This window comes from Gastrolobium bilobum, unplaced genomic scaffold, assembly GCF_033153095.1.
Source record: "Gastrolobium bilobum isolate Gb01-03AN ecotype WA unplaced genomic scaffold, APGP_CSIRO_Gbil_v1 utg2122, whole genome shotgun sequence".
Classification (NCBI taxonomy): Eukaryota; Viridiplantae; Streptophyta; class Magnoliopsida; order Fabales; family Fabaceae; genus Gastrolobium; species Gastrolobium bilobum.
This window is the reverse complement of record NW_026897715.1, coordinates 989625-1105443: the sequence shown is the minus strand read 5'-3', so window position 1 is coordinate 1105443 and position 115819 is coordinate 989625. Positions and strand designations below refer to the sequence as shown.

At 33.7% G+C, this 115819-nt stretch overlaps 10 protein-coding genes and 2 non-coding genes across 14 annotated transcripts; 6 read left to right on the top strand and 6 right to left on the bottom strand.

Moving 5' to 3' along the window:
• Positions 1-13829: 13829 nt before the first annotated feature.
• LOC133309492 (GDSL esterase/lipase At1g09390-like) lies at positions 13830-18049 on the top strand. Its single transcript, XM_061510274.1, has 5 exons — positions 13830-14100; positions 15365-15553; positions 16536-16690; positions 17374-17638; positions 17817-18049. Exons 1-5 carry the CDS (start codon positions 13830-13832, stop codon positions 18047-18049), a joined length of 1113 nt encoding a protein of 370 aa, XP_061366258.1.
• A 1661-nt stretch (positions 18050-19710) lies between these two features.
• On the bottom strand, positions 19711-20709 carry LOC133309530 (uncharacterized). Its single transcript, XM_061510316.1, has 2 exons — positions 20627-20709; positions 19711-20449 (listed from the first exon to the last, which is right to left on the bottom strand). The coding sequence occupies exon 2, from the start codon at positions 20230-20232 to the stop codon at positions 19879-19881; it is 354 nt and encodes a 117-aa protein (XP_061366300.1). The 5' UTR covers positions 20233-20449; positions 20627-20709; the 3' UTR covers positions 19711-19878.
• A 3538-nt stretch (positions 20710-24247) lies between these two features.
• LOC133309460 (inactive glucose-6-phosphate 1-dehydrogenase 4, chloroplastic) lies at positions 24248-34412 on the bottom strand. The gene is made up of 12 exons (XM_061510242.1): positions 34274-34412; positions 33926-34163; positions 33626-33804; positions 32770-32864; positions 28088-28202; positions 27766-27971; positions 27528-27636; positions 27395-27432; positions 27134-27254; positions 25457-25659; positions 24795-24995; positions 24248-24672 (listed from the first exon to the last, which is right to left on the bottom strand). The coding sequence occupies exons 1-12, from the start codon at positions 34361-34363 to the stop codon at positions 24435-24437; spliced, it is 1833 nt and encodes a 610-aa protein (XP_061366226.1). The 5' UTR covers positions 34364-34412; the 3' UTR covers positions 24248-24434.
• Positions 34413-36647: 2235 nt separating this feature from the next.
• On the top strand, positions 36648-40171 carry LOC133309493 (uncharacterized). Its single transcript, XM_061510275.1, has 5 exons — positions 36648-36777; positions 37457-37792; positions 38926-39030; positions 39141-39188; positions 39690-40171. The coding sequence occupies exons 2-5, from the start codon at positions 37520-37522 to the stop codon at positions 39927-39929; spliced, it is 666 nt and encodes a 221-aa protein (XP_061366259.1). The 5' UTR covers positions 36648-36777; positions 37457-37519; the 3' UTR covers positions 39930-40171.
• A 1025-nt stretch (positions 40172-41196) lies between these two features.
• On the bottom strand, positions 41197-46146 carry LOC133309430 (shaggy-related protein kinase alpha). The gene is made up of 13 exons (XM_061510196.1): positions 45992-46146; positions 45344-45496; positions 45137-45229; positions 44530-44589; positions 44154-44426; positions 43477-43551; positions 43224-43280; positions 42966-43106; positions 42833-42883; positions 42431-42526; positions 42223-42306; positions 41961-42063; positions 41197-41847 (listed from the first exon to the last, which is right to left on the bottom strand). The coding sequence occupies exons 2-13, from the start codon at positions 45443-45445 to the stop codon at positions 41765-41767; spliced, it is 1218 nt and encodes a 405-aa protein (XP_061366180.1). The 5' UTR covers positions 45446-45496; positions 45992-46146; the 3' UTR covers positions 41197-41764.
• A 2466-nt stretch (positions 46147-48612) lies between these two features.
• LOC133309440 (protein transport protein SEC24 A-like) lies at positions 48613-57485 on the bottom strand. 3 transcript variants are annotated; one of them, XM_061510213.1, is made up of 14 exons: positions 57350-57485; positions 55876-57071; positions 55651-55789; positions 54953-55143; positions 54052-54159; positions 53754-53957; positions 52373-52604; positions 51552-51701; positions 51267-51423; positions 50603-50730; positions 50180-50502; positions 49911-50087; positions 49327-49565; positions 48613-49059 (listed from the first exon to the last, which is right to left on the bottom strand). In XM_061510213.1, the coding sequence occupies exons 2-13, from the start codon at positions 56884-56886 to the stop codon at positions 49335-49337; spliced, it is 3051 nt and encodes a 1016-aa protein (XP_061366197.1). In that variant the 5' UTR covers positions 56887-57071; positions 57350-57485; the 3' UTR covers positions 48613-49059; positions 49327-49334. The 3 variants fall into 3 exon arrangements, with proteins under 3 accessions (XP_061366197.1, XP_061366199.1, XP_061366198.1); XM_061510215.1 differs by having other exon boundaries at positions 48613-49038; XM_061510214.1 differs by having other exon boundaries at positions 48613-49026.
• Positions 57486-60429: 2944 nt separating this feature from the next.
• Positions 60430-63128, top strand: LOC133309491 (uncharacterized). The gene is made up of 4 exons (XM_061510273.1): positions 60430-61527; positions 61597-61686; positions 61756-62316; positions 62757-63128. The coding sequence occupies exons 1-4, from the start codon at positions 60430-60432 to the stop codon at positions 63126-63128; spliced, it is 2121 nt and encodes a 706-aa protein (XP_061366257.1).
• Positions 63129-71380: 8252 nt separating this feature from the next.
• LOC133309528 (ATP-citrate synthase alpha chain protein 2) lies at positions 71381-81407 on the top strand. The gene is made up of 12 exons (XM_061510314.1): positions 71381-71668; positions 71840-72016; positions 72109-72270; positions 72397-72477; positions 72841-72892; positions 73236-73350; positions 73464-73545; positions 79656-79751; positions 79889-79990; positions 80117-80233; positions 80536-80652; positions 81055-81407. The coding sequence occupies exons 1-12, from the start codon at positions 71570-71572 to the stop codon at positions 81124-81126; spliced, it is 1272 nt and encodes a 423-aa protein (XP_061366298.1). The 5' UTR covers positions 71381-71569; the 3' UTR covers positions 81127-81407.
• Positions 81408-82996: 1589 nt separating this feature from the next.
• Positions 82997-83070, bottom strand: TRNAI-UAU (transfer RNA isoleucine (anticodon UAU)). Its single transcript has one exon. It is a non-coding gene; the product is annotated as a tRNA-Ile (tRNA).
• A 1067-nt stretch (positions 83071-84137) lies between these two features.
• Positions 84138-84210, top strand: TRNAF-GAA (transfer RNA phenylalanine (anticodon GAA)). The gene has a single exon. It is a non-coding gene; the product is annotated as a tRNA-Phe (tRNA).
• A 10330-nt stretch (positions 84211-94540) lies between these two features.
• LOC133309429 (alcohol dehydrogenase 1) lies at positions 94541-96422 on the top strand. Its single transcript, XM_061510193.1, has 2 exons — positions 94541-95033; positions 95307-96422. The coding sequence occupies exons 1-2, from the start codon at positions 94813-94815 to the stop codon at positions 96226-96228; spliced, it is 1143 nt and encodes a 380-aa protein (XP_061366177.1). The 5' UTR covers positions 94541-94812; the 3' UTR covers positions 96229-96422.
• A 1407-nt stretch (positions 96423-97829) lies between these two features.
• Positions 97830-103095, bottom strand: LOC133309511 (probable receptor-like protein kinase At5g18500). The gene is made up of 8 exons (XM_061510293.1): positions 102650-103095; positions 101763-102460; positions 101556-101660; positions 101233-101355; positions 100993-101163; positions 100748-100877; positions 98518-98730; positions 97830-98215 (listed from the first exon to the last, which is right to left on the bottom strand). Exons 2-8 carry the CDS (start codon positions 102434-102436, stop codon positions 98108-98110), a joined length of 1524 nt encoding a protein of 507 aa, XP_061366277.1. The 5' UTR covers positions 102437-102460; positions 102650-103095; the 3' UTR covers positions 97830-98107.
• Between the last annotated feature and the right edge of the window lie 12724 nt (positions 103096-115819).

The window sequence follows — 115819 nt, the reverse complement described above, 5'->3', positions numbered from 1 at the left end:
AATTTGTTAAAAGGTCTCATGACACCATGGGGAGTTGCAAAATAGAACAGGACCATGATGTTCTGAAAATTTTAAGGGCTAGCCATATTACAGAAGTCAAAATCTAAAGGATGAGAAAAAGATTAGACACGTGGAAGAAAGGAATAATTGTGACTCCAAGAAAAAGTGTGTACTTGTTTTCAAAGGGTTTTGAATATGAAAAGGCTACTTTTTTTTTGGTAAATAATGAAAAGACTACTTTACCTGCTAATATTTTGCTTCTTGGCTCATTATTTTTCCTGACTTATGAATTATTTCATTGCAGAGAAAAAAAAAGGTTGTGGCATGAGATGGAATAGATTTCATTTACTTTCATTCTATTTTATTTAAAATAAATAAATAATAATAATTAATATCATTTCATTTTGTTTACTTCCCATAACCTGAGTTATCATCAAACGTGAATCTAATATTCAATAAGGTGTGGTCTAGTTTTTCATTTGTTATAATATCCTTTTGTTTCTTTTGTCTTGGTTGATAAAAAATAGAAAATAAAATAGAATCACTTAGTTCAATAAAATTATTATATTTCTTGCCACTTAGCTGAGTATTTTATTTTTTTATTTTTTGTTATTTTGTTATTTGGTTATACTTTAATGCGATTTAAGCATTAGATAGTGGAAAAATAGATCACTGTAATTAATGGTGTTAGCCTGCTGGCGGGTCAAAAAAGCAAATTGATTCAATCTGATTTTTCTTTTTCATTTAATTATTCAATCGGTTCATTTCAAATTGCAAAACTAATCCAATTCAAATTAATTAAATTAATTTGAACCAAATTATTTTTTCAGAATTTTATGGTAATATTTTTTTAAGGCAAGTCAAAATTCTTTATTTTCCTTTTTTGTATCACTTAAAAGACAACTTAGCTGGTTTGAACAATGAGCAACCCACTTATCCAGCAAACAAGTCACTGAAATAACAAATAACTAAACATTGATCAAATTCATACATTCATACATGATTAACAGGACATGATATATAGTCATAAGATAGTTTGATAGTCATCCCCAGAATACACTAGTGACAAGTCCAGTTACCAAGTTAAAAGTCAGAGGAATATTATAATTTTTAATATGTCAATTAAATACGACCCTAATTTCTTTTTTGTCAGTCTTAAAATTTATTCATATCCAATAGCAATTCCACTATTTTCTTTATTCATTGGATCTACTTTTAAAATGAATACCTAAAACCACTATGATCCAATCATTTTTTTTTTGGCTCAGATTGGTTTGATTTTCAACATCTTTATCATTATGTAACAATATTTAGTTAGGTGCTTTTATATTATTTTTAAACTTATCATATCACATAATTTAAATTTTTTAAACTTCTTAGAAAAATATGCTTGGATTTTGAATTCTATTCATCGTAATTATTGGTATTTTCTTACTATTTTCACTAATAAATAAATTATACTTCTAAGTTAATGGTAAGAAATGCTTTCTTAATTTGTAGATATTTAACTGAAACATGATTAAATAATTAGATTAGGTAAACATAGAAGTTAAAGACTTGGGTGCATGATAGGGTAATAGCCTTTGACATTTTTGTAAGGGAAATATTTTTTTTTGTGTCATGGAGATCGATAATGTTTTGTGTTACTGACATATAAAATCATTAATGTAACTTAACTCACTAACTTAAATTTTTTGGTTGAAATGATTCTTTACATTATATCAGAGTTTATGTGTTACAGGTTCAATCATCACCGCCCTTATTTATAGGTTAATAATTAATTAAGTAATATTGTGAAGTTTCTTAGCATAGGTAAGTGAACATGTACATTGTCCACCCTTTAGCTTAGTGGACTATCGTGTGAGAGGACATTATAAATATATAAAATCATTAATATAATTTCACCTACCAACTTAAGCTTTTGAATTGAAATTATTCTTTACATTTTGAACCATTTCATACTTATTTCAGAAATGTATTGCATTAAATAATAGAATTATAACCTCCAAGGGTAGCTCAGTTGACAACTGAGCTCCTAAGGGTTTTCTTGAGTCAGGGGTTCAAACTTGCTTCAATCAAATTCTTGGAAAATCTTTGGGGCTCAGAGGATGTGCCTCCCTCCTCGGTATTAGTCTCGTCTTTTTTCCGGTAGCGAAGCTCAATGAACTCGTTGATCGAAAGAGGTTGAATGAGAATACTTCCAAGTTATACAAAAATAATAATAATAAAATTATTCTTTTGTACAATTCAAATTAAATGTATTATCTTAAAATTACATTTTAGTTAGTATCTAAATATGAAACTAATTTTTATCATAGATACTTTTTTAATTTGAATATACATATAATGTTTTTTAAAGTATTTATGAGAATTATCTCGGGCTCACCACGAGGCACATCCCGAACAAAAATAGGCCAATTGTTAGGACTATAAATAAGTTAGGTTAGACTTTAGCTTAAATAGGTCAAGTTTATGTAAAAATATTGAATCTGGCATGACATGTTAGCCTGTGTAAGTCCCAAATAATAAGTCTGGTCCAAACTATATTTAAAAAATAAAAGTTTTGGCCTAGGCTTGTTAGTCTGTTTAAACCTATTAAATATTCAACAATTAAAAGAATAATTAAAATAATATTACTTTATTATTCAAAATATTAAAATAATATTATTATTTTTTTATTAAAATAAATAATATGATATAGGTCGGCCTGTGGGCTTATAGGCTCGACGTGTACAAAAAAACCTATGACATGTTTTCCAAATAGGTTTTTTTAAAAATTTAATCTTATTTTATTTTACTATTTATAATAGGTCAAGTCTCATCTAGTATAAGTTGAACCGTAGGCCCCACCGGCATAGCCCATTTACATTCGTATCAATTGTCGTATAGAACGAGCAAAAATAAACTGTACAGTTTGCAGCTCCATACCCTTTTTTGTTTTGGGCAGTCAAGGACTCACGGGAGTCGGGACCCAACCTAAGGAAGTCGGGACCAGGTTACGCCTTGGTGTTGATGGCGACGAGTCGACGACCACTGTTGAGGCTCCGTTTGTTGAATGTTGATATATGATTTGTGACTGATGAAATGTGGATGGTGATCTTAGGTGTATGGAGATGCCTTTATTATTATTATGAACTTAGGTTTTCCAGTTTTTAGAGCATTCGCTATTTTTTTCGTTGAATTTTAGTTTTTACTTATCATTTATTTTGGTTGGATTGATCTGGTACAGGTTCATAATTTTTATTTTTATTTTTTTCAAAGAAATCTAATCTAGTCTGATTAAATTCAAATTAATTTAGTTTTTTCCCTAGTGTTATTAAACCCAAACCAACATTGACTCGGTAGATACTAAGTCAATGAATCACTGATTGATCAAGTATGTTACTAGTTAAACCCGTTGAATTGAATTTTTAATGTTATAAAAAAAAAATTCTGTCACACTCACCGTAAGTGAGTCCCATTGAAAACAAAAAAGAGAGAAAATATTAGTATGACCTATTTATTTTTATGTGAGTGTGACAAAAAGAATATTTTTTGCAACAAAAACAAAAATTCTTTTTTCCTATAAAATTATAACTAAAAATCAAAATTCAAAATTTTCTGATAGGGTTTTCCTTTTCAAAAAACGCTCTGCTAGGGTTTTCCTTTTCATGGAGGAAAATATAGCTACTGAAGGCCAAACTTCAAAAGAAGAAGAAGATCTACTACGTAGGAGTAATAAGAGAAATAAAGATGGAGATATGGTGTTTACTGAATCACAGTCTAGGGTTCCTAGACATGAATCTTGGATGGTTGACGACGGTAATAAAAAGATGACTTGGCGAGAGATGCTCATGCAACACAATGGTGAAACAGATGACTAGGAAGGAATGAATTGGAATTTGGAAGAAAATGTTGATCAAAGTGCACCTGCGGAGGAAGAGGATGTGAATTATGGTGGGATTAAAATGTGGACAGAGGAAGATGGTAGAACTCATTTTGGTTGTACTAGAAAAGCAAGAACAAGAATGCTGAAGGTTTGGGAAAAAGCTCTCATTGTAAAACTACTTGGAAGGAATACAGGAGTGGCTTTCATGAAAAAGAAGATTGAAATACTATGGGCTAGAGCTGGAAAGATTAACGTTACAGATGTACGTAATGGATTCTATGTGGTGCAATTTAGCAACAAAGATGATCTTCTTTTTGCTCTAAATGGTGGTCCTTGGATTATTTTAGGCCATTATTTATCACTCCGACTTTGGGAGCCAGCTTTTAGACCAAATGCTGCAAGTGTGATGAAGATTGAAGCTTGGGTGCGATTACCGGGTATCCCACTGGAGTATTATGATGAAGCCTTTTTCCGCCGTATTGGTAACTGGCTAGGTAAAATGTTGAAGATCGATAAGACAACTAATGAGCATGTAAGAGGACAGTTTGCTCGAATTTGCGTGGAACTGGATCTTGCTCAGCCTTTGAAGGGTGAATATGTGTTGGACGGAGCAACTAAACAGATAGAATATGAAGGTTTAGGCCTTATTTGTTTCCATTGTGGGCGCTATGGACATAGTAAAGATTGTTGTCCTGAGATACCAGTTGAAGGAAAGGATAATCAGCAAAATCAAGACGGGAAAAAAGATGAGGCTGAGTTTCAGAAAAATGGATTAGGTCCTTGGATGGTGGTGCAACGTCAACGTCGATCAAAAATTCAAACTCCAATGGCGGACAACAGGAAGCAGGAACCGGTTCGAAGGGAATCAAGGCGTAATCAAGGGAGTAATCAAGGGAGTAATCAAGGGAGTAATCAATGGAGTAATCAAGGGAGTAATCAACCGCAATCAAATCAGCCGGTTATGATTGATAATCAATCAAATTCCCGTTACGCTGCTTTAATGGGCTCTAATGAAGATGATATTACTCATGATATCCCAGCGACTAATCCGGATGCTGTTATAAATGACGTCAATATGGTGGGCCCTCCTGTTAATATTGATATTAGTACATCTCAAGGGTCCAAACACAGAAACCCTAGAAGCCGTCCTAATGTTGAATTACAGGAACACCCCAACCGATTTACGTTAAGTGGGATTACGACAGGTCATGAAAAAGAAAATCAAATAAATGGGAAGATAGTTGACAGAGGTACCTCAAACAATAATACAACGAACTTGAGGAGGCAAGTTGCGATTCATAATAGTAAGGACATTGGAGGTAAAAGCGGTGGAGATTCCATGGTGGCTAGGAGTACTGTTGCTGATTATAACAAAGATTGTTATCAAATGGAGGTGGATAAGGATGGTCAAAATATCAATGGCTTAGATCATGGCTTGTCCCAACCAAAAGCGCCTGATCCAAGTAGAGATAAAGGAAAGCATATCCCAATAAACCATAAGCTCAATATTGAGGTGGAGATGATTTCAGAATCTGAAACTCAGTGCAATGACAATGGGATGGAAGTGGACCCACAATCCTGCCAAATTACCATTGATTAATGTCTTTAGTTACATGGAATTGCCGCGGGGCGGCTAAAAAGTGCTTCAAATCAACGTTTCAAATGATGGTTCGAAGGCATAAGATTGAGGTGGCAGCTATTCTTGAACCTCGAGTAAGTGGTTCAAAAGCAAAACAGATAATAAAAAAGCTGGGTTTTAATAATTCAATAGTGGAGGATGCTCATGGATTTACGGGAGGTCTTTGGTTACTAAGGAATAATGATAGGTGTCAGGTTCAAGCATTAAAACAGACCCATCAATTTATTCATGTTCGTATTACATTGGCAGATCATCAAGCTTTTCTTTATACTGTTATCTGTGCAAGTCCTAGAGAAGAAATTCGGAAGAGACTTTGGGATGATTTACTTCAGTTATCAGAAGATATCTCGGTTCCTTGGTTAATTGCAGGTGATTTTAATGAAATTGTCTTTCCAAGTGAGAAACATGGTGGTGCTCCAGTTGATACTAGCAGATGTAATAAATTTGCTTCTCTTCTAACTGATATAAAGATGATTGATCTTGAAGGAATAGGTTCTAAATTTACATGGCGAGGACCAAGATTTCTTCATTTAGATAGAGTCTTTAAACGTTTAGATCGAGCTTGTAGCAATGCTGAATGGAGGTTGATGTTTCATGAAGGCCAGGTTCGAGTGCTTCCTCGTATTAACAGTGACCATAATCCTATCCTTATTACCTTAGAGCCAAGCAAAGTTGATGGGGTGGAACGCCCTTTCCGTTTTCATTCTTTTTGGTTGGATCATCAATTTTTTAACAATTTCATCAAGGAAAACTGGCGTCAGGATCAAAGAACAGTTGATAGTCTTCGTGATTTCACTCCTCTTATTAAGCAGTGGAATAAAGATGTGTTTGGTAATATCCATCATAAGAAGAACAGGTTGATTGGTAGGCTTGAAGGTATCCAGAGGGCAATTTCTGAGCAGAATAAAAGCCATTTGGAAAATATTGAAGGCAAGATAAGGGGTGAACTTGAACAAGTTTTAGAACAGGAGAAACTTTTGTGGTTTGAAAAGTCTCGTGCTACTTGGATAGCTCAAGGAGATAGGAATACAAAGTACTATCATACGAAAACAATTGTTAGACGTAGAAGGAGCAAGATCTTGGAGTTGAAAGATGATGCTGGAAACTTGATTAGAGAAGATCACAACATTGCACGGGTAATAAATGCTTACTTCTCTAAACTATTTTCTGAAGAAAACCATGATCGTCCTTGGGTCCAGACTCTTTGGCCAAAGGTGGACGATGAGACTGCTGTTAACTTAGGTGCTCCAATTTCAAAAGATGAAGTCAGACGAGCTTTCTTTTCTATGAAAGATTCGAAAGCTCCAGGGGAGGATGGCTATACCGCGGCATTCTACAAAAAGAACTGGGAATTTATTGGTGAACAGATTTGGAGAGATATCAAGTATTATGCAGAAAACCCTTCCAGCATTGAGGAAGTCAACGGTACTCTGATCACTTTGATCCCCAAAGTTCCTAAGCCAATGTATGTTTCTCAATTCAGGCCTATTTCTTTGTGTAATGTCATTTATAAGGGTATGAGCAAGATCATTGTGGATAGGCTTAAGCTTACAATGGAGAATTTAGTTTCTCCTTACCAAGCTAGCTTCGTGCCAAATCGTCAGCTTTAGGATAATATTATAGTAGCAAAGGAGCTGGTTCATTCTATGGGGAGAGTAAAAGGAAAGAAAGGTACAATGGCAATCAAACTGGACCTTGAAAAAGCTTATGATAAACTCAGTTGGAGTTTTATCTATAAAGTGCTTATTGAAGTTCAGTTTCCTGATTGGATGATTGGTGTTATAATGGCTTCTATAACTTCTAATCGTTCGAGGGTCTTGATAAATGGTGTGGCTTCGGATTGCATAGTTCCTCAGAGAGGAATTCGTCAAGGGGATCCAATATCTCCTTATATTTTTGTGTTGTGTGTTGAGAAGCTTTCCCACTTGATCGCTGAAAAAGTGACTATGGGTTCGTGGAAGCCTATTAGAGTCTGCAGAAGAGGGCCGAGTGTATCCCACCTTTTATTTGCAGATGATATCATTCTCTTTGCGGAAGCAGATATGGAGCAAGCTAAGGTGATTATGGATTGTATTAATCTCTTTTGTGAGATGTCGGGGCAAAGTGTTAGTGCAAATAAATCTTTGATTTATTTTTCCCCGAATACTGATACTCAAGTTGCTACAAGGATTGTCAACAGAATGGGCTTTAAGCGCACTTCTAGTATTGGCAGATATTTAGGCTCTATTGTTAAACAAGGGAGATATATTAAAGCAGACTATGGAGCTATCAAGGATAGGATACGTTCAAAACTGGATGGTTGGAAAAGCCATTGCCTTTCTTTTGCTGGTCGAGTTACTTTGGTGAAATCGGTCATTGCTGCAATCCCTTCTTTCCATATGCAGAATGGTCTTTTACCAGTAACGTTTTGTGATGAAATTGAGCAGATACAAACGGCTTTCATTTGGGGAGATCAGGATAGCAGAAGGCGGGCTCATTTAGTAGCTTGGGATCAAATGTATAAACCCAAAGATAGAGGTGGTTTGGGAATAATTAACCTTCGACTCCAAAATGAAGCTTATATTCATAAACTGGCGTGGAAGGTGTTAACTAAGAAAGATGATTTATGGGTTAAGATTTTAGTAGCCAAGTATGGTAGAGGTCAAGACTTAAGGAGAGGTATAAAGGCAAAATCATATGACTCTAAACTTTGGCGTGATCTTGCTAAATGTTGGAGTAATTTCCTTGCTGGTCTTAGATGAGAAATAGCAGATGGTTCTGAAGTAAAGCTTTGGACTGATAACTGGTTGGGATGGGAGGAAAATTTGCAGCAGTTGTCGAGCAATCAGGTGCCGTGGGAGGAGAGTCAGAAATCAATTGCAGATTACATGGTGGATGATGGTTTCCGTCTTGAAGTTGTTCATCAATTTCTGGAGTCAGATTTGGCTGATGCAGTAACAAATCACCTCAGGCTTATTCCAAGGAATGGGGAGGATAGATTAGTTTGGATCAATAATCATCACTCAACTTCTTTGGTTAAGGTCGCTTACTGTAATCTTATGAACTTCCCAGCAGATGTTCACACTAGCTTATGGAAAAAAGTTTGGTCGTGGAATGGACCAGAACGAGTGAAAGTGTTTATGTGGATGACTTTGCTTGCTAAACTTTCAGTGCGCAGCAGAACCAGTAAGTGGAGCGGAGGTTCAAATGTCTGTCCCAATTGTCCAAATCATGAGGAAACTATTATTCATGTTCTTCGTGATTGTAGACATGCTAGGAAAATTTGGCAATCTTGGTTTACAGGTTCGATACCCAATTCCTTTATGAATTCGAATTTGCATGATTGGTTGACTTTAAATATCGATAACATGTGGTCCTCCAATAAAGTGAAGGACTGGAGGGATATTTTCTTTACTACTTGTTGGTTTTTGTGGAAGTGGAGAAATTTGGAGATCCATGAAGATCATTTCTGTCATGATGAGCAATCACAGGCTTCAATTTGGATGTTTGTCCAACAGATTCTGCAAGCCCGAATTTATCAGCGCCGTGGTGATTCCAACGATAGCGTTTGGACAGCCCCCAAGCAAGGGTGGGTTAAGTTGAATTGTGATGGAGCTTCTTCTAGTGGCATGAAAAAAGCTTGTTGTGGTGGTATATTAAGAGATCACAATGGATCCTTTTTGGGAAGCTTCTATTGTAATTTAGGTCCTGCAATCGTCTTGATGCAGAATTATGGGGATTACTGAAAGGTTTGGAACTGCTTTGGGGAACAGGATTAAAAAGAATAGAGCTAGAATGTGATTCTAGCCAAGCCATCCAGATGTTAAAGGAGCAGCATGAAGATCCTAGGGACTCTCAAGTCACTAGCAGATTGAGATTATGGTTAAAAGCATATTGGACTATTCATCTTGTTCATACCAAGAGAGAAAACAACAAATGTGCTCATTGGTTAGCTAAAGCTGGACAGACTAATAATCTCCATTTCAAGATTTTTAAAGATCCTCCTCCTCAGTTGATGGAACTTATAGTTGCTGATGCTAGAAATATGTCTAGCTTGTTAGTTTCTGATTTGTAATTTCTTTCTATTTCTGGGGCTTAGCCCCTCTTTATTTACAAAAAAATAAAATAAAAAATAATATAACAACTAAAGTGACTTCACTTGGTGGTTAGCATTTCGGAACAGTGACAATTTTGTCACGCCTGGTCAAAAAAATTACCAGACTGTCACGTCAACAGTAATTTTTTCCATAATGCCACATGATATAATTCGTTACACTGTGTAGCGAAATATGCTTGCAAATAATTCGCTACACAGTGTAGCAAATTCTGCCACGTCAGAATGCACAGTGAGCAAAAATGACACGTGTCAAACAGGTAGTAATTCGCTACCCTGTGTAGCATATTATGTCCGCGAATGATTTTTTGACACGTGGCACACTTTCGCAGGAAAAAGCTGACGTGTCATAATTCGCTACTACTAGTAGCAAATTTGCTCTGCAATATGACCACGTGTCACAAAATTTTTGGCCACGAAATTCGCTACGAGTGGTAGCGAATTATGACACGTGGCAGTCTGGTAAAAAACAATGTTCGCGTGACATTTGGATAAAATTTTTGACAAAAGGTGACATTTTGATCACGGTTCCTAGCATTTCATTTCTCTACTCTGAGGTGCTGTTTGGTTTGAGTCTTTTCAACATTTAACCATCTATATGAAGTAAGGTTTTGTTAAAGCCAATGTTTGTTTCAAAGGATTTTCTCCAAATAACCATCTATGTAAGTTGCATGTCTTTCCCATCTTTGCATCAGAAACCAATGTTTCTGTACTGTTTAGAAAGCTAAATTGCATGTGGTTTTTGATGAAAACCGGATATGCATCTTTGCCTCGGTAAGGTTTTTGACGTTGGGGGGGAGTGAGATGTGTTGCGACACACTCATTTTTAATTGTATCGGGGTTGTTTTTGTCATTTTATTCTATTTTTCCATCTATATTTTATCTACAACCAAACATAGATTTTAAAAAAGTTACCTAATTTTCTGAGTAAAGTTTTTTCCCACCAAACAACTTTTTTTTATATTTTTCTACCTATCTCACTTTATCTATCTTTCCAATCATTTCTCTATCTATTACATTTCCCTACTATTCTAAAAAATTTTCCTCAACCAAATGCCTCCTGAGTGTTAAGTTCAAATCCTCTCACTAGACTTGATATCATGCTGATGAGAGTGTTTCAAGTAAGGCTCTATTTTACAACTAAATAAAAAGAAATATAAAAGAATATGTGAGGTTATACTTTCAATCTTTTTTCTCTTACAATCTCTTATAATTATTTTATTTATCATTATATCAAAATTAAATCAACAATTATAAAATAACATCAAGTGATAGCCATTGATTTGATTTTGATCCAATAATAAAAAAATATTTATAAAAGATTGTAAAGAAAAAATAGATTATAAGTAATATTTCCCACAAAAGAATGATAAAAACAATGTAGGACCTTGTCCTCACACTAAAATACTTTATTTACAATATTCTCAACAAGACAACAAATATTAAAGCATGATGATACAATAAACTTATAATTTCATACGTATTAATTAAAATGTTTGTGTATGATTGAATGAGACAATAAATTTTGAGAATTTTGTAATCATTTATTATTTATAACTAAATAATATAAATGATTTGTTATTAAAAATCACTAAGATGGATTCTTTTTCCTGCATACAAAAGGTCAATTAAAGAGGATAAGAAAAGTTCACCCAAAAAAAAACGGAGGATAAGAAAAAAAAAACAACTCAAGTAAGGAGATTACTTCATTTACTTGACTTTGAAAAGTAAAGAGTACTCTATTGGGCTGTTAACCCTCCACTAATATCAATCAAAAAAAGAAAAGAAAAAGAGAGTACTCTGTTTGTTGTACAGGGGTAGATTAATTGCACTTGTGTGTTTGTGTGTAATGATAAGGTTTAACTCAGAGTAAGATCTCATTTTGGTTTTTTAAAAATGGGATTAGTATTTTTTATACTGTAGAAAATAATTTTATCTTCTATATATATATATAAATGTGTGAGGCTCACATTTTTCTCTCTCACTTCTCTTCCCATGATTCCACATGGGACCAATATACTTTTATGTATGTGTAAGAATTAAAATTATATCCTACAACTATCTAGCTAATCTTCATACTTAAATATCGTTACTATATAATTAAATTTATTTCTGAAAAGCCTAAATCAAGATCAAATCTATGAAAGCATTGGTTTATATATGATCGGATAATTGTTCTCGGATAACATCAACTCCACTTGTAGCGGTTAAAAAGTTCCGGCCTTCCAAATAGGAACTTACTAATCCATTAGTATACCATGAAGTTACAAAGGTTGTACATGTAAATATGATAAACATTAATTTCTTAAAAAATATATCATTTGTGAAATCAAAGGTAAAAGATATAAACTTTTCCCTAATTTAAATATATCAAATCATGTCATTGGCTGTAACAAAGGTTTTTTTTTTTTAGCAAAGTACTGTAGCAAACATTTACAAGGGTGCTTTTGATATACATTTTTCAAAAAATGATTTTATAATATTTTTTGGTAGTTATCATTTTAATGTCTAGAAACACAAAGATAGATTTTTTATATTTATTTTCTAAAATAATTAGTGTTTATTGAAAATGCGAACATATTTTTATTTGAAAATATATTTTAAAAAATAAACAAACGGACGCTAATAATATTTACAAGTTGATAATTTGCTTAATGAAAGAAGATTATTGAAAATGTAAATCAAACCCAAATCTTATATAAGTTGAGGCATCAGAATTAGTTATGTTATGTATAGTTAATATGTGTTTAAATTTAAAAGAAGACTACTATAACACATAATTTTTAACACACTTTTTATTATTAAGTACATTGTATGCGAGTTTCATCAAAAAGAGAGTAAACCGAAATTATTATTAAGATTTACATTAAAAAAATTCTATTAAAAAATGTTGAAACGAATGTCAATTTTTTAATATTATTAATATTTTTGTTAAATATAAAGAGGTATATTATATTATTTAATTTTTTACTGTAATTATTTGATTAAACGAACTCGTTATTGAATAGAATAACTTTAGAATAAAGAATTTTTGTTCCAAATGATAAAGAAACAATTGATTGATGAGTCGGCTCAAAAAATATTAATAATGATAATAATGAATTGATGCAAGATACCGGGTCGGAGCTAATTAATGCAGATCCAGATAGCAGATGCGATTAATCACATTTCAGTAACATAGTTTAAAATGACTGCTTTTTCATCCTTTTGCCCGTCATTAATTATTTAATAATTATTTTATTTCTTATTCAGAACTATCTATCAATTTGTCTCTCTTTAATCGATTAAATCAAAAATTTAATCAATTAAATGATCAAAATAGAAAAAAATCGTTGACTTGAAGATTTAGTCGATTAAATCTCTCTATTTAATCGATTAAATCTCTCATACATAAGGTTGTTCTTCTGATAAAGAGAAAGATTTAATCGATTAAATCTTCATTTGACCACTTAATCGATTAATTTTTTGATTTAATCGATTAAAGAGGGACGGATTGGTAGATAGTTGCGATAAGGGACAAAATAATTATTAAATAATTAACGAGAAGCAAAAAAGTGAAAAAACCTTAAAATGACAGTAACATTATACGGTACTTTTTTATAATAATTTTTTATTTTATTGTCTTACATCGCAAAATTGTAACATATTTTTTAATTTACAGCTATGTAATTGATAAAAAAATAATTTAATTTTTCAGAATTATTTTTTCACAAATTTTAAATAAACAATCATTATTTTTATGACAAAAAATTAGAAATTACAGTTACAATTAAAGATTTTTATGAATTTATAAGGGGGCGAGTCGATCGTTCACCCAACCGTTTCCTCACTTCATCATTGATTATTATATAAAAATTAAAATATTAGAAAATTTAAAATAATTTCGGATCAATTGAATATGGGAAGACCTGTTTTTTTATCACAACCTTTTTTCTCAAAAGAAATATATTACAACGTGTTTTTTATTCAATACGTAAGCTAATTCAGTTGTAAAACAGATCACAAAGACACTTAAAATGAAATTTAACAACAATAACGGAATAAATATGTAATAATCTCAGTAGGTTAGCAGTGGTAGGAACTAAGAAAAAGCGCTTAAAAAATATCATTATTATGATTGTCTAAAAATTTATATAGAATAAAATTACAAATCGTATATCATACGCGTATAAAAAAGGACAAGTAGAATTAGAAGGGTTTTATTGGCAAGTCCAAACCGACAACAAAGTATGGCTTCTAACGGTGTCTCTGGGAGTGTTGCATTCTCATTGCTGCTGCTACGATTTCTGTTTGTATTGCTGCTACTAACTTGTTCTTCAGCTGTGGGTGTGGGTGAGTGCGATAAGCCTGCATCTGTATTCGTGTTCGGCGATTCCAACTCGGACACGGGTGGACTCGCCTCTGGACTCGGTTTCCCAATCAATTTTCCGAATGGTCGCACTTTCTTTCACAGATCCACTGGTCGCTTGTCCGATGGACGCCTCGTCATCGACCTACTCTGTAAGTGTAGTGTAATAGTTCCCTTCGCAATTTCATTTTTATTTTACTTACGTTATTTAAATCACAGAGACACACAACACAATACTCTCAAGTCCAAGCATTTCATTTTCATATGTTTGAACTTTATTATAATTAATAATTAACAATGCAAAGTAGTATATTAGTATTAATACAAGAATAGATCGACGTCATTAGTCATTATTGGAGAGTGATATATGGTAGGGGGGGATACGAATACGTTGTCGTTAGATTTGACAAACAATGCTCTTAGTCCATCTTGGCCGTCTATTGTTGATCTGGATCCGACGGTGAGTTTTGTTTTATTGGTGGCCTCATGTAGGGCCCACGCTTTCGATATCTTCGATCTTGTGTCCGAACGAACCCATGATGCGCCCATCTCTTGCGGTTTCATTTCAAGACTAACGGATCTTGGAAACTCAAATTTCCCAATATGTCCTTTCTTACCATTCCTTTTTTCAATTTCTAAATATTGTTTTACATCTGATTTTTTTTTTTTAATAATAAAGGAAGGCAAATATTCAGAATTTTTTTTTCCCTTAATCAAACACAAAAGCATAATAGATTAATGTAGAAATTAGGGATAACATAAACTTCTTAAATTTTGAAAGATATTGGTAATTTATAGGTCTATAACCAATCTAATTTGCGTTCCCAATGTTTAGAATCTTTAGATTAAGGAAAAAGACAAAAGAAAAGAAAAGAAAAGAAAAAAAGAAAGCATGACCAAATTAAGTGATGTTCTGTTGATGACCATCGAAGCACGGGAACTTTTCGAATAAATAAATTTTTTTTTTTGTGATTTATAGTCAAGAATTTTGTTCAATATTGCATGCACTCTACTCTAGATGTGCTTATATTTTGATAAAAATAGTAAAAGATCCTGGGATGATAGCAAATATATGTAAAAATGGATCTGGATCCTCCCAAGTCCCAACTATGGTGACAAGGTCATACTATAAGAGAAAAGACAAAATCAAAATCAATAGATTTTACCAAATAATGGTGAGTCCTGCCATGTTAGTAGCTAATAAGAGAGAATTCAAATCCTGTTAAAGTACTACTGTGCAATTTGTACCATGTATTTTACTGTTTGAAAATAATTTTTACTGACAAATGGAGGTAATAAAGAAAATACTGCCTGTGAAAACTGATTGATGAGGAATTGGGATGCAAAGATGCAAGATTCATATTGTATATCCAAATATCCTTCAATCTGAAAATATTTTCCTTCCAACATTTGCAGGCCAAAGTTTGAATATAAGCTTTTTGACTCCATACTTGGACGCCTTGTCTGGATCCACATTCACAAATGGAGCAAACTTTGCAGTGGTGGGGTCCTCTACCCTCCCCAAATATGTTCCTTTCTCTTTAAATATACAGGTCATGCAGTTCCGGCATTTTAAAGCTCGTACCCTAGAACTTGTTACCTCAGGTAACTTTCCTTCACTATTTATTTCCTTAACTTTGAAAAAAATTAGATAAAATATGTTGTAGATATATAGTCTCACATTGGTTGTCACATTGGTTGTATGTGCAACTAATGTGGAGTTTATAAGGCCTTGGACACTCCCACCCTTTGAGCTAGCTTTTGGGGTGGTGTATCCCAAGGTTCTTTACATGGTATCAGAGCCTCGCCGCCCCTCACTTTCTCTTGTGGCGTTTCTTAGCACAGGTAGGTTGGGCCTGTTGCATTGTCCACGCTTCAAGCCCAAAGGGCTTTCGTGTGAGGGGACGTGTTGAGATATATAGTCTCACATTGGTTGTATGTGCAACTAATGTGGAGTTTATAAGGCCTTGGACACTCCCACCCTTTGAGCTAGCTTTTGGGGTGGTGTATCCCAAGGTTCTTTACATCTGTTGACATTGTACAGTCTTTGTGGCCCTTGTTTTAAATATTTGACTGCTATCTGTGTTTTCCTCTTATTAGTATGCATGCTCAATACTGATTTTAGACACTCGGTAAAGGTTTAATCTGTCATATTTATCTCTGGAATATGTATTCATATTCACTTTCATGAGTTTAAACCAGGTATATATCTAGTGTGACTTAGATACTCTATTTGTTTCTGATCATTGAAGCAGCAATTTGATTAAGAAAAAGAATGGTCAATACTCAATGGTATAAACAGAATTGAAGCATTATATATAATATACCTATTATTGAGGGAGTTTTATTGTGATAATCAATATCTCATTTGAGTTCTGACAAATATTATGTATTAAACTTAGTTTTTTGTTGGTCGATGAATTATGCCTGATTCATTGATATATTTACATGTACATCAACTTGAGTTATCACATAATAGCTATGGGATTGGAGTGAATGTTATGCTAGTAAATCTGTTCAATATTCATTTGCCGGTAAAACACAAAAGAAAAAACTAACTGATTGCACTACAAACTTATAGGTGCAGGAAATTTGATCAATGATGAGGGCTTCCGGGATGCACTCTACTTGATTGATATTGGGCAAAACGACCTTGCTGATTCATTTTCCAAAAATCTGTCATATGCGCAAGTCATCAAGAGGATCCCAGCAATTATCACTGAAATCGAGAATGCTGTTAATGTCAGTGTAGTGTTCTTTAAAATTATTGAGTAAACTTGCTTATTAATTATATATGAAACTGATTGTTTATCTTTATTAGTATTGGTGATTCAGGTGTGATCCCAATTCTCTTGCTCATCCTTTATGACCAAAAATATAATTTCTCCTTTTCTTCTAATTTATTTATGAGATTTTCTTTGCATCAGCAAAGTTTCGTTGTGTTTATGATGCATGCTTTGAAATTCTTTATCAGAAGTCACTTGATTATATATAAAGAGAGAAGAAATGGGTACCACAACTACTAAATATCCTCCCAAAATCACAACCGGTACTTTGTTGAATAAATACTTTGTAATTCATTTTTCTCAACTTCCAGAAGCATGCATGGAGGGGACATGTCAGCTTTTAACTGTCTTCTTCCCAAGTAGCATTGTTGGTTTTACAGTTACTCGTAGTTAGACTTTCTGTCATAGCTCATTATTGGTTCCATATGCCACCCGATTGTATTTATATACAATTCAGTGTTAAGTAAATTCACTTCCTCGTTTCCCAAATATTGAGTTTCTACTATAAGATTCTTGGTATGCATAGATTGATCTGACGCAAGCCATTTTGTCCAAAACCTCTTGATCGTGTTATTTTTTCTGCATTGACTTATTTAACATTCATAGAGTATGATGCTTGGTTCCTCTATCTGTATGCAGAATTTGCATAATGAAGGTGCCAGGAAGTTTTGGGTTCACAACACCGGGCCCTTGGGATGTCTTCCTAAAATACTTGCACTGGCTCAAAAGAAGGATCTGGATTCATTCGGATGTCTTTCTAGTTATAACTCTGCTGCAAGATTGTTTAATGAAGCGCTGCAACGTTTGAGTCAGAAACTAAGAACTGAATTGAAGGATGCTACTTTAGTCTATGTTGATATTTTTGCCATTAAGTATGACCTCATCACAAATGCCACCAAATATGGTAATCCACGCAAGCACTTTCTTCTCATTTAAAAGTATTGATTATTATTCCATTCGCAATTATGATGCTAATCTGAATCAAGTTTTCTTGACTTCTAAGTTATTGCATCTTCCTTTGGAAAACATTGTTGATATTACCATATGATTGTGATGGAGTTTTTAAATGCATTATTGATTAGGTTTCTCAAATCCATTGATGGTATGCTGCGGTTATGGAGGTCCTCCTTACAATTTTGACGTAAGGGTGACATGTGGTCAACCTGGTTATCAGGTTTGTGAAGAAGGATCTCGGTATGTGAATTGGGATGGAATCCATCATACTGAGGCTGCAAATACATTGATAGCTTCTAGGATACTTTCCATGGCTTATTCAACACCACCGACACCTTTTGATTTCTTCTGCCGCCACTGATTATCATGTTTTCGCACGCTATTAATTGATTCTACGGTTAGTTAGTTCATAAGTTGCTGTCTTACCATCTCTGTTAGTTCTCTATGAACAGTGTTTGTCAATTGTCATTATTCATTAGCCAGCTCACGCTGAAACACTAAAAAATGAGGGCCATGCAATTGGGCTGTAAAACTGGCCCATGTAAGCCAGACATTTGTTTTATTTCCCAACGGGGATGTATGATGTTATATGTAAACAATTGATATTAAAGGGTAGGCCACAGAAAATATAGGCTGGACCTATCCTTAAAATTTTCTTCCTTTATCATCTCATTTATGGGGGAGAGAGATTGCTATTTTTTATTTTTTTTTTGGGTAAAGAGAGATTGCTATTAAAGTGTTGAGAAATAAACAAAAGGAATTAAATATGTATATAATCTAATTATGTGATTTTTTTTTTCTTGTACTTATATTTTTACTAACAGTATCTCCCAAGTTTTACACATTCAGTAATTAAAAATCTTTCCTCTAAACCTAAAAATTAAAGATTGAAAAAAATCTTTCCACTAAATAACTGTTATTCAAAAGTTATAATTAAGGTGATATATATTAAATAACACAGTATTTCTTTCTCAGGTAACACCTAGGAATTTTTTCATTATAATATATTGTTTACTCCCCCAATTCAACATAATTTCATTCAATTCCCAACTATGCACTATTGTAAATCATTTCCAAGTTGAGCACATGCCGAGTTGTTGACGGGTTTGTCTTTTTTTTCCTTTCCTTTTTCCCTCACTTCCCAAATTTCATTTACTGTACAGAAACTATGCTTCAACTGGGATCTACGTGGTTTGTAGGCTTCCGAACTTGGTCCCCTATTTTGAAGGCAGCGCATAATAGTTGTCTTGCCGTTATGGAGTTGTCATTGTTCAATCATTTACTCTATGACCCAGAGTGAAATATATGGAGCTAGTTATCCTCGTGTAATTGCTATTTGTAACTTGTAATCAGTGGCGGAGGAGCTAGAAAGATAAATGAGTCACGGCAAAAAAAAAATTAACTAGTGCTATAAAAGCTTAAGTTGTTAGATGAGGGTCTCTTTAATGGTTTATATGGATAATGCACAAGCTACCTAACTGTGCTAAGAAAATTCCACAAGAGAAAGTGGGAGGCGGTGAGGATCGAATCCGGGGGTTCTGATACCATGTAAAGAACCAATTCAACCCAGAAGCTTAAGTTGTTAAGTGAGAGTTTCTTTACTGGTTTATATTATACTCTAACAAGTGCCAACTATTAAATTTTATCCCTTTAACTTAGCTATGTTGGATTTGGATCCTCTCATGTGAAAAAGTGGTCATGTGGTCAGGTTATTTGATCACAACCACTCATATCAAATAACATGATCACATTTTCACGAGGATTCATTCGCGCTATGTTGCAATAATTAAGACTAAATTATTTCATTGACGATTTCAAGACACTATTCAAGACATCATAATGAATTATGATGCATTTAGGAGAACAAAGCCCAATGCTCAAATGAATAATTCAAGAACATAGCTCCTTACCTAAGTAGTCACAAGTTATTCTAAGTACTATGGAACTACTATATATGTTTTGTAGGTTTTCAATGATTGATTAAAATGCTTGTAATTAAACATACGCAGTCCACACGAAAGATAAAACAGCACATGAAAAATCCGAGACAGTAATTTACAAAGCTTGATGGTTCTTTTCCGATGTACAACAGCTATATGATCAATCATGTAATAGCAATGAAAACTGAATTACTAATTAAGACACATCAAGGTAAGCAAATCATAGCCAATCCATCATATATATGGTATATTATAAAGAAAGATTTAAGTCTAAATGATCACTTGCTTTCTCTTTCTCTTCATTTTCGGTTGCCGGCGCCGCCGCTGCTATGGGTGCTTCTGGCAAATATTCTTTCACCTCTTTCTCTTTCTCCGAAGGACCTGCTGCATGAGGAGCTGAAATATTACGCTTTCCGAATTCTCTATAATCAATGAAATCTTCTGGTTGAAACGTTGGATTCCAAATACCCTTTTCCTTTTTTTCCTTAGAGAGGAGATCGCGTACATCTTTTGTGCTCTTTATCAAAGCAAGGAACTTTTCCATCTTCTGCTCCTCGTTTTCTTCTTCATTCTCTAATTTTCTCTTCCTTCTTTCTCCTTCCATGCTGCTTAATTAATGTATCAACACACTGGCTGACCTGAGAGTATATAAGCCGTATAGAAAATCAAGAATATAGCGAGGATTATGTAGCTAGTTACCTATATATATATATATAATAACAGGATAATAGAATATGGAAATATGAGTCCTTCCTCTCCTTTTCTTCTTCTTTTGCCCTACAACATGATATAATTGGTAGCTGAATGACCTGGTCAATGACCTACAAGTGAAGTGAACAGTACTATAAATAACTAGCTGAATGACTTGGTCAATCACCTACAAAAGAAAGAGTGGAAGTGAAGCGAACAATCTAAATAAGAATTTTTTTTTAGTACAAAAAAGTTAGGGCAAGAGAGACATCGGTATGTAATCCACTAGAGTCAGGGTTAGAGCAGACCTGTTCAATCTAGCTCTATAAGGATTTACGTTAGGGAAGATGGAAAGAAAGTCTGTTTTACAGTTTATCCACCAACATAAACCTCAAAGCGACCAAAGGGAATCGAACTCACGCCTTTTTGAGGTATGGGCCGACTCCTTAGCCACCTATGCCACCGCATGTTGGCTCTAAATAAGAATTTATACTTTGCATTCGGATCACAACCCTTGTTGACGGAACCGTGGAGGTCTAATTTTGCTGTAGATCTTTGATTTATTTTATTTTAGTAATTTATGTTTGGAACCATAAATAGCTGCTCTTATTTAGAGTTTTTAAACTTGTTTATATTCTCCTTATAAATTGAGTAGTGAGTACTATAATAAGTGTGATGAGAAAAACACAAAAAAAAATATTATTGGATGTAATCCATATCAAATGAATCAGGTTAAATATGTGTTTCTATTTTTTTTTTCTCTTTTTGATTTACAATTATGTGTGTGCGTGCCATGTCCCAACAAAATACAAGCTTCAATGTAGTTGAGAAACGAGTTGAGTCAACAAATGAATTGCGTACTGAGTTCAATGAACCAAAACCGTGTTTGATTGAATAGCAAAAGAGATAATAAAAATAAAGAAAAACGCGTGTGATTTTAATTGCTAGACAGATTACTGGATTGACAAGAATGCCCCTGAGGATGAAAAAAATGAGCAATGAAAATGAGGGTAGGATGGTAAGTTGGTACAGATAAATTGTTTGAAAGCATTGAACATGCATATGGATGTATATGTGTCATCTAATGACGTAATATTTCCACCTTCACAATAGTGCGTCACGACTGCTTTATGGTAAATGATGTGGCATCTTGTGCGGAGATGGATTCACTCAAGGGAATACTTGGTAGGTGATGATGACCCCATAAAAAACAATTACCAAGGGAAACTTTGTTCCTTAATTAATTATGCATGTCTCAACCCGTTCGTCACAATATCATCATCAGATTGAAATTAGTTTCTCTGGTTCGTAATGTAATCTCAACTGTACGTCAAACAAGATATTTATTTAATAATGTTCACAACTTGGATGTTATTATCTTGAGAATATATATATGAAAAAGTAACTTATACCGATATAAAATAAGAGAAATAATTATCTCATGTTGTAACAGAGACAAAATAGTGGGGTCCATTTTTTTTTTTTGAAAAGTAGTGGACCCCACAATTTTATCTCTGTTGCATGAGATAATTATCTCATGCAATATGAGATTAATAGATCCCATAAAATAATAAGTTTTGCTTCTAATTTTAATGGTTCTAATTTATTATTACATGTACTAAAATTAAAGGTAATACTTATTATTTTTTTATCAATGTAAATTAATGATTATATATATAAAAGAAAAATATTAATCTCATGTCAATTGTCACATGAGACAATAACTCTCTCCTACACACTTAAAAAGGCATGGATCCCACTTTAATTTTTTTTTCTTTTTCCGTACAATGGAACTCACATAAAATTGTGAGTGCAACATGAACATATATCATGTTGCATAAGAAAATATAATCCATATATATATAAAGCAACTTGGATTTTTGAGAAGAAAAGTAAAGAACAAACTTTCGTTGATTTATTTATTATTGCTTAGTGGACCAATGTCAAGTCTTAAGTGCGAGCAAACCAAGTCAATGTCCATAATTATTTTAAAAAATAGGTTTAGTCTAAGGTTTTTTTTTTTACTCTTTTGTCCTTTATTAATTAAAAAATTATTTTATCATGTGCCAAAATTATATATCAATCTGTCCCTTTTTAATCGATTTATATTGATTTTTTAATCGATTACAAAATCCATGTTTGACCATTGACTAATGATGTAATCGATTACATTATCATAAAATTAAGGTAAAATTTTGGAAGACCATAGTTTTTGGTTCGGAAGTCCGAATCAAATGATTTTTTTTTTATTCCACGTAACTTTTGAAATCTATGCACTGGAAAATTATATGAAACAACATAAAAATTATCTGATTCGGATACCTGGGTAAAAAAATATAGTTGTTCGAAGTTTTACAGTAAACTATCGTAAATTTTATGCCGCATTACACTCGCTGCTACTCCATCGAGTTTCAGACTGCCTGACAGCAATCTAACTGTTTTGACAACGAAATTCAATGTCAGTGATAGTGGCAAATAGTTTGGTGGCCTCAAGCAACATGTCTTTCATACAATTAAATCTATAATGCTAATAGGTTTTGTGATACTAAAAGCCCCTACCTTGGGAATTAGCGTAAATCTCAAAAAATTATGTGAAATAAAAAAAAATCTCTTGATTCGTATTCCTGAGCCAAAAGTTATGATCTTTCAAAATATTACCTAATTTTATAATGATGTAATTGATTACATTATCAGTCAACCGCTAAATATGAATTTTTTAATTGATTAAGTCATTTTTGTAATCGATTACATGATTTAATTAATTAAAAAATAACATAATCGATTAAATAGGAGCAGATTGATATATAATTTTAGTATAGGGGCAATATAATTATTTTTTAATTAATAAATAACAAAAGGGCTAAAAAAACCCTCTAGTCCAAGATGATTTGACTCAATGATTTAATTAACTGTTATAAATTGATAGGTGGGAATTATGTATTCCCCATTGTAGTGTAAAGATGAACACGAAGGAGTGAAGGACCACCGTGCTTTCCTTGGGGGAACTAAAATCCGATTCGTACGCGTTCCATGATGTAGGTATGGATGTATGCAACGCCAACTCATGATCTTGAATGATGCAACCCCTAAAGTGCAATAAAAAAAGGCAAGGATTATCCACGTGCCATACCCTCTTCCCTTTTTCCACTGAAAATCTTATTGCTCCATTAATTTGTCTAGTCTTATTATGAATTCCATTTTTTTCTCATGATTGTAAAGTTACCGTCATTTGACATAGCCTTTGGATAGGCTTGAGTTACCGTCACGCTGAAAGTGGCTAGCAACAGGACCTACCCACCATACAGAAGGAAGGATAAGTTTAGAAAGTCAACTTGTCAGAGATATAAAATCAAGCATGGCCTTCACCTCCTTTTAAACATTCAGGATAAGGAATCCATGAACGAAGTAGTTCGGAGTTGAACGTTGCTGTCCATACTTTTTCAATAAAAAAAATTAAATTTTAACACAAGGTTACTTAATATCTTAGAAAAATTGATCCTTCTCACACTTCTTTTTTTCTCTGAAAATTTATAAAAGAAAGAGAATACATCAATTGTTTAACCTTGCTCTCTTGGCTTTTCCCAGAGGTGACAAAGTAGATGAGGCGGCCATCAACACATCAAAAAATGAATCAACTCGCTTCGCTTTTAAAAGTGGGCTAAAAATCTCGACCCGTCACGTCCTGTTTGGCGGACTGGACGGATCAGCCGTCATTGCGAGCCTATTTTACACCGACCCGTCTCGTTCTATCTATATTCACCATCAACCCACCAAAAACTGAGTCTGTCCCACTGCACCGTTTGACAGGTGAGACGAGTTAGCCCACCAAGCCAATTCCTTCCATTTATTTTTCTTTGATTTCTTTTCTTCCTTTCTCCTCTCAAAATTCAGTCAAAATCTACACTTTTCAAGATTATATGATCGCCTAATATTCAATTGTCGATAAAATACAAAAATGAAGCAATTCATCCGTTGAAGTTTCTTCCAAAATACTTATTACAAAGCCGTGGTAGTCCTTATGAGGTTGGGTCCGGGAAAATCAAAAGTCCTTATGAGGTTGTCCTTTTTTATAGTTTATTATATAACAAGTTATAAGAAGAAAGAAAGAGTGAAATGCTAGTCCTCTAACCAACGGACACCGTGTTTTGCCCATAGGTAGTATGCCCCAACTGGACCGCGACCCCCCAACTCATAAAGCTCGACTGAAATATTGTCCTTGTCTATCTCGTTCAGAATTGGAGTTAGAATGTTCCACGCAGCTGCCACCTCATCACTTCTCATAAAAAGATGGTTATCACCATCAATGACATCAAGCAGAAGATGCTCGTATGAATCCGGCACCTCCATGTTGTACCTACAACATTAATGAAACAACCAGCAGCTAAATAAATGATATTGTCACACTAGCATGCTTTGCATCGTTTGGTCAAAGTGCAAGTGTAACGTAAACAAATAATCCAACATTTAAGTGCTTACTTGTCCTTGTAAAGCAAATTTAATTCTGAAGAGTCCAGTTGTAAGCCTAATCCTGGAACCTTATTGTTAACTCTCACCACCATAGCTTCATCAGGAACATCACGAAGAATGAGCTCATTTATGGCACGGTCAACGTTATGCCCGATGCATTCATGGTAAACATTTCCTGGAACGTGACGAAATTGAATCCGTATCTCCATTCTGCATTAATATATTTTCTAGCTTGGGTGAGCAAATAACATAACATTTGAACCACTAAATTTCAGACAAATTCTACATAAGCCCATAAATTATATGTTTCAAAGGAATTATTGCATGCAAACATATCCAAAAGAAAATATTGGATTTCCAATATTTCTTCTGTGTATAAGTTAAGACCTTGGGGCCGGAAAGGAAGTTGGTACTATTCATCCTTTCCCAGAATGACGATCAAATAATAACAAATCATACCATCCTTTTCCCTTTTATTTGATCGCTTTTTCGGATTGGAAATTTTATAATTGTTACAGGCTCAATACACTCCCTGGCTAGAAGACCTAAACTCACTGTGATAAGAAGAAATTATTGGAACAGGAATAATCATGCCAGGGAATCTAAATATCTAATCTAGTACATAAAAAATATACATCTAAAAAAAGTTGACAAAAGATAATGATTTTTACTGGTGTTTGATGAGTCCCAAGCCCGTTTTAACCAAAAATGGCACGCCATCCCACCGTGCATTGTCAATGTAAAGTGCAGCAGCGAAATAAGTAGGTGTCAGACCATTTAAGCAAACATCAACCTTGTCTCTGCTACTTGCTTTATACTGGCCAAGAATGACATCTTTAGGCTCCAATTCGCGAATTGACCTCAGAACCTTGACCTGAAAAGAAGCTTGTTACTAAAGCTACTGGGTGATAATGTGGAAAGCATCTTTGAAGTTGTCATTTGTGAAAAACGGCCCTAATATCTTAAGAAAAAGTTGTCCGTAACTAAGATTAAATATAGTATTAGTGTATTTGTTGTTTAAGTGTAGTTAAGTATGTTTTAGAGTAATTCCTTTAGAATTTTGCATTTTTTGCACGTCAGTTAGGTAATTTTTCTTATATTGCTTCTTTAACTTGAAGTTAATACAAGAAGGGAAGAAGGAAAGGCATGAATAGGTGGAAGAACTAAGAATTCACTGGAAAAGCAAGCTGTGATTCTAATGCCAAAGCACCAGAAGGCCAGCACCTAGGTGCAAATCGGGAAAATGACAAATACTCACGGGATAGCCAGGGCATAAGTGCTAGTTAGTCAGTGCCTCAGCATCCAACGGGCAGTGCTTAAGTGGTGCCTGCATGCTTCAAACTTCAAAGTACCCCACGGCAGCACCTGAGCACTAGAATGTCACAACTGAGGCAGTGACAGTTATTTTTGTCTGTCAGTATAAAAGGACAGAAGGACAAATCTAAAAAGACAGATTGGATCAGGGGTTGAACAGAGAAGGAAGCAAGTACAGTGCAGCTTAATTGGGAAGGAAGAAATCCTTACTATTGGAAGGTAAATGGATCTCCAATTCCCCGTCAATTTAACTATGGAGTTCATCTCTTCCTTCTGTTTTTCTTTCTTTAATCATGTTTAGCTAAACTTCTCTAGCTAGGGTCAAGTAACTTGAGCTGAATTGGATGTATCTCATATTTCGATTCAATTCAAGCATCTTCTTCACTAATTGAGTGATTAGTTATATTCTTAATGCTTTTTGTGAAGTTGCCGTTCATGAAATGATTTGGTGATCATGCTTACAATAGGAAAATTGTTGTCTGATAATGCATCTTGATCTAATCCCCATGTCTAGCATAGATCTACGAACAGATGATTGCTATGCATGTGGTCTTTCCAGAATTCCATCTTACTAGCATAGATAATCATAATTGATTAAAAGAGGATTAATATACAAAGGAATAGGTTATTAACTTACAATTAGGAATTCGACCATCCTCTTAAGATTAAGAGCTTGAAGGAAATCTAAATTTGGTTTGTCCAAGGACGAACTAAGTGAAATCCAACCCCAGCTTCCTATCTCATTGCTTAATCTTTTGGGTTCATTTTTTATCTTGTCATTCAATTTACTTAATTCAAAAAACAAGTATTACTTTCAGTTGTTTACTTTCATTCAAATAGAACTCCCTTTAAACCATTTCATATTTATCCAAATAGCTTCAATACATGAATTAGTAGTTGGTGACATGGACCTTTGTGAAAATGATACTTTAATTACTCTTTATTATTTATATGACTCGGTACACTTGTTGAAGTCCTATCACTAGGTATGTTATAAACTTATAGAGTTTATAATCTGTAATCTGTATGTATACCTTTTCATTTCGAATATCTTCTCCATCAAGGCTTATTGGTGGTTCCATGGCAAGCAATGCAATTGTTTGGAGCACATGACTGTGAACAATATCACGGATAATCCCATAGCCACTGAAATACCTGCATGGTTACCAAAGGACTAAGCTGATATCATATCATAAACAATTCCTTGTGAAGGAAAAAGTTCTTTATACATATTCAGTATAGAATAACATATTGCATTATATTTACTCAAATTACAATACAGCTACTATGATCACCTTCCAGGATGCACGCCCAAGTCCTCTGATAATACCACCTACAGTAATTTAATTATGCAGTTTTAATACAACAATTAAATTAGTTAAAGTCTAGAATTGAGGCATGCTAATCAGATTAAACAAGGGGGCTGACCTGTACATTATGTATGTAAGCACGATTCCAGAGTGGCTCAAAAACTAGATTTGAAAACCTTAAAACTGTGAGATTTTCGATGAGATTCCTTCCTAGAAGATGATCAATCCTGACAAAAGGTTGACATGAATCACCAATTTATGTAACACTGTTTCTGTGTGTGCTCAAGAGGTTCATCCATCCATGTCTATGAGTGCATGAGCTGATAGGTGAGAAGGGGAGAGGATGGAATAAATACCTGTATATTTGCTTTTCCTCAAACTTTGAAAGAAGATATTGTGTCAGCCTATGGGAAGAGAGCACATCAAAGCCAAATGGCTTCTCAACAATTACGCGATTCCATCCCTTTTGAGTCTGAGCACTGCTTGCAACACATGAAGCAACATCCAAAAGTGCTTCTTGTGGCACAGAAAGGTAGAATATCCTGTTGGTTTTGGATCTTCCCTGAGGTAGATAATAAGCTTATGAAAGAGTTTACTGGAACTCAATCAAGTAGAAAAGAACTTTCATTTATACCGGTGATATTTGTTCAAAGCATGGTGATATTTGTTCAAAATTACCTCGATTTGCTCCATTTGGGCATTCAGCATGGACATCCCATATTTGTTGTCATAGCCTCCATTAATGTAGAATGTTCTACCAAGGAAAGCATCTATTTTGTCCCCACAATTCTGGCTGAAAGTTTTTGTATTTCACACTATCCAAAAAGCTAGAATATTGAACAATATTGACTAAGCACAGGACAAAGATAAATGGAACTGGACATTGTTCTTTCATTCTCAAGTCAGTAAGACATATATAACTTTCTTTTTCTAATGAAAAGAACCATATTATTTACAACTATGGAATTGGATAATTAAACACATATAAAGGTTCACAAGTAAAAATAAAGTTCCAGGAGATTTTATCTGCTATCAGTTGGGAGTGAATTTTCATAAACCATGACCTAGCAAGCAGCTACCCAAATTGCCATATGTAAGATTCAGTGCTAAAGATTTTGTCTATGAATGGTGTAGAAAATTAGAATTCAAACATGTTTCCGTTTTTATTTCCTATTAATTAGGATTGATTATGATTGATTAGGATTGATTATGATTGATTAGGATTGATTATGATTGATTAGAATTGATTGTGATTAGGATTGTGATAGGATTGATTAGTCATCGCTTAGTCATTCTTAGCGATTCTTTCTTGTATAAATACTTACTCATGTAATTTATTCAATATCAATATACAAAAACTTCTTTTCAATATGGTATCAGAGCGGGTTCGTTCCTACCCTAATTCAAATCTGAAATAACCATCCAAACACTTCCATCACCGTCAAACACCTCCTAAACACTGCCTTGAATCTGTCCAACACAGAAACCTAGTTTACTGACCTCCGATCAAAAAAGTGAGTGACCATTCGACTCAGAAGGATCCGACGAGTCGACCGCCGCTGGACCCATCGCCGTCAGCCGCTGCACGCGCCACCACGCGCCGCCTTCCAGACGTTTTTTTTTTCCGTCGCGACTTGCACAGACCTTCTCGCCGGCTTCTCCCCTTCCTGTTCCAGAGGTCAGATCAAAAGTTTACAAAACTTGATTTTTCATCAACGGTCAACCCTTCTTTTTATTCATGGCTTCCTCAAAACACTCTTTTTATTACCACGAGCAACCTCCTAAGGCCACTAGTCATGTGGTCCAGCAAGGTACAACTTTCCATGTTGATAGTCAAAATCATTGGATCCTTGATTCTGGAGCCTCTGATCATATGACAGGTAATCTTGGCTTGTTTTGTTCATACACTCCATATTCTGAACCTTCTCGGGTCAAGATCGCCGATGGCAGTTTTTCCCAGATTGCGGGACACGGCACCATTAAACTTTCTGAGCTGATTACTTTGACATCAGTTCTTTATGTTCCTTCTCTGACTTGTAATCTCATTTCCATTAGCAAGCTCACCTCTGAGTTGCATTGCTTTGCTAAATTCTTTCCACATGGTTGTGTTTTTCAGGAACAGGACTCGGAGAGGATGATTGGCAGTGCTAGAGAGGATGGTGGACTTTACTACTTTGAGGAGGATGTGACTCATGAAGCTGTTTTCGTAGAAAAAAACTCTATGTTTCCTTTTGATTCATGTAATGATGTTATGCTGTGGCATCGTAGGCTAGGCCATCCAAATTTTATTTATCTTCAGAAGTTGTTGCCAAACTTATTTATTAATAAAAGTCCAAGTTTGTTTTCTTGTGATATTTGTCAACTTGCCAAGCATACTCGTGCTCATTATCCTTCTAAAGTTCACCATGACTCTTCCCCATTTTCCTTAATTCATAGCGACATATGGGCTCCAGCCCGTGTTAAAAATATTTCAAGTACTCGATGGTTCATTACCTTCATTGATGACCATTCTCGAGTTTGTTGGGTGTATCTTCTAAAGGATAAGTCCGATGCTGCATCCGTGTTTAAAAAATTTCATGCCATGGTTCAAACCCAATTCCAAGTTGCTATACAAATTCTTCGTACAGATAATGGCAAAGAGTATTTTAACTCTATTCTTGGAGAATATCTTTCCCAACATGGCATCCTTCACCAAAGCTCGTGTCCTGACACACCCCAACAAAACGGAGTTGCGGAAAGAAAAAACCGACATCTCCTTGAAGTTGCTCGGGCTCTTATGTTTACCACGAGTGTTCCTAAATATCTTTGGGGAGAGGCAGTTCTCACTGCCTCGTATCTGATAAATCGAATGCCATCTCGCATTCTGAAATTTCAGTCTCCTCTTTCTAGTCTTGTTCGTATCTTCCCTTCCTTCCGAGGTGTCTCCTCCTTACCTCTCAAGTTATTTGGTTGTGTTGTATTTGTCCATATTCCCTCCCATCAACGGTCTAAGCTTGATCCTAAGTCTCTCCAGTGTGTCTTTATTGGTTATTCTCCTACTCAACGTGGCTATAAGTGTTATTCACCCTCTCTTCGTAAGGTCTTTGTCTCTATGGATGTCACTTTTTCTGAGAATGACCCTTTCTTCCCCTCGACTTCTCTTCAGGGGGAGTCTATAGGAGTAGATGAAGATCAGTCATGGGAACCTATTAATGCCACAGTATTACCTCTACTTTTAGAAACAGGGGGAGCTACAGAATCCTCACCATCAGGAGCCTCCTCAAAATGGGGACAAGTCTATAGCAGGCGAAAGCCTCCTCAAAGTGTGAATAACCCAGAGCCTCTACACTGCCAGGATTCTGAACCATGTTCTAGTTCCAGCACCCCAATACTTGAGTGTCATGGTGAAAATGATCTACACTTGCCCATTGCTCTCAGAAAAGGTACTCGATCTTGTACTACTCATCCTATTTCTAATCATATTTCATATGGAAAGTTGTCCCCAGGGTTTCGTGCTTTCAATACTATGTTGGATAGTACAAAGATACCGAGAAATATACATGAGGCTCTCAATGATAAAAAATGGAGGGATTCTGTCTTTGAAGAAATGAATGCTTTAGAAAGAAATGGAACTTGGGAGATAGTGACCCTACCCAAAGGAAAAAAGGCAGTAGGATGCAAATGGGTGTTTACAATAAAATTCAATGCAGATAATAGCATCAACAGATACAAGGCAAGATTGGTTGCAAAGGGTTTCACTCAGACTCATGGGATAGATTATCATGAGACTTTTGCTCCGGTTGCTAAAGTCAATACCATCCGAGTTCTCTTATCTCTTGCTGCCAATCTAGATTGGCCTCTGCAACAGTTAGATGTGAAGAATGCATTCCTAAATGGTGACTTACATGAAGAAGTCTATATGGATCCTCCACCTGGTTTTGAAAAGGGAAATGGATCAGTGTGTAAACTAAAAAAGTCTCTATATGGATTGAAACAGTCTCCCAGAGAATGGTTCGACAAATTCACACAAGCAGTCAAAAGAAGAGGCTTCATTCAAGCACAGACTGATCATACTCTCTTCCACAAACACTCTAAGGATGGTAAAATTGCTATTCTTATTGTATATGTAGATGATATAATTCTTACAGGTGATGATATTGAGGAATTGAACACCTTGAAGAAATTTCTAGCAGCTCAATTTGAACTCAAAGACCTTGGCACTCTCAACTATTTCCTTGGTATGGAAGTTGCTAGGAGCAAAACAGGTATCACTCTAACACAAAAGAAATATGTTCTAGATCTTTTGTTGGAAACAGGAATGTTAGGGTGTAAACCTGCTGAGACACCTGTGGAACCTAATACCAAGTTAGGTATTGAAGATGGAAATGAGGTGGATAAAGAACAATATCAGCGATTGGTTGGTAAACTAATCTACTTATCTCATACGCGTCCTGACATTGCCTTTGCGGTGAGTATGATTAGTCAATTCATGCACTCACCCAAGGAGAAGCATCTTAGTGCAGTCTATAGGGTGCTTAGATACCTCAAGAATACTCCAGGAAGATGATTATTCTTTAAAAAGGGGTATAAAAGGACAATTGAAATCTACACTGATGCAGATTGGGCAGGCTCATCAGTAGACAGAAGATCTACCTCAGGCTATTGCACCTATGTGTGGGGAAATCTTGTTACTTGGAGAAGCAAAAAGCAAACAGTGGTTGCAAGAAGTAGTGCTGAAGCAGAATTTCGAGCTTTAGCTCATGGAGTTTGTGAAGGAATCTGGTTGAGAAGACTTCTTCAAGAGTTGAAGATTTCATATTCCCTACCAATAAAACTATATTGTGACAACAAGGCAGCTGTTAGCATTGCTCAAAATCCTGTGCATCATGATCGAACAAAGCACGTGGAAGTTGATCGTCACTTCATCAAAGAAAAATTAGATGATGGAAGTGTGCATTTGATATATGTTCCAACCAAAGAGCAAACGGCAGATGTCCTTACCAAGGGCCTACACCGTCCAGCATTCGAAGACTTGATTGGCAAGTTGGGAATGATCAATATTTACCTCCCAACTTGAGGGGGAGTGTAGAAAATTAGAATTCAAACATGTTTCCGTTTTTATTTCCTATTAATTAGGATTGATTATGATTGATTAGGATTGATTATGATTGATTAGGATTAATTGTGATTGATTAGAATTGATTGTGATTAGGATTGTGATAGGATTGATTAGTCATCGCTTAGTCATTCTTAGCGATTCTTTCTTGTATAAATACTTACTCATGTAATTTATTCAATATCAATATACAAAAACTTCTTTTCAATAAATGGGAAACAAGGCAAGGAAGGTAACAATTTGGGAATTAATAAAAAAATCATACTGATGATCAACTCGGCATGTTAATGTTGAAGCAATAATGGATCGCAGGTCTTCATCAGTCATGTTCTTCCTTGAATACCCAAAAATGGCTACATTCTGCAGACATCGCAATGCAAATTTAATATATTACAAATTGAAAAAAGTAAAGATTCACTAGGAATTAGCACTCTTAATATGTTCGAATTTCTTTATCATAGTAAAAAAAAATACTTGGACTAAAATATCATGCCAGAATCCAATATATTGTGTATTCACAGCTATGGAATTTGAGGGTGGAAAAAGAACAAACCTACAATTAGTTTAAGTAAAATGCTCGTTAGGTGGATGATTCAGTCCAATGCAATTTGTTACGGGCCCATAATATTTCTAAGAGGACCAAAATGGTCCCCCATAACGTGATAGCCGATAACAAACAATAGCTAAGAGATAAGGAAATAATCTTGCCTAGATACCAATCTTACCATATCACCGGTGGATCAAGTATTGGGCTCCCAATATTTCTAAGAGGTCCAAAATTTCACTCTTATCGGGTAACCATCTATAAATAAGAGGTTAAACCAACTAGATACGCATTTTATGCTCTCTCTCTTAGCTGACACTATACACACATCCTCACTCTCTGACTACGCCGTTTATCATAATGCACAGTGACCCTGCAACCCTCTAAGATTACTCCTCGTAAATATCTGAGAGTATATTGATCCCACATAGACTCACCAATCTCTGATTGGACATCCTCGATTCCCTTGGATCGAACACAATTTTAGGACATTTGTATATTAAGTGAGACTTTTGAAATGCATGTACGAGGAGTCTTAAGTGGAAAAACAAAAATATCCAACAAAAAGCTATTGTACCTCAGGAAGAAATCCACTGTAGTACAGGGCGAATAAAGCTGGGAAAACCTTACTCCTTGCCAGCTCACCAGTGGCTCCTATGACAGCAATGCAAAGTGAGGGTGCTCTACCATCATCCATGGGAGAGCTGGTGGAACTTGTTTGCAGTAATGATGGAGACACCATGGAAGTGACCTTATCTGTGGGAAAATCACGACAGAAAGAGAGTAAAATTCAGAAACATTGCAAGTCTTAAGACAAATTACATGGAAGCCTAAACAATAAGAGAAGCTTAGATTGGTAAATTAATAGTTAACTGACCATCAGGAACATGAAGAGTTGAGGATGAATGAGAGAGTGATCCCTTTTCATTTGATAAATCTTTTGCCATACTATTTTTGAAGTGATTTCTACTCTTACACTGCTTTGTTTGTTGGAAGTTAAGCCTCTCAAGTATCCACAGTTTGAAACCACGAAACCTTCGACAGAAGCTGGTACCTCCAACATTCAGTACAAGACCACCACCACCTGTAACTGAATGAAATCTGTTCCATGCACCCTGCAACAAATAATAATGCTCTGGGAATTTCACTGTCCAATTCAAATAGCAGTGTATTTGGGGCAACGAATTTCGAAGAAAAAACAAAACAAAACAAAACAGAAGCATACAGTGATTGGGTGACCAAGATGGGTCGGTCTTGGGAATGAGAATGAAGATTCCGAGAATGTTAGAGAGGTTGAAGAGAAAGACACTGACATTCCTACGACTTGGTGTTTGTGATCTCTCTAAAAACTCTAAACCGTGTTTTTCTGACATTAAAGTTATTAAACAAACATGTCCGAGTAATGAAATGGAGCACGGTTGCAATCGGAGTTCATGGTTCCGGATGCAGCGTAGAAAATCTCCTTAAGAAAAAGTGGGTTGATTGGGTCAGCCCAGTAAGTTTTGGGTCCTTGGCCCAAATTTTATACTCATAACTCGATATCTTTCGCTGGCTCGGTAGATTAGGCTTAATTCATTCGTACATGTACGAAGATGACGTAGGTGGAAGCAGCTTGTCATACAATACCATTATCGATCCATTAATTAATAAATTAATGGGTTGGAGCCACCTACCAAAACTTAACGGCACAGTTACGAGTAATTTATGCGTAATTTTTTAGCAGAACATTCTTTAAATTTTACGATTTAATCTCAGTCAAATAAATTTTGTACCTCATTATATGTTTTAAAAGGCAGATTATGTTTACAATTTTTTTTTTGTTTATAGCTCGTACAATTTTAATTATATATTTCAGAAAATATATTTTTAAATATTTATATCTCTGAAATACATAATTAAAGTTATATTTATAAGAGTTGTAAAAAAGAACTTAGAAACATTACCCTTCCCATTTTTCAAATGCTTTTCTTTTTGCGTTCAAATAAAATAGTCACATATATTATCATATGTTAAATCGTTAATTATAATTTTTGTCTTTTTTTTATAGTCTTTTTTTTTTCTTCGCCAGAATGATGATTCCAACATGACCTTTTCTTGAAAGTTATCATTACTTGTTACCAATTCATTCTTACGACCGTTTATCATTTTTTTAAAAGAATTGTGTATAGTCTTTACAAAATCTGTTAAGAAAATTATACTTGCACAATAATTTTTTTTTATATAAGAATTTTATGTCAATCATTAGATAATACTTGGGGTTTTCCAAAAAAAAAAAAAAAAAAAAAAGATAATACTTGGGGTTTAATTGTAAATCTATTTTAAGTAGTCTTTCAAAAATTTATCTTAGTATTTATTAAAAGTTTATAAAAATAAAGCCTGAGAAAATACTATTATTTAACGTGAATAAAATTATTTAAAAATATATGTATTAATGTATAAGGTACAAAAAGATTTATCATACACTCGATTTCGCACTTTTGATTTTGATTTTTAAATACTGAACATTCTACTGTTGTTCAACACCAAAATGAGGGGAAGCAAAAATAAAAATAAAAAGTAGAATTCGCTATCGAATTAGAGCATAATTAAAAGTGGCTTAAAAAAAAGTATAATATCTATTACATTGTGCTGAATTGTGTGATGATGAAACCTCTTTCCAAATGTTTATGCAGTAATTAATTATTATTATTATTATTTTATAAAAAATCAATTTAACCTACAAATTTAAATTGTTTGGCAAAATTATCTTTTATGGTTTTTATACTTCTCTAAGATGGGTGAAATTATTTTTAATGATTTTTATAATTTTCTAATATATCTCCTTACACCAAAGTTTATGGAACTTGAAGATGAATAATAGAACATCTACCTGTGTTAAAAAATTTTATAATTTAATTAATGAGAAAAAAGTATATAATATTACTTTAGATAATTTTATCTAATGTTCATCGAAACGACGTCGTTTTGTGGTTGAAAAATTAAAAAATTAGAACGATAAAGACTTTATAACTCTGAAATAAATTAAAATTACAAAAACACCATGATTTCCATCCCAAAACAACGTCGTTTCGATGAACATTAGATAAAGTTATCTAAAGTAACTTTAGAAAAAACAAACCCTTAATTAATTATTAATAAAATGAAGACGATAAAAATCAAACTTGTGACACTAAAATACGAATATCATATAAAAAATTAATTCAATTCAAAAAATTAACGGAGGCTACTTCAATTATTTTTATCCTTCTCTAACAGCTTTCTTCACTCGTCCGGTTTCTTCTTATTTTTCTTCATTTTTTGATGCTACCATTCATTGCTGGAATAACATTCCACCTACAAAGCAAGTTATTCACATTCTTGTGCCACAAAGAAAATGTTAACCACATTCTTGAGAAGTCAGCACAAAACAAAACTGTTAAAATAAAAAAATTTACATTTCAAGATTTAGAATAATTATTATGCTATTCAAAATTATTTAATAATTTAAAAACATATTATCATACAATAATCTAAAAAAGTTTTACAATATTGATGCTACCTCAGTTAAAAAATAAAATAAAATAAAAAAGTGCAGTACTTGATATATAACCTTTGTGGTTTGAAGATGACACTGACGCCTTCACCCACCTGAACGGGTTTTATTTGGTTCTCTCTTTCTTCCAAATCTAATCGGAATCTTCGCCAGTTGATTAACTGCTCAATGTGTCATCTCTAAGATTGAAGATTACTGTGAGAGCCTCTTTCTCCAGTCAAAGTTTCATTTTTTCCCCCTTAATTGTGTTGATATCTCTAATTTGAGTCTTTGATCATTTGTGTGTGTAATCATCATCTTTATCTTAATTCTATTTTAACGGGTTCTTGGGTTTAAGGTGCTTTTTGGGTTATACTATAATTCAGCAATAATCGAAGTGCTGTGCTTCCTCTGTGACTGTTATTTCTCTGGAAAAAGTGAAAAACTTTGGTTTGATAAGCGATTATCCTTCTTTTCTTCACTCTTGAAACTGTTTTCTGTGTTATTGTTTGTTACTGAAATTGTAGATTTGTGGATTGTGAGATTATGTCAAGACCCATTTCTTCTGATCCCAGCTTCCCTCCTGCCATTTTCTCGGCAAAATGGTTTTTTTTTTTTTTTTTCCTTTCACCACCTCAAGCTTTGAAAATTTCCAAAGTAGACTTCTTTTCTGGTGCTTTATGCAATTCATCAATGATAGTAATAATGGTATCTAAATTCTCTTTTGAATCAAATTTTGATAGATGTTTTTTCCTAAATGATTGAGGGTTTATAAATTTTTCAAAAGAAATGATTAAAGACTGTGATATAATTTCTTTGTATATGATCCCTTGTGTTGGAAAATATTTCAATTTTTTTCTGTCCCCTTTACTCAAAATTGCTCGTAATTTGATGCAGGTATTTGGAAAGTAGTTTTGAGGGTGAAGTTCTAATTATTACCGGCTTTACTATCATTGGCAAATGGGGTCTGAAGGTCCTTCAACACCAATAACTACAGTTCATGTTACTGGATTCAAGAAATTCCATGGAGTTTCAGAGAATCCAACAGAAACAACTGTCAATAATTTGACAGAGTACATGAAGAAGAAGGGTTTGCCAAAAGGTTTAATTATTGGGAGCTGTAGCATTCTTGATACTGCTGGTCAAGGAGCACTTGTTCCACTGTACCAGAGATTACAAACTGCCATTAGTTCCAAGGATTCTGAATCTTCAAATTCCAATAAAATTATTTGGGTGAGTTGCCCATATACTTGACATATTACCTTCACATTTTATGCTCGTAACTTTATTAATATTCGTCCTTCAGTGGTGGTTATTTATGTTATCAGATCCAAATTTTGTACCTCGATTAAAATTCCTGGTGAACCTGGATATATTATGTTATTCTAGTTGAATTATCTTATAATTAAAGGAAAAACCCCAATGCACAAGGCTCCTTCGTCCTCAATTATCATACAATTAAATAAAATAAATAAAATATGTTGCATACAAAAATAATATGATATGAACCTATCCCGTCACTCGATTGCAACTGGGAGACATGGTGGTTGTGTTAAAACCAATTAATACGAACTTTGGAAGAACCTCACTCCAAAAGCTAGCTTGTAAGGTAAGAGAGCCCAAAGTCCATATAAATCCACACTAGAATCTTATGTTTCCAATGTGGGACTCCAAGTCTCATACCTTGCAACTAGATCGTAAAATAATATGTTCAAGAAAGGAAATAACATTATCATGTAATATGGTAGATATTTAAGACTGTTCAGTCACACACATTCCTTTTGCCTGTCTGTCTGTACTAATTACAGTAACCGCTGAGGAACCTAAGACTGCTCAACTAACATAAGCAACGTTGACCATAGCATGGATAGAGTCTTTGTGACTATTATAGAATTACTTTATCCAATTCTGCTCATTAAAAGCTATTATGTGGTGAATAGTAATTCTCAGATCATGATGCCTTAAGAACTTATTTATGCAATTGTTAGTGTCTTAATATTTAAAGTGACAGGATCCATGTCCAGATGTGAAGATCATATTGTTAATGAACTGATTAAAGCTCACTGGACTCCAAACTGAAGTTTCTTTAAAAAGTTTAGCACAGAGCTAGAATGAAACTCATATTGGAATTTTTAATACTTCTGCACATTAAATCAATTAAAAGGACAGCAGTGAAAGGTTGAGGATCTGAAGATCATATCGTAGGCATAAGCAGCCTTATAAAGAACAGTGAGAGTGTAACCAGTTGACTGAGATTTTGCCTTGGTTGGATTCAGCTATTTTAAATCATTTTTTGTTTGATTATATTTTCATGTCTCCATCCCTGCAAATTATGTCTTTGCTATTTCTGATTTGTGTTTATTCAGCTGCATTTTGGGGTTAACAGTGGTGCAACAAGGTTTGCTATAGAGAAACAAGCTGCCAATGAGGCAAATTTCCGTTGCCCTGATGAAATGGGATGGAAGCCTCAGGTGAGATTGGAGTAGTGGATTCATTTTAAACTTGCTTGCATCAACAAACCTTTAGAACTGATATCCAAGGAGCATATTCCCTGAAAATTTCCGTCGTTTGTATGTTGCAGAAAGTCCCCATTGTTCCTTCAGATGGTGGAATTTCACGAACACGTGAGGTAAAATGGATCGCTTATGTTTTTCACTCACACTTAATTCCTAAACTAATGGGCTTGGTGTTTAGTCCTAATATGGTAAAATAATGTTTATTCTTTTAACATAGAAGAGCATTTTTATTTTTATTTTGGTATCATTTCAAGTACTTTAAGATGCTTGTCTTTGTTCTGATGGCCTTCAAGCTGCAACTTACTGCATACACGAAGCCAATTCTCTTATGCTATTGTAAGTGTCATTTAGAAGGCTTTTCAATTCTTCATGGGGCCAAAGCAAATTGAATTTTTGAGCTCCTCATTTTGTCAAAACTCGAAAGGGAGGATGTATAGAGGAATCTTGTTTTATGGGCTGTGCCTCTTGATGGAGGCATATACAAGTAGAAAGTTATTTGTATGCCAATACAAATAAGAAGAAAATCACTTCATAAAACATGGTTCAGGTTACTGCATGAGAATTCTTCCCAATTTTCAACTGTCATGATCTTGTGTCCTAACTTTGTTGTGCAGACTTCATTTCCAGTTGTGGAGATCACCCAAGCCTTGGCAAAGAAGGGATATGATGTTATGATGTCAGATGATGCAGGCAGGTTTGTGTGCAATTACGTGTACTATCATTCCCTTCGTTTTGCTGAGCAGAATGGGATCAAATCCCTTTTCGTGCACGTGCCACTCTTCATGACAATAAATGAAGAGACTCAAATGCAATTTGCTGCGTCCTTGTTAGAGGTACTTGCCTCTATATGTTAGTATCATCCACTCAGACCCTCAAAATTGGGAGCTCTATTAATTGCTCTGGTGTTGGCATGCTTATGAAAGTGAATGAATGTACCTTGAATGAAATATTTATAATAAAAATGTTGTATTTAAATGGAAACGGTTTGAAGAAAATGGCATTTGCAGCAGTGGCACTTGCTTGCATTGGTAAATGTTTCTCGTTAAAGGTTCCAGCACATTGTGAAGACAATTTGACATCTTCAGTGTGTACCTTGTGAATAAATGTTCATTTTCTTTATTACTTCTTTTTTTTTCATTATAACATTCATCTTAATGAATTGTATCCCGATATGCATGTCCGAGTAAAACTGAAATAACATTGCACGTGTTCTTTCTGTTGGATGATCAATACATTGCTAAAGTTATTCATAGGCATAATAAAACAATTTATAGTTGAGATTTATCATTCAAATCACTGTCTATCCCCCCATTTGGAAGTTCTTTGGCAAGATGTCTACAACAATGTGTTGAGCTTCTGCAAACGAATTAAGGAAGAAATCTTTATTTAACCAATCCCAACAAAAAAGGGGAACGGAAGAAATCATTTATTTTTTCGAATCATGTATTGTGTTTGTGTAAGACTTCAATCATTATATCTCTTAATGTGCAAGAAACATCAAATTGCAAGATAGGTTCTTGAACGCTAAAAACGTTGTGGCAGTGGCGGAAATATTAGGGGTGTGGGTGATCGTTCCTGCTAAACTTAGCCAATTTTAAATGAAATGTAGAAATCATTGACCTTATTGTGCGTGAAGTCTCGATAATATATAGAATTGGTAAATAATATATAGAATTTCAGGTTAATATATGCTTCTACTTGAAGTGGCGGAGGCTTGAACTGAAGTAGTGTAGCAGTCAACTATATTTTCAGGTTTAGAATCTTCATTATAGGATGGGCAGTTTAATAACAGAAGAAAAAACACCTTACTTCAAATTTACAATTTCCATTGAACGAATCAGCCGATTACCAATCAGGCTCTTCAGTTCCGACATGAGTTATTGAAATTCAGGTTTTGTGAAGTGCTAAATGATGAGGTCTTATTTGTTGCATAAGAGATACCTAAAATTTTAAAACAAATAAAATACATTGTTAAATAAAACAAAAAAACATTTCAAGAGTTTAAAAAAATTAAATTAGAGAACAGGTGATCATTCTAAATGATTCTTCTATAACAATACAAATTAAAGTCTTTCACAGAACAAAAAGAAATGTCCTCACATATAGAAAGCAGACGCTTCTGGAATAGTTGTCACTCATATTTTTGGGCTACTGCCAGGATAAATTAACTATGCTCTTGTACAATACTTCCACGTCGTTGAAGTAGTACAATTCAAACTGAGTACCAAAAATAAATATCGAAGGTCATATAAAGCACAAAATGATAGGTTTAGACAAACTTGTAAACAGCAACCTACTCCAGACGAGAGCAGCTTGATTTTGTCCATGCTATTTCGCTAAGGATCAGCGACACATACAAAATTGACATCACAACTACCATCCATTATGCAGTGCATAACTAAATTAGCCAACCACCCATCATTAAATCAACAAATACCAATACCGATTTAACACGACACTTGTCTTCTATTTGATGTTACAACCTGCAGTGATACACAAAACTCACGGTTTTCCTCTGAATACCCATCGAGGGTTGGGTAATATTGAGTACCAGATATCTCTAAATCTGTTTTTACAAGGCCCCGAAATACAACAAGGATACATGAAGGAGCAAATTTCATTTCATAAATAAAGGAAACATAGCATTCATATGGAAACGACACTTGCAGTTTTGTTACATTTCACAACATCACAAGCCAAGAAACGGGCATTGCTTCCTCGCATGCTCTGGAATCAATTTCACCAAAATCTCAACTGGCACTCCCTTCAGTTCTGGTACACAGGCAACAATAACATCCAGAAGGTCAGCCAGAACTATAAACGAATGATGGCAATGACAGACCAGAGTTACATAAACACAATAGCCTATTCCAAAATTATCATACCATGAGATTTGAAATTGAATAATGGTGGAAGGAAACGACCATTTGGCAAGCGAGTATTCGGATCACGAAGTTCATCAAAGAATGGATGGATCAAGGCATCTAACTGCACCAGATAAAGTAAAAACACATTATATAAAACTTCGAAGGATGAGAAACAAACATTGGAACAATTAATCATTACATGATGAAGAGCAATACAGCACTTTTTTACAAATTAGCTGGATAGAAATTAGAAAGGCCAGCTAAGAAGCTGTATACTCACAGCTGTGCACCGCAGGTTAGGGGAGTATTGTAGAAGTCTTGATACCAAATCAACAGCTTCTGGAGGCATGCGCTTTTGAAAGATCTAGTAGGAGCAAATTAACAAATTTATATCAGTTTGTTGTGCTCAACAAGAGGAGTTACTAGATATATTAGTATGGTGAGCTAAAGTATAAAACATCAAATGCTATTCAATTTATTTGTTATACCTTGTGCCATGGATGTGCTTTAATCTGGGGGAATTTAAATTCTGTATAGTTAGGGTTCATGCACTTAATCTCTTCCCTTGTTGGAGTGCCCAGAACCTATCAAAGCAACAACAAGTAGATAATTTACATGTTAAAGATATTGACACTGCAAATAAGCAAGGCTACCCATCAAATAGATCCGTAGATCAGTGATTCAAGCAGCGAGTCATCAAGTAAACTAAATTCATTCTTAAAAGGTTAAAGCAAAAGACATAATCAACAATTCATCATCCATTGCATTATGTTCTTACAACTAATAATCGAGTTAATCCAAGCATCCAACTATACCAATTTGAAAGATGGATTCAATAGAAATAAGGAAAATATAGCAGCAGAAACCAATAAATTAATCAGAATGATGACCTTGATGATCTCAACAAGCTGATCAACTCCACTCTCACCAGGGAACAAAGGCTGAAAAAGGAAAACGAACAAATTTCATTAATACATATACTAAATCACAGAATCAAAAGAGCCCTAATCAAAAGCCACCAACCTGTCCAAGCAGAAGCTCAGCCAATACACAACCCACAGACCAAATGTCAATAGCTGTAGTATATTCAGTTGCTCCAAATATAAGCTCAGGTGCTCTATAATATCTAGAACATATGTACGAAATATTTGGTTCGCCTTTTATCTGTCAAAAGTCAGACCAAACAAGGTAAAGATAAACTCCAAACAAAGTAAATATTTGGTTGAACAATGGACAGAAGCACACACACACACACACACACACACACAAAAAAAAACATACCAAGACTTTTGCACTTCCAAAGTCACATAATTTAACCTGGTGGGTATGTGGATTAACCTGCATAGAAAAACTTTCAGTCAGTACTTTCTAACATTCCTGAATCTCCAGAGTTTGAATTAGAAGTTTCCAATCTTATAACGACTCCCAACACAATTTACACAACCATAAATATGAGACACGAAAAGTTGAGAACTTTAATAGAAAGTGGGGGAAAATATGATCAATGAGAGGATAAGTAAAATAAAATACATACTAATAGATTTTGAGGCTTGATATCCCGATGGCAGACTCCAATACAACGGTGAATATAAGATAGTGCCCTAAATATCTGCAATATATCAAGGAAAATGTTATAACCTCAGCAAGATGAGAACTGAAGACACGAAGGACAACAGTGCATATATCTCTGCATTTAACTAAGCCAGCTTTACTCTCATAATAGTGCAATAACAAACACACACCTAACTAAAAATATAATTAAATGAGGCAACTGGAATTGTTGTATGTAACTAGTAATCAAACTTTAAGCAACTGGAATTCAAGGATCAATCAAGGGTATTGATGTAGAACAATAAGCCTAGACTATTACTACTACCCTAAAGCAGAGTACTCTGACCAGAACAATAAACCTAGAGTAAACCACTGACTAGGTTTCAGATGCTCTATGAAGAAAAGAAAATCTCAATATTATAATTATGCCAAAAGGTCTTATCGTTCTACATCAGGTACATAGCAGCAACACTTAGCAATGTGAATTACATGAGAATTCACACCATTTGGACCACAACAGCTTGGTTTAAGATCTCTCGGACAGGTTAAGTGCACAATCCAAAACAAATAATTCAGAGTGCTAGGAGATAATCCAAAACATTAACAAAGCCATTTTTCAAAATACAAATGACAAAACCAGACTGTCACAATTAAGCATACCTGGTATGTATAGAGTTTCACATATATAAGTGGCATCCGTTGGTTCAACTTGTTGTAATGTTTGATCACACGGTGAACTGTTTCAGGAACATACTCAAGTACCAAATTAAGGTATAGTTCATCCTTTTCAGTGGTTGAAAAGAAACAATGCTTCAGAGAGACAATGTTTGGGTGGTCAAGAAGACGCATTGTTTGCAGCTCCCTATTCTTATACCTCTTGTCCTGAAGAACCTTTTTGATTGCCACAGTTTCACCAGTCTCCAAGCATTTAGCCTACAATTATACAAAAAGAGCAACATCAAAGGCATAATATGTCACTATGTTTGAAAGGCTACTAAACAAACACATCACCAGTAAATTGGATAAAAATATTTACCTGGAAGACAACCCCAAATGATCCATTCCCAACAACCCGCTCTGCCATATAGCTTATAGTCTGAAATATTATAAAAGATGTACATTTATTCTAGATCAATAAACACGTTAAAAAATGAGAAAATGAATTACAAAATATGGTTAAAGAAAATATGCAGATGAAGATACATTGCTATGATATGATATTTGCCATAACCTATCATATCCCATAGAGCTCCATCAATCAGAAAGTAATTGGTGAGGGTAATTACCAATAACAAGGCACAACACAAACATGTTGAAGACAGCAAATAGCTGTGCTATTCACTGTATAAAGATTCAAGTTAGCAGAGCAGCACAGCTGGCATAATACCCAAATCTTGAGAGAGAGAGAAAAAAAAATTGACTTCGAGGACAATATAAAAGACATGGAAAAAAAATTAAGATATTTACATACAAATAATAATACCAAACCAAAGCATTAATTGTTTATCAACTTCCAATTACCAGACAGCACAGTAGTCAAATTATTTCAAACTTTTTACCAGAAAAAATAAAATAAAATTCAAACTACACTCCAATTTCCACAGCACAGTTATTTTAGTGGAAAAAGAAGGGAGAAGGTATACCTGCTTCGGCTGACCGTTTCTACCCCCAATGGTAGTTACAATAATATGTCCTGTCTCGGTACCATTACCATCAACAACAGTAGCTTCTACTTCCTATAAGATGTAAGCAACTAGGTCTCAATTTTTATTTTTATTTAAAAAAAAAAGCAATTAACAAAAAAAAAAAAAAAGATGCCATGTTAAGAATTAATGGAATGTGTAACATACTTTATCATCCGTAATTTTCATATCATTCATCTCCTCTGGCAATCTTTCAACACCACTGAATTCTCTCAAGCCATATGTTGGTGCCACACCAACAGACGCCATCTTCCACCAAACTTCACTGTCTTCCTTGCTATCTTAACAGTCACTCACCTCCTGGAATTAATAGCACCAAAATCAGGATTTTTATTTATTTATTTATTTTGTGTATCGTCACAGGGAACTATACATGGAAACTGAAGCTTAAAACATGAAAGTTGCATCTTCCACACACAGAAAACAATAAATACATATTTTTTTTATTTAGTTTTTTTTTTTTTGCAGAAAATAGTGAAGGAACATACACCAAAGATCCATCCGTCAAACATCACAAATCCAACGGAAAACTCATCTTTGCATCAGTAATCTCACTGTTAAAAAAAAACACACACACACACACACGGAAATTGTTTTTTTTTTTTTTAAAAAAAAAATCCCCAAACAAACGGACCAGAAGATCACCGTAAATAAACAGCAGAATTGAACGCGAAATAAAAGCACTGAGTGAGGAAAAAGAAAAAAAACAGTTATAACCGAGTGAGGCTAGAAAACTAAAATTCAGAAAGGAAAAACAAAAAATGAAAACAGAAGAATAAGAGAAAGAAAATCTACCTTTGGTATCTATCATAAATGAAATGAAATGAAAAAGAAGGAAGTATTAAAGAGTGTGAGAATGAGAAGGTTAGAGTTAGATCCAACCAAGTGTGAGGGGTTCTTCTCTATGGAATTGTGTTTCTGCTTTTTTGTGTGGTGTGGTGTGGTGTGTGTACTATAATGCGCTGGTGACAGTCAAAGAAGAACACTGTTTAATTTATGGGGTGATTTTAAATTACATGCTATATGTCATTTAAAGATAAAGATAAACACACAAAATAAAAATTATGGAAGAAAAAAAGTGGGTAATTTTTTTTTAATTTAAAATTTAAATAAAAAATTTATTCTGTATCTATCTCTCTTAAAATGAGACAAATTTATGTCATTTAAAATGACAAACACTCTTTCCTTAATTTATTCCTTTTATTTATTTATTTATTTTTAAAGAATAAGATATCCACATTTACAGGTAAAAATATTTAGAAAAACAAAATCCCTATAACAAGCAAAGCATTGACCCATTTTCAGTTCTTCAATCTGACTTTATTCATTTATTTTATTCTTATTTTTCTCATGCTAGCAGAGTTGTCAAAATTTGCGAAGTTGAATTACAGCCGGAATAATCTGTTCAATAATCTAGTAAAGTGTGTGAATTAAGTTAATAAATTCAACAAGAAATAATTTTTGTTTTGTTGAATTTGATTTATTCGGATGCAAGTCAGATTACATTAACCCGGGATAACGTGTAAACTTACTTATTTTATAATTATTGCTATTTTGAAATCAATATTTTTACATTGATTATATATATATAAAAAGTATACCAATAAATTAATCTGAATAATTTGTAATCCACACAGAACAGGATAACAATTAAATAATGTGAATTATAATTTTTGCTCGTTACGGATCAACTCAGATTTAAGTCAACCAAGAACAGAGGAGCTCAAATGAGCCACGCTAATCATATTTTATACCCCTAATCCTAAATTGCAATTATTTATCTAGAAAATAAAATAAAATAAAAACTGACAGCCTTATGTAAACGTATTTTTTATTCAGTTTAATAAATATATTATTAATTTACTTTTAATTTTTTTTAATTATCACGTACGAAAGCTACAAAATAAAAAAAATCTTTACCAAAAAAGAATTATATGTTTATAAAAACAGCATCACAGGCAAATTTAGAGTGTATTTAAATTAATTTGTTTTATTTATCAAAAAAAAATTAATTTGTTTTAATAAAAAAAATTGAAACAGTTTTTTGAAACAAGCCAAAACAAGCATTTATAAAAACAAGGGCAAATGGGCTTCGGCCCCCTTGTGTTGTGTACTGAAAAAAAAAAGAGAAAAAAAAAGGCAAATTGATAAAACTAATTCTTGAAAAATATTTGCTTTTAATTCTAAATATAATCGAATTATTATAAAACATGATTAATTATTAATTCTCAATAAATTATAACCGCTAGATTGACGAAAATTAATAGTTAAGATTTGGTGTTAAATTTTTAATTTGACACCGATATCAAAATGTATGTACGAGAAAATCATTTTTTTACATTTGATGCAGAAACCTTTGTACAGTTGCTCTCACTGTTTTTTTTAGTGGATCCAAGTTTTTTATTTCAGTGGCAAACAATTTGTTTTCTGCCACTGCTACATAAATATATAACCCTATATACATATTGGGTTTATCGTTTCTCAAGTCAGTTGCGATAATTTTATTTCCAGATATCCCAAAACAATGTCATTTGAAAAAAAGTACATTTTATAATTATAAATGAACCAAGTCAAGCTCAAGCCAAACCTTTAATTTTTCATACACAAGTCAAGTCAAACCTAGAATTTAGTTTGTATCAGGCTAATGGACCATGCCAAGCTCAAGTCAAACCTAAAATTTAGTTTGTATCATGCTAATGAACCATGCCAAGCTCAAAATATTTTTCATAAACTTAACTCGCTAAAATTTGACTCAGCTCAACTCATTTACACCCGTAGTAATGACCATTTATTGGATAGTTAGTAGTTACATTCAAATAAAGATAATTAATATTGTTGTTAGTTAAAGGTTAACATGTCTTGAACTTTTTTTTTTTCAAAACCTGCTTTTGATCATTTCTCATAAAAAAAAAATGTTTGAATATCTACTTTTAAAAAAAACAAGCCATTAAAAAGGTCAAAAATCTACATTTTTTTTATAAGCTAAATATTTTAACTTCTAAAAAAAATAGAAGTTAAAAGTCAAATATTTTTTAAAAAAATCCAAATATTTTTCTAAAAATCTACATAGCTTTAGTTTTTATAAAAATAAAAAAAAACACTTCTAAAATAAGTAAGACATAAAAAGCAATTTTTTGGCTATTAAAAACAATGATTATTTCAAAAATATTAATATATTTTAAACTATTTGTTACTTTAAAAACTAAAAAGATATTATTTTTTAATTTTGTTTTTTCTTTTGATATATTCATTAAATAAAATTAAAATAAAACATTAAAAGAATAAAAGAAAGCTAATACCATTTGTGCAAAAGTAAGGCGGGGTGGGGATTTTAAAAAACTGAATCGAAGACCCAAACAATAGTTTGCAGCTACGACTACATCGCAATTAGGAAGAAAATAGTTTCAAACATTAAATATCAGAATAAATAATAATTGCCACAAAACAAAATTCGAGATTCCGTAGACTGCTTTGACATGCCATTTCTCTGTCTACTTTCTTTTTCTACAATGAATGAATCAACCATAAGATGACAAGAAGGAAATATAAGACATAAAATGGCAACTTCTCACAAGGAAAAATAATGTATTTCTCTTTTTTCCCTCTATATCAAAGACATGAAAGCACTTTTGAATTCAATCACTATGGTAGAGTTTGCCTAATTGATACATCCCAGGATGAACCAACAGTCTTCCCGAAAGCATCCATCTCACGAGTCAGCGACCATTTGGCCAAGTCAAGAATCCACGCTTCCCCATGCATCCCAACGGCTAGATTCAATATTCCAATGTAGAATAAAATGGTCCTCACTTATGAGACAGATAACAACCCTAACAAAAATCCTGCTTATTTAGCCAGGGAAGCTGCCAAAAGGGAATCAGTATACAAAGTAGATATATGATTATGTTTATATCACTATATATAGAAATTTCAAACAACTACTCAACACAAACCCTGCCTTCCAGTAACTAAAAACAGAAAGAAGTTTCAAGGATGCAATAAAATTGGCTACAGTTTACGGGTCAAACATGCAATAAAATTTTCATAAGGTAAAATCCAGTGTCCATTGATTACCCTTGTAAAACCCGTCAGATTTAGTTAAAACTTCTTAACAAAGATTAAAACCGTACCTATAATATTATGATTGCTGCACTAGTCGGGATATCTGTAGCATCCAATCAGCATACCCACTGTTACCACCTATCTGGTCCTCAACAAGGTTTGCAATAAGAAGGAATCCTTCTCTGGGCTGTTCACCTTGCCTCACAAGGTGGCACAACTGGTAATATGCACGATCTGTATTTCTCAATTTCTCAAGTACCCTTATAAGCCTCCTAGACATTTCATTATCATGCTCATTGAGAGTAACCTGTTAAAAGAAACAAAACATACCCACAGCACCAGATGGATTTCAAATTTTGTTCAACTAGACAAATAAAGGAGGAATACATCACAAACATATCTATACTACATTTAGATATTAAGAATTGACCATACAAGAAGTTATTAATGGATTAAGAATAATATCCATCAACAACGATGGAAATAAAAGTCAATCTTATGAATAAGCTTAGTATAGGATGAATTTCACACAAAAACTCACCATTGAATTAAGTGTTTTATCAAGAAAATGATGCTCACAGAATTTCATGTTAATTATAACTATTTTATACTTATTATGAACCTATTTTTGAACAGCAGGAATCTACAATACCTTTGATAATTCTGCCGCAAAGTCTGCCCCAAGTAAATTCTTGGCTATATCAGGTGAAATCACCGTACCAAACCATATAATGAGCCGGAAGCCATCATCATATATATAAAGGCCTCTAGAGTCTAAGCTCTCCCTGGTCAAAGGTAACCTTCTCTGAATACTTTTCAAGTCATCAGCCTGTACAGATGTTTGGAACACAAGCGGAAATAAGTTAAGGATCTGACAATTTAACCATGCTATCCGTAGCTTTTCAAGGCAGTAATGTATACCTTCAGAAGATATTCATCAAGTCGAATCAAGCTAGGATAGAGGAGTTTCAACAGTCTTTTTATTGGTAGAGTCATTATTGTGTGTCCTGCTGCACATCGTTCATCCAGTGGGACATCACCATACCCTCCACGGAGTGCCGCTGATCTACAAAGAGTTAATCCATACAAAGGTAGGAACTTTAAAGACTCAGGATATATCATTCTGTTCGCCAAGCGATGTTGCACAGCATAAAGATTTCGATATTCCCTAAGGGCCTTTACAATTCTTAGTTGCAAAGCACTCCGTGCATCTTCCAGTTTTTGGGACGATGTTTTCTCAATTGCTGCAAATATGAAAGAACTGTTTTAAGAAATAAAAGCATAAAAAGCAACCATGATCCATCACGTATGATGTAACCAGACCAACAGTCCCGTTTTCCTTACCTAGCCTACTAAGCAGAGATACAATTGCACCGGTATCAGCCAGGCGATAGATCTCTCCCAAGTCTGTAACTACTGGAACCGCCATTGTGTGTACTCTGATACGCCTTTCTCCACAAGATGCAGTATATCTATTTTGTTGTTAGGGATGCAACCCGTTTTAAAACAACTACACATTCTAAATATCCTCACTTAACAAAATTGGCTGAATATCAAGCAGACATCCACATAAATGTCAAACAGTGGAGGGGAAACAGTAAAAACAAAGCATGGTAAAAGCTAAGTGACGTACAAAAAATGAAAAAGATAAAAATAAGGATAATTATGTTTTTTCTTTTTTGTGAGTTCAAGGAAAGAAACAAAAGTAAAAACTCTTTTAAAAATATATATGACTTTCAAAGGAAAGCATCTCAAATAGAGATAGTCAACACTTGGGGGGAATAACTTAAAAATATTCCAACGAATAAAAAGTAAATCTCTTAATGCTAAATATAAGGGGAAGACAAAAGTTCAATGATTAACAAAGATGGCTATATAGTAGGAATGGCATTCTGTTTTCTTTTTTAAACTGTAGCATATTGTAAAACATATGATTAAAAATTATCATCAACAATAAAACGTATGTACTCATTAGAACTCATCTTGAGAATTATTGAAGAAAGGATACAGCAATGCAACTTGGAAATACATTGTCTGAGTTGTCAATAATGTCTCTTCAAGTGATAACTGCATGGCGAAGGCTTTATCACAATCTACAGCTGGAAGTGCTAACAAATCAGTCGACCTTAGCATGAAGTTTCCATGATAAGTTGTGAAGCGAACACCTAGAAACATGGACAATTATCAGCAACTGTATTTGTGTGTGTGATATTATGTACACATTGCATGAAAAAGCAGATAAACAAAGGGAGACAAGGAAGGTAAGGATTTTCAAGACAATAAATGCACAGACCTTTTGCACATCTAATGCGCATTACAGCTTCCCATGCAGTTTCTCTAGTAAGGTCTCTCCTTAACTCATGTCTCAATTTCTCCCCATGAATGGCTGATTGGAAAGCTGGATAGTAACACACTTGACCAGCAGTATACTTCGCCAGAGTTCCTAAACAGAGTAAATTATAAATATATAATTCACTTTGTCACGCATAAAATCATTAGCATGCAATAATATGTGCTAAGAAAGACCACTTGTACCGAGAATCAAATTGAACAGAGTTCCCCGGAGGCGGGGGGGCGGGGGTTGTATTATTTACAGACAATAACTATGCATAAATACATAATCTGCTAATTCCAATTAAGTATTTACGGGCCAGTTTTTGGTAAACACATCCATGAATGACACTATCAGTTAATATTCCACACGCCTTTAATCACAATACTATCAACGGAAAATATGCAGTAATTCAATTAATTTTATTCAATGGTCAAAATGAAGTGATGATCTAATTACTCAACATATAAATCTTAATAGGATACCAAAATTCATCCTGCCAAGAATCAAGTGCATAGTTCAGACTACTTATGAGCAATATAAGGGTACTTGAACATATTATTTTGCATGATCGCAATACTTCAAAAGCATTTTAAAATGAACATGAGATCAAAGCAAATTAAAGCCCATAAAATCATGGCAGCAAGTCATCATAAAGCAATGTTGTGACAAAACAGAATCATCAGTTATATCAATCAAAGTCTTCACATCCAAAGCAAGAGATTTGGCACTTTTTTAAAGTGTATGGCATGGTGAAGTTAGAAGAAATTGTAAAAATTTACCTAAGGAGGCTATGTCAGTGTACTTATCACTGAATGCATACACATTTGCTGAGATCTGGTACTTAGAAAACTCAGCAGCCATTTGCTTATAAAATGGATCTTCGGGCAATCTCAACCCATGTTCTTTATCTGTCCCATAAACACGAGAATCATCTCCACGTAACTTCAAGCGGCCAACACCAAGGGATGGGAGTGTGTTCTGAAAAATTAACAATTTCCCTCCGAGTTGACTCTGCATAGAGAGGCATGAAAAGGCAACCACAAAAAAATGCATAAGAAAATCGTATTTGTTCAATGCAATGGAAAACATGTACTGAAAATTCGACAAGCTCCAGGTGGATGGTGTTCTCTTGAGTTTAATTAACCATAGATCCCACCATTCTGCATGGAGTGCAACTTGTTTCTCAATGGTTTATCTAATTTTTTCAGTAACTTTCTGATAGTTTAGTGTGCCATACAATGCTCTAAGACCCCATAAATTCAGCAAAGAATTAAATCTTAAAAAACACAACCTTTGGGTAGTCTGCACTTGGTTGTTTTAACATCAGTAGAATTTTTTATATACTCTGTATCATATACAAAATGCATAAACTATTTTGCTTCCATCAAAACAACTGAGGGCAGACTTCTCATAATTGACACTAAAAGGCCTTGTACAAATATCACAATTCCATAAATTGGACCTTCCAATTTCAAATATCATGTCTATTCCCCAACCCCCCCCCCCCTCACCCCCCCCCCCCCCCCCAAAAAAAAAAAAAAATAGATTAAGAATTCCCTCCCACAATGCCAAAAAAAGGTTAAATATCTGGGAAACAAAAAAAATGTGAAATAACTGACACTGCTCTTATCCCATTCCCACCACAATTCTTTATAGATTAAAAATTATCCGGGAGCAACAGATCTGCATTATTATTACTTTAAAAAAATTAAAGTACATGCTGATATCTCTCTTCCAGTTAATTGTAAGCCTTGGTGCAACAATAAGATTGCTTTTTGTAACCAGAAGGTCACAGATTCAAGTAACAGTCTGTTTGCAAAAATGTAAGAGCAAGGCTACGTACAGTACACCCTCACCCCTACTCTTGCAAAGTCGGGAAGCCTTATGCACCAAGGTTTGCCCTTGCCAATATCTCTTCTAGTTATTATTGAAGCTTTTCCTTTAAAGAATACTAGGTTTGCATTTATAACACAATATCAACTATCCCCTTGTTCTCTACCTTGAAAACTAATCACTTAGATTTTATGGAACTTTGTATTAATTAATAGCAAATTGGATACAATGTTTTAAGTTCACTACTTAGGGGAAAAGAGTAAAATAAAAAATAAAAAATTATGATAATAATATTCACCACAGAAGGTTCAAAAGGGACTAGCATACCATAACCATAAATGCAGCCTTAAGAGCAGGACCAAAAGCTGATTCCAGATTAACATTGTCATGGAACATGGTAGGCAAACTATCTAGGAAGGTTTCCACCACACTTCTTGATTCAGACAAGTTAACAAGAAGATCATCTGGCAGCGGAACAAATATGTCATCCAGATCTGAGACTACCAACATCTGTGGTTGAGTCAAGGATGACTACAAAAGCAACAGAGAATAATTAGAATAAATTGAGGCCAATTAAGAAGGAAATGGAGCAATATTAAGTGATAATACCAATAGTACTGCAAACCTTCATATTATAAAAATGTATCGTGCTGTCAAAAGTTGCAAACCCTATTTGTGTTCGTGGAAAGCCAGGCAGCTCATCTAAGCATGACTTGATTGTTTGGGCCACAACCTGCATTAAGAACAGTAATATCAACTATCAAGATAAAGTGTACCAAACACCTCCAAAATGGTTGGGACAAATTGGATAATTTGGTAAATGCAAAATGCATTCTATAACCCAAACTTGCCCACCAAAACATTTGCCAAAAGTAAATGTGACTTGTGGACAAATTTCATTTTTGACATTTGACCTTTGAGCATAATAGGAATATTTTCACCTTGCAATATCCAAAACTTGTTCCTGCAAACTTACTTTTGGTAAATATTCCCAACATAGAACTCGTTCTTTTGAAAGTAATTCTTTCATAATTCATTCTACACAAAAGCAATTACCCAAACACGCTCATAAAGCATAATATGCAAAGGCAAACAAGCAACCATTAAATACACATAAGAAATAAGCTCCACCAATTATTGTGAGTAACAGCTATCATTAAATTACTCAAAGGGGGAAGGAATTGAACCATTAAATCATCTAAAAGATATGATGTATAAAGTTCAGTGAAAATGAAAACCGCATTAATAAGCTTTTTGGTGAGCAGACCTTTTTCTTTTCTATATAAACTAATCTAAGACAAAATACATTATAACAAAAAAGTTTTGTTTATGATAGCTGAAACCAAAATTTATCAAAAACATGTATCTGGTAGGGTCCCAACTCTTTAATTCACACAAAAATAAAGCCATATATTGCACAACAGTAAAAAAAAAATTCAAAAAAAGCATACCTGAAAATTCTATTATATGGGTAAGACTCAGAATGCACTACAAGCTATATATTGTGTTAGAAGTAAAGTTCTCACCTCAATCATGCCACTTCTAACTGCAGATATGGAGACATCGATGAGGAAGAAATATACTGGGGGCATAGGAGGCCGCACCATATACTCAGCAGGGGCAACAAATTCTACAGTACCTTTTGTAAGCTCTGGTCGTTGATTCAAATCAACTCTTCTGCCAGTAGCATCTAGTTGTGCATAATATTCACTTGGAACTGTACGTAACACTCGATATATTAACATCATAAGATAGATATTATTCAACCAGTTAAAGTATATACATGATATATTTGACACAAACAAATAACTTTCATCACAGAAGTTCTTAATTCTGCATGCAGGTTACTGTCTGGTTTCACATCATAGCAGAGTTATGCTTCATTTATCATGATAGTGATAAACATACAGCACAACTGACATGAATATACAGAGTCAGAAAAGTCTGAGAGAAAGTTTAGCCCCCGTGACACTTATGCCGTAATCCACCTTTAAGAGGTAAACCAGCCAAGTATGTGCATGCTTTTATAAGTGCCCCTTTGGGCACATCCAATAGAATGCAAATGATACAGAAATTAATGAAATTTCAGAGCCAATAAGAAAATACTGTCTCATTACAAAAATGTGCTGATCTGAAGTACTTGAGACTTGATTCCTACCATTTTATTCTTTTATGATTTCTTAATTAGTAAAACAAATGACAAGGCCATGGAAGTAAGAATTACCATCATTAAGCAAGGTGCAGACATTGCAGCGAAACTTTCTCCCAGCTTCTGTAAATGTCATATAAGGATTCACGTATGTGCGACATCTTCTACAGCGTACAACACTAGCTGGAGCAAAACTAACTATAGGCACCTCTTCCTGAACAAAATAAAATAACAGTGAACAAAGGATCATAACATGACCAGCATGTTGCTGCTCATCAAACCAGGTAAAGAGGTACTGACCCCATCAGGAGCTTCCGCAAGCGGACATACAACTGCTCCAAGAGGCAGATGCCATCTAGAAGCTATGGACTGGGAGCTAGGAACTGCACCGGTTGTGAGTCTTAGATATCTAGGATTGCAGTTCATGGGATATATCTCAGCCAAATTCTTTGGCTCCACATCACCATCCAAAGGCCTTGGAAGTTCTTTAGCATCAAATAAAGGATCCATCGTTCCAGGACGAGTTTGCATTGTGAGCGAACTGAAGTCTTCTGCCAAGCCCTGAATGGCACCAATAGGGGGTGCAGATCCCGGCTGCTGCATTTGTTGGATACCTAGTGGAGTAGCCACTGGGGGTGATGGACCATAGCCTCCTTGATGAGGTAAAAAAGGAGAAGAAGCTGCAGGCTGGACAGGTCCATAATTTCCTTGATTAGCAGGGATAGCGGAATGCATAGACGGAGCTTGCATCTCAGTACCAGGCTGCTTATGGATGTATCCAGGAAAAGATGGCTGAAATGCTGGAGGAGGAACATTTGAACCCAAAGGCGCAGGAGTGGAACTCAGTGGGGGAGACCCCATTGGAACAAAAGGGGTCTGTGGCTGAGGTGGATGGGATGCGGGAAAAGATGGTGCTTGCCCAGCAGAAGGATGAATTGATGGTTGTCCCATGGGTGGACCACGCGCAAGAGGTGGTTGAATTGATGGTTGTCCCATAGGTGCTGGAAAATGCTGGAAAGGTCCAGCAGCTGGTGACATATTGGATGAAGGGGGAGGAGGAGGAGGAGGCACTGACGGGTCATTGAACCCGCCCGGTGGTGTAGGTCTAAAACTGGGTGCCCATGGTCTAACAGCAGGCCCAGACGATGAAAATGGCGAGGGCATCTGGGGAGGAGTAGGTCGAAAAGAAGGAGGCTCTGATCCAGCCACGGGACCGGTTGATGAAAACGGTGTCATACTCTGTGCAGCAGCAAAAGGTGAGGAAGCAGGCCTAGCAGGGAAGCTTGGACGACCTGGATTTTCAGTCCCCATAGATTACAGAACAATCCAAATCACTTCGCTTTTAATCAATTAAAATCTTTGTTCCATCACCAAGCCTGTTAGAAGAATGCAATTTGACGTACGCAATGCTTGATACAGAGAATCAACTATATGCATTACAATTGGAAGCGCTTTGGTTCACTTTTCCACGGTCAGCTAGTCTTGGATAGCTTACCCTACATGAATTAATTGTAAACAATACATTGAAAATAGTGCAAGTAGCAATAAGAATGAGAATTGAGCAGAAAATTAGTTTAAATTGGATGATGAAAGGCAAAGATTCATATGCAGACAAATATTGTTAGGGTTCTGAGAAGACTAGTATGAACGAAACAGGTGATTTGGATTTGAGAAGAACGAGCAACGGTCGACTCTTCTCAACTCTGACAGATCGAGAAAACGAGGGTATAGGAAGAAGAAACAGTTGAAATCGAGATCGAGGAGAGAGACTTACCGTGTTCCCGATTCGGATCGGAGACGCAGAGGTTGAATCGTTGTGTGTGAGATTGGGTGATACCAATTATACTTGGCTTAGGAAATTCAATTCCACACCCTCTCTCCCGATGCAATGAGAAGTGAGAACATTCCAGCCAGGACCACGACACGACACTAAAAAATTACACCGTTCCTTCCTCTCACTTTTTCTCTTTTTTTTTTTTAATTTTGGGTTGATCCACACCGCTCCTACCGAAACATGTGTGCTTCGGATGTAGGTTTGTCATTTGGGCTCGTTGCTTGACTTTAGGCCCATTTTTATTGTTGGACTGTAGAAGAGCTAGCCGGGGATTTAATATGGAGCACAGCTATGAAAATAGGCATATTTTGTCTTTTGGACGTGTCGTGTCGTCAAGAGCATAGTTATTAGGATACTACATAGTTATTAGCATAGTTATTCATAAGCACAATGATATATATCGTTACGTGTTAGAAAGAGATTGATATCAGATGATATAATATTGTATCATATGATACAAAAATTCAATTAAATTAAATTTTTTAATTTTTAATATAAAAAAGAAAAATAAAGAATTATTTTATGATTTAAATTAAAATATAAAAAAAATTATTAATAAGGAATAGAAAATTAAGAGTCGATTGTGATTTAAACTTAAAAATAAATCTGAAAAATATGTATTAATATATGAAATAATTAAATAAATTATTTTTTATTATATTTCTGTATCTTACGATTCGATACAATTCACGATACATGATACAAAAATAGACTAAACGATACACGATATGTATTACGATTCAACAACTTTGGTTTTTAGTGACTTATTATGGTTACCGAGAGAAAATCCATTTAGGATATGTTTGGAAAATAAGATAAGATAAGATATGAGGATTGAATAATATAGAAGGGCGAATAAAAATATAAAATTATACGACCATTATAAATTCATATCTTATTTTATGTTTAATTTACACGAGAAAAGAATAATATTACATCTGATGTTCAAGACGAGTTATATATTGTAATATATAATACAAATAAAAAACTGTTTTTTTAAAATGATTTCACATTATTTTTTAAAGTGATATTTAAATTATTTTGTTACTTGTTTATATATTAGTTTTTATTTTAAATTATTAAAATATTTAAAAGTCTCGATTCTAAATAAAATGTAACACCCCGCCTTAGGGAATAATTATACTAAAAGGAATCATCCAAATTCCAAACAACTTAAATATCAATAAACATAACACATAAATGATGTAATATTACTATATTTTAGGTCATGTTTGATGCGATGTATAAGGCCTGATAGTATAAACTTATATTATGCATTATGATATTTTCAGTTGTTTGATATGACCGTCATGTAGTATAACTTTATACATTATAATCCCTTAATATATTATAATAATGTATAATCTAATTAAGTCTAAGGGCATGTTTGGTACATAATATAGGATAAGGTCTGATAGTATAAGACTTGATAGTATAAGACATGATTGTATAAGACCTGATTAAATTTTAATACTATCCAGCGTTTGGCATGATATTATATAAAACAATATATTGTATAAGATAATATCATCCAATGTTTGGTAATACACTGTATAATACTAGATAGGTTAAAAATAAATATTTTTGTCAAAAATAACTTTTAATAATAAATTTACTTAATTCTTCCAAATATATCAGATGATATTATTTTTTATAGAAATATGTTGATCAGTGTGTCCAAAAAATATATTATTTTTTATAAAAAAAAAATCTCCAACATTTTAAAAAATTATATATTGAAAAATTATTTTTAATTTTAATATACTAATATTAAAATAATATATTAATTCTTCAGAATTGCATTGGTTAATACATCAACCCCTTATCAGACCTGATCCTACCCTCGTAGGCCTGATTAAGTTATACATCATTTTGATGTATAAAGGGATCCTGCTGCATAAGCTTATACTATACGATGGTCACACCAAACAACTAAAAATATCGTAACGTATAGTATAAGCTTATACTATCACCAGGGGCGAACCCACTAGGGGGGCTAGGGAGGGCTCCCGCCTCCCCTAATTTTTTTTTAAAAAAAAGTTATAACATGTGTAAAAAAATGTGACGCTGAAACTACCTACCGTGTTATACGCGTTTTTGCCTTCAGTAATCAGTTCCCCATGCTTCTGAGTTCTGCCTACAGCCTACACTCTTGCAGACTCTCAGAACTGCAACCAACCAGCGCAGGCAAGAGGCAACCAATTCATCCTTGAGAACATCCTTCTTTCCGTGTTCTGTTCCATCCATCACCAACGGCAACCAGGCAAGTAACGAAAATGGGTTTCTCTTTCCTTTTTTTTGGTAATATAAAATGGGTTTCTCTTAATTCCCCTCTCCATCATCATTTTCCTGACTTCACAAGTTTTCCCATCTCTTGCAGGCAGCATATATATTATATAACAAGACAAAAATAGCCCCATTTTGAAGAAGAGAGGGACGACTGTTGGAGATTGGAGAAGGTGGAATACTATTCAACAGATGACTTAACTCTGTCCCCAAAAGGAGGTAAGAGAATCACATGCTCGCCTTTTCCAGTTTTCAACTTTTCTATCTGAACATTATTTCCATTTTCATTGTGCACTCCTTCCTATATTACATGATCATATTTGTTTATGCCGTGATTTGAATTCAAAGCTTTGGATCTACCGTTGGATTTAGGTGGCCAAAAAGTTCACAATAGATATATAAAATATCCATATATTGATGTGTACTAAACCTGAGAAAAGCTCCTTGTTGGAACATTATAAGAAACAACAAGTGAAAATACGGATAAAAGAGTGTTGATATATTTTTATGTTTCCTTTATTAATTCTCATTACATATTAGGGTTATTATTTAAATAATTAGATTTGGAGACTTTATGTTTCCTTTAATTATTTAAATAATTAGATTTTCATGTGTCCCTCCAAGAATGATCTATTTCCACATGCTTCTTGTTATAATGATCTATTTCAATACAAAATTGCAAACCATAAATAATTCATAACTATATATTTTCTATTTTCTTTGTAGTGATTATTATGGGGGAAAATGCTACTATTGATACTTATTTTAAGAGAAAGAATAGTGAGTTTTTGTCCTCATCTACTCATAATGTTGAATTATCAAATATTGAGACTCTTTCTCCAAAGTCTCCTAGAATTGAAAATAAAGAAGTGGTTAAAGAAGATGATCTTACTTCATTGGAAAGAGATCCTACACTACGCCTTCCAATATGGAAATTTCCTATAAATCAACAAGATGAAATTCGTCGTGCGTATCTTAAACTTGGTCCATTTCAGTGTAAGCTTCAAAATTATCCTTTCTCTGGGCTAGAGAAGAATCGACGTCACTTTTGCTCTTCCTGGTTTGATTTGTTTCTATCTTGGTTAGAGTATTCTCCAACTAAAGATGCTGCATTTTGTTTGCATTGTTATTTATTTAGTAAACCAGGTGGCAATGATCGTTTTGGACTTAGTACATTTGTTGTTGAGGGATTCAGAAATTGGAAAAAGGTTAATAATGGAGAAAATTGTGCTTTTCTGCGCCATGTCGGAAAAAATGTTATCTCGATGCATAAAAATGCTGTGAGAACATGTAGTAATCTTATGAACCAATCTCAACATATTGAGATATTGGTTGAAAGACTTACTTCTCAGCAGATTGCAACTAATCGTTTGAGACTACAAGTTTCTGTGGACGTGACAAGATGGCTTGCTTTGCAAGGATGTGCTTTTAGAGGTCATGATGAAAACTTAGATTCACTTAATCGGGGTAATTTTTTGGAGATGATAAAGTTTTTAGCTTCCTATAATCAAGAAGTTGCATCGGTTGTTTTAGAAAAAGCTCCTCAAAATGCTTCAAATAGTTCCCCTCGAATTCAAAAGGAAATTCTTCATGTTTTCTCTCAAAAGGTAAAGGACACAATACGAGAAGAAATCTCCAATGCCAAGTTTTGTCTTATTGTTGATGAAGCTAGTGATGTATCTAAAAAAGAGCATATGGCTATTGTCTTGAGATTCGTAGATAAAGATGGTTTTATACGGGAAAGATTTTTCGATCTTGTACATATGGAAGATACAAGTGCTAAGACTTTGAAACAAGGACTATGCATCTCTCTTCGTCACCATAATCTTAATGTTCAAAATATTCGGGGACAAAAGTATGATGGAGCTAGCAATATGTGAGGTGAATGGAATGGATTGCAGGCTTTAATTTGCGCCGAGTGTCCATATGCTTATTATGTCCATTGTTTAGCTCATCGCCTTCAACTTGCCTTGGTTGCTGCATCTCATGAGGTAAAACATGTTCATCAGTTTTTTGAAATATTGAACTTCATAATTAATATTGTTACTTCTTCTTGTAAGAGTAATGATGAGTTAAGGGTTGCCCAAACAAAGGAAATTGCAAGAATGATTGCTATTGATGAACTCGAATCAGGAGTTGGTCTTAATCAGGTTGGTACTTTGCATCGAGCTGGAGGTACTCGTTGGAGTTCTCATTACAATTCGATATGCAGTTTGTTTCAAATGTTTAAAGCCACATGTGAAGTTCTTGACAATATTTCTAATGAAGGAAAGACAACATCACATCATGGAGATGCAGATGATGCATACTCATCATTGAGATCTTTTGATTTTGTCATCATATTGCACCTTATAAAGGAAATTATGGGTATTACTGAAGTCCTTTGTCAAGCTTTGCAACTAAAGTCTCAAGATATTTCAAATGCTTTATATATGATTTCAACTACAAAAGAGTTACTTCATAAATTAAAAGAGTCGGGTTGGGATGCTTTCTTAATTCATGTTCAAGAATTTTGCAAAAAATATGGCATTGACATTCCAGATATGAGTGCAAAATATATTGGAAGGAGAGGTCGTGCTCGAAATGAACAAGGTGATTTTTCTACTGAGAAATTTTACAGGGTAAATATCTTTTGTGCTATAATTGATTATCAACTACAATAACTAAATAGCAGGTTCAATGATAATACTGCTGAATTACTTACTTTGAGCATGGCTTTAGATCCAAGAAGCAGGTACAAATCATTTAATAATGATGATATTTGCAAACTTGTTGATAAATTTTAGAGTAAACACCCTTTTTAGTCCCTGTCAATATCTACGAAGTCCTTTTTAGTCCCTGACAATAAAAAAGGACCAAATTGGTCCCTGAAATTACAAAAAAGGGGCCATGTTAGTCCTTATGTCAACTCCCAAATATGTAGAGTGACCCTTTTCTTGTACTTTCAGGGACCAATTTGGTCCTTTTTTATTGCCAGGGACTGAAAAGGACTTCGTAGATATTGTCAGGGACTAAAAAGGGTGTTTACTCTAAATTTTATTCTAGAGATTTCACAGAACAGGAAAAATTGCATTTGAAGATGGAGTTACAACATTTTGAGCCTGACATTCCTAAACATCCAGATTTGATTAATTTATCAACTACTTCTGAATTATGTCAAGGGCTAGCAAGAACTGGAAAATCCACCATTTACCCTCTTATTGATAGAGTGATTAGACTTGTACTAATTCTTCCAGTTTCTACAGCAACCACTGAAAGATCTTTCTCAGCTATGAAGATAATCAAGACCAAGCTTCAAAATAGAATGGAAGATCAATTTCTTGATGATTCTTTGATTACATACATTGAAAAAGAAGTTGTTTTGAGTTTTAGCACGGATTCAATTATAGATGAGTTTAACAATATGAAAACACGTAGAGCAAGAGTCAAGTGAAGTGATATTAATTTCTGTAATAGATTTCTTTCAAAAATTTTTGTATATTAACTTTGTATTGTATTTCAAGTATGTTTATTTATGATATAATATTTTTTATTTTCGCCCCCTCTTATTAAAATTTCTGCGTCCGCCACTGACTATCATGTCTTATACATCACACCAAATAGGCCCTAAAAGGGTGGGACAAGACCTGGTAAGGGTTGATATATTAGAGGTTTATCCCTTTTCACCTTTATCTTCCCCTTCTATCCCTTTCTTCCTTGCACCCTTCACTTCTCTTCTCCCTCTGCCACCATCGGTCTGCCGTTGTCATCAGAGCACAGCAGCGCCGGTTTCAATCATTTTTTTTTCAATTTCAACCACAGATGTTGAGGTTCTCAAGCGAGCTTGACGTAATGAAAAAGCAACCCTCGAGATTCCTCGCATTGAATCTCATTTGATTTTTCGTGTCAGAGAACATATTCAATTGATGGTAACTTTTCAAATGCTCAAACCTTATTCCTTTTTTTCTTTTCTTTTTTATGATTCCTTGCAATACATTGCATACTCAAACCATTCTTGGGTTTCAACTTTGAAAACCTGTGTATAAATTTCAAGCTTTTCGGAATTTTTTCAACTAGGATAAATTAGATTACGATGTGTATTTGTAAGTTTTTCATTTGCTAGGATAAACCATTTTTGAATTTGTGATTTTTTTTTCTTTTTTCTTTGGGTGTGATTCCAGAATTTTCTTCAAAAAAATAAAAAAAATTCCATTCTTTATAATCCGTACAGTGGTGTCTGTTCGGCAAGAACATTCCCCCCCTAATTTTGATGTATTTTGTTTTTCTTGAAGGGAAAAACTGTGGAGGAGAATTCCACAGGTGGTAGTGACCCTCTTTCAGTGTCTTTATATCAGATGGATTTGGATAGAACCCAGTTTCTATTAAGATCATATCTTTGGATTCGCATCTAAAAGGTCTTTATCCACTATTGTTTGGAATCCAATGTTGTGCTTGTGTTTGATCACCTACAATCTCTTTTGGGTGTGAACAAAATTTGTGTGTTCTCATTGAATTTGTTTACGCAACTCAATATGGGTATTAATGTTCTATGATTATGGTGTGGTTATTGGCTCTAAGATAGTTTATTCAGTAGCAGTCATGAACTTTTTAAAAAAAATATTGGAGATTTTTATCTCTATAAAAAATTATATATATTCTTTAGACATATTGATTTATAGATTTTTATAAAAGTCACTATCATATGACATATTTGGAAGAATTATATAAATTCTATATTAAAGGGTGTTTTTGTCACAAATATTTATTTTTATCTTATCTAGTATTACACAATGTATTACCAAACACTTGATAATATTATTTTATACAACACATAAATACCATGTCAAACGCTAAATATTATTAAAATTTAATTGGTCTTATACAATCAGACTTTATACTATCAAACATTATCCTATTATGTACACCAAACATGCCCTTAATTATAAACTGCAGGTCTTAATTACATCATAATCACATTGTTCAACAGTCATAATAAAACTAAACAAAATGCTTTTTTTTTTTAGGTTACTAAACAAAATGCTTTGCCTATTGCGTACACATTATCACATCTTTATTTGAACTACTACTTTTGTCTAAAATTTCTGAAATAAAATTCCCAACACAAGTGAGATGTGAATTCTAATAAATTACAAAACGACCAATCTTACTCTATCACAATTCAAGATTATGCTCTAGTTGGCTGTTCTCAGGGAAATTTTGGTGGCTGATTGGTAGTGGTACAGGTGGCTCGAGGTTGTATTTGATTGATGGTGGTGGTTGGTGCGATAGTGGCCGATGGAAGCGGTGGTTGCATCAACGATGACTAATGGCAATTGTGGGGGCTAGTCGATGGTGGTGATGGTAGCTCATGGTAATGATCTTTTTAAAATTATAATTTATTTCAGGATTATAATAGTTTTTCTTATTATAATTTTTTAATCTTGTAATCCAAAATGACGTCATTTTGGAAATAAACATAAATAACTTACTTTAAACCTAATCTCAAATGAAAAATTAAGAGATCGAAATTACTAGTAAACTAGTATATTACCCGTGCGATGCACAGGGAAAAAAAGATCAAAATTTTTGTCGTCCGCCGTGGTTGGTTAATCGCACTGCAAACCTTATACTTACAAAAAAAAATTTGTGTTGTTATTTTGTTCTATATTTCAGGTGAAAAAAATTAACCACAAACAAAAATCTGCTATTATGAGGGATAATTAATTTTGCATACAACTACATCATAATACACCATAATACGTTATAATACACCATGTTCACATGAGAAAGGGATATAAAAAGAAAAATGCGTACAAATCATTGCTAACTATAACATTCATCAACAAAATCAAGGTAACAATAACACCAAGCAAATATGGATTTAAAATATCAGCTTTTACCTATAATATGAAAACGCTATTCATTCAGTGTCATTTCGTAGCAATCATTAGAGGGATAAGTTCAACATTTACTAAATATGTAATTTCTTGTGTGATTTTCGTTCCTTGTGCCTACGATACAGAAGGCAAAAACTCATTAAATAAGTGACACTAATATGTTAACACCCAAATATCATAGTATCAGCAAAAAAAAAAGATTGGATTAAATTTTTTTAAGGACAAAAAAAAAATGTTGTCGAACGGGATTTGAATGCAACTTAATCAAATAAGCATGTATAAGTCATATTTTTTGCTTACATTGCAACAAATGCATATGAACAGAATCAAAGCAACTACACTAATCTTTGAGATAGACTTTCATTTATTGCAATCACATTTAAAAAATAATAATAAATTATTATTATTTGTAAGGATTAGTGTCGTTAGTATTTGAAATTTTACAAATTTGTATTTACAAAAATTAAAATTAGATTTAAGAATTTAATTATAAAAGAAGAAGAATAAAATTTTAATTTAATTATAAAAATGTGTTTGTGGGTCGGCCCTCCGGGCCGAGTCCAATTTGCCACCTCTAACCATCAACATGTAAAACGTTTTTATATTTATCCACGAAAAAAGATTTTTATAGTTGCGTCTAGGTTTTTATATTTTATCTCAGAAATAAACTTTCATTTACTCCAATCAGATTTATAAAATAATAATAAATAATTATTTTTTTTGCAAGAATTTGTGTCGTTAGTATTTGAAATTTCACAAATTTATATTTACAAAAATTAAAATCAGATTTAGTAATTTAATTATAAAAGAAGAAGGATAAAATATCAGTTGAATTATAAAAATATATTAGCGGGTCGGCCCTCCGGGCCGAACCCAGTATTCCACCTCTAACTGTCAGCATTTTATATAATTTTTTCTTTTGCAAGGATTAGTGTCGTTAGTCTTTGAAATTTCACAGATTTGTATTTACAAAAATTGAAATCAGATTTAGTAATTTAATTATAAAGGAAGAAAGAAAAAATTTAAATTGAATTATAAAAATATATTGGCGGGCCGGCCCTCCGGGCCGAGCCCAGTTTTCACCTCTAACTGTTAGCATTTTATATAAATAATTATTTTTTTCAAGTATTTGTGTTAATTACACTCTTGCAATAAAAAAAATGAAAGTTTAATTTCTTTCTTATGTACTAAATTAAAATTTTCATTTTTATAGTTCTTAAATTTTAATAAAATTTTTTTACACAATGATAGACGTCATTTTTTATTTAAATTTAAAATTTAAAACATTTATATTAATTATACATATTTTTTTATATACTTTTTTTCTATTTCAATTTATGATTTTTTATATATTTTTTTAATTGGTTATACATGTATATTTAAAATTTTTATTTTAAATATTTTTTTTAAAAATACATATATATTATTTTAATTGGTTATACATGTATATTTAAAATTTTTATCTTAAAATTTTAATTTATTTTTTGTAAAGTATAAATTATGCCATTTCTTATTTTCCTTTTAAATTTGAAATTTTACATAATTTTTATCGACTATAAATGTATTTTTATAATTTTAAATATTTCATTATTTAATCTATAATTTTATATTAAATTTAAATCTATTATATATATCTCTTTTCCTACTGCAGAAACATTAAGTGCTGAACTATTTTTTCACCTAACAAATTCAAAATTTAAATTTTAAAGTTTGAATTTTAAATATTAAATATTTTTATCACTCAATAGACATAATAATAAATATTATTAATAAACTTAAATTCCTTCACAAAAAGTAGTGGAAAACATATATAAAAAATCGTGCATATTCTTCAACTAATAACTTCTAGTTATTCACTCACGACATAGAAAATTGTGTTAATTACACTCTTACATCAAAAGAATAAAAGTTAAATTTATTTCTTATATATTAAATTACATTTTTGTAGTGATTAAATTTTTATAATTTATTTTTTACAAAATGATAGATGTCCTTTTTTTATTAAAATTTAAAATTTAAATTATTCTGAATTAATTATAAATATTCTTGAAAAAATTAATTTTTTCGTTTAATTTATAATTTATATATTTTTTTGAATTGGTTATACATATAAATTTAAAACGTTTACGTTAAATATTTTTCTTAAAAAAATACTTTTATGGAAATTTCTTAGCCTTTTGTATTATTTTTGTACCGAGTGTCACAATTATATAACTCCATTGATAATATATATTAATGCATTCACTTGTATTTGATTGTAAACTTTAATTGTAGCATACGTTATCTGACCATTAAAATCATCAATAAATTCAAACGTTGAAAATTTAGGGAATTGGTATTCGTTTTAATTTTATTCCATCAAAATAAATTAATAAACTTTTCAACGAACTAAAGGAGGTTTTTTGAACATTTTTTTGTATTAAAATAATATACACTTTTCAATAAATATTATTAATATACTCAATAATTCCCATTTTTATGTAGAAAATAATGAGATATTAATACAGTTGTCTGCCACTAATTAATGTTGAAATCTTTTCCCACCTATATTATGTTTAAAATTCGTATTTTGAAAAAGTAGTGGGGGTATTAATATAGATGTTTGCCACCAATTAATGCTGAACTTTTTTTACTCCTATATTAAGTTTAAATTTCGAATTTTAAAAGTTAGTGGGATTTTAATAAGAATGCCAAATACCAATGCAGGAGTTAGTGAGATCTTAATTGAGTTTTTAAATTTAAAGTTAAAATAAAAATTTAAAAAGTTATTATAATAGGAAACATTTCAAATTCTTGTGGGTGTGAACATAAAACTGAAAATAATTTAGAAATTTGAATTTGATATTATGAATCAAGACAATTACAATATACATCAATGAACTTTTCAACGAACTAAAGGAGGTTTCTTGAACATATTCTTTGTGTTAAAATAATATACACTTTTCAATAAATATTATTAATATAGTCAATAATTCCCATTTCTATGTAGAAAATAATGAGATATTAATACAATTATCTGCCACTAATTAATGTTGAAATCTTTTTCCACCTATATTATGTTTACAATTCGAATTTTGAAAAAGTAGTGGGGTATTAATATAGATGTTTGCCACCAATTAATGCTGAATTTTTTTTACTCCTATATTAAGTTTAAATTTTGAATTTTGAAAGTTAGTGGAATTTTAATAGGCCTGCCAAATACCAATGCAGGAGTTAGTGAGATCTTAATTGAGTTTTAAATTTAAATTTAAAATAAAAATTTGAAAAGTTATTATAATAGGAAACATTTCAAATTGTTGTGGGTGTAAACACAAAACTGAAAATAATTTAGAATTTAGAATTTGATGTTATGAATCAAGACAATTACAATATGAGAAGTTGAAATAACAATTATTTCCGGGTACAGAAAATAAGAACCTCAAACGCAACACAATGAAGAAACACTGTCAAAAAATATGAAATTAATATGTTATGCAATTAGAAATTTATCCATCGGTTTCAAATTCATTCTTAGCAGTAAGACAAAAAAACTATTCAGCATCGATGAATACAGATGCCCAGAGTTGGACATATACCCACCATCACTTCCAATGCCTTGACCACAACCACTTGATGTCTTCGTAAAAAATTATAAATTATGTTATAAAAAAAAAAAAAAATTATAAATTATAATTTTTGATACCCCTAGTGGCAGCCTAAAAAATAGTCGCTGCTGCCGCTGCATCCATCCCAACTGTGTTTTGAGATTGGCTGTCTTTGGGATTTGAATCTTGACCATCCTTCTTTGACTTGCCAATAATCATCTTGAATTTCTCTTTCCGGTCCATATCATTGGGTAGATCAGAACCCATAGATCCAAATGAAAGATTGTCGCTTTCTTCATATACAGTGGTATTATTGTAAGCAATTGGATAGAGCAATCACTTGCAGCTCAAACTCAAACTTTACAATACGTTGAAATTAATCAGATGAACGTGTCCCAACATAAAAAGCAATTAAATCTAGCCTTAATCCTCCACTCCTTTTTAGAAGGATTAAGATCTTTAATAAAATCATACTTGGAATACATAACCAATCAGGTAATATTGGCTCAAAGCCTTCGAGGACAAAGAAAAGAACGAAATATAGACGCTTCCAAATACCTATTTATACACGAATATGCACTATTCGATTTAAAAATGGTCATTTAATTATTCGATTTAAAAAATTAAAATTAAATTTTTAAAAGAATTTTTTTTTCCACCATCCATATTCAAATTCAAAATTTTAAACCATTTCAAATTTTGAATTTTAGATCAGATGACGCATTCCAACATAAAAAGCAATTAAATCAGCTGATTTCTTTTTGGATACCAATGTGATGGGCAGTGAGACATTCAATGTCTTGTCTGCCACCACAAATGGTCATTTAATTATTCTATTTAAAGATTAAAATTCGATTTTTAAAGAATTTCTTTTCCCACCATCCAAAATTTTAAACTATTTCAAATTTTGAATTTCAGATCAGACGACCAATTTCAACATAAAAAGCAATTAAAACACTTGATTATCCAATTAAAATTTTGAATTTCAAAACCATATTTATTAATTATTCTTTTATGTCTGCCACCACAAACAGTCATTTAATTATTCAATTACAAAATTAAAATTCAATTTTTAAAAGAAATTCTTTTCCCACCATCCATATTTAAATTCAAAATTTTAAATCATTTCAAATTTCGAATTTCAGATCAAACCACCAATTCAAACATAAAAAGCAATTAAAACACCTGATTATCAAATTTATTTTGTCTGTCAGCTCTCTTGATTCTTGATTGTTATGATATTCGAATCATTATATAACAAAGATAATGTCTTTGTTATATCATTATTGTGTATATATTTTTTAAAAAATAACCATAACGAAATTGTGAATTGAACGACAATCAGGTCTTCAACAATTGTGAAATTTGTTTTTGTTTCTATTGATCTCCATGAATAGAGATCGTGAATGCATGTCTGTGAAAAGAGTTTTCTTTTTATTGAATTTAAAATTTCGAATTTCAGATTGTGCAAAATAAATACATAATTTCGAAATTTAATTGATAAACCATTTAAAAATTTTGAAAATTCAATTTTTAAAAGAATATTGGTATGATAGTTTATCTGATAGAGTTTTGTTTTTATTGAATTTAAAATTTCGAATTTCAGATTGTGCAAAATAAATACATAATCTCGAAATTTAATTGATAAACCATTTAAGATTTCGAATTTCAGATGAGATGGTCAATTCCAACATAAAAAGCAATTAAAATAACTGATTTTTTTTTTATACCAATGTGATGGGCAGTGAGACATTCAATGCCTTGTCTGCAACTATTATTCGATTTAAAAATTAAAATTCAATTTTTAAAAGAGTTTTTTTTTTCCAATTTACCCAATAAAGAAAGTTTGTATATAATCAAATTGTAGAATTAACCAAGGAGTGACACTCGACAAAACTTTCCAGCAGTGAACTATCCTTTATATATATATATATATATATATATATAAGTAATATCTAATAGTTCTAGTAAGAAAAACAAAAATCTAATGATTCTATATTTTTTTTTATCCATCTGGAAATTATCCACTCATGTTTTGTCACGTTGATCGCTGTATGCAAAATATTGTTTATTTTGAAGAAAAAAGAAACTTAATAATTCCCGGGTCCAACTCACCCACCCACCCAATGATGAATGATGAGGGATTAGAGCGCAAAGCGACGAATGAGCGTAATTAGATGCTTATCTTGTCTTATCTTAGAGTGTTAGCATAGCATTTAGTACCATAATTTATTGTATTTTAAAGATGATGACTCTACAATTGAAAATCAGGAGCACTGCCATGGTAGCGTCCATCAATTCGACCTACCCCCTTCCTTTGCTTCAATGGCGAACTAATTAGATTACTTACCTCAATTGTCTGTCATAACTCCACAGCTTAAAACCAATCACATCGTTTGCTTTTGAGATCGTAAATGGCGAGGAAGAAGATCAGAGAGTACCAATCCAAGAGGCTCCTCAAGGAGCACCTCAAACGACTTGCCTCCATTGACCTTGACATCCGATCAGCTCAGGTTTCCAATTCCCACCACTTCATACTAACTAGATTCAAATTCTGGACAATTTGACCTTTAATTGTTATGTCTTTCTTTTAATCTGTAATAACTATGTGCATGTCACGATGTTTAATTTGTTATATTATGAATTCAATTAATCACTACTGGACTATGATGGTTTTTGCTTAGGTTACAGAATCAACAGACTTCACTGAGTTGACAAACCAACACCCATGGCTTTCCTCCACCAAATTGGTTGTGAAGCCAGATATGCTGTTCGGGAAGCGTGGAAAGAGTGGCTTGGTGGCTCTCAATTTAGATATAGCACAAGTAGCAGAGTTTGTGAAAGCACGCCTTGGTGTTGAGGTGATTGCTGAAAAGTCTTGATTTGATTGTTGCTTGTTGCTTGTTGCTTGTTTGATTTCATCTTCCTGAACTTTGTATTGGATGTTTCTTAGGTTGAGATGGGTGGATGCAAGGCACCTATAACCACATTCATTGTTGAGCCATTTGTTCCTCATGACCAAGAGTTTTATCTATCCATTGTTTCTGAAAGGCTGGGCTGTACTTTCAGCTTCTCAGAATGTGGGGGCATTGAAATTGAAGAGAACTGGGATAAGGTATTGATGTATGGTTAAATTTTGTTACTGTTTTATTAGCTGTGCCTTATTTGTTGTCATAGTTATGCTTCCTTTCTGCAAATGCAACCCTGATAAGCTAACATATATGATTGCTATCCCATATAGGTTAAAACTATATTCCTTCCAACTGAGAAGCCTATGACTCGGGAGGCATGTGCGCCATTAATTGCTACACTTCCTTTGGAGGTGATTATGTATCTGTTTCTCGTGTCTTTGTAATGGGAACTTGTATCATGTTGACCATTCAGAGAATTAAAAAATTATGTGTTAGAACTCAAGAATTGCTCTCACGCTAACTGTAAATCTGACCAAACTTAAATAATTTAGATTATCATGAACATGTGATAATTTATGTGACTGCATAATCTGGATGCACTTAATGCCTTTTGGTGCTAAACATTCTCCTATCTTTATTCAGACTTGAAAGATTTCACATTCTGCATTTTTAGGATAATGCATGTTGGCATTCAAATTTTTTTTCTTTCTATTACTTCTTTTTATTTTTTTCTTGTGTATCTGACAAATGCTTATTCTACCTTTAATTCCCAGATTCGGGAGAAAATTGGCGATTTTATAACGGGTGTGTTTGCTGTCTTTCAAGGTATGCAATTAACAAGCTTGAAAAACTTGTGTAACCTGTCCTTATTTTGAAACAAGAAGCATAATATGAACTCTGGAGTATAGAGTATGAAAATACTTTAGAACTTTAATATGTGATTTTAAGTTATTTATCTTAATTTGAAAAATTGTGCAGGGAAAGTTAAAAGAGAGTTATGAATATAATTTACCTTTTTTTCTTAGTACAATCAATGGGAATAAGTACTAAATAGTCCATTTTATGCAAGACAGGGTTCTTTTGCTCATTAGTAATGCCAACTTTCATGGCTATTCCTATATGCACAATTTTCAGGTCTAATCTCTTTTTCCTCTGAATATGTCCTTAGATCTGGACTTCAGTTTTGTAGAGATGAATCCGTTTACGCTGGTGAACGAGAAGCCATATCCACTGGATATGAGGGGAGAATTGGATGACACTGCTGCATTCAAGAACTTCAACAAGTATAATCCTTTGATATTGATGTTCAGAATATTTTAATTTTGTAATCAAGGAGATTTAGCATTTAATGCATATAATAAGCTGTAATCCAATTTATATATTGTTATGCATTCAGGTGGGGTAATATAGAGTTTCCATTGCCTTTTGGAAGAGTTCTAAGCCCTACAGAAGGCTTCATTCATTCCTTGGATGATAAGGTATTTGTATTTTTATCTGCATAGTCATTATCATATTGGTACAATTTCTGTGTGAGCATGTGTTTAAGGAAGGAGGGTTTCTTTTTCTTTAAGCTTCTGCTTCTAGAAGTCCTTGCACAAGCCTCCTCTGGCTTTTAAAGGACAATGACTCGGCAACTAGGCCGTTTTTGCTGATCACTTCTTAAGAAAGATGCATGCTTTGGTGAGCAGCCTCTTCATGATCTTACTGACTTGAAAGATTTTGAGAATCTATAGTATTAAGGAACTTGAGAAAACTCATATTGATGAAAGAAATGAGAAGAACTTAATGAATGAAAGATACATCATGAGCTGGTTTATATACCAGTATACAGAAGTAAAGAAAGCTAAAGAAAGTAAAGAAGATAACTGAGATTAACTGATAACTAACTCAGCTAGTAACTAACTTATAAGCTAACTGAAAATAACTAACTAAATTTTAACTGCTGACTGTTACTACTGTATTACCCCCCCTCAAGTTGGGAGATGTATGTCTTTCATCCCCAACTTGGACAAAAGAGTGTGAAATGGAAGCGGGTGTAAAGCCTTGGTATAGATGTCAGCAATTTGAGCAGTGGAGCGGATGGGCAGAAGATGTATAAGACCTGTAGTGATTCTTTCACGAACTATATGACAGTCAATGTCGATATGTTTGCTACGTTCGTGAAAAGTTGGATTGTGTGCAAGATGGATTGCAGATTGGTTATCACAAAAAACAGAAATTGGTCCAGACAGAGGAAGGTGAAGGTCCCTGAATAGGAAAGAGAGCCATTGAAGTTCACAAGAAAGGCTGGCTAGAGCTCTGTATTCTGCCTCTGATGAAGAACGGCTAACAGTGGTTTGCTTCTTAGATCTCCATGAGATAAGGGCAGATCCTAGAAAGATGCATTGTCCAGAAATTGAGCACCTTGTATCAACACAACATGCCCAATCTGCATCTGCTAACCCAGTGAGAGCAAGTTGATTTTGAGAAGGAAAGAATATTCCTTTGGATGGTGATCCTTTCAGATATCTTAAAACACGAAGTGCAGCTTGAAAGTGAGTCATCATGGGCTTAGCTACAAACTGGCTAAGTTGTTGAACTGAAAAATTGATGTCAGGTCTGGTTGTGGTCAAGTAGAGTAGTCGTCCAACTAATCGTCTATATTCAGCTGAATCATGATAGGCATCACCTTGATCTTTCTGTAATTTGATTGATGGGTCCATAGGAGTTTTACATGGTTTTGCAGCAAGTAGTCCTGCATCTGAAATTAATTCCAAAGTATATTTTCTTTGATTGATGAGAAGGCCAGATTTAGAACGGGCAACTTCTAAGCCCAAAAAATATCTGAGAGAACCCAAGTCTTTGATCTTAAATTGTGCATCAAGTTGCTCCTTTACACGTGTGATTTCTGCAAGACAATTGCCAGTAAGGACAATGTCATCGACATATATAAGGAGAGCTGTGAAATTGGTTCCATCTTTTCGAATCAGTAAGGAGTGGTCAGCTGCTGACTGTGTGTAGCCAAGATGCAGAAGAAAAGACACCAATTTTGCGTTCCATTGGCGACTAGCTTGCTTTAGACCATAGAGAGATTTGGTTAAAAGACAAACTTGATTTGATTTAGTGCTGTTCATACCTGGAGGAAGAGACATGTAGACTTCCTCATGCAATTCTCCATGTAGAAATGCATTATTAACATCCAGTTGTTCTATGAACCATCCTTTGGCTGTGGCTATCGCAAGAAGAGTTCTAACAGTAGTTATCTTAACAACTGGAGAGAAAGTCTCAAGATAATCAATTCCTTCAAGTTGGGTGTAGCCTTTAGCTACTAATCTGGCTTTGAACCTTTCGATGGAGCCATCTGCTTTGTATTTGATTTTATATACCCATTTGCAGCCAATGGGTGTCTTGCCTGGAGGAAGATCAACAAGTTTCCAAGTTTGATTTTGATGTAAAGCTGTCAATTCATCATTCATGGCCTTTCTCCAACAGTCAAGTTTGGATGCCTGGGAATATGATTTGGGTTCTGTTTGGGAGCTCACATTTAAGCAAAAATGTTTAAAGGTATTGGAACATTTGTCATAGGATAAAACAGATGAAAGAGGGTGTGGTGTATTCATACCTGAGGAAGATTGATCAGCTGGAGCAGTTGATGATAAAAGACAATGATAATCTGTCAAATATTTGAGTTGAGTTCTCATTCTGTCAGATCTTCGAAGATTATTTGTGGAATCAAGAGATGAGGGATTGACATTTGTTTGTGGCTGACTGTTACTGCTGTAATGTGGTTGATTTGCAGAATGGTTAGTATGTGGTATGTTGGCTCGATTGGGATTAAGTAAGAGGTCATCAGGGGTATCTGGTGATAAACTTGTGATGACATTAGGATTATGGTTACTGAATGTGGTATGAGGAGTTTTGAAGGGAAATTGTTTTTCATAGAAAATGACATTTCTGGAAACAAAGACAGTGTTGGTAGAGGTGTTTAAAAGAAGGTATCCTTTTGTGCCTGTTTTGAATCCAAGAAAAATGCTTTTGCAAGCTCTTGGAGAAAATTTTGTTCTGTCTTTTGTCAAAGTGGATGCATATGCAAGACATCCAAAGACTTTTAAATGAATTAAAGTGGGAGGTTCAGAATAGAGTAAGTCATATGGTGATTTATTTTGTAAAAGGGGAGAACATAATCTGTTCATGATGTGAACAGCATGTGTAACAGCAAAACACCATAGGTTTGGTGGAAGATTGGCTTGAAAATATAGGGATCTAGCAATGTTAAGGATGTGTTGGTGTTTTCTCTCAACTATTCCATTTTGTTGAGGACATTATACACAAGATTGTTGATGTACAATTCCTTTGCTAAGGAAGAATTCGTTCATTGAAAATTCAACTCCATTATCACTTCTTAAAGTTTTTATTGTTGATTGGAACTGAGTTTGAACAAAACTAATAAATTTTTTGACATTTGTTCTAGTTTCAGACTTACATTTCATGAGTATGATCCATGTGAATCGACTGAAATCATCAACTATGGTAAGGAAGTATCTATGGTTGTGTATTGAATGAATAGAATAGGGTCCCCAAATATCAACATGAATTAATTCAAAAGGTTTTATACTTTTGATGGAACTAAGAGAATAAGGCAATTTCTTTTGCTTTGAAAGATGACATGTATCACAAGGGATTGTATTTTTACAAGAAATAAAAGGAAAATGTAAGTACATGGCTTTAAGAACAGAATCAGATGGGTGTCCAAGCCTTAAGTGCCACAGATTTTCTTCTTGATCTGAGGTTGTATTATTACAAGAACTCGAATTGGCAGAATATCTTTGTATTTCATCATCATGTTGAAGAATGTATAATCCATTCAACAGCTTAGCTGAACCAATCGTCCTCCTTGATGAAATCTGTATAATGGAACAGGTTAAATCTTTAAAAATGGCATAACAACAAAGATCATGTAAGAGTCTGTTTATGGAAATCAGATTAACATGAAAATTTGGAACAAAAAGGACATTTTTCAAGGTTATGGTATTTGACAGTCTAATGGTGCCTGAATGAGAAGCAATTATTTTCGACCCATCAGGTAGTGTGATTGGTATAGGTTTGATTTTGCTGATGAAAGAAAATTGGGAAGTTGAATGAGCTATGTGGTCAGTAGCTCCAGTGTCCAGGATCCAAAAAATAGGATTCTCACCTGTATTTGCAGAATCAACATTAAAAACAGAAGTTTGAACCATATTGGAGGCATGTGAAGGAATAGTTTCCTTCGATTTCTGTAGTAGATTCAGCAATTCTTGATGCTGTTCTTTGGTGAAGTTTGCTCCCAAAGTGGATTCAGAATGATCAATGGTATATTCAGAATGATCAATGGTATCTTGCTGTGAATCTTCAATAGCTAAATTAGCCATATGATTTCTTGTTTGATATCCAGGAGGAAAACCATGTTTCCTATAACAGGTTTCAACTGTATGATTTGTCATCTTGCAATAAATGCAAAATTTCGATATGTTGCCTCTACCTCCTCCATAGTTGCTTCTGCCTGCAACTCCTCCATAGTTGTTTCTGCCTGCAAATCCACGACCTCTACTTGCAAATCCACCCCTGCCTCTGCCTTGTTCAATTGCATTAGCAAAAACTTGTTGCTCAGGTTGAGTGATTGATCCATTATCGAGATTCAACCTCCTTTCCTGTTGAATTACTAAAGAGAATGCCTTATTTACACCTGGTAAAGGTTCAATAAGCATTACCTGTGATCGAACATGTGAAAAATGGTCATTGAGACCTTTCAAGAATCTGATTACTCTACTTCTTTCTCTTATTGACTTCACTTGATTTATAAGGTCACAGTTGCAAGCTGGCTGACATCTGCATGATGGAATAGGTTCAAGATTATCCATTTCATCCCATAAATTCTTGAGTTGGGTGAAATAATCAGCAACTGAAAGTTCTCCTTGTTGCGTTTTGAGGATATCATCTTCAAGATCAGAAAGACGAAATATATCTGATTGTGCAAATCTTTCTTTTAAATCATTCCAGACATCAATAGCTTTATCAGCCCACAATACTGACTGTGCTATGGATTCTGAAATCGATTTATGGAGCCAAGAAAGAATCATGGTGTTGCATCTATCCCAAGCGATGAACATGGGATCTTCAGGTTCTGGAATGTTGATTCTGCCTTCAACAAAAGTAAGCTTGTTTTTGGATCTAAGAGCCATTCTCATAGCTCTAAACCAAGTATGATAATTCTTGCACAAAAATGTATATATAAACTCCACATTAGTTGCACATACAACCAATGTGGGACTATATATCTCAACACGCCCCCTCACACGAGAGCCCTTTGGGCTTGAAGAGTGGATAATGCAACAGGCCCAGCCTACCTGTGCTAAGAAATTCCACGAGAGAAAGTGGGGGACGGCGAGGCTCTGATACCATATTAAGGAACTTGAGAAAACTCATATTGATGAAAGAAATGAGAAGAACTTAATGAATGAAAGATACATCACGAGCTGGTTTATATACCAGTATACAGAAGTAAAGAAAGCTAAATAAAGTAAAGAAGATAACTGAGATTAACTGATAACTAACTCAGCTAGTAACTAACTTATAAGCTAACTGAAAATAACTAACTAAATTTTAACTGTTGACTGTTACTACTGTATTATATAGTATTATATTCTTCTTAGAGGAAATTATCTGAGCAATTTGTGGGTAGTAAGCACTCTATAGACTTCTCTAGCCAGACAAAGATCTAAAATTACATAGCAGTTACAACACATAGTCTGTTACAAGCAATATTTCCTAATATGTCCTCCATGCCCCTCCCTGTTACAGCAACATTATACCCAAAGAAACTATTCCATTCAGGAACAACAATTGTTTAACGCATGATATATTGCCTCCAAAGAAGATTCTGCTCCACCCATTTCCTAACTCTAAGTGCGTGATTGGATTATCTGTTTTTTTTTTGTGTGTGTGTGTGTATGTTTTTGTGGGGGGCACTAAATTGCTATTGCTATAAATATATGGAAAGTTTTTCTTTCTGTAATTCTTTTATATTTTGCTGGAAACAAGCTTGAATTTTGTGGTTTTTTATTTTTTCCTTTTTTCTGAAAAAAGCATATCCAAGTGTTTAATGTGAAGGACATTTGAGCATAACATACTTGCAGAGTAGTTTGCAACCTCTCTTGCCAGTTTACTTTACATGGGCTTTACTTACATCAACTCAGCTAATGATGATATTTGGAACACCTCCAGAACTGTGTACAATACAGGGCACTTTTGCACAATGATAACTGGGAAAATCCTTAAAATTTGAAAAATGTTATCAGAATTTTAACTATTTTCCATCATCATTCTGATGAAATTAGGAACATAGTTCTCCTGGGCTCATATGATAAATCCTGCCTAAATAAGTGGTAGCCTAGATAATAAAGTATTAAGCTCTATAATCAGCTATCTGTTACCTGGATAATTTATACCTTAAAGTACTCGCTGTTGCAGTACCTTGTTTTTGTAAAAGTCATGCTTCCCTGTTTTAATAGTTACAAATTGAACTTTCCTCTGTGTAGAGATTGCTAAAATTATATTCTTTTTCATATTGCAGACAAGTGCATCTTTGAAATTTACTGTATTGAACCCAAAAGGACGCATCTGGACAATGGTAGCTGGTGGTGGTGCAAGCGTAATTTATGCTGATACTGTAAGTTGCCATGTTTTTATGGATTTATTTCAATTCTGGCTGAAGTGTGAATAGAGGACCAACGCAAACAGTGATTATTGGGAGGTTTGCTTTTGCTCTTGGTATTCTGGTGACTTGATCTCCCTTTTATTTTCTAGGTTGGAGATTTAGGTTATGCATCGGAGCTTGGCAACTATGCTGAGTATAGTGGAGCTCCAAATGAGGAGGAGGTTCTGCAGTATGCAAGAGTTGTAATTGATGTAAAGATCATAACCAATTGGGTTTTTTTCTCTTTTCTTGTTTAAGTTTCAAAAATTTGTCCTAGCTAGTGGCTTCATCACATGTCTACATAATTTGTGAAAATTGTGCTCTTGACTGTGTTGCAGTGTGCTACAGCAGACCCTGATGGCCGTAAGAGAGTCCTTCTTATTGGAGGTGGTATTGCAAACTTCACTGATGTTGCTGCCACATTTAGTGGGATTATTCGAGCCCTAAAAGAGAAGGTATGTTATTGGTATTTGTTTCCTTATTCCACTTTGTTGGGTTTCATTTGCAAGTTATGGGATTTGGAGTCCCACATTGATTGTATGGGCAACTAATGTGAGGTTTATAAGACCTTGGACACTCTTACCCTTTGAACTAGCTTTTGTGGTGGTGCATCTCAAGATCTCATCAAATGGTATCAAAGCATCCATCACATGGAGTGTGCGTGGTGGAATGTTGGGTTCCATTTGCAAGGTATAGAACTTAGAGTCCCACATTGGTTGTATGAGCACAACTAATTGGTTTCCCCATTCCTTCACAGGAATCAAAGCTTAAAGCAGCAAGAATGCACATCTATGTCAGAAGAGGTGGTCCAAACTATCAGACTGGTTTGGCAAAGATGCGTGCATTGGGGGAGGAATTGGGAGTACCAATTCAGGTAAGGATGACAATCTTTCTATGGATCTTGCATTTAAATGTGTCATGAATATGCTCAGCTGCTGACCAGCAACTTTTAGTTATCAGAATCCCGGAACAATGTGTAGTTAATAGATGCTTTTTGGTTTGCAAATGGCATAAATTATTGAGCAATATTGTAACTTGAAGTTCTTTTATTATTTTTGGATACAATAACTTGTAGTTCTTAACCTTAAGGCTTTGGCATTATTAGGCCTCGAGGATTTTAAAGCAGAACAGGCGGAGTGTCTGCATTAGAGTCTTGCGTAGAGAGTTCTCTACCATTTTCTTAAAAAATAAATTAAATGTATGATATAATATTGTCAAAATGCAAAATTCCTTTTTTGTCTCTCGTTCTGTGATTGTGGTAATCTTGTGGTTGCAGGTTTATGGGCCGGAGGCCACAATGACCAGCATCTGCAGACAGGCTATCGATTGCATCATGTCTGAAGCATAAAGCAGAATACTTTTTGTCACCAGTATCATCATGTTTCGTTCCTTAAACTAATTTGGTGGTGTTTTGATGGATATAAGTCTATACCAGTCAATAGGGAATAAGATTGAAGGGAAAAGGATAGATGTCGAAAGCCTGAAATTGTTCTTTTCATATATTTTCTTCCTTTTGTGATTTTATTGTTATATTTTGACCCCAATATGGTCATAACATTATAAAATTCCCAAAAGTATATGTGGAAAATGTAATTTTATGTCCATTTGATTTGCTATAAAAAAGGACAGCACAACTCAAAATAAATTGTGATTGTTCAAATAGTATAAGTACCCCACAAAAAGTAACTGAAGGAACAGTAAAAATCTCTAAATTTTTGTTATTCACAAAACTAAGTTATAAAATCTTGTCCACAACACAAAGAGAAAAAGACCAATAATTTCTACTCTTTTATAATTCCATCTTTATTGTGCACAAATCAATGCATAATACATTGGGTATTATATAATAAATTGGTATATTTTATTTATGGATATCATAAAAAAATTAGTCTCGCGCATTAGCAACCAAAATTTATCGTGTGACTCAACATTTGTGTTGTACTGATTGGTTTGTGTTGTCCTTCAATGTACATCAAATGCAATCTTAGTTTATGATATTTCTTACAAAGTGTTAAATTTCATGTTTTCATTCTCTTTTTGTAAGATTTTGTGTTGATGTCGTGGATAGATATGATTTCTCAAGTTTATTCAAATTATTTGAAAAAGTTATATGGTATTAGAGCTTCCTGATCACATGGTCTATATGATTCAATGTTGGGATTTTTGGATAAGGAAATGTGTTAAATATAAATTTATTAGTTTTTTACCACCCAGCAACATAAAACATAAACTTTTTTGTCACCGTTAATTTTGTCTCATTTCATTCTTTCCTAAAGCTACGTTACTCTGTAGTCTGTTCCCACCACTGACATTAATCATGTCTAGTCCTTAATTAAATATAAATATACAGACATGAACCATATTAAAAAATATATATTCCAGACAGAGTATAGGATATCATTACAATTCTTTCCTAGTCTGTTTAATAAAAAGTTTCATTAAGAAAGTTAACCCATTTGTCTGCTGTCAGTTCTACGCAAATTTTATTCTCATTGCAAATAATGGACACCAGAATAAGATTACTAGGGTTTGAGTTTTGGAATCATTCAGGTTTAATTGTTCTGTACAATGATTACTACTGACTCACCAGAAATCAGAGAGAAGAATTCGGCTACAAAGTTTATTTTGTACACTGTGGGAAGTTCTGTTTTTTTATTAATAGAAATTCTGGGTATCGGTTTATATGGTTCGAGCCAACATTTAATTTTGAAACATTAACTAATCAATCATATCCCGTGGCCCTCGAAATAATAAATAATATTCTATTGGGGGTTTCTTATTGCTTTTGCTGTCAAATCGCGGATTATACCCTTACATAGATGGTTACCAGACACCCATGGAGAGGCACATTACAGCACCTGTATGCTTTTAGCCGGGATTTTATTAAAAATGGGAGCGTATGAATTGGTTCGAATTAATATGGAATTATTATCCCATGCTCATTATATATTTTGCCCCTCTCATTGCAAATAATGGACACCAGAATAAGATTGTTTGAGTTTTGGAATCATTCAGGTTTAATTGTTCTTTAATTGTTCTGTACAATGATTACTACTGACTCACCAGAAATCAGAGAGAAGAATAGATAATATGATTAAAAGCATACCAAGATTGGTTCAAACCGGAGAGATAACGATAACCATGGAACCATGCAAACTTGGACAGGTTCAGATATAACCTAGGGTTGAAACTAAAATGGTTTTTTGACCAAAATATAATGGTCCCGGCGGGGCTCGAACCCGCGACCTTCGGCTCATAAGACCAACGCTCTAACCAACTGAGCTACGGGACCATGATATTCATGTATTTTGTGATTTTTATTTAATTAATAACGTTAATATAGAAGCCTATTTCCAAACACTGCTTGTTTTATTGAGAAAACGAGGGCTACCTTTTGTTATGGTTGTGCAGTGTGCACTTCTACAAGTTTATACTTATTTTCTTTGTCTTATACCAATATTGTCTGACTTTTGTTTCTTTATCTGTTTTATGTTCATAATTCCACTATAAACTCTTAACTGAAGTTATATCAAACATCGAATTGAAAATGAAATCCCATTTGCATTCTTTGAATAGTTAGTTTTGGAGGCTTTTTAACCATTTTGCTCCTAATTAATTATTTAATAATCATTTTGTCCCTGATTGGAAACTATCTATCAATCTGTCCCTCTTTAATCGACTAAGCCAAAAATTTAATCGACTAAATGATCGAATGAATATTTAGTCGATTAAATCTCCCTATTTAATCGACTAAATCTCCCATACACAAGGTTGTTCTTCTGATAAAGAGGTAGATTTAGTCGATTAAGTTGAAGATTTAATCGACTAAATCTTCATTCGATCATTTAGTCGATTAAATTTTTGGCTTAGTCGATTAAAGAGGGGCAGATTGATAAATAATTTTCAATCAGGGACAAAATAATTATTAAATAATTAATGAGGGGCAAAATGGTTAAAATGCCTAATTTTGAAAGCCTGCGTATCATTTGCAAAGTCTAATAGAAGGGAAAAAAACAACTAATACATATTATATTTGAACAAAGGGTTATTGTACTTGAATAAAAAGGTATTTACCTCTAATTATCATCCTTCCTTCAGTTTTTTTTTTTTCCTCTCTAATTATCGCAGGCTCTCCTTGTTGTCTGTGTTCACAAAGGGAAAATCTTGTTCGTGCAAGGAACACTGCTCCCGAATAATAATACCTCCAAATCAAAACATTTTACTGTATTAAATTTGCATTTAAAAACCAATAGGTGACTTTCCTTATCCCTATTGAAATCCCCGGATACTTTTTCTCTTTTAAGAAGAAATATTATAATTTAGGTTTGATATAAATAACAGATCCAAGACTTCCAAGATGCGGGGATAGCTCAGTTGGGAGAGCGTCAGACTGAAGATCTGAAGGTCGCGTGTTCGATCCACGCTCACCGCATGTTCCATTTTTTGTAGTTTTAAGGCACCGTTCTAATTTGCAGAATTATTTAGTGCATGTTAAACATTACTTTCGAATGAACTGGGAAAGTGAAAATTGACACTCAGATTTTAACTATGGGAAATAGAAGTATATTGTTTCAGATGGTGGGACCCACATTTGTTTTGTTTTTTGAAAATAAGTGTGGGTTTCATAATTTTTATCTCTACAACATAACTTAATAATTTTTCTACAATATTTTTTTTTTCCCTTTAACTATTCTTGTTGGGCTACAAAAAAATATATTTACAGATGTTAATTTTGATGTGAATAGCTAAGTTTTTGGCAAAAATAAATAAGTAAATAGGTCAAAAAAGACTGTTTGGTGTAATGTATAAGGTTGATAGTATAAGTTTATATTATATGTTATAACATTTTTAATTGTTTGGTGTGACATCGTATAATATAAACTTATACAACAATAATCTTTAATACATTAAAATGATATATCATTTAAGGGTGTTGATTTTCTTCTGTTGCAGATGAAATCAACACTTTTCTACAAACCCATCGAATCTCGAGCTTTCTTATTTTATTTTTTTAACTTGTGAACCCTACCAAATTTTGAGAGTGCAGGAATGAAGTTTTGTTTTTCTGTAAAAGGAGAAACAAATATCCCATCATTTAATAATTTCTTAGATATATAAATTCAAATGGTTATGCACTTAATAAGGTGGAAGCAGTTTTAGATATCTCTTCACACTGTTAGCCAGTTAGAGAATATATATTGCAAAAGTCCTCCTTTATTGGGAAATTTTCTTAGTAGCCCTACTTATTGTATTGTGATGAAATCCAGCCTTGTAGATATGGCAAATTGCCTGAGTGTGAGATATTATTGTACAAGTGTTAGCATCTATGTATGCAATAAAAAGCATCATCATCTTCTCCCCAAATTCTGAATATGGAATTCTAACCAAAGAACAAGATTACACAAAGTTAAATTGTGAGGAATTTTTACTATGCATAAACGAGAAAAGCATATGACATCAAGCATAATGATGAGTGCATAAATACAAAAAAGTGAAGTTTTACATGAATGCATGATTAAAAAATAATCTAGTTTGCTGAATATATTTTTACTTCAAAGTTTCTTTTTAAAAATATCTTTAATAAAAATTGTATTAATTAATATCAAAATTTCATGCATTGAAAATTAATTAAAATTGCAGAGTGAGTGATTTACAACCAACTTAGGAATCTAATCTTTTCAGTTGTCATTAGATTGATTTTTCTACATAGATGATGTGGTGAAAAAGATGAGGTGTATTTGAAAAAAGGGAAATGCAGGTGTTCGTGGTGTTCGCCTCTAGACCTCAACTATGTTATGTGATTACTGAAAAGGTTCATTTAAGATTTTTTTTTCTTTGGCCATATATTTAATTGGTTTAATATTATATTTAAAATTAATATCATATTATATATTTGAAAATAATTATATAAATTATTTATTAAAGAGTATTTTTGTCAAAAAATATTTATTTTTATTCTATCTAGTATTAAACAGTGTATTACCAAATATTAGATAGTATTATCTTATATAATACCGTATCAAACATTGGATAGTATTAAAATTTAGTTAAGGCTTATACAATCAGGTATATTTGTTAATTAAGTTCATCTATATAGGACCTGTTGATGATTTATAATTACATTATTCTTTTTATCTAGGCGAATGAATAATGTATGTTTTTAAATATCTGTTTAATTTAACAATTTTTTACCTGAGAAAGTGATGATGCTTCTTTTTGTTTTCATTTGATCCAACGATATTACATGATGCCTACTGATTTTTTAATTTAATATATATAATAGTCATTATTTTGTATAAAAAAAATATATTCAAGATTTTTATTTTTACAAAATTAATATATTTTTTTGGACATACTCATGGATAAATTTTTATAAAAATTAATATCATATGACATATTTAGAAGAATTATATAAATTTTTTATTAAAGAATATTTTTGTTAAAAATATTTATTTTTATCATATCTTGTATTATAGAGTGCATTACCAAATATTGAATAGTATTATTTTATATAATATTTTATCTTATATAATACCATACCAAACACTGGATAATATTAAAATTTAATCACACCTTATACTATCAGGTCTTATCCTATCTTGTGTACTAATCATGCCTCAGGTCTTATATTATTAGGCCTTATGCAATCCTGTACACCAAACATTGCCCTCAAGTCTTATACTATCAGGCTTTATACAATCCTGTACAACAAGCATGCCCAATAACACACTGTCACAGTTAAAAAAAATAAAAATTAATTAGATACTCTTGTATATTTTCGTCCCCCTAAGTTTCTTCTTCCCTTCTTGTTGTCAACTATCAATCTGTAGATAAAAAAAAAATATATATATATATATATAATATAAGAATATAACCATTGAACTAATATGTGAAATTCCTCTCATAAAATTGAACATGTTATGGTATGATATATGTGTAATAAGACTTACTCGTTAACACTAGAAGTCAGTTCACCGGATACTGCATATGGGTCAGGAGAATAAGCTTCTTTGTTTGCCTTTTCAGCAATCACTGCTCTTGCCTTCCAATATGAATTAAGATGTTCGATCTTATTTTGCCAGTACACATTATCCTCTTTGACATTGGCATCAAGGGTAGGTATGGTCACCACTACCAAACACATTAAAAGGAAGAAACTATACAATTGTGCCATGATTTTATTTTTATTTTTATTTTTATTTTTTCTGTTGATGATGGCCAAAGGGAATCCAACCTCAGCCAAATGTATGAAACATGCTCAATGGAGCACTTGACAGATAGATTTATATATATATATATATATATATATATATATATATATATATATATATATATATATATATATATATATGGAAGCGGTTATGAAGGCAGAAGAAAAAACAATTAAAAGCCAAAATTGGATGAATTTGGAGAAACGCAAGGCTGGAATAACGGTTAATTAACCTCTATTGATCAATGAACAGATTTATCGTTGTTACCGCATAAAAATGGTAGTGGATCTGGCCACCCAAATATTGCTTGCTCCTCCTTGACTTGTGGAAGGCTAAGCTCATATGAACCATTGATTTATCCCAAGAAGAGCTTGGATTAGGTAACATGCATGGAACTATCGAATAGAACAACAATGATATTCTAGAGAGTGTGTGGAGGTGGTAACGAATGTACCTACCTAAATTATATCATATTTGTGGAATTTTGGATTCCTTAAACCACTACGTGTAATAAAGGTAACGTAGACAAATTTAATTATTTAACTATTAATAAAAAAAACATATCTATCTAATCTACATGTGAGCTGAGAGATCATAGATCAGAGACAGTTCCGGCCGAATGTTATTTTTTGGTGGAAATGATTGACAAAGGGGTACCCGAACATGCGTTCTTACCCTTAAATAATTTGTTAATAATAAATTATTATTATTATTATTATTATTATGTTTTTAATTAAAAATAACAAATTACTTGACATAGAATATAATACATAGTGTATGGCGTTGGGCATAATTTAGTTAACATATATATATTTTTTGTGTCTTTCAAAGATAGTGAAATACCTTTTAATTTCTTGAACGTGAAGAATCCATATATATGGTTTTGAGATATATGACATGGGTTTCTTTACTCTTCTTTGAATCAACGCGTCTCAATATTCTTACGTTTATTCCGCGTCAGTATATGGCAGAGAAAGCTTGTGCCTTGCGGATGCTTACCGAATTCTATCCCAAACAAGCTTGTATCATAATCTGTTTAGTTCGTTGTCCTTTATTCAAAGTTTTGAACATGACATCCCTGCTTTTAATCTTTGTTTTATGACTCAACTAGACATTTTAGCAAGCATCTATATTGCTAGAACAGGCCGCTAGGAGTATTGTGGCCGGTGGACTTGAGCTAAACTATCTAAACAGAAATTGAATGAGAAAGAAGTAACAGGATTGTATTATCAACTGCAATTCGAGAACGCCGACAACTCTAGCAGCAATTGAGAGAGAAGAAAAGAGTTTGTCAGGAGTGTTTGGTTCAAGTGAAAATTTTAATTCACTGAAAAAATGTATTTACCATGGATTTACAAGAAAAATAAATTAGATAGGAAAGTTAAAAAAAAGTTATTTGGTTGGGCCAAATATTACCAGGCAAATTAATTAAAGTTTTTGAAACCTATGTTTAATAAAATATTGATAAGTAAATGGTATAAAATTACAAATATAACTCCATAAAGAAAGTGAAAAATTGACACTTTAGATGAGGGTATTTAAGTCTACTAGTGGATTGCTCTTTTGCCATTTAGCTAGCTAAATGTAAAATACCACCCTCAAGTTGTCTTTACAAATAATAACTTTTGCTTGCTTTCTATGAACAAATAAGAAATGTTATGCAAATACATCACATAGAAATTTTTTGTAAAACTGTCTACCAAACATTGCTTTCTTACTTTGCCAATTTGATTTGTATAGATAAATTTTAAGAAATCTTCAACTAAACGGCACTCGTAAATATTCTACAAAAAACCCATGCCTATCGATTCCCTCCCCTTATAAGGTAAACATAACAAACTATTAAGATAACTGAATGTAAATCTATTGGGCTGCAGAGGTAGGCCCTTTATTTTCCCCTAATTGACTTAACAAAGTAATTGGGCTTTCTAAGACTTAGCCCACTCTATCATTGTTCCCATCACCGCTTCACTCAGCCACGTGTAAAAGTGACAAAGTCACTGAGCCATTCGGGTCTCTTCTTTCGTCTATCTCCTGTTCTTCGCACCATGTCTCCATCTCTCTGATGCATGCTTCTCTCTGTACCACTAGGCCTTTGCTTCATCAGTTCATTAGGATTTGGGGTGCTCGTATCAACTTGCTATATTAGAATATACCATTTTATTTAATTTCTGTTTCTAGTCTCTGATGTATAGGATAATTAGCTATTGGCTCATGTGCCACGTACACCTCAATTTGTTATCTTCTCTCTCTTTTCTGTTAGCATACCCTTTACTGTTATAAAGAGCAATGCTCTCTGCACTCACTCACTGTGATCCAAGATAATGAAATCGGTTACTGATTCTTCCAATATTTTCTCCTAATATGGTATCAGATGAGTTTTTTTAGCCTCCGAGCCTTTCTCCATGGCTCGTGGTGGCAAAACTACCAACCCCGCTTCTTCCCATTCTTCCCCATCTACCAATAGTTCCTCGTCTGCTCCTATGGAGGACTCTGCTAGTCCTTATTATCTTCAGAATGGTGATCATCCTGGTCTCATTCTGGTTACTCACTCCCTCAATGGTCCGAATTTCAACCCCTGGAGTCGAGCAATGCTCATTGCTCTCACCGCAAAAAACAAATTATGTTTCGTCGATGGTTCTCTTCTTCGACCTGAAACTACTGATCTTCTTTTTGCTGCTTGGACCCGATGCAACTCCATGGTGACTTCCTGGCTTCTCAACTCTGTATCCAAGGAAATTGCGGATAGTTTGATGTATTTTTCCACCGCCTATTATCTTTGGGAAGACCTCCGTGTTCGATTTCATCAAGCCAATGGACCACGTATATTTCAATTAAAACAACAAATCTCCTCAGGGTAGTCTGGACATCAACACATATTACACGAAATTGAAGATTCTTTGGGATGAACTCAGAGATTATTCTCCCAATCCTGCTTGCACATGTGGTGCTCTTCGGCTTCTGTCACAGACTCAACAACAGGACTATGCAATGCAATTTTTAATGGGATTGAATGACTCATTTTCTTCAATCAGAGCCCAGATTCTGCTTATGGAGCCACTTCCTCCATTATCGCGTGTTTTCTCCTTAGTCATACAAGAGGAACGTCAACGACAAATCACACCCTCTTTTCATCCCTCTCTTGACACTCCAATGATGAACACAACATCTGGGTTTCCTTCTGCTTCCGTCATGGATTCATCATCGTCGGTCACCGCTGCCGTCACCGCCCAACACCGCCCTCGCCCTTACTGCACTCACTGCCAGCAGTTGGGTCATGTCTGGGACAAATGTTTTAAGCTCCATGGCTTTCCCCCAGGCTACAAACCTAGAAGCCCCAAATATCCACCTGGCCCACATCAGCCTCAGGCCCAAATTCACCTATCCACATCTCAGCCCACCTTCTCTCCACCTCACGATCCCCTCACCCCCACTCAGTACCATCAGTTACTTTCTCTTCTCAACAAAAATCCTGAACCCACCGCCTCCACCCCTTCATCCGATTTACCTTCCACTCCATCTTCAGCTATAAATCCCATGATCGCAAGCTACAGTGGTAAGATTTCTTCATTCATTCCTTCAAACTACTGGGTACTTGACACTGGTGCCACCCACCGTGTCACTTACCTTTCATCTCTGATTTCACATCCTTTATTTCATTCTTCTTCAGGTTCTATTTCCCTTCCTAACGGTTCTAATATTCCAATTTCTTCTGTTGGAGATGTTTCCCTTTCTTCTTCGTTAACATTACGTTGTGTTCTTTTTGTTCCTTCATTTACTTTAAATCTCATCTCTGTTAGCGCTCTCACAAGAGATTCTAACATCATTGCCATTTTTTCTGGTTCCTTTTGTCTCCTCCAGGATGCTATAACTCACAAGACGATTGGGATTGCTAAGCGCACGGGTGATTTGTATTTATTTGATTCATCAAATTTCTTCCCCATTTCTGATGTTCCCCATCCCCATTGTTCTGCTTCTATGTTTCCTTCTTATGTACTATGGCATTCTCGGTTAGGCCATCCATCCCCTTCCTTTTTACAATCAATGAAAAATACTTTGCATTTTACAGACACCATCTCACATACACCATGTTCTGTTTGCCCTTTATCTAAACAAAAAAAATTACCATTTATTTTAGATCCTCATATGTCTGCCAATCCTTTTACCTTAATACACTGTGATATATGGGGTCCATTTAACCCCATTTCTGTTTGTGGTAATAAATATTTTTTAACTATAGTGGATGATGCCACACGGTTCACTTGGGTACATTTTTTAAAAAATAAATCTGTTTTTTCCACATTCTTTCCTTCTTTTTATAACTTGATTCATACTCAATACTCTTCTCCTATAAAAAGCATTCGGTGTGACAATGCCCCTGAGTTTCATCTCCCTGATTTTTATTCCTCTAAAGGCATTCAAGTATTTCATTCCTGTGTTGAAAGTCCTCAACAAAACTCAGTTGTTGAGCGCAAACATCAACACATTTTAAACGCTGCCCGTGCCCTGCATTTCCAATCCCATCTTCCTCTGGCATACTGGACTGATTGTGTTCTCACTGCAGTTTATTTAATCAACCGTATTCCTTCTCCACTCCTTCATCATAAAACTCCTTTTGAAATTCTCTCCCATAAACCTCCTTCTTATACTCACCTCCGTAATTTTGGTTGCTTATGTTTTTATTCCACTCTCTCTCGCAATAAACACAAGTTTTCTCCTTGTTCATCATCTGCTGTCTTCCTGGGATATCCCCCTGGCTATAAAGCTTACAAGCTTCTTGACTTATCCACCAATCGAATAGTCATTTCTAGGGATGTTGTCTTTCATGAGTCTATTTTTCCTTTTGTTTCCTCAACTCCTTTCTCCACTCCACTAAATTCATTACCTACTATATCCAAATCTGTCCCTCACAATGTTACCACTGCAGCCTCTGATCATCTTCCTAGCAGGCCTTCTCGCACAAAAAAGCCCCCACCACATCTTTCCGATTTCGTTTGTTCAACCTCTACCATACATCCTATCTCTGCCCACTTATCATATTCCAAAATTAAACCTTCATACCTTACCCTCATTAATAATATTTCTTCTCACTTTGAACCTTCCTCATATGCTGAAGCCTCTCAATTACCCGAATGGTGTGATGCCATGAATGCAGAACTCGCTGCTCTTAAACACAATCAGACATGGTCCATTGTCTCTCTGCCTGCAGGTAAACATCCAGTGGGTTGTAAGTGGGTGTATAGAGTGAAGTACAAATCTGATGGGTCTCTTGAGCGTTATAAAGCTCGTTTGGTTGCCAAGGGGTTCACTCAATTGGAGGGTTTGGATTATATGGAGACTTATTCCCCTGTTGCAAAAATCACAACAGTTCGTCTTCTTCTTGCTCTTGCAGCTATACACAATTGGCATCTAATTCAATTAGACGTCAATAATGCTTTTTTACATGGAGAGCTTGCTGAAGAAGTTTACATGTCTCTCCCACCCGGTTATTCTACACAGGGGGAGTCTCTTCCATCCAATGCTGTCTGCAAGCTTCATAAATCACTGTATGGTTTGAAAAAAGCATCTCGCCAGTGGTTTGCTAAGTTTTCCTCAATCCTTTTATCTCTTGGTTTTTCCCACTCTCAAACTGATCATTCATTATTCACCAAAATTTCCAATGATGCTTTTGTTGCTGTTCTAGTATATGTTGGTGACATACTAGTGGCCTCCAACAATCCTGATCAGGTCCTTCATCTCACTTCTTTCCTGGACAGCAAATTTAAATTAAAGAATCTGGGCTCTTTGAAATACTTTCTTGGCATTGAGGTGGCTAGGTCCTCTGCTGGCATATCCATTTGTCAACGTCATTACACTTTACAAATTTTATCTGATGCTGGTTACCTTGGCTGCAAACCAAAGTCCACACCCATGGAACCCAATCTCAAGCTCTCCTCCACTATAGGTGACCTTCTCTCTGATCCCTCACTTTACAGAAGACTGATTGGCCGTTTATTGTACTTAACAATAACCCGGCCGGACATCTGTTACACGGTTAATCATCTCAGCCAATTCATGTCTGCCCCTAGAGCTCCCCATCTTGCTGCTGTTTACAGGGTGTTGGCCTATTTAAAGGGCACTCCAGGTCAAGGTTTACTATTTTCTTCATCTTCAAAAATTCAATTCAATGCTTTTTCTGATTCAGACTGGGCTTCTTGCCCTGACACTAGACGGTCCATTTCTGGTTTTTGTGTTTTCTTAGGAGATTCACTAATTAGTTGGAAATCAAAGAAACAAGCTACTGTATCCAAATCCTCCGCTGAATCTGAGTATAGGTCCATGGCTGCTGTCACTTGTGAAATTATTTGGTTATTTTCTCTACTTAAAGATTTTCACATTCCTCATTCTGCTGCTGCTCACTTATTTTGTGATAATACTGCTGCCCTCCACATAGCTGCCAATCCTGTGTTTCATGAGCGAACAAAGCACATTGAAATTGATTGCCACTTGGTCAGACAACAGATTGTTCAAGGCTGTCTTCAAACTTTTCCCATTGCATCTGCACATCAGTTGGCTGATATCCTCACCAAGGCACTGCATCCTGCTCAGTTTGCTTCCCTGCTTTCCAAGATGGGAGTGCACAATATTCACTCTCCATCTTGAGGGGGAGTATTAGAATATACCATTTTATTTAATTTCTGTTTCTAGTCTCTGATGTATAGGATAATTAGCTATTGGCTCATGTGCCACGTACACCTCAATTTGTTATCTTCTCTCTCTTTTCTGTTAGCATACCCTTTACTGTTATAAAGAGCAATGCTCTCTGTACTCACTCACTGTGATCCAAGATAATGAAATCGGTTACTGATTCTTCCAATATTTTCTCCTAATATGCTACGATCGAGTTGCATTGTGCAAATTTCATATGCAAATTAGATCTTCCTAAGCCATTATCAGTGTTTGTTGATTGCTTAGACTGTCTTATACTTAAAAATATAGAAACTATTCGTTTACAAAAAAAATTTAAATTTTTTTAAAATTTACACTATGTCTTCTTGGAAGAACTACAGTACTTTATAAGAGTTTGTAAACAAAAAGTTTGTAAATATAATTCTCCTTTAAAAATATTATACTTTGGATCTCATTATTTTGCCATAGTGAATTTGAATTTGTTATTTTATCTTCCCGTCATATTAATTAGACTGACTTAATTTTCGTTTTTGCGAATCACCTTGAATGAATAAATTAATGTTATATTTTGTTAAAAAAAAAAAAGAACGAAAGAAAATACCATGTAGGCTGTAAGCCTGATCCTCCTTTGAAAATAAGATTTTACGTAAAAACATAAGAAAGATAAAAAATTATAAACATAAAATTTTAACTTAAAAAAAAATTAAAAAAACATAAAAATACATGGAATATTGATAAAAACGTTTTGACCGAAAAAAAGAAAAGAAAAAACGGAGTGATAAGATAAACCACTTGTGTTGTGGCACGCAGTTTTCGTGGATCGGTCATTCGAAAACCACTTGTGTTACCACTTATCACTTGATGACCACAATACTAAAAAAAATTAAAAACCGCCAACAGTTACATGGTTGTGAACTTGTGCGTAGCGAACCTAAGGCGCCGCTTGGAAATAAAACAAGAGCGGTAGCCAAAGTGGTTTTGTTTGGTCCAACGTTTGGGTGGTTTGGTTTTCCCGGGTCTACAGGCTCCAGCTATAAATTAAGTCCACAAAGGCAGGGTTTGTTCGACATGTACCAACTCTCTCATCAATTCTAATCAGTTGTCAGAATCATCGTATCCGTTGATTCATCTTCATTCTTAGTAACTAGTAAGCCATGTCGAGCACAGCTGGCCACGTCATCAAGTGCAAAGCAGCGGTTGCTTGGGAAGCAGGGAAGCCACTGGTGATGGAAGAAGTAGAGGTGGCTCCACCACAGGCTGGTGAGGTGCGTTTGAAGATCCTCTACACTTCACTTTGCCATACGGATGTTTACTTCTGGGAAGCCAAGGGCCAGACTCCATTGTTTCCTCGTATTTTCGGTCATGAAGCTGGAGGGTACGCTTCTCTTCTAAATACTACTTTCATATTATAATATATATATTGTTACTTCGAATTAGTGTTACTGTCAATATCATTATCAGTTAATTTTACTCTTAGATTAATCCAACAATTATATTTATTTTTAGTATTAAAAGAAAGAAACTTCAACATAATCGATGTAAAAGTTAAAAAAAACAAATTGAGTAGTACATTAACAATATATATCCTATGTCTTGTTATTGTAGTATTTAACGCGTATACATGTTATGGATAATGTTTGTCATTCAGGATTGTGGAGAGCGTAGGCGAGGGTGTGAGCCATCTGAAACCAGGGGATCATGCCCTCCCTGTATTTACAGGAGAGTGCGGGGAATGCTCACATTGTAAGTCAGAGGAGAGCAACATGTGTGATCTGCTAAGGATCAACACTGATCGAGGTGTCATGATCAATGACAGCCAGACAAGATTCTCTATTAAGGGACAGCCCGTGTACCATTTTGTGGGTACATCTACATTCAGTGAATACACTGTGGTTCATGCTGGATGTGTTGCAAAGATCAACCCTGCTGCCCCACTTGACAAAGTTTGTATTCTCAGTTGCGGAATATGCACCGGACTTGGTGCTACTATCAATGTTGCAAAACCAAAACCTGGTTCTTCTGTTGCCATTTTTGGACTTGGAGCTGTTGGCCTTGCTGCTGCTGAAGGGGCAAGGATTTCTGGTGCATCAAGAATCATTGGGGTTGATTTGGTTTCAAGCAGATTTGAAGAAGCTAAGAAGTTTGGTGTCAATGAGTTTGTCAACCCAAAAGATCATGACAAACCTGTTCAGCAGGTAATTGCTGAAATGACCAATGGAGGTGTGGATCGTGCTGTTGAATGTACTGGAAGCATCCAGGCTATGATCTCAGCATTCGAATGTGTCCACGATGGTTGGGGTGTTGCTGTACTTGTTGGAGTGCCAAACAAAGATGATGCATTCAAAACTCATCCTATGAATTTCTTGAATGAGAGGACTCTTAAGGGTACCTTCTATGGTAACTACAAACCCCGCACTGATCTTCCATCTGTTGTGGAGAAGTACATGAAAGGGGAGCTGGAACTGGAGAAATTCATCACTCACACAGTTCCATTCTCGGAGATTAACAAAGCTTTTGATTACATGCTTAAAGGGCAGTCCATCAGGTGTATCATCCGCATGGAGGAGTAAAGCCTTAAAACAATTATGCAATAATGGTCCGGTCCCCATTGGGGGACGAATTAAGTTCTCTTTCTGGTTGTGTAAAGAAAAAGAAAAAGAAAATCATATATATAATCCATTTGTGAAGTTTTAAGTTTGAATTAATGTAGAGAATGATGGTGCCTTTGCTACTGGGATTGTAAAATGTAGAGAACTGTGATTCACGTGCAAGGAGAATAAGCAATGCTATGATTGAAGAGACGAGAAGAACACAGATAATAATAAAAAAAAAGGTAAAGAAATACAGAGAATGTATTCATATTACAATATGTTCACATATGTCAGATTGATTCTATTAAAATTTGGTGAAAAAGCAAATAGGAACTGCACCTTGTCTAGTTTTGGTGATAACAAAGAAATGAAGCCATAGTATTTAACAGTTTGTTTAGTTTTTTAAAGTTTGTTACAGAACTTAATTTGTGACGAAGAGACTGTAATACAATATTGTCATGAAATCGTGATGATCAAAGTTGCAAGAAAAAATCTTAGATTTCATGTAATGGTTGGATGAAGTGAATCATAATCATGTCCTGGGTTAGAATGTTTTGAAAACTATAGTAAGAAGATTTAAAAGTTTTATTTTTAATCCAAATATATTTTTAAGATTTTATTTTATTTTTAAAAAGATAATTGCAAAGTTTTAAAAAAATCATGATAATATTGAGATTTTCTTTAATAATTAATTTTGAGAGAAAATCAATAAAAACCATACCTTGAGTCTTTCTTCAGAGAGTGGGTGAGTCAGCATTCAAAAAAGAAATGTTTTGTGAGCTTTCAATAGAAAAAGTGTGAGCATTCAAAAGAAAAAGATTTTTGAGCATTAAAGAAAAAAGATTTTTTTTTAGCATTTAAGAGAAAAAGTGCATTGAACATATTATGAGTATTTCTTCTCAAGGCGCATTCAAAACAATTTGGGAACCAAAGACATGAGCAGATTCATTGAGTCTACCACTTAGTTTTTATTTATACTTATTTGCTTATTATATAGAAGCATATAAAGTAACCAGTTTTAATTGAATTTTCTTCTTAACCTTGAAAAATATGATAGACTTAAAAATAAGTCGGCCTTTATTCATTGCGAATAGAGACGGAAGCCGTTTGGCTTTGAAAAGTCTTTAATTAGACTCCATGAGAATCCTAGGGATAGGGTTCCAAAAACCTTAGATAAAATTTCAAGTTAATTCTTGTATAAGGATAGAATATAGTTTATTCTTGTACTTTGATTTGATTGTTAGTAAATTTATCTCCCAATTCGATAGAAGTATCCAAATTGGGATCATGGATTTTTTTTTCTCCAATTGGACTTCTTCCCTTAACTCTTTATTTTATCAGAGTGTGTTTTTAAATTGCAAAATTTTCTATAAACGCAATTCATCCCTGGGAGCAACAAAACCATCTTAAGAGATAATGCTAGGACATACAAGCAAACTAGTTTTTTTTTTTTAAAAAAAAAAACTAGAGCCAGCTGAGCTCCAACATATTTATCGAAATAAGAACTTCACCAGTACTTGAACAGATTTATCGAACAAATAATAGAATTTGGAAAGATATCCGATTCTGTACACACCCCAATATTTTGGGTTCTGTTCTTAGCAATAACACCGGCCTTCATACACAAACAATACCTATCCTTCTACAAACAAAAGCCGACCAAAAACCAAAGCATATGAAAAAAAATAAAAAAAATAAATGTGCAAACCCCTTTGCAATGCTCATCTGAGGTAGGCAAATTCAAGAATCTAAAAAGCTATGGAAATAAATAAATAAATAAATACTAACACTTTATACATCCCGGTAACCCACTGATTCTCAATAAGAATCCGTGATTGGGTCATGACTGCTGTTACCCTCAGCTCTCTTCTCTAGAACCCTGAATCTCACTCCTGTCTGTGTCAGAATATTCCTTCTGGGATTCAATTTCTGCACTACCCCCTCTATTTCTTCGGTGCCTTCGGTCCTGAAAAATGAATGAGATCAAAAGTCAGCCTAAAAACATATGATAAAACCATACATTAGGCAAGATGAATTACACACTTCATTAGAGGAGTTACAAGCCACGGTAGTTTGGCTTGGCAGTTGGAACAAAAAACATTAGTAAGCTTTTTGATGATTTTTACTATTTATTACCTAACACAGGAAAGGAAAATAAACAAAACAACATTGAGTGTATTCGTGATAAGTAGAGGGCAGCAGAAACAACTAAAAAGGTGACAAAAAGGTTGGAGGACTTAAAATCATGACAAAATGGGGAAAACAAACCTCTCTTGGTAAAGGGTATTCCTCTGACTCCAGCATACGTACAACTTGGCCCATCTTGGGCCTTTTCTCAGAATCTGGATCTACGCATCTTAAAGCAGTTAAGAGTGCCCTTTTTAAAGCTCTGGTTGATGGCTTCACCTCAACGTTTGGGTCCACCACTTCTTCTGATCTCCTGTTTCCAACCATCATCTTCAACCAATCAACCAGATTCACCTGAGAGCATTGCAGTTTCACGGAACAGGTCGGTCAAAACTCTTGATCAAAAGTTGTCATGTAGATATAAGTAACTAAAAACACACAATTCTCGTTAACAATAGAGTAAAAGGTCCTGAAGCGGGATATTTATAGTCTTCAACAGAAACTAATCCTCTTATAATTATCGCAGGTGCCAGGCCAGAGTTCATATACTGTCTAGTTAAACTGGACGTGATCATGAACTTTTCAAATTATATCCAAAATTTTGAGGAGCCCAACTGTCTATCATGTTAGAGCATTTTCAACTTTAGGATGTTTTATATTTGGCAGGGTAACGAATTTAGCTTCGTAGGAGGGTATACCTCATAGTAATAATAATATAAGTAGAACAGTGAGAAATTCTTAGGTGCTCCCAAAGAAAAAAAGAAAAAAAGTTACAGTAATGTATCATTCAATGTATGCCATCTCATCTGTAACATTCAAAATGTTGTTAAAGTGGAAGACAGCAATGACCCTCAAAGCTGAGGTAGTGAATAGTATAGAGAAGGAACTTTTTCATGTTCAAGGAGAACCTAAGAATTTCTCGTAGAATAGTTATTACATTAAAGAACGTGCAAAGAAGATAGTCACTAGCATTGTTGAGAATGTCAGTGCTATTTGTGTCTCCTGATTTTTGAAGGGGACGAGATAGGAATAGACCAACCCTACAGGTGTATTCTAGGAAAGGTCCTAGGAAATCCGGACCATCCCAAGTGTGCATAATAAATGAAGGGATTTCATTATGGGTGATTCGGTATTTAATTATGGGTATCATCATTATGGGTGATACTGTACTAATGGGTATCAATCATTAGTGATTTTATATTAATTATGGGCATCAATCATTATGAGTGAGTCAGTATTAATAGTATCAATCAGGCCCTTCCTAAACTACACCTGTATGGTTGGTGTATTCCTATTCCAACTTGCAATTTTGATCCACCCAATAGTGTGTGCCCTATAACCTCCCCTTCTCTCATATTTATCACAGATTCCCCATTAATATGGAATCGCCCATAATGATTTATACACATAATTAATACAAAATCACTTCATGATATATACCAATCAATACAGAATCACCCATAATTAATATTGAATAACCAATAATAAAATCCCCTCACTTATTATGCACTCTCAACATCAGAAGGGCCTAAACCCCTACGGCCCTTCCTAGAATACACCCTTAGTGTTGCTGTATTCCTATTATGTCACTTCAGAAGCAAATATTAACTTTAACTCCTATTACTGTTTTAACAAGTAGTCAATTAATTTTTAACCATAATGTACCAATGATTTTCTTTTATTCATTATTTTGGAGAAAATAATTAGAGATCATACATCATTCATACAGTAGAAGTTGAAAACAGAATGGTATATATTTTCATATGAATAAATATATTGTTAAAAGCATCTATCCATTAATGCAGAACCACTCCTAAACATTGATACCCATAATTAGTACCGAATCACCCATGATAAAATCTATCCGCCTATTATGCACACTCAGTAAGGGAAGGATCTAATCCCCTATGGCCATTCCTAGAATACACCTGTAGGGTTGGTGTATTCCTATCAGGTAGCTTCAGAAGTGAAGATTAACTTTAACTCCTATGGCTGTTTTAGCAAGTAGTCAATTAATTTTTAACCATAATGTCCCAATGATTTTCTTTTCTTTAGCATTGGGAGAAAAAAATTAGAGATCATCGATCGTTCATGCAGCAGACAATTGAAAAGAGAATGGCATATATTTTTCATGTGTATAGATATGTTGTTAAAAACGTCTAGCTAGGAGAATTACGGCAATTTTTTGGGCAACATCCGGCTTGAAGTTGACTGGCAAAAGATAGAAGTGTTTTATATCTAAAACACATGTTAAGATTAGCAGCAAATACACAGCACAACTATGCAAATTCTTTATTACTGCAATTGGTGAAAACAAACACACATACTTCAAGCTGGATGTTGAGCCCAAGATAAAAATAAGTTTTCTCACTTCATTTGTTGGCCGACCATAGTCAACTGGATCTCTTCCAGTAATTCCTTCCAATAGCAAAACACCAAAGCTATAAACATCACTCTTTTCATTTAGAAGGCCAGTATTTGCATATTCAGGAGCCACGTATCTGAGAAATATATAGAGCAAAAAAGAATATAAGAACATATTTTCTTATGAAAGTTTAACAATATTGAGCATGGGAAAAGTTCATCACTCGAAAGGGCAGAGCATAAAATACTGACCCAAAGGTTCCCATAACTCGCGTAGTGACATGACTTTTCCCAGCACCCAATAACTTGGCCAGGCCAAAATCAGAAACCTTGGCATTGAAGTCATCATCAATTAATATGTTGCTTGACTTGATATCTCGGTGCACCACCTTGGGCTCAATTGCTTCATGTAAATATGCAAGCCTGAAACAAGTATATTGCTTTATATGAGGGACTAAGAAAACCAAAAGAAGCAGAGATGCAGATACTCACGCTTTGGCTGTGCCAAGGAGAATCTTTATACGTGCTTCCCAGGTAAGATATCCATGGTGTCGCATAGCTCCATGAAGCCATTGCTCCAAGTTTCCATTATTGACATACTCATAGACTAACATCCTGAAAATATACCCCACATAGGATCAGATATGTTCAGTGAACCTGAGATTGACCTCACCATCAGGTAGCAAATTAATGACAGTGCAATTCATACCACGATTACCATTTATTCAGGCAACAATTATTTAAATTATCTAAACAGGACATTTGAGATCACAAATGTGGAGATGGGACTATACAGTAATTGAGAATTGGGGTACCTGTGAGTTCCCTCAATGCAGTATCCCAAAAGGCGAACCAAGTTTTTGTGTCGGACATGGCCAATAGCTTCAACTTCCACTCTAAATTCTTTCTCTGCTTGACCACTGCTAAACAAAAATGCTTAAGAGTTCAATTTTCAGCAGAATTGAGAGGAATTAGAACAAAACAATTAAGGTAACTAGCCTGGACATTGTACTAAAACTCACATGTTATTGAGTATCTTTTTAACTGCCACTGGAGTCCCATTGACCAACTGTCCCCGATAAACAATTCCATACCCACCTTCACCAAGGACATTTTCTTTGGAAAAACGGTTTGTAGCAAGTTCAAGATCCCTCAAGGTAAACCAGTGACCCCAACCCAAGTGAGAAAATTCTGGAAGACCAGACAGAGGTGAAGGAGCTGTTATAGGGTATGAAGAAGAGTGCCTATACACTGTAACCGTGCCAGAGCTACCTTCTTCTCCTGATTGTGACTGTGACCCACCTCCATCTTTCTCTACTTGATGAAATGAATCGGAATGACTGCTTCTATCCCCATTCTTCATTTTCCCCACACCTAAATGAACCATGACTTTGTCTGATTCCTTGTCACTGGATTTATCATGAATGGTAAGAAGTATTCCATCACGAGGACTAAATCCATTGGTTGACACTTGCTCAACCCGCACTTCCTTGATTTCCTTTGACACACTTGGTATTTGACTAAGAGGAACCTTTTCCTTGGCTTTTCTAGATTTCTTCCTTGAAGTAAGGCAAAGTGAGAGCGCAGAGAGGATGACAATAATAGACAATCCAACTGCAATTCCAATTACTTCCCAAACCTTGAGACCAAAAATTGGAGTTTTCTTCGATAATTCAGCATTCAGATTAGAACCCATTTCTTAGAAAGCCTTGATACCTACCTTCAATATGTAATACAAAATAAAAGATAAGCAATTAAATCATACAACTACACATATTCATCAAACACTTGTGTATTAAACAGATTGGAAGGACAAGGTACGAGGAAACACAAACATGAGATTAAAATTAACTCAATGAAAACAAAATACACAAACAAGCTATAAAACATTCATAGTCTTACTCTTTACCTATATACACACATAAAGTGACAACCCTCAAATCCCAGATCTCAGAAATAGCCCCATCATAAACTAAGAGGCTCAAACAGTGGAACAAACTGAAAAGGCCAGATCTTTGAGACCCCCCGAATCTAGAGAGGTGTCAGCAAAAGCAACTATGCCTAAATAGGTGAAAATACAAATCCTATGTCTATGTGGGTTTAGTGGGGAGTGGAAAATGTGAGTGTAAATCTAAGCTGGGATAGAGCTATCTGAAGAACAAAAAAACACAAAGAAAAGGTGGTGGGTGTGGTCGTGGTCGAGACAGAAGGAGATGGATTAGAAATGTGAGTGATGATAAAGAGGAAGGGACAGAGTTATCAGTGGTAGGTGATGAGTTTTAGAATAGATGCCTTACAACGCATGCATATGCTTATAGTTATAAACATCCATTTTCATTATCGAATTCGGTAATGTAAGGTAAGGTAAGGTCCTCTTCCTCTTCGGATTTCCCTCATCTCTCATCAACCTCACTTATTATCCCTAATCAAGGGAATTATTTGTTTAAGGGATTCTTTTTTTTTTTCTTTATTCTTTTTTTTACTTTTATTGATAATTCATTCTAACAATGTTATCTTGTTTTGAATTTATTTTTTATTTTTAAAATATATTTTCAAGATTGTTCAATTGCAATCTGTATTTTGTATCATTTGACCCATCTTTTGTATCATGGATTTATCGAAACGTAAAACACAAAAATATAAAATAATTTAAAAATATATAATATAATTAATATCATATAAATTCAAATTCCAAAAAATCGTTCAATGGTTTTGATTGGATTTGCTAGGAAGCTTATAGCTTGTGAATGATTTTCAAAATCAAAATCTGTGCTAAATTTTTTTGACTTGGCAAGGCTAAAGCAAAATCGGTAAAAATATTTGGAAAGACATTTTTTTTTTTTTTGTTTACGCAATCTTGTGTTGCTTTAATTTGAGTTAATTTTTTTTATTGATTTATTTTTATTCTAAAAAATGAATAGATTTATAATATTTCTTTAATTATTTTATTTATTAATACATATTTTTTAGATTGATTTTTGAGTTTAAATCATAAATCAAACCTTTATTTTCTTTTTCTTATTAATAATAATTTTTTAAATTTTTTTAATTTAAATCACAAATCAATTTTTTTTATATTACAAAGTCTAAACATTGATTTAATTTTTATATTGTAAGATACACGAATACACGATATAGTATCGATGGTCCGATACAACTTCCTTTCCAATACACCTCCTCGATATGTATTACTGAATTTGTAAATCGTATTATATCATACAATACGTATTGTTGTGTATCGTATGATATTGATAACTATATATCTTTTACAATAAAAATTCAAATGACATAATTATAACCATTAAGAAAAGAATTCCAATTTCGATCTTTTTTGGCATAATTTTTCTTCTGGTTTTTTTCCGCTTTTATTTAGGTTGATGGAGCTGAGTTGTCAATTTATTATCCGTCAAAATACAGTAATAATAATAATCATAATCATCAAATTATTTTCCTAAAATTTTCAGTTAATCGCATATTCATTTTAGATTTAGAGTTTATTCTCAATTGTTAATAAAATATAAATGACTTTTGATGATTTATTATGTAGTAAATAATTATTATCACCTTTTACGGCTATTTAACAGTTATAAAAGACGAAGAATATAATAATTAAATATAATTTAACATGTCTAAATTCAACGCTAAACAGCCTGATCATTGTAGCTCTAGTTAGTTAGTTTTGTTTTGGCATTCTGGCCAGTGGCCAGTAGGAGAAAAGAAATGCATTTTGCGTGGAATGATAAAATATTAAAGTTATATAGTTTTGAAGGGTTTTTTCCCCCTAAAATTTATTCAGGAAGAGACTTAATTCTTATGTAAGTTTAGGAAATACTATCACTTTCAGTGAAAAGTTATAGTAAACTTGTTTATCACTTGTCAATAAATTAATTGTCACAAAATCAAGTTCAAATTCTTAACTTTTATCCAAAATTTTAATATTTATGTAAATAAATTTATCATTTAATAAATTTCTAAGTATAAAAGTAATATTTAAAAGATTCTAACTTTTTCAAATTGTTATTATAGTCATTAATTTTTTTCTTTCCTAATGTGATACATATGGTTGGATAAATAACAAAAATATTTTTTTAATAAATAATGGAAAAAATTTCTTTAATCATAATCACAGTATTTTTATAATATATATAATCTTAATCTTAATATGATGTTGACATGAGCCGAAGCATGAATTATTATTTTCCCATCTTAAATAAAAAAAATTTACTATACTTTTCATGCAACTTTTATACGTAATTCATACAAAATATTGATTTCGATATTCAATCAGAATGAAAGTATTTTAAAAATAAGTAGCAGTATTTGTGACAGACACATTGACAATATATATGAGAGAAAACTAACAAGTCATCAAAAATTTAGGCAATTCCTCTAGATAATCAGACACTCATGCCCACCAAACCCTTCAAATCCCCTCATCCTATAGAGAAATTCTAAGCTAAGTAGAGACCAGAGAGTAATACTTTCAGCTGTTAAGATTTGATATTAAATGCTTTGAAAATAATTTAACTTGAATCCAAGAGCTTAATACATATATTCGGCCACATTAGAATGCAAAACACAAAGGACTTAATACATAATATTTTAATTACAAGGTGTCAGAATTATAATATTGTTTATACATAATTAGGGATGTAAATAGGTCAGACGGCCTACAGCTTTGCTTACCGTAGGTCTGACTTGGGCTGTTCTATTTTCTAAATAGAGCATGTTTAGACTTTTAGAAAAATTCATTTAAAAATTACGACATAATCCCACTTTATAATTTTTTAATATTATAATATATTTATGATATATATTATTCACTTCAAGACATATTCTAATATTATAATTTATAACACTAATTTTAAAGTAATAGGATTGATGTTATTTTAATAAATAATAAATATTTTATTTAAAATTTAAAATATAGTATTAAATTTTTCTTTGTATTCATAATATTAAATTAAATTAGTAAGGAAACTCCAAATTATATGTATATATACATGTATGAAATTTTCATGTGATTTTTATGAACATTTTTATGTGATCTTTATAAACATTATTTCATGTTTGTTAACGAAAATATTATTTCATGTGATCCTTGTGAATAATAAATTTTATCTTTTATATTTTAGTTTGATTTGGGCCTATAAACTTTAGTTTGTAATTTGGTAGGCTTTATAGGCCGTGTTAGGCTTTTTAATTTTTTATAACAGGTGAGGTCAGACCTATAAATTAAGCATTCAATAGATTAATAAGTCAGTATAGGCTCTAAATATTTTACATAAGCTTAAGCTATCAAAGTCAAAGTCTAGCCTAACATAATCCATTTAACAAATACTTTCATGTCAAATAATGCGTGTAAAAATAGCTATGCAAATAGCATCCCCAATATATAACCCAAAAATAAAAAATAAAATAGCATCCCTAATAAGGCCACATATGATATATCTGACAAATCTTTGCTGGCAATCGCATATTATTGGTCTATCTCATCTCCAGCACCTGATCTCAGTTCCATACATAATGTTTTGGGGACCACCCATTTTTGGATGCGGTGGACTAATTAACTATCTGCAAATCAAATGCAATACCTTAGAAGGATAGCTAAAGTGTATGTACTTATTCAATTAATTTCGTGGAGATTCGTGAATTGGTTTAATCAGTCTTCTAAACTCTAATAAATCCAAGGGATTATAATAGCAATGGCTTAGATTAGAAGAAAAAATGCACTACACATAATAATTTTATCCATTCCACTGTTTTTTTTTTTCCTATATAGAAAAAAGAAGAAACATTAGTCAATTATTATGCCCGTGAGGGACTGCATGCCTTCTCTTTAAAGGGCAGATACATTGATGGATGCCCAAAATTCAATCTACTAATAATAATGATATGCATAAACTTATCTGCTCCTAAGTTAGGCTAAAGGGTAGCCTTGACCAAAGAAGCCGTTGCACTACATGAAGACAAACAGACATTATTTCTGTGCATAACGACCAAAGAAGATACCCTTTTGTTCAATAATGTCTGGCCTAATCCAATGCACAGAAAGTGATCACAGGGAAATATTAGTAGGTGGAAATATATAGGTGCTACAAATTAAAGGTGGCACCGAAATGGTTCAGTTCTGTTTCTAATTCTTGTGATCTAAATCTTAAACATTAGATGATGTTTGGTTGAAAGGTAAGGGAAGGTCTTAAATTCTTTCACGAGTTGCACCTGTGTGGTCCATACTTATTCTGTGGTCAAAGGAAGCTAATCCCCGACCTAAACATCTCAGTCACAGAGCAAACATTTAGCTTTACATGCAAGAGGAGCATTGGCACATCTATTGTTGAAAAGGATATATTTTTTTTTAGTTATATTTTTATTAAAAAAATATCAGTGTCACATCAGTGCCAACACCATAGGAGATTGCAAGGGAAGATGAAAAAATGTATTGTTTGCTAAGCCAATATGGCAATATCCCCTATCCCTATGCATGGGAGAAAAGCTTAAAGCTATTGCACACCAACCACCAAAGAAACAGAAGAAAGAAAGGAGAAGGTCATATAAATTATAGTGTGGCACTAACTTCATGAGTGTAGTGCCGTAACTTATAGGTTCACACCATTATTATATGCGGGGGAATGTTATATTTACAAAAAATTTATTTACAAATTACATTATGTTTGACTGATCATATTTCAATTAAGAATGTATGACAGGTCAAATTTACTATAATTTGTAAAAAAAAATTATAAACAGGTGCTTTTCCATTATATATAACTGCATGTACAATCTCCGCACCCTCACCTTGATCCTAATTCAAAAATTACTAGAACTTGGTCTCAGTTGCGTAGAACAGATATAAGTTGCACACTTTCATTTTCCTTTTCCTAGGATTCTCAGTTTCTCACAAATCTGCCAACAAAATTTTCTATCACCCAAACTCGCGCTTTTAATTTCTTGTATGTCATGTTTCGATTGCATTATCTATTTTATTATCGGTAAGCATGAGAAGAAATCAGTTTCTCTAATATTGCTAGTTAGGACGTCATTGGGATTTCAAAGTAGAGGTAGAATTCATTTCTATTTCATTGTATGAATGCTATATAAATAACTTTATGATAAAAGAATCAATGACAATCACAATTAAAATGGATACCGTATTACAATATACAACTTTTTTGGGATAAAAAACATATTGCACATTTTATTTATTTTATTTTTTGTATATTTTTACTTATTAATACCGTATATGCAAATTTTTATATTTGTATTTATATTTATATATGAATCAACGAACCACACCACAAAATAAATTAAAAGATATGAGAGTAAATTTTCTCATGCATGTGTTAGTTAATATTGACCAAGTCATGTGAGAAAAGATGCTAATTATTTATAAGTAAATCAATGTTACGATGTTGTCACTTTTTATTCTAATAATTTTTTTTTTCATTCATCGTCACTATTGATTTGTCCATTAATTATTAGAATTTTTCTACATGATATAATCATATTAAATAACATAATTCATTCCAAAAAAAACACACGGATACATATCATACAACCATAGATTTTTTAAAACTAGAAACCGAACCAATGATTCTATATACCCAAATCTCAAGCTACAGCGAATTAAATTATTACAATGTAGTGGAACATGTTTAATCACATGGAATCAACGACTTTGTTCTTTCCAGGAAAATAAGGAATAAAGAATTTTTTTTATGATCCCGTGAATGAGACGTTAAAAAACGCGAAGAGCAATCATTCCTTTGATCCCGGCATCAAAATAGCAAGGCGAATTGAAAGATTATTATTCTTTGCTTAGGTGAATAGACAAATTGGACAGTGTATGGTTAATTGAGCACAGAAAAGTCATAAATTATGGGCAGATAGGCCTAATCTTGTATTCTCCTCGTGCGACAAAATCTACCCTATAGGGGCAAATTTTGTAATACGTATTTCCTCTATTAAAATTAGAAATACATCACTCGCCTAGTTACATTTATTCCACCTATTTTAATGACAGTTGTTCATATGTTTCTAATTCTAACGGAGATTACAAGAGTACAGAGAATTTACTCCCATCCCACGCATGCGAAACCCTTAAAATGGCCCAATAACACATTCTTGATACACTGGTGCATACCACTCGATATTAGGAGATTTCTTTGTAGACTTCTAAATTCTAATTACATTTATTGGAATGACATTCTTAACAATCTTATGACGAGAAATGTTATTTTTGGGTATTTTAAAAAATCTTGTTGGTTAAAATTTATTTTTTTAATCTTTTTTGAAATCCATGAAAATGACTTAAAAGTTTGTTTTATTTACAATACATATTCTTAGAAATACATATCATAATTCTCAACATGTACATGCTGTAAAAAATATAATTATATATTTTTCTTTTAAATGTAATTGATAAAAAATAGAAAAAAAAGCAAGGAGATTACTATACCCATACTATAAAATGATTATTAATACGTTGAGGAAGGTTATACTTGCAACCTATTTTTGTTTACAACTATAATCTTAACTGTTGATTTCTGTCAATCAACGGTTATCATTTATTGTGAATTAATAAATTTAATTTACAAAAATAATAACCGTTGATTTGTCAAAAATCAACGGTTAAGATTATGGTTGTAGAAGGTTGTAAATAAAAATAGGTTGTAAGTATAACATTCCTCTAATATGTTTATTACTAAAACACAAAATCACTTATTAAGTTGAAACAATCCTTTACCAGTTGATTCATTTATTTGGTGGTTGTGGATAGGGCCAGCCCGCCCCGGCCCGCCCAAAATGGGCTGGCCCGGCCCGGCCCGTTTTGGCAAAATGGGTTAAATTGAGTAACCCGGCCTGTTTTATGAGTGGGCTGGCGGGCTACGGGCCAGCCCGCCTAAAATAAAAAAAATATAAAAATTAAATACAAAAAATTAAATTCTGCATAAAATCATATAAAAAAATCTGCATAAAAGCATACAAAAATCTGCATAAAATCCTAATGTGCTTATGAAACCAAGAAGATCAGTGTTTAATAATCTGCATATAAATATGCATCTTTCAATCCAAAAATAATAAAAATAAAATAAAATCATATCAGGATAAAATAGAGTAACAAAACAAGTAACAAAGTGTTGTATAAGCAGTCCACAACAATTCAAAAAAGTCACTTGCATGCAGAGAAATCTAATATACGGAGCTACGTAACAATTGGGTAACCTAAAAAAAAAAAAAAAAAGGACTTGGCGGGCTAGCCCGCCCCGTGGCGGGCTGACCCATATGGGCTGACGAGTTTGGCGGGGCGGGTTTGACGGGCTGGTGGGTTGAAAAACTCAACCCAGCCCGGCGGGCTCAGCCCATTTTGCCGGCCCTAGTTGTGGATAGTATTTCTTTAATTAAATATACTACACTTAACTTTTTTTTTTAAAGGAAAATGAAATAAAATGTAAGCATATTACTTTTCTTGGAATAATTCATTAATGGAAAATTTATTTCAAAGCTTGAATTAAACATAAAAATATTCCGTTTCCATCTTCATATTCTAAAAAATAACTAACTTGAAACAAGCACTCTTTTAAAAATAGGGTGAATCTCTATTTAACTTATTAATACATTAGTTTTTAATATATTTGTTATTAAATGAATTCCTTTAAAATGTAAAGTTCTATCGTATTTAACTTTATAAATAATTAAATTAATAACATAAAAAATAGATTTAATAACTGTTTTGAATATTTGAGAGATTAATTTAGTGATTAAATTTTTTGATGGATTAACATGGTAACATGCTAATTTTTAAAAAAGTTCAGCCCAAAAAATTGAAATTAAAAATAAAAAAGGAAATTATTGTAAACTAAACTTATTTTTTCACCTGTAATGTAATCCTTTTGAATCGATAATTTTTTGCTGAACTACTATATCATTTGTAACTTATTTTGGTACATGACTCCGGTAGTCATCATTAATTATTACTGTATCACCACTAATCTATATAGTACATATATTTATGGGAAAAGTTCACCAATGTCCATGTGTTTTACTTCAGAATCACTTATGCCTCTGTGGTTTTTTTCTTATCACATATGTCCCTCTGGTTTGTAAAAGGGTATGTTTTTTAATCACATATACCCCTGTGGTTTCTTATTTTTTACAAAGCACATGGACATATGTGGTAGGAAAAAAACCACATGGGCATAAATGATTCTGAAGCAAACCACAGGGGTATTGGTGAACTTTTTCCTATATTTATTTATCATCCACGTACGAGCTGAAATTTCTGGGAAATTTACATAACTTGTGGTAACAAAGTGAACGTCCAGGGGAAAAACCTTGGAACCGTCAAAACATTTATAGATGCATAAATGGGACCAAGAAAGTTACGAAACGATCATAACAGAACTATATGATCAACTAAAGAAGGGAAAGTAGGTTGACTAGTACAGATAGTACTTCAAGTTGGAAAAGATACCCTAACAAATTTGATTTGAAGTATACTGCTCAATGTCAATCAAATTATGAATTGAATTAGTCAAAAACCAAAAGCATATAGTATACTTGTTAATGGCAAGACTCGCAACTGATTTTGGATTGCACTGTATGCTGAAAGCAATTTCTCTTGTATATCTCAAATTACACAATTATTGTGTACTTTATCGCGAGTGATCAAGTCACATGATGATTATCTACGCCAAAACGATGGGGTTTCATTTGAGTGGTGTTAATTGCTCTTAACTTAGGAAGCTTCGTGGTTTGGATTGGTATGATGTAACAGCCATTTTGGCATGTGGGTATTGGCAAATTGTTTCACAAAAAACCAAGCCAAGCATGTCAATATCCACACGGATACTTATGGGCCTCTCTAATTGACCGAAGGCATTATTAGGAGGTTAATGCAGCATTATCCAAAGTACCTGCAATATATACGGTAGGTGATTATATCTAATTGTCCCAATAAAATGATTCATATTTCTCATGATTCATGATACAACCCTTAATCCGTCACAACAAAATTTAGTGACACGCAATTCATTGACACCGACTGTCGGGGTGAGAGCGATGTCCATATCTTAGTTTTTGGTTTTTCCACTTTCAAAACTACTAACGAGAATTGAGACAAGGCGATATCAGTTTATGATTTCTCTTTTGAAAATTGGAAGCCTTCTCTGATATGTATAGCCTTCTTTTGGAGCATTTTACAACCAATTGAACAATCAATATATTAAATGTTCAAAGTACTTTAGATGTCTACACATAAGATGCATTACGATTATGTAGCCAGCATGTGTCTGTAATTTTTTTTATTTAAAAAAATAAGATGCATAGATATATGCGGGCTAAATATTCGTAATTTTCAAATCAGTTTGAAATATTAGATATTCAAATTAGTACGATGTTTTTGAACAGTTCAATAAGGATAGACCACTAACGATTGAGTCTGGTCCAATAGTTACTAAGGTCTTATTTGGAGTGGACGTTGTTAGATGTTGTCTCCGTTGGATCCTTCGGCGGAATCCTCTTTCTAGTGCTAATTACCTTGATTGGTTGGGACAAATGTTGAAGATATTTGCAATGCACTTCGATGCTCAAGTGAGTATGTGAGCTATGAGCTTAAGTTAAGATATATTAGATCATCATGCTTGGGCTTTAAGCCTTTGTTATACAATAGATTGTCCTGCTTATGCCGTCTTACTATGGTGGGCATTTAACTTCATTGGTGGGCAGAGGTGGCTCTTTTTTTTTGGAGATTATCCCCCGGTAATCTCGTAGGTTTCTTATGGACTAATCTGGAGTTCGGGGCAAGTTCAGGATTAAGGCTTTAAACTCCTCTCAAAGATGGTACTAGGGGGGATTAAACACATGCTCTCATCCCCACCTATTCAGTTCCTATGTGCCAACTGAGCTATCATCATTTTGGTGACAGAAGTGGCTCTTGTAGGCTATCCCATATGCAATATGTCTATTTGTGGGCTATGCCTTATAGAAGTAACTGGAATCAGGGTTTCGTAGAGTTTGAACGCTGTGTGATTATATGCATGCACGATAATATTAACGCGGGATTGATATGTTTCCTTTGTTTTAAGTCTTAATTCTTAGGTCTTTTAGATCATTCATGGATTGAGTCTTATATCGCTCGTGGGATTAGACCTATTAGTTTTGTTATTTTTAAGTTGATATCAATATTTAAATTTGTTTTATTTTCTAATGATTACACATAACTAAAACAAAATTATAATTCATGATTTATTGTACAATGAAATGTTAGATTTTTTAATAGCAAAAATAATTTTTTTCTAAATTTTTCATTTAGGAAAGAGACTTCTTTCATTCAATTCTTTACAACGATGATTATTAGTACTATTAACTATCAACATTAAGGAGACGTTTGGTACGCAACTTTTTTATGAAACCTCGGGAAAATATGGTAAGGAAACAAAGAATGCAACATTTGGTTGCTCAATTCTCAAAACTTCCCCGAGCACATATGTTTCCGGCAAAATAGTTTTGTGTGATAACTTTCGTAAGGTGTGTCAAATTAGAGATCCATAAAATAGGTGGAATTGTTGACTATCCGAGAAAGCCAAAATTAAAGCGCAAAAATATGGACTAAATTGACCTTCAATTTGTACGATCTGTAGATATGATTTAGGATAAGGTGGGGTTATTTTGGTAAAATAACTTCACATTTCCATTAATATTTCATGACAATCAAACACAAACTCAGTAAAATTAACCATATTTTCCCGGGAAAATATGGGTCTACCAAATAACTTTTTAGTAACATTCCAATAAAATATATTTTCAACTACATTTCAGTAATAATTATTTCCCGGATAAAAAAAAAAAATTCTCCTATACCAAATGCTCCCTAAAAGTGTTATTTTTTCCCTCCGTTTTTTGGGTCGATTAAGAGCGGCGTTTATAACTTAGACGCATGCATTTCAATCGAGTTGGATACGCCACTACACCCCCGAGGTTTTGAGCTTGGGGCTGTTTGGTAAGAGGAGAAAAAAATTGCCCAGGCAAATAGGGTAGGTAAAATTATATGGCAATGTTTGGTAGAAGGATTGAGAAAAAAGAGTTTGGAAAAAAAATTGTTCATCTTTTGCTTTTACACATGGAGTAAGTCCAAATTTTTGACATGGATGGGATGGAAAAAAAATTCTCTCACGGTGGGAAGGCCATCAACTTTTTATAAGACGAAAATACCCTGAAAATATGTTTGTCTCAACTCTCAACCCTCAGCTGATCGGCCCTAATTTAGTAATAGGTGTGAAAAAATGTTTATGCGGTTTTGCAGTAGTGGGTTCTTCTTCTTCTGCCTTGAGAATGAATAACAAAAGCACGGTCTTTTTCAAGTAATGATGGTTGGTGAAGCAAAATTTGCATGCGAAGGGAAGAGGTCACAAAAGTGCAGAGAGGTTAATGGGTTAGGATAGAGGCTGAGGCAAGGAATGGGAGCTAAAACAGTATCATGCACTAGTTGGGTTGACCACGAATAGAGGAAGACAGGTGAAGAACAGCATTAGGAGAGAAACACATTCAATTTTCAAAATGAGGGGTTATTTGATAAATTTGGTACACTTCCCATTAATATTTTACAATCATTCAAATATAACATTGTCAAATTCATTCAATTTTTCCAAAAAAAAAATTGATCTGCGAAACACTTTTTCTTAACTTATCCGGAAAAAAAATTCCACTTTTTTCCTAAAAAATATTTTTTCTAATAAATAAAAAATTCCCGTACCAAATTTATTTAGTAAATAGTGATAGAAGTTTGGGTCCGATCGTCAGTCGTAAACTGGTAATTAAATGAATGATATTCTTTTAAAAATGTTCATTGTATTATTCAGAATTTTTTTATTTTTAATATAAAAACTTTATTCTAGTACCATTATAGGGTTGTTATTTTATTAGGGGGCGTTTGGTTGAGGAGAAATTTTTTGAATACTAGGGAAATGTAATACTAGGGAAATGGTTGGAAAGTGAGTTTGGTAGGAAAATGTAAAAAAAGTTGTTAGGTTAAAAAAAATTTACCGAAAAATTAGGTAAATGTTATAACGTCTATGTTTGGTTTGAGGTAAAATATTGATAAAAAATAAGTTACAATTATCAAAATAACCTTGTTTTTTAAAAAACTTGAATCACCAATGCTACCATTTACCTTTACTGAGGGTATGTTCGTCATCTTTGGGTGTTGTCTACGTGTCTCCATTTAGCCCCATGTCTCCATTTAGCTAGGCAACCTCCAATACCACATCTGAAATGGAAATATTAAGCTATATATTTGGGTCCAATTGACATGCAAAATGAAATGCTATGAGAGTAATTTAGATAGGCAAATATTGAAAACTCTTCGGGGCTGTTTGGTTGAGGAGTTCTCAACATTTGCCTAGCAAAGTGGAAATGGGTTTCTGTATTCTCCTCGTTTGGTACACGGTTTTAATCACTCTTATCCGATTTGCAGATTTGCCTATCTATTTACAAAAGCATGAAAAAAGGGACAAATTCATTGTTAACGAATCCATCTTCTAACGTGGTATTGCTGTCAAAGAGAAATGGAAAAAGTGGATGAAGAGCGTGACAATTATATCCCTCTTCTTAACTACATGTGACCCCAAGCCTCAGTTACATCTCTCCCAAATATCTCCATTCCATTCGGTCTTTATTCTGAAACCCAAAATCGAAGTTGACTCAAGAAACCCAGATGTGAGCATGGGAGGTCAGGTAACAGTAATAAAACTCAAGAAACCCAACAGTGCATAATCAAGACATAGACCTCAAAACCTTGTTTAAAAAAAACCATCCACGGATGTTCACGCATGAAATGTAACAAGAATAAAAAAAGAAAGTTGACAACGAAGTTAACTCCGTAGCCATAGACCATATGAAACCATGGGCTGATGAGAAATATAAATAACCCGAAAGATACGAACTGAGATGGTATACTTCCTCTGTCTCTGAAACCTAACTCCACCACAAACCCTAAGCTTGAAAGCACGACTCCAATGCAGACCACCGCCCTAATTTGCAAGATTCGTTGTGGCTGTTCACTAAGAAACTAAACCACAAG

What these genes read in the sequence shown, in the direction of transcription:
- LOC133309491 (XM_061510273.1), top strand. Translation starts at nt 60,430, where the DNA reads ATGGGGGAAAATGCTACTATTGATACTTATTTTAAGAGAAAGAATAGT. An exon ending in TTCGTCACCATAATCTTAAT is followed by an intron (nt 61,528 to 61,596) that starts GTTCAAAATATT and finishes AATGGATTGCAG; the next exon opens with GCTTTAATTTGCGCCGAGTG. An exon ending in TGGTTGCTGCATCTCATGAG is followed by an intron (nt 61,687 to 61,755) that starts GTAAAACATGTT and finishes TCTTCTTGTAAG; the next exon opens with AGTAATGATGAGTTAAGGGT.
- LOC133309430 (XM_061510196.1), bottom strand. Translation starts at nt 45,445, where the DNA reads ATGGCGTCTGTTGGTGTGGCACCAACATATGGCTTGAGAGAATTCAGT. An exon ending in GAAACGGTCAGCCGAAGCAG is followed by an intron (nt 44,590 to 45,136) that starts GTATACCTTCTC and finishes ATAATATTTCAG; the next exon opens with ACTATAAGCTATATGGCAGA. An exon ending in ATTCAATTTCAAATCTCATG is followed by an intron (nt 41,848 to 41,960) that starts GTATGATAATTT and finishes CCTGTGTACCAG; the next exon opens with AACTGAAGGGAGTGCCAGTT.
- LOC133309440 (XM_061510213.1), bottom strand. Translation starts at nt 56,886, where the DNA reads ATGGGGACTGAAAATCCAGGTCGTCCAAGCTTCCCTGCTAGGCCTGCT. An exon ending in CTGCACCTTGCTTAATGATG is followed by an intron (nt 55,144 to 55,650) that starts GTAATTCTTACT and finishes TGTTACGTACAG; the next exon opens with TTCCAAGTGAATATTATGCA. An exon ending in TACATTTTTATAATATGAAG is followed by an intron (nt 53,958 to 54,051) that starts GTTTGCAGTACT and finishes TTGCTTTTGTAG; the next exon opens with TCATCCTTGACTCAACCACA.
- LOC133309460 (XM_061510242.1), bottom strand. Translation starts at nt 34,363, where the DNA reads ATGTCAGTGTCTTTCTCTTCAACCTCTCTAACATTCTCGGAATCTTCA. An exon ending in CTTACATACATAATGTACAG is followed by an intron (nt 27,433 to 27,527) that starts GTCAGCCCCCTT and finishes AAATTACTGTAG; the next exon opens with GTGGTATTATCAGAGGACTT. An exon ending in TTGGGACTCATCAAACACCA is followed by an intron (nt 24,996 to 25,456) that starts GTAAAAATCATT and finishes ATATTAATGCAG; the next exon opens with AATGGAGATACGGATTCAAT.
- LOC133309511 (XM_061510293.1), bottom strand. Translation starts at nt 102,436, where the DNA reads ATGGGTTCTAATCTGAATGCTGAATTATCGAAGAAAACTCCAATTTTT. An exon ending in CGAGTTATGGGAACCTTTGG is followed by an intron (nt 100,878 to 100,992) that starts GTCAGTATTTTA and finishes TATATTTCTCAG; the next exon opens with ATACGTGGCTCCTGAATATG. An exon ending in AATACCCTTTACCAAGAGAG is followed by an intron (nt 98,216 to 98,517) that starts GTTTGTTTTCCC and finishes TTCATTTTTCAG; the next exon opens with GACCGAAGGCACCGAAGAAA.
- LOC133309530 (XM_061510316.1), bottom strand. Translation starts at nt 20,232, where the DNA reads ATGGAAGGAGAAAGAAGGAAGAGAAAATTAGAGAATGAAGAAGAAAAC.
- LOC133309493 (XM_061510275.1), top strand. Translation starts at nt 37,520, where the DNA reads ATGGGGTCTGAAGGTCCTTCAACACCAATAACTACAGTTCATGTTACT. An exon ending in ATTCCAATAAAATTATTTGG is followed by an intron (nt 37,793 to 38,925) that starts GTGAGTTGCCCA and finishes GTGTTTATTCAG; the next exon opens with CTGCATTTTGGGGTTAACAG. An exon ending in AAATGGGATGGAAGCCTCAG is followed by an intron (nt 39,031 to 39,140) that starts GTGAGATTGGAG and finishes TGTATGTTGCAG; the next exon opens with AAAGTCCCCATTGTTCCTTC.
- LOC133309492 (XM_061510274.1), top strand. Translation starts at nt 13,830, where the DNA reads ATGGCTTCTAACGGTGTCTCTGGGAGTGTTGCATTCTCATTGCTGCTG. An exon ending in CCTCGTCATCGACCTACTCT is followed by an intron (nt 14,101 to 15,364) that starts GTAAGTGTAGTG and finishes CAACATTTGCAG; the next exon opens with GCCAAAGTTTGAATATAAGC. An exon ending in CACAAATGCCACCAAATATG is followed by an intron (nt 17,639 to 17,816) that starts GTAATCCACGCA and finishes ATTATTGATTAG; the next exon opens with GTTTCTCAAATCCATTGATG.
- LOC133309528 (XM_061510314.1), top strand. Translation starts at nt 71,570, where the DNA reads ATGGCGAGGAAGAAGATCAGAGAGTACCAATCCAAGAGGCTCCTCAAG. An exon ending in TGTGTTTGCTGTCTTTCAAG is followed by an intron (nt 72,893 to 73,235) that starts GTATGCAATTAA and finishes ATATGTCCTTAG; the next exon opens with ATCTGGACTTCAGTTTTGTA. An exon ending in GCATTCAAGAACTTCAACAA is followed by an intron (nt 73,351 to 73,463) that starts GTATAATCCTTT and finishes TTATGCATTCAG; the next exon opens with GTGGGGTAATATAGAGTTTC.
- LOC133309429 (XM_061510193.1), top strand. Translation starts at nt 94,813, where the DNA reads ATGTCGAGCACAGCTGGCCACGTCATCAAGTGCAAAGCAGCGGTTGCT. An exon ending in TTCGGTCATGAAGCTGGAGG is followed by an intron (nt 95,034 to 95,306) that starts GTACGCTTCTCT and finishes TTTGTCATTCAG; the next exon opens with GATTGTGGAGAGCGTAGGCG.